The sequence below is a fragment of the Gobius niger genome (assembly GCF_951799975.1).
Source record: "Gobius niger genome assembly, chromosome: 9".
Taxonomy (NCBI): Eukaryota; Metazoa; Chordata; class Actinopteri; order Gobiiformes; family Gobiidae; genus Gobius; species Gobius niger.
Genome location: NC_136860.1, coordinates 29,496,407 through 29,618,938, shown reverse-complemented (window position 1 = coordinate 29,618,938; position 122,532 = coordinate 29,496,407). Strand labels below are relative to the sequence as shown.

The 122,532-nt window shown below is 40.6% G+C and overlaps 2 protein-coding genes across 3 annotated transcripts; one reads left to right on the top strand and one right to left on the bottom strand.

Moving 5' to 3' along the window:
• Positions 1–8,706: 8,706 nt before the first annotated feature.
• On the bottom strand, positions 8,707–98,034 carry myo1b (myosin IB). Of its 2 annotated transcripts, XM_079563381.1 has the most exons (32): positions 97,612–98,033; positions 85,572–85,713; positions 79,149–79,264; positions 59,997–60,091; positions 56,396–56,500; positions 52,279–52,325; positions 50,236–50,299; positions 46,455–46,553; positions 44,194–44,297; positions 40,592–40,739; positions 38,721–38,839; positions 36,830–36,916; positions 36,658–36,723; positions 32,116–32,220; positions 29,204–29,266; positions 28,740–28,940; positions 27,858–28,084; positions 27,171–27,371; positions 25,354–25,447; positions 22,781–22,930; positions 21,369–21,437; positions 21,180–21,266; positions 19,835–19,921; positions 19,222–19,308; positions 17,712–17,798; positions 16,739–16,813; positions 15,469–15,603; positions 14,966–15,072; positions 12,404–12,536; positions 10,739–10,891; positions 9,692–9,822; positions 8,707–9,254 (listed from the first exon to the last, which is right to left on the bottom strand). In XM_079563381.1, exons 2-32 carry the CDS (start codon positions 85,695–85,697, stop codon positions 9,113–9,115), a joined length of 3,510 nt encoding a protein of 1,169 aa, XP_079419507.1. In that variant the 5' UTR covers positions 85,698–85,713; positions 97,612–98,033; the 3' UTR covers positions 8,707–9,112. The 2 variants fall into 2 exon arrangements, with proteins under 2 accessions (XP_079419507.1, XP_079419508.1); XM_079563382.1 differs by lacking the exons at positions 19,222–19,308; positions 19,835–19,921 and having other exon boundaries at positions 97,612–98,034.
• A 1,013-nt stretch (positions 98,035–99,047) lies between these two features.
• On the top strand, positions 99,048–110,802 carry LOC306968145 (eIF5-mimic protein 2-A-like). Its single transcript, XM_079563453.1, has 12 exons — positions 99,048–99,159; positions 99,742–99,815; positions 100,520–100,696; positions 100,843–100,937; positions 102,938–103,003; positions 103,113–103,248; positions 105,071–105,180; positions 105,526–105,696; positions 107,167–107,313; positions 108,627–108,765; positions 109,013–109,135; positions 110,247–110,802. Exons 1-12 carry the CDS (start codon positions 99,053–99,055, stop codon positions 110,276–110,278), a joined length of 1,377 nt encoding a protein of 458 aa, XP_079419579.1. The 5' UTR covers positions 99,048–99,052; the 3' UTR covers positions 110,279–110,802.
• The last annotated feature ends 11,730 nt before the right edge of the window (positions 110,803–122,532 follow it).

The window sequence follows — 122,532 nt, the reverse complement described above, 5'->3', positions numbered from 1 at the left end:
TTTAAATTATAAGAGAAATCTAGCATTGTTTCGATTATGCAGTGTCAAAAGATCCAAAAGAGTATTAATTTTTCACCAAGATTTTGTATTGATGATTGGAGAGTGTGACCACTGCCACCAAAGATTCTCAATGGGATTAAGATCTGGACTCTGTTTCGGCCAATCAATGTGTGAAAATAACCTCTCATACTCCCTGAATTACTTTTCCAAATTGGAATAAGCCCATCAGGGAAGAAGAAATCCATTGATGGAATAACCTGGTCATTCAGAATGTTCAAGTGGTCACTGATCTCATTCTTTGGGAACAAAGTTTTGCTGAACCTAGACCTGAACAACTCCAGCAACTCCAGATCATAACCGTTATACTTTTGTTGTAGGTGGTGGTCAGGCACTGTAGTTTTTCTTTCATAAAAACTCCCCAAAAATCAAATTCCACCTCAAAATCTAGTGGAAGATTCTAACCTAAGCCCAGCAGAAGGGATGTACCCAGCCGTCTCACTTAATCAGACATTGTTTTTAGCATCTTCTATCATCTTAGAGGGTGCAATACAAATATGATAATCATTTGCTGAAGCACTTTCCAATGTTGACTTTCAATACATCTTTTATGAAAACCAAATGGACACACCGGTCCAACATGTTGCTATTCAGATGCCGTCATGCGCTCCAACCCACAGATGCCTTTGTTCCCCTCTCCCCCCCTCGTCTCCCGCTCCTCTCGTCTGGACCCCTTCATAGACCTATTGACGTAGTAATGGTTACGAAGTGATGAAGCCATTGAGTGCCGCGGTGACACAGAGGGCGACACAGGGGGCGAGTGAGGACAGCAGCTCTGAACCACCCAGAAACACCCATTAATCAGTGTCCGGGCCACCCCTCCTCTGTTCAGGACATGCAGACTCCCCACGACACGATCCCACTGCTGTCGATAACGCTATATCCTTCCTTATTGACACCAGTGGAAATGATGTAAAAGTGCATGTGTACAGTGGGAAATGCAATGAACACAAAACATTAGAAGGCATAGGTCCAGCAAAACATACAAATAAAGAATTTTGTGAGAGCAAGATGGGCCCAAACCTTATTATGTTGCAGCTTGTTATTAAGAGCCTACACTTCCCCCAATGCATAACAAGCGGCTTATTTAAAACCTGCAAAAAAAACACAACATTCAATTTCCAGGTTAATGACTTGAAAGGAAAGGTCAAAGAAATGAATATTACTCTCTCAAAACAACAACGTGCCGCCCGCCACCGCTCCGTGATCGCGGACAAGGCTGGGCTTTCATTGAAATAACCCATTGGATTTATGCCGGAGTAAATCACAGGGCCGTGGCTGACACCTGCATCCTCACGGCCTCTCAGTCTATAATGAAATCGGCCCTGACGCTCGATACTCAGTCAATATGGTTAACTAACTCCCAGACAGCTCAGCGAGGGTGGAGAAAATGGTTACGTGAGCTCTGGGAAACTGCTAATTTCCAAGAAGATTCGCTAGAAAGATGTGAGGACTGTATGAAAAAATAGAGCACATCTTACAGCACAGTAATAGCAAGGTAATGGGGCTTGAAAATAAAGTAGCATTGTAGGGATTGTTCATTCTGCAGCAGTTTTTCCAAGAAAATACTTTCCATCTTTACACTGGGTTAGAATTATAAGTAGGCTGATCACAATGAGTTTCCTGTTTCCATGAGTAACAAATGAGATGCTTTTGTACTATTATAGGCGCCATGCTGTTTCGGTACCATTCTTTTCTGTCCTTTTCTAAAGTGCCACCAAACAAACACCTTCCCTCCATTTTTCTATTGGAGTTGCTTATTCGCCAGATTTATGCACATTTGCTTTATTTAAATGATCGTCTATCAAAGCAAAGAGGAAATTGCACTTGGAGAAAAATGACTCGCGGTGTGAACTCTGATCTTATTGACCGCAGTAAATCAAGGCGTGAGGAGGCAGCGGCGTTGAAGTTTGCCGGATATTCACATAGGGGAGACTGGGGTGTTTGTAATAGCACCACTGCAATGGCGAAATGGTCAAAATGTTGCTCATTTCATCTTGAGCCAACATTGCAATTTTCAGGCTAAAAGCAAAAATATGGACATTTTACAGAGGGGAAAACTGATTCTGAGTTATAGAAGTAGCCTATTTTTTTCAATCCACGGTTAATTTTGTGTTTTTGAGTGTTAGTATTATTATTAGCACTTAGCTCCACCTCACCATGGTTCTAAGCCTTAGAAAGAATCCCTTCCTGTCCCAATCATGGCTCATTTGTTTTCCCCCAGTGACCCTGAAGGGCAAAATGCATCCCTTGAGGTTACGTTGTCAACCAAGGATTTAAGGTTGGTACCAATGATCATGAGCCCAAGTTTACAACGTGCATTTTATACATTTTGCATTTGGCATGTGTTTGTTTTTCTAAATTCATTAATTCAGCAATGCCAACCCAGTCATCAGTCTCCTAATACCAGTGAATCAGTCCATACATGATCAAAAAGCTACTTTTTACTGCCCCTGGGTGGTGGTTTGAGGTCATTACAGATAATGTTGTCTTCTAATAATTAATTGTAAAATGCTGGACTTTCTTTATGAATGGACAGCCTCAACAGCAACCAAAAAAAAAAAAGAAAGAATGAATAACTTCCTTTGAAATTATACAACCCCTATACGTTTGTTTCTTCCAACCTGTGCGTGATGTGTAATAAGTTGACTTTTCACTAGATGTCGCCAGAGATAGCCTCCTCAGCACTCAAAAGCCCGACCCCTCCCCCAAAAGAGCAGCTTTAAAGCAAGTTCATGGACATGACTTCTCCCCCCCAAAAAAAATCACACAAATTGGTTTATTTATTTTTTGGTAGTGTCTCTTTGCATTTGTGGCTATAAGCAACCTTTTTAATATTTCAAGCAAACAGTGTCGCATTAGGCCTCCTACCTTTTAAGTTGAGTCTGTCCAGTTTCAAGGGTGACCACTTCTATAAGTAAAACTAAGAGAAGTTTCGCAACGCGGTGATGGTGCTGTTTTATCATCAACATATAGGCTACGGCTGATTTTATGCAATGATTGGTCATTTAACACTTGTATTTGCATGGAAACAAGTGGGACGGGGAGAGAGAAATGCTGTGCAATGCAGAAGAGTGATCACCACACACTGATCGTGGCCACTCTGCGCCATTTATCCCCATTCACACTCCCTGTGCGCATTGCGCGTATCCACAGGAGGGACCGCCGGGGCGCACCTCCTCTCTTTCCCAGCCGGCAGAGCGATGCGTGGGAACGGGCCTAAAAAACAGAGGCTCCGTAAACGCGAGGCTATTTTTACCGCTCTGAGCTCGGACCAGGGCCCGGTCCCCGGAGACCTGTTGCCGGCAGCGCTCCCCAAACAAGCCTCGGAATTTAACCCGGGACAGCTCAATCCCCACACGTGATGGAAAACATCTGGAACTGACTGCAACAAGGCGCAAATGCCCGCTGATAAATGAACCAGCCGCAAAGGAATGTGAACTTTGATGGGGTGGTTGGGTGGTGGTAGTGGATTTGCAAATATTCATGAATGCACCATACTCTTTATTTACTGTTAATGGAAATTAGAAACTTTCAGGGCAGAAAAAAGAGTTTCCCACGGGTCCTTGAAAACCTGGAATAGTTCATTTCACAATTGGGTCCACGGGGAAGGCGGCAGCTATTCCCAGGACAAATTTGCACTAGCCAAGGAGCAATTAGCACTGGCCACGAGAACAACTGGAACACACACAAAGAGCTAATTATGATTTAAAACAGATACAATGAATGAGCATCTCTCATTCCAGCCATACCACATATCTGTGCAGGCTCTCAGTCACACAGGAGATTTACATTGTTCACTAAGGTTCTTTAGCATCATTTTGATTGCATTTTTGGTACCAATTACTTAAGAAAAACAACTGTCCTCATATGTAGCCAATATTCAGCCTGCTGCTAAAAGCCCATTAGCCGGCGAAGCACAAGCTGAAAGGTGAAACGTCATCTGTACAACACAGGTTTATTGGTTCTTTTGTCAAGAAAATACTGAAAGTATAGGTAATAGGTGCAATGGGCATGACCAAATATGGACAAAACTAATTAACTTCAGGTTTAAGTGAACAGGGCATATGATTAAATATGGTGCCTGCCTTTTCATGCTGTAATTTCATTTATTTCACTACGTCCTCCAAAACCAACACATATGTCATCACTTAGAACGATTATTCACAAATAAAATGTGTGAGTTTCATCAACTTACCATGGTTATTTTTCAAGTTATGAAATGTACCACAAATTTAGCCAGACTTCCAGAGAAAACAGGAAGTTGAGAGCGCGACCGGTCTCTGCTGATTGGTCAAATGCCACAGTAGTGGGATCTGTGATGTAGGGTGATCTCTTCTGATTGGCTGAGTGAGGACAACATGCTTCTTTACATTACTGATGTGCAGCAGGTAGGCCATATGTAGGGTGTGTGGAAATGACCAAAATTAGTCACTTGCCCTATAAATGGTAAAGAAACATTTGGGTTACACTTTGTTGTACGCTATATGTTTTGTAACAATCTAAGTACAGTACATACTCTTTTACATATATGGAATAATGTGTATTAGTATTGGACAGCAGAAGGGCAAATAGCTGGAAGTTTGGACTTGTAAATGTGGTCAGAAAGGTCCGAGGCACTCCAAGGTAGAAAAATAGAAGTCCTTTATTAAGGGATGGACATAATATTTTTCTACTACGAAGTACCTTGGTTTATTTTCTTACTGCATTTACTAGTTCACATTTCCAGCTAGTCGCCCTTCTGCTGTTCAATCCTATCACTGGAAGAGCACCCGTGTTTGTGGATTGGCACCTTTGGGACCCCAGCGCTCACTTGTATCTCCATAGTAGTTCAAAGGTACATAATGTAATAAGGTAAAGGACCCTCACGGTTCACGCCTAACACATATTGTACCAAATTTGGTTGGTACAATGTATCAAAAGTAGTGTAAAATTAAGTGTTAGCAACTTTTGTCAAGCCATACAATGAAAAGTTGAGGATATCTTCTTCCAACGTAATGCCAACATGCTTAGTTGCTCTAAACCTTTATGAACCTGAGATTGGTTCCTGGGTTTAAAGTCTTCCCAGCACCACCAGGTCTTGATCAAGATGAAGAAAAGAAAAAAAAAAGAGTGAGAAAGCCAGTTCACATCAATACATTTATTACATATTTAATTTAAAAAAAGATTACTTGTACATGTTACACTGAGTTCTACTGAAACATGTCCATATCTGTCTTCAGCACAGGTTAACATTAGGCACACGAGAATGCAGACGTCATCTTTGCAACTCCAGCACTTTCTCAAATACACAAGAGGAGATAGGAAAGGGGGAAAAAAATAACATTCTTAGCAAAAAAAACTGCATACAACTGTGCAGAGCTGTGGTACAAATATTTAAAATTGGCAATCAGCGCAAATCTACGACGTCTCTTTGTCAAAGTGTGACATCAAAAAGTACAAAACGCACATACTAGTAGCGAACCCTCTTCACCGAATTTGGCTGTGCTCGAAATCACGTGCTGAACCCTGATAACTAAATTGTGGACAGTTTCAAATGTAAATGAAAACGATTTGCAAATATCGTAAAAATAGCATTCAATATCCTACAAATTTATAAGAATCCACACATTTCAATTGGTAGCAAATAATGTTATTTAGCAAACCGCTTCACAACTTCCGCTTGAATTGATATTATGTTTCCATTGCGAATGTTTGCAAATCGTTTCATATTTATATAAAAGAATATTGTCCCATCTTTCAGAGTGATAGAAATCCCGTAGTGCTGAATTCACCCAAAACGTGATCGCTGTCAATGCACCTGAATGAAAACTTAATTTGGCTTTCTGCGTTGTAAAGCAAAGCGAGATTGTAATGTACATAAGAAAATACCATGATTTGTCCCAATTGTCTTGTGCCATTTGGTCTCTCCTTTTAAAAAGCGCACACTTCTTACAGATCAGACAGGGCCAAGCGCTACAACAATCATGCCGCGATATTGAGAATTTCACAAACACAGAAGTTTAAAAAGGTACTTGTAATTGTTTTGTACATGCCAGGGCTGCAGCCAAAGTACGGCGAATGCACAGTGAGCGCTATCGGGGGCCGGTGAAGCCTTTCTACTAGAAAACGATATCAAAGTTTTATTTTATTGCACAAAAGAAAGAGCCAGAGGAGGAGCTTGCCCCGCACCAGAGTCTAAGTACAAATCTTGGAAGCTAAAATGGATATAATGGAAGACCTAGAAACCTGTTTTACCTGTTCTGGTTTTGTGATAACGTTCCACAGTAAATGAACTACCTAAAGGGATAGTTTGGCATTTTGCAAAACAGTCTTTCAGATACTTTTGGATAGCTCACTTCAATGAGTATTGGTTGAACTTGCATGTAGTTTGGAGGAGCAACCAGAAGCAAGACTTGGGTTGCATAGTGACCAGCAAAAATGTTGGTTCTGCAGGGCATTTTGTTAAAATAAAAAATCAGTCAGCTTGAGTGGTATACAGAGGTGTGTGAATGAGTTAAAGGGGCTAGATTCAAGTTGCCTCATTTATACTCACTACTGCCACCTCAGGTCATACGTGCAACTGCACCTTCTATATTAAGCTTGTGCATGACGGTACTACCCGAAGTAACAACTTTTTGAGAGACAGGATTTAAGAGGCAGTTGTGAACAGGTCTGGGCTCATTCTACACATTAGGACATTGCTGGAGCATGTAGGGGGGGGAAAATACATAATGTTAACTTCGTAGAGTCCCTTTAAGTACGTGTCATTATGAGTGGATTGGAATACTCAAAAGGACTGGATGGATTGTGTTGATAATAACTTGCTAACAAAACATTATATGTAATTATGTTGCTTGGACTTAAAGGGACTATATGGAGTTTAAATATGTTAAAACTAAGTATTTTCCTCCCATACATGTTCCAGCAATGTCCTAATGTGTAGAATGAGCCCAAACCTATTCACCACAACTGCCTTTTGTCACTTCGGGTCCAAAGTGCCGTCATGCACGAGCTTAATATAGAGACTGTAGTTGCGCGTAAGACCTGAGGTGGCAGTAGTGAGTATAAAATGACCAACTTGCATCTTGTCTCTTTAAAATAAATCAAACTCCAATGTCATACGCTGTCTTTACTCATATCTCTCCCTCCAAACATGCTCTAACCTACAGCACAAAGTGAGATATCTATCCTTAAGTATCAAACAGGCACAGTTTTACAAAACTCTGAACCATCCTTATAAGCATTTTGTGTACTAGGTCCATAGCAAAATATAATTTACAGTAACTAACTAATGTAAGAATTGGCATTGCTTGAGAAAGTGTAATAAGTACTGTCAAAGGTATAAACAATCTGCCCGCAAAAGCGATTTAAAAAAAGTGTTGGCAACAAAATAATTTATTCCTAAACGACAGTATGCGGTCTATGCGTCCTATAGATTCAGTTGTACACAGTCACATGACACGGTCACGATGGCACATTAAAAGGAAGAGCAGATACAGAGACCGGCTGCTGAAATTACACTGGTGCTTTCCGACTGCCCGCTGTGCTTTTGCTTTGTATAGAAAATATAACGTACAATCAACTTCTCTTTTCAGGTCATCCTCTTTTGGTTACATCGAGGCGGAAAAAAAAAACAAGTGCAGTGGACTTTATAGATATTCAATCTGACAGGCCTCACCCCAAAAGCTGCTGGTTCATCCCATATTTAAGGACGAGCTAAATAATGCATTACTGCGGGCCAGTCCAGGCTAAAGCATGTCGCCGTCTCTTTAATACAAAGATAGTACAATTATTGCAATTATCTCCAAACAATGTCTACACTGCAAGAAGGGCTATTTTCTATTGAAATGACTTGATTCAGAATAATTAAGTTGCTCTGAGATTTTAGTTTTGAAGAGCAGAGATTTAGAAAGAGCTAGGCTGTAATTACTTCTTTGTATTTTACGTATTTCATGCCGAACCATCCGACAGTGAAGTATGTTGTATATAGTAAAGGCTCTCGGAAATATTCTCATAATAATGGCAAGGATTTGTATGGCACTTTACCAGATTGACAAGCTTCCCAAAGCGCATCAGTGAGCCATTACTCATTCACCCCATACGCTTGATGGAGGTAAGCTGTAACCATAGTTGATCGGGGTAAAGCTGTCATCATAATTACTATATCGACATATCATTCAATAAATCACAGATAAACAATAAAATTTTGGGCCTGATATTTATCATCTATACATTTATTTGCATTTTTTTCCACATTTTTCTAATGTAATACTTTATTGATTACCCAAAGTAAGTTGTGCCTCATTGTATTTTGTATTAATGGTGGGATATTTAAAGATTAAGTACTTTTCGAACAAAGCCTCACTGTCATTTCGAAGCTTTAGAGTCAGTTTACATTAAAAGTTCTTCAACATCATTTATCGTAATAGTTTTCTGCATCAACATATCAAACTTCACATTTTGGTATCGCGACAGGCCTAATTAACACTGGGGTAGACTAATAAAAAGGGCTTCCCGCATCACCCCATTTCCACCCTGGAAAAGAGAGTGAAGTGTTTTGCCCGAGGACACAATGGCAGTAAGCAGTGGCACGGCTATTAAAACATTTTTTCATTATTATTTGTGCTGCTTGGGCTCTTCCAGGGATTACTTTTCTATAACTTTTTTCCAAGTTGGGCCTCAAACTGAACCCACCTTAAAAGTACAAGTGGGATTTACCTTAAAATACCTTGATATATCCGTTTATAAATTACTACAATCCAAAAGCGCTCAACTGTAATATTCTGAAATCAAGTCGTTTCAACAACAAAAAAGTATTGAATCCTTTTGAAGTTTCGAGAACGTTAAGTGGCTGGTAACCCCAGATAAGGGCTTCCCTTTGCTCACAGTGGCACATGGCAGCAACTATAGTGGGGGCAATCTGATAACAAGGGGGGAGAACAAACAGCGAGCCTATTATAAAGTTCTTGTTTGGGCTTTGGGGCACACAGAGGCTGGCCAGAATACAAGTGTTTGGATTGTAATGGCCCCCTATCTACAGGACAAAGGGGGTGGGAGGGGGGTGAGGCTTTTTTTAGGATGTAGCAGCTGTAGTCGGGACAGACACCTCCAGGAGTCGGTTGTTTTTGCGTTTGCACGACACGCCGCTGCCGTTCTTCGGAGCTCCCTGAATGAATTTCACGCACACTTTGTCCTGTTTGAACTGCACCAGGAACCTGCAAACACCAGAAGAAATAGATTAGGAAATGCCAACAGGGCGGAAATTGCTATGCGTTTTTGCAGCTAATGCATAGTTAATGTTGCAGTATTTTTGCAGATACGAGTGACCGTAAAAAGGAAAGAAAAATTGAGTTGTGAAACTGTAAACCGCTTTATTTGTTTGTTTGTCTTTTTACAACTACTTTAAATCCCTTAGCTCTTCCACTCATGCGGCAACAAAGCAAAAATAAAACTTGGGGGAACAGAAAAAAAGTTTTAAGATGTTTGGATATGAAACTGCATGACGTTCACTTGCGTGTGGGCTGGTGTTTTATGTGCTGAAGACGGACTGCATGTATATTTCTGATTGTTTACACTATTGTAGCATAGTTAAACCTAAAACATTGTTGATTTAGCATGATAGAGGGGTTTGTGTAGAAGGAAACAAACGTACTCATCAGAAATGTCAATGTTGAGCTGCTCCACGTCTGCGGCTGTGGTTCCAACGCGATGTAGTTTAGTGATAATCTCAATCAAGTGTTCACTGCTTAGCAAGAAGTCACCTTTGACAGCTGATGCCGTGCCCTAGAAGTAGAAAAAAGTGCTTTAAGGTTACCTCCTTATAATGATGCATAATTGTTTAGTAAACGGACTTCAGGCCAAAGTGTCAGATGCGCATTGCCAAACAATAAGCTTGGTCCTTGACCCATCTTTCCATATAAAAATATGTATGTTTTTAATGCTTCTTGTAATATTATTTCACTTTTATTCTTTTGTTGATGAGATGCTGAGAGTATGCAAGTATAATCTGATTAAACTGTGCAACTATTTAAAAGATAGTTTACAAAATGATGGTGTTTGATGTACAGACTTCATGCCTTCAGAAAAATGTGGCCATCCTGAAATAATGGTTGCGTAAACCCTGCTCCAAAGGGTACCTAAAAATGTCTACTACATTTAGTATAGTATACAACTGGCAAACCAAAACATATAATAAGATTTTAATAGCACAAATGCTTCAACATTAATTGATAATTTTCCTCTAATACAGATATATGACAGATGGGATGATGCTTGTGAGGCTCTGGGGTTAAATGAGGATCACAAAAATGTTTGGTAAGCAAAATGCTATTCTGATGCTCTAAAGACAGTAAGTAGGAAATGTCAAATTGCAGCATGACCCAAGATTTCCTGTTTACAGTCTACAAGCAGAGTGACTTTGTTTTGGTTAAGAAAAAAATGAAATGTAATGAAACCAGGAAGCAGGAAGTACATAATTCACTACTTGTTATTGAAAGCAGCTGAAAAAGACCAGTTTGTGTAAACACATTACAAAAGGTGTTTTACCGCAGTGATGCTCAATTGGTGGGTTTAACTTTTTTTCATGATTATTACATTATATTTTGATGGAGTTGATTTTTTGAGAACTCCTGCTTTCACAGAGCATCACTTTTCCTCTGGCAAAATCCAATGATGCATCAATCGGACACGGATCCATTACCTCTTTGAGTTTGAGAGCGAAGAAGCCGTCACTCTGCGTGCTGACTGACACACTGGTCAGGTCCGGTAACGGGACGCTGGCTTTGACCTGTCCCGTCTTCTGATCGGCCAAAACCACGTTCTTCTTGGTCAAGAGGAAGATCCGTGCTGTGCCCTAGACACAACAGACACCATGTTCAGTATATTACTAGATACTCTGTTACAGCAAATAATATATACAAATAATAGGTGAAATTTACATTATAGTAAAGTAAACTGCCCTATCATTTTCCATTTTAAGATTAAAAACAGAAGCACCCAAAAATGCAGCCAATTTACCAAATCATTTTATGCATAAAACAAGCCTTAAAGGAATAGGCTACCGTTTTTACAAACTGAGATATGTTCTTACCTTAGCTTTGACGAGTTCTATACGACCTGTCTGGTCTTCCCCCGTGCCTTCAATCACGTAAACACAGGGCAGACGGCGTTAGCATTTAGCCTCTCCCTCTCTCCTCTATAGCTCCAAAACAGGTCAAGATAGAAGCTACCAAGCTCTTCCACGTTTTCCCTATTTAAATATGGTTACGTGAAGTGTTCCACTACAAAGTATAATACACAAAATTAAACAATGTGGATTTTCTAAGCGGATAAAAGGGGGAACTATATTGTAAGGTGTAATAATACCAGGAGTAGTTCGAAATCCGCGCAGTAATCTCCACTTTACTGCGCAGTAATCTTCACTTTACTGTGCGGATGCCAAACTATTCCTGGTATTACTACGCCTTACATTATAGTTCCCCCTTTTATCCGCTTAGAAAATCCACATTGTTTAATTTTGTGTAATTATACTTTGTAGTGTAACACTTCACGTAACCATATTTAAATAGGGAAAACGTGGAAGAGCTTGGTAGCTTCTATCTTGACCTGTTTTGGAGCTATAGAGGAGAGAGGGAGAGGCTAAATGCTAACGCCGTCTGCGCTGTGTTTACGTGATTGAAGGCACGGGGGAAGACCAGACACGTCCTAACGAACTCGTCAAAGCTAAGGTAAGAACATATCTCAGTTTGTAAAAACGGTGGCCTATTCCTTTAAAGGGGCTAGATGCAAGTTAGCCATTTTATACTCACTACTGCCACCTCAGGTCATACGTGTAACTGCACCTTCTATATTAAGCTTGTGCATGACGGCAATTTGGACCCGAATTAACACCTTTTTGAGTGACAGTGCAGGATTTTAGAGGCAGTAGTGGTGAATATGTCTGGGCTCATTTTACACATTAGGAATTTGTTGAAACATGTAGGGGGAGGAAAATACTGCATTTTAACATTTTTAAACTCCGTCTAGTCCCTTTAAGATCACTTTTACGCATTCTATTCAAACATGGACAGGCTTGGCATATCAAAATGATGCAGAGAGACAGAAGCCTAGTATTACTCATAGTCTGTTTGATCTATAAAGCAGGATACACCTAAATAATAAATATCCCCTTTTTGGCGAACGTCTGCTCCTTGCTGAACCAAGAAGACTCTGTTGTTAAAATGTCAAACAGCATTACTGCAAGATTCTGTAACAATGACTTAATGACTGTGCGTTTGACTTTGTGCGACGGATCGTTGCTTCGAGGTTAATTCTACAGAGTTTTTTTTCCCCCGCTGCGGAGCATGTATCATTTATAGTCCATTACCTTCCCATTGGCGCGGTTAATCTTGTTGACCACATCAGCCAGAAGCACTTTCTCCTCCACCACGTTGTTCAGTTTCTGGTACTTGGGGTTCTTGGTGATCTCCAGGTAATCCCCTTTGAATGGCTGGCTCACACTAAAAGACACATAAAAATGCATTACAAACCATTACATGCAAGTACTTTTTACAGCAATCATGAATGTACAGTTTGTCATTTCATTCTAGCACTGAATTTGAATGGACTCAACTTATATAGCGCTTTTCTTCCTTCATTAGGCCTAAAGCGCTTTACAGCAAGGAACCAGTCACCCATTCACAGCCTCATTCATACACCAATGTAAGCAGACACTGGAGGCAAAGTGGGTGAAGTGTCTTGCCCAAGGACACAATGACAGTGGGCACCTTCCTTGAAGATGGATAATTAACGGCATATGAGTGAAATATGACCTCAAAAGCCATTATCTGTTCTGGGTTGTTTTTCCCAGGATTTAACATCCTTAACACACGCACAAAAAAACTGCTCTTTCCAATCATCTTTACTGAGTCACAGCCACAACTTCCTAGGCCACAAGAGAGCTAAAAATCTGTCACCAGTTTGTGAACCTCCAATTGTATTTTGTAAGTGTTGTTGAAATGACTTACACTTAAAGACATTGATAATTTTTGTTTAAAGGGTTAAAAAAAATGTGTTGAAAATTATTATGGCTCACGTTATGAAAATATGTTTTTAAATAATAAAATAAGATGTCTTTATTTTGCTATTAAGGGCCATTTTATTTTCTGTTACACCGCTATCATCGCAAGGTTTTAGTTTTAGTATAAGAGGCTGCGAACCTGCAATCGCCCAGACATGCAAAAGACTTTGGACAAAGCCATCTGCAGCAGTTAGCTAGCATCACAAGGTATTTTGAAATTATTGTGCCGAATTATTCTTTAAATCTGTAAAGTACATTGTTCTAATTATTGTGTGTTAATTTAGTTTGCACAAGACTGAAATATTATCTGCCCAAGAACCTCCGAAGTGGCAGACGGCCACGAGGTAGCCATTTTATTTAGCACATGTGCTACCTGTGTCTGGACTCTGTGTCTAAAGCGTTGTATTTCATGTTCTGTAGTTTTCACGGCATTGAATTCACCCAAGTAAAGCCTTTGAGAAGCCGTGCCTGTGTTGTCATTTCAGAGCCACATATATTATATATTTTATGTTAAAGGTGCTAGATGCAAGTTGGTCATTTTATACTCACTACTGCCACCTCAGGTCATATGTGTAACTGCACCATTTATATGAAGCATGTGCATGACGGCACTTCGGACCCTAAGTAACAACTTTTTGAGTGACTTTAGAGGCAGTTGTGGTGAACAGGTCTGGGCTCATTCTACACATTAGGACATTGCTGTTACATGTAGGGGGAGGAAAATTCTTAGTTTTAACATTTTTAAACTCTGTATAGTCCCTTTAATGAACCAGAAGATATAGAGTCTTACCATTTTTTTGTTTTGGAATTTGCTGATTCTTGTCTTTCAAACAAGTTCCCTCTGAAGTACCAACTAAAACATGAATGTCCTAAATAAATCACAAAGTGCCCCCTGCTGTCACAGTTCATCACTGACACATTTTACAGTTTAGAAGCATCATACACAGGATCAAACACAGCGTGATACAACATTTTAATAGTAAATGACTTGCATGGTTATTAAGTATATGCTTGGATTGCTGGCAATTTGCTTAGACTGGTTGTCAACAACAAATCAATAACTATCTATAATTACATCGGGCCGCAAGATTGCACTCGAATTGAAATTGCTATTAGCAGATTGTAAATGCTGCAATTATTTAGATAATATTGCAATCCCATGGGGTTCTATCACATCCCTGTAGATGAGACGTCTGCAAACATGTTCTGAAATAAGTGTATTGATGCTTCTGGATAGGTTATAATCAAAACAGTTTTCTGAAAAGTTGCGAGCATCTAATTTTCAGAAAACTGGCAGGCCAGAGGAATTTATGAATATATTATGTTGTCAGTGTATTTATGGGAAACACAGACAGATCATTGCAACCTTAAATCGGTTTGAGCTGACAGGAGGTTCATCCAACAGTTGGATGAAGCAATGGATTTTTTTGTACTACTTTAATACACTCCTTTACTGTAAAGCACTTTGAATTATATTGGTGCTATTAGACAGTGAGTATCCAAGACTTAAAAAAGAAAATCATAGAGCGCGTTTTTATCAGGCCCTAAAAGTTAAAACATACCACTTGTTCTTTTAGCACAAAGTATGCTAAAATAATAAAGATATCAATACCCAATGGCACAAAGAAACTTTACCTGATAAAAAGGTTAAGTATTGTTTAACATGCATTTTCTACCCTCCACTGTCTACATAAAACAGCATGACTGGGCTTCTGCAATATTGAATCATGAGCAAACATTCTCAAACTTTGCTCAACATAATCTAATACAGTGCCCGCCCATAAGTACACAGTGGAGCGGCTGATTCACTCTTTGCCCAACACGCCCCACAGCCCCACTGCTGCGCTGCTTTCAGCTCTCGGTTCTCACCTGCTCGGGTACAGGGCCTTCTTATCCTTGAAGATCTCACTGGCCTCCAGCTTCTCCTCGTACACGGCCTTCTTCTCCTCCGTGAACTGGCCCCTGTACTTCTTGCACTACAAAAAAAAGGTTTGATGTATTGAAAACAGATCAAGTAGAAATTAACGATTATATGTGACTGAAAATGTATATACGCATGTGCTTATATCTGAAACTTTTCAATCCCTATTTTAATTTTTTCAGCTATACTACACTTGATGAAAGGCTTTGTTCTATTACTGGGCAATGCATCTGATTGTATCCGTTGTAATGGCTATGTCCAAACCTTTTTTCAGTCTTGAGTAACCTTTGTGTCTTTCATTTCTACTCCCTACTCACTTAGAAAGATGAAACAGTAGCCTATGTTGTTTTCAAAAAGCCCCAAACTAATACCTTTTACTCCATTCATTAAGTTGCTATAATTAAATGCTAGTTGTTATATTAAACTCAAAGCGCTGTGTTTCGTAACTCACCCTCCAGAGGTGGAAGATGCGGCGCAGCTGTGTGTGGGCCTCGTCCAGGAACAGGTGTGGTCTGCTGGGCCAACTGCGGTCGATCGGGGACATGGAGGGGACGGAGCTCCTCAGGCCCAGCAGATACTTCTGAATCTGCACATATGAAGAGTGTGTTAGGGAGATCCACTTTTGTACCACTTCCAAACAGAACAATAACATTAAAAGAATAAACTAACATGACTTTCTTTACATTATCTAATGTGTGCGTCAATATGTAGAACGTTAATGTAATTAATGTTCATATAGCCGACATGCTGTTACTGGGCCAATCCACATGCATCAAAAACCTGCAAGTTTAGAATTCAGGCTCCTCTACAGATCTAGACTTTGCATTTTTAAGGCAATTAGTTCAGGGTTTATATAGGTATTTTCAATGACACAAAAAAAATAAATCTGTGCATAGTTCTTTTCTTAATATTAGCAAACAAAACAAAAAAGGGAAACAATTGTGTACAGTTTCAGCAAAAACTGCAGCTGAATGTGTTTTGGATCATCATTTCTGTATTTCTGATTGAACTTAAAGGGACTAGATGCAAGTTGGTCATTGTTACACTCATTACTGCCACCTCAGGTCTTACACATAACTGCAGCTTCTATATTAATTTGGGTACGAAGTGCCGTCATGCACGAGTTTAACAACTTTTTGACTGACAGTGCAGGATTTTAGAGGGAGTTGTAGTGAATAGGTCATTATACACATTGCTGGAACATGTAGGGGGAGGAAAATGCTTCATTTTAACATTTTTAAACTCTATCATCCCTTTAAGCAGCAAAATTGATTAATATCATTAATGTCCAAGAATTAATGCCAATTTTCATTCAAGTTGATGCTTTTTAATGACATTTCAGGCGTCCATTTTGGCAAAATTCATTTAATGACATTTCATGTTTTTATTTTATGACCCGCATAAACTGGTAGTTAGAGTTTTTGTCCTCCTTTACGTCAGTCCTGGTTTACACATGATTGGTCTGGTTTCTTATGGTCAGGACTCAAACCCACGATGCTGAAGACAGAACAATGATCCACCATACATACAGCAGCCTTAACCACTTGACTATTGCCGGCAAACAAACATTTTCTTATGTGGTATGAAAAGTTAGAGCCCACAGAGCTGAGCCTTAGCTCATATGAGGCGTTTTTATGTTTTTTATCTTTTCACAAAGGGGTGATACTGTTCAATACTAGAGGTGTTGCCATCAATTCTCTTAGAAAGCGAGTCCTACTTACAATTCGCTGGATGACAAAGTCGTAGATCTTCTTTCCCGCGTTTGCCCTGAAGAATTTCCTGTACTCTCTGCGCACCTATTACAGCAAAACATTAAACAAAACAAAAACAAAAACACATTCAGTCAGCCACTAATGCCAGATACACTGACGCTTATGCGAGGTTAAAAGCCAGAGAGCAACACTGAATGAAAGATGGCTGTTTGGACGCGGCTAAAAACAGACAAATGGTTAGTTACAAACACTGAACACCTGGAAGGGCCAAGGCAAAGTCCATGCTGTGAGAAATGGTATAATTAAAATGATTGTTCATTTAATTCGTGAAGAGTCAGTGGTGGTTATCGTAGTGACCTAAATTGTACAAACTGAGCTGTGAACAGGTGCGGCGGTGTGTACTGTGTGGCAATTATGATGATGAAGATTAACCAGTAAACAAGCTGATGACAGATGATTACGTAAAGCAGGACACACAACTCCTAAAATAGAAAGAAATTCTAAAAGAAATGAAAAGTGTTACAACATGTACAAGTGGAGGTGACGCACAACTGCTGGAAAATGGGTTAGTGTTGGTGGAAGAACGGACGATGCAAGCAGATGAAGTCGTGGAGAAGACGGGATGATTGACAAGAAGGCATAGCCGGTAGGTAGTTTTTTTTTATCTTGCAACTATATTGAAAATTCACAGAGTTTGACAAGTGGACAGGTTTGAAAGGTGTGGTGCTGCTTCTGTCACAGACCAAAAACCGCTTTTGAATAAGTGTGGAATTGTCAAAATGGACCACAGAGAAGGAATGGTTGTCAATGGGGCTTACATAACATCTCCCCAAAATTAAGGTTATCCCAATATGAGACATGACTGAGTGTGCAGACACAGGATAGAAAGAACATGTTAAGGCAGGCTGCAGGCCGGCTGGTAAGTTAGTTGGTTGATGGGCATGTTCTGTGAAGGCGCAATCCGCATGTTTCGAGGTGGTACCTGGAGTCCCTGCCAATAGGCCCAAATGACAGCGACCGCGTGCCTACGCCGGGCCTCCTCCTTCAGCCGCCTCAGCTCCCTGCGTGCCTGTGCCGTGGAGGGCCAGAGAGAAGGGCAGGGACAGGTGAAGCAAGAGAGGAGCAGAGATTATGTACGCTGCATTTTTGTACAAGATCACATAAAATTACAGTACCAGGCGAAAGAGGAGCACAGAAGAAGACTATTAGCTGAATGTAAAAGATGCCGCCGGATAGGATTGTGCTATCAGAAGCTTTTGTGATCATGCATTGTTCATTTATTGATTTTTTTATGCAATATAAAGCTTCCACTACCCTGAGGTTGGTGTCAGGTTGGGATACAACATGTTAGCAATTATATATGACAACAAGGACTAGATAATAAGCACTGCAGCTAAATATTTATGACTATTCTATGGAACTTGCTCATACTACAAAATCCTATACAGCTCTTTCGGGTACTTTAACGACTACTTTGTACGAGTAATTTACCTCTCTAGACATCCTTTTGTGCCTATCCAGTTTTGGGACAGAGATGGGTGTTGTCAAAAGTGTTCATGATGTTCTATAATTTGTTTAAGGTATTCAGCAATAATTCTTTTTTACTTCCTTTTGCCAGTACTGTAATTCATCATTTCACACAAGCTGAGGCACTTCAAGTCGTTTACCTGGACAATCTCTGAAATAAAATGGTTTTGTAGTTAACAGAAGGAACAGAAGTCATGCCGGAGCGCCCATCTACAGACTACAGAAATCCAAAAAGAAAAAGGCATGCACTCATTTGTAGCAAACAGGATCATGCAGAGAAAGCAGGCGGCATTCAAATGTGACATACTATGACGGACCCATGGGGCAGCAAAAATAACTGTGGGACTTATGGCTCAACTTTCCCATGTCAAAACTACATCATTAAGCTCTGCTTTACCTATACATTATACAGGCAATTACCCCATAACCTTAAACCTGTGTGGGCATGCTAAAGTGCTGAAGACCGTCATTAGTAAACTCCTACCTGTCGCCTGTGCTTCAAAACTATACTGAAGTGAACAGTGGGTTCAGAAAGCTGTCAGACCTTTTTTATTCCATTTTAGTATCTGGCAGACCGATACTATAAAAATCAGTATGGTGTCTATGTGGGAAAACTTTAAACACTTTGAAATATAACTCATTTTTCATACATACTGTCCTACATATTTACCGTCCCACAGTTTCTTTTTTAATTACTTTTGGCCACCTTGGCCTGACAACTTAACTGTACTTAACTGTACTAGCTAAAAAAATAAAACGTTTGGGTGACATAAGACATAATAGCAGGGATAAATAAAGGTGCATCAATACTCCCTGGACCCACTGAATGTTAGAAACTGAATGGGTTTGGGTACATCTGCCTAAAATAGACGGATGGGTGTTTTTGGATGAGTACAATGGCATGAAGGGGGGTTTCAATGGAGGCGGAGAAGCACTGCAGTTCACAACCAGCGGCTCCTAAATACCTTGGTGCCCTGCCATCCGGCCCAAATGACCGACACGGCATGTTTATTCCTGGCCTCCTGCTTCAGCTGACGAAGCTCTCGCCGGGCCTGATGGGAGCGGTGGTGGAGGTAGTTATTTTCACATGAACATCGGCAGTAATTGGCAGGTGAGGATACTTAAGAGCGAGTAGGTGTAAAAGAAATTGTGTTTTTTTGATGGATGACTGACATTACTGAGGGTTCAGGTGCAGAGACATAACAGATCATGACAGTTGCATAATGACACCTCTGTACAAGAGAGATAATCACTATTATCTTTATCATAGCCTTTAAAACTGGAGGGCAATGTTATGAATATATAAAAACAGGGAACATATTGCATTTACATTTACACTCCAATGATTCAATGCATTGTAGACGACTATGGCCTTGTAAAGCACGTACTTTGACCTCAATATGGACACAAATACATTGATAGTACAGTAATAGTGACAAACAAACAGGATTTGTGGGACTACGGACAACAAAGGGATCGCTACTCTACTTGGGTGGATTGCTTCAAAGAACGGGACAAATCTGACACAGGACAACATGATGGGACAGACTAAAACTGTAAACTAAAAACTACAAATACCTGGGTTCCCTGCCAGTACGCCCAAATTACTGTCACAGCACGTTTATTCCGCTTTTCTTGTTTAAGGCGTCTCAACTCCATTCGGGCCTGGCGGGAGGCAGTGGGGGCGGAGGATTTGAGAGAGAGAGAGAGAGAGAGAGGATAGAATAAAGAATGATTTTTGAGAGGAAAGTGAAGTTACGTGAACGGCAAATAGAGTCAGGGAAAAAGATCACAGGGAAATGAAAATACAAAGATTAGGCGGAACATTATGAGCACGGTCAAGAGTGGATGATTTCTTTGACATGGTCCTTGTTAATAGTCAGGAAGTAACATAATTATTGTCTCCAAAGTTGATCAGTTAGAAAGCAAGAGTAAAGGTAAGGATTCGGAATGAGCATCTCCAAAGGTGCAGCTTTTGTGGGCAGCTTCCAGTCTGCAGAGGTCAGTGTCGATCAATAGAGGTGGCAGGATTCAGTAAACGAGATGACTTTGACTTAGTTTCATGTAATACTGGTGCTGGTGGCAAGTATTATTTAGAGTTTTACTCCAGAAAAGTGGCATTTTTATGAAGAAATGTTCAGATTTTCAAAGGGACAGTTGTTGAACGCGTATCTCTGCGCACATAAGTTGAATAACATTACAAAACATGTCAAAGCAAGAAACATACTACTGTATTAAAGGTGCTATACCTGATTTTGTTTTCTTGTAGTAGAATAAAATGTGTTTTATTTCTTATTTCATTTTATAAAATAACTTTTGGGTGTCAGGTATAAGGCCTTTAACCTCTTACCCCCCTTACCCAAATCTAAAAGCTTCTCAACTGGAGAGCAACAGTGTAACACCTCATTTGAAAGCTAAGACCAACAAAACCGATCGCAAACTTTTTTGTTGCATTGTCGCCACTTTTTTGTCACATATTACGTGTTTTTGTCGTCACTCTTTTGTCATGTTTTTGTTGAATTTTTGTTATTGTTGCTTTTCGTTTTTCGTTCTTGTTTTATAGTCACTACTTTGACACTTTTTTAAAGAAGCTTTTCGATTTGTGTAAAGCCAAACTGGAGAAAAGGCACTTGCTTAAGGCGGTGGTTAAGTGTTTAATAAATATAATGTTGTTAAGTATGTCCTAGGGAAATGAGCCAATCTGTTATGTCTGATAGGCAGGTCGTCATAATGTTGTGCTGAATCTTTATATCGTAATACTGCTGACAAACAGGTTTTTATACAATGAAACAAAGTGCTTTTGAGACTTCAAGACAAGGCTGTTCTTTAAACACTGCGAATAACAAGGCCTGTATCAAAGCAAGCGTGCTGCTTTTTCCCAGGCTTATACTCCCCCCTTTGATATCCCTCGTCTGTTCAGTACCTGTGTGCCGTGCCAGAACGCTGCAATTGTGGTCACTGCCTCTTTACATCGCTTTTGATACTTCAGTTCTCTCAGGAGTTTGCGAGCCTAGTCACAACACACATAAAAGCCACATGGTTTGCTTTGGTCATGATTTTTTGTTTTAAGGTTGTATCTTAACATGTATAATTTATAGGAATGTGCGCTTACCTGCCATCCCCTGGTGTAGGACTGAACCATTGTGGTAGCACTTTTGATCCTCTTGTACTTCTTTTGTTGCTGTCACACACAAGAAAAGAAGATATAGGTAGTACATAGCAAGGTTCCGCAATGTATCACCAATGCAGCTCTTTTGCAAGATACATCAATGCTTTTATAGTCCAGAGGAGCGTCTATTGAGAAGCTGGAACTATGAAGCTAGACCACTATCGGGGTAGATCTCTACAGTAACAGGCCCTTAGCGCATTTCCATTTAAGACAAAACCACCAATCAGAAAAGTGAATCCAATTCTTCAAAACTCTGTCGGTGTGCAGAGGAGAGCAAGGAGAGGAGATGGAGAAAGGAGGAAGTGCCAAGAGTGGGAATTCCCTTCTTGACATCAATGTGCCAAAGATTTCATTAAGTAGTGACATTGTGTTGCAAGATCCAATTCACAACCCTCTCTGTAGCATCGCTAATCTAGAGACGCTCATGTCCGTTTATCTGTTTGTTTATCTGGGCAAAAGAGACTTATCCAGTTCAACCAGCTTTGTAATGCAGCACCCTGGTCTGGTTAGTAGTTTAGCTCTGATTAGGGCTGCGTACCATTATAATTTTTTTTCAATGCAGGCACTTTAATGATACTTCCGTCAGTCTACCCCAGGGCAGCTGTGGCAACAATAGTAGCTTACCACCACCGAGTATAGAGGGAATGAATAGTGCAATGTAAAGCGTCTTTGAGTGTCCAGAAAAGCGCTATATAAAACCAATGCATTATTATTATTATTATTACTTGGTTCACAATACCTGAACGATGCTTTTTTGATACCTATACTAAAATATTTGTCATTTAGAACCAGAAAACAGAACAATAACGTAAATGTATTCCATAAAATACTATTTTAATCATGCATCCTTTATTTGACTTCTTTTAAAGCAGTGCCTGGACCCAACAGGCATCCAAACTTGGTCTCTAAAGATATATATTTTTTTATTTTTCTGATACCAGAAGTACCTAAACTGTTTTGCCAATACCATACTGGTATCGTTTAACAGTACCCAACCTTAGCTCTGACAGACCTGGCTTAGCTCTTGATGAGTATTATTTTAGCCTGTGCTTGGTTAGCCCCTGGTTTAGTCCAGGTTTCGAGTTCTACTTTTGACCTGCCTGGGTTCAAACCTTGTTCTTTTTCTCGCATGTATTCAGGATAGAACTGGTATAACTCAGCCAGTTCTTGATTTTGCAATAGACTTGTTTTGATCCATTCAGTTCAGGTTTGCAGTTATCAGTCCTGGGTTAACCTGGGTTAACCCTGGTCTAATCCTCTACCCTGGTTTTGCGTTATATTTTTCCAATTGGGTGCCACCGTTGTACGTCTACGCTATTGTGCTAGTCTGCTATTATTGTTATGACTACACTTACCGCATATCTTCGGTACCAGGCTGCCACTGTGATCTGACTCTGTTTGAGCAGCAGGAAGTGTGTGCGGCACTTCCAGCCTCTGTAGATCTTCTGAATGAGCGTGGCCAGGTCCTCCAGGCACTGCTTCCTCCGCTCCTCCAAAAAGAAGAGCTGAAACACACAAGACAATGCAGGACATTGTTCAGTTTTATAGCAGCGAAAGCAGAACCATTTCCTGACAAATTTCTGTAAACAAACTGGTCTTCTTCCTGACAGTACAACTTCAGGAAGATTCAAGTGATATCCAAGATCACCCAGCATTCTTGGTTTCTGTGTTGTTTTGTCCTGAAATACATTTTTTAAAGATGCTAGCCTCAGAACATAGAGTTTCTTTAACCCCATACAATTTTACCTTGGTAATATGTGCAAGTTTGTGCATGGACAGGCCAATATTGGTTTGATTCTTAAACAAGTGCATCATTAAGTTATCATGCAATTTCTTATTACCATGTTATGTTAAAGGGACTATAAGGAGTTTAAAAATGTTAAAATTAAGTATTTTCCTCCCCCTACATGTTCCAGCCATGTCCTAATGTGTAGAATGAGCCCAGACCTGTTCACCACAACTGCCTCTAAAATCCTGAACGGTCACTCAAAAATGTGTCACTTCGGCCCGAATTGCCGTCATGCACGAGCTTAATACAGAAGGTGCAGTTACACATATGGCCTGAGGTGGCAGTAGTGAGTATAAAATGGCGAACTTGCTTCCAGCCCCTTTAAGCAAAGCAAATTGCATCCTGGAAATGTGTTTTTTCCTCTCCTTTTCTCAACAATTTAATTATCATCAATAAATCTGGCATAAAATAATGCATCCAACCTTCTTCAAATATTCTTTCTTCAGTTATTGGCTGTCCAATACTGTCCATATTGTATTCCTCAACTTTAAAGTTATCATTAACAGTTCTGGAAATGTTTAAGAATGATCTTTTTTCACTGACAAATTGTTTGCTTGATACTATAGCTCAAACACTGTGCTATAGCTGCGTAAATTGGCATAAGCAAGGCCTCTGCAGTATGAATAGAGATAAAAATACATGTAGTTAATCAGGAATGTGGCTGCATTCTCGCAGCGTCTGCCAGCGATATTTTCACATTACATACATAAGGAAAGCATTTTTTTCCACCCCACATGTTTTTCTATTTTCCACCCTGCCATATTAGGTACCACTTCAAACTCTAGTGCCGCCAATATTGCATAAGGCTGTCAGTGACCGCTACAGTTCATTTTGTTATATCCATTTATTTTACTTTGGGCTTCTTCGTTCTGGGATTACCACAACAAATCCTTCTGTGTATGTTTCTTTATTGTTTGCATTTTTTACCCCTTTTATCTAGAATACAGACCTGAATTTGGAAGTGTCATCTAGTCCCTTATTTATACACCAAACAATAACAATAAAAAAGATTAAAGGAACAATGTGATATACAAGACTTTTGCATAACTTTTATTACAGTTACTATAGCGGTCTACTAAAAGCATTTCCATAACTCACATCTTGCATCTAATAGTTTTCATCTTGTATTTACAGTAGATCAGCCCATCAGATAGCCAACCTAATAACACTCCTCCTATGAGATCATGCTATTCTAGTCTTTGTTTTTGCTGTTTGGGGTGAAGTGCGTGGAGGAGCTGCAGGCCTCGAGAGTTAGCTTATTTCCCATGTACAAGGAGGGACAGATAAGTGAAACCATGTGCTTTGTGAGTAGCGGTTGCATGCTAATTGCTGAAGTGGGGGCTTGGAGTGTAGCCCACCCGGTTTTACAAACATCGTGAGAAAAGTATCCAGCTGAGCACACTGGACAAGGCTTGAGGAAGAACCTCAACGGATGTCAAGGAGAAGATATATCTTTATTGGATTTTGGGGTAGACAGAGGGTTAGATGAGTCTATTGTTGGTATAGTTCAGTCTCAGTTTTGTCCATGTTTAGCACTGGTTTTATCCTGATTTAATCATAGGGTAACCTGGGTTAAGTTCTGATTCCATGTTGGTCCCTCTATAGTTGATTTTTACTGGAGCCTAGTTCTGCTCAAGTACATCTGGTTTTGCAGTAATTTATCACTAGTTTTGAGTAAGTTTAGTCCTAGATAAGGCCTGCTATAGTCTTCTTCTTTACCTTCTTTCGTCTTATTCTTCATCTTCAGATGCTGACATCAAACCTGTATCTGAACTAGAAACTCATTTGCAAAGGTATCAATACTTTGGTGTCTTTTCTAAATTAGACTTTTCATGACTCCCAGGCATTATATTGAAATTGTAATATGCAACCTAATCCATACACAGTAAAGATCATAGGCTATTAGCATGATAAAAGGACATAGGAGTTCAATGAAGGACTCAATTTTGTAATATTGAAATTAGCATCAATTATTACCACTATCAAAATGGAGTTTCAGAGTTATCCAGGTGGTGTAATTAAATCCAATAGATAAAGCAAAATCGGCTGAACTTTACATATAAAAGGAAAGCCATTATTTCATCTCGTGACTTCATTAGTGTGAGGTATAGTGAGTGTTGCTGGGTGAAAAGCATTTACCGTTCTGGGGTTCCTAATGAAGATTTTGGAGCGTCCATAGGAAAACTCCTCCGGTGGGACTTGGAGATCTGTCATCAACACCTCCACGCCTTCCCTACGCGAAACAGAACAAGGCAGAGAATTTACTGTGAGACAAGTTTTCCTTATGAATAGTTGATATTGATTTAGAGGAAAAAAAAGGATAGAAATATTTGAGGTTACAACAATGAGTCATCCTGTTAAATCCCATGAATACATAAAAAAATGACTGAAACTTAAAGAAGAACAAAGGGGGGGTCTTTCATCTCCCCCTGGTGTCTCTGTCCAGAAAACCACCCTTGCAACTTTCCTGCCTCTGGGTTGGAGGCTCAATACACACTAATAGAATCATGAAGAATAAGCTAACAGGCTAACAGGCAAAGCTAACTGAGGGCTAGCACTGCTTTAGCTGTGTTTACAGCCAAGTTTGAGTGGAAAAAAAATGATGTCCAATTGTGTAATTGGGTTGTGGCACAATGTACAATATCCCTCTCTCCCTATGTCTTTTCGGTCAGTTAAAAAAAGCAACATGCTACACACCTGCAGTGGTGCTTATGGCCTCTAGGGGCATGAGTTACCTAGTTCTGCTTTAAATCCTCCTAAAATGCTCCATTTATAACCAGAGATCTTATTGAAATGTTGCCAATAGAAGCGTAAAAATGCTGACGTTTGTGCATTCTTGTGTGTAGGACACAGTGCGCTGACATTTCTGGATTAGGTTTGATAAAAGACATTGTCACGCATGATCAGAAGAAAAAGTCCCTCGCTGAATGAGGCACCCACATTAGACGATAATGACAGGGCAGGCTAAACAACGGTATAGATGCGAGCATGCAGCGGCTGATATCAATCTCAAACCAGCAGCGGGTGAGACACACAAGTCTGGCCAACACAGCTCTGAGAAGTTTGAGATAAGGATAATGTCTGAACATGCTCTGGTCTAGTAGGACGGAGCTGTGTCGTTTTGGTTAAATAATGGCATAAACTGAAATAACACTGGGATTGTGCAAGTCGTTTCATTGGACATGGGAAAGTAATGTAAAATATGTGCAAGATGTTTCAGGAAATAGAGGACAAACTATAGACATGCCAAATACAGCAGTTTGCAGTTTTTGGAGTTGGTTCTTAACAAATTGCTGGGGGAGGTTTCACACCAGGCATGTTTTTGAAAAGGATATAAAGTAAAGGCTCAAAACAGAGGATTTTGCATGATTGCATTTTATAGGCCACTCAAATAGAAATGTCTTGCAGTAATTAAGCCTTGAGTCATAATTCCCCCTTGTTTCCTTCATTTCTAAGAGCAAGCATTGAAAAACTGTATGAATACTGAACTTTTTCTCCCCGAACGTTTGTATTTTTTCCCACACTCGTCTGGGAGAGTTATATGGGATCTCTTTTTCTGTAGCAGGCCTCCAGCTCCACTCAGTCACACCTGGGACTGACCACTCCACTCCATTAGTGTCGGTCACTCTGTCAATCCTATGGGGCCAACTGTGCTAAACTTTTCTGTTGTTGGAGGCAGCTGCGGGCGATCCACTGATTTTCTCACTCTTTATCCTAAATGAAAACCTCACAGCTCAATGCATTTCCAATGAGTTTGTTTTGGAAATGGTCCAAAAGCGCATCACAAAACTCACAGGGTTTTAATAATAAGCTGCAAGTTATTTTAAGGCCTTCATACAGCACTATATTAACTTCTTGCTCTTGTCCTCCATCACTACGTAACTCATTGAAGCCTCATATGGTCAAAGTTATTCTTCTGGAGTATTGGAGTAAACAGTAAATCTTAGGTGTCTTACCTGGCGGGCCCTCTCCAGTGAGGCCAGGTGCGTTTGCAGAGCATCTTGTATCTCTCCAGACAGGGCTCATAGATCTGTCTGAAGGCATAGCCCGCTCTCCTCACCCTCACGTTCTCCATCAAGCCGAGGTAGCGCGCTTGATGACACACCAAAGAGTCGGTGAAAATGTGGGAGGCCTTTTTGTCATTGGGCTTGATGCACCTGCCACACAGAAGAGGACAGTGAGAGGGGAATGTTTGTTGCATCATGAGAAATGAAAACACTTGAAAGTCAGTCAGTCAGAGCCTGGCAAGAATATTACTGGCAACCTTTTCAGAAAATAAGAACATAGCAGAAGCAATTTACCTTTTACCCAAATACAATCTGATTTTTCCCCCTGATATTAGTCAAGATTATTCTGTCAAAGATAGGACTTCTTATGAAACATGGCCTATTAAACAGAAATATGCATGAGATATCATTTTATCTGCATGATAAAGGGCAAGTTTTGTGAGGAATCTGTGCTTGTTCCATGATGATCCCACAACGATTCCAGAACAAAACGTTTTAATTTGGCTAAAACAATTATTATGATACGACCAGTAGTATTATGTTAAAAAGGTTTTGGCTAGTTTCACACAATTCATCAAATCTGAACTCTCCGCAGCCAAGCCAAAGCAAGTTTACACACTAAGTTAACATTATCACCTGATGTAGTTGGGATTTTTGGTCAGCAAGTTCTTCATGAGCGTCCCGACTGAGGCTCTGAACTGGAATCCAGCAGTGGGGGGTCTCTTTAGGTTCACTTTGGCCGGATTACCCTCCGGAAACAGCTGCTTGATGAGGCTGTGGTTGGCCTTGTACATGGCCTGGGACAGATCACGGTACAGCAGGTCGTTGTTCTTGTCCATGAAGCCTTCAACGCGGTACAGCACCTAAAAGAGAAGGAGGAAATGAATAAGACTAACCAGCATTGCTCCGCAGATTTTCAATTTGAAGAGACAAGAAATATCACTGTGGTTCTATCGCTCACTTTATTGCACACTTCTTTTTTTATCCACACCTTTGAGCAAAATGGGAAACATATTGTAGTTAAATCCTTTTTTATTAAGGCCAGGTTCTTCTTTTTCTTTCTTTTTCTCTTTCTTTTTTTTACTTTGTGAGTGGCTTGGTACTCATAAGCAACTTTATCCATAACCTTTTCCATTTTTCCTCTCATGAAGGTGCAATGTCTTATAAAATAGTCTTAAAGGGGCTAGATGCAAGCTAGCCATTTTATACTCACTACTGCCACCTCAGGTCATGCGTGTAACTGCGCCTTCTTTATTAAGCTCGTGCATGACGGCACTTCGGACCCGAATTAACACCTTTTTGAGTGACAGTGCAGGATTTTAGAGGCAGTTGTGGTGAACAGGTCTAAGCTCATTCTACACCTTAGGACATTGTTGAAACATTAAGGGGAGGAAAATACTTTTTACTTTCTACATTTTTAAACCCTGTATAGTCCCTTTAAGTGAAGTGTAAAGAACTCCACTTGCTCACAGTTAATTATGTCATTTCTATACTTTTACTTCGCCGCTTTCCCTGTACCTTGCCAGCGTAGTGTTGGATCCTGAAGCAGTTGTGTGGCAGGCTGTGGTCTGTGAGGAACTTGGAGTTTTTGCTGAGACGGCTCTCGAAGTGCTGATGCTCGGCACACACGGTGTTCAGTTTGTCCAGAAACGTCTCATCTGTCACCGTCCCGGGACGAAGGCACTCTTCATCCAACATCGCCAAGATCCCGTTCTGGTTCTGGTGAAAGAAAAAGGAGACCAAACTAGTACAAAGTAGAACACAGGCGAGAGAATACAAGTGATTATATCCTCCTTTTAGACAGCACTTCGGAAAAATTTATAAATCTAAATTAAATTGATTGCACATAACATTATAAAGGAAATATATTTTAAAAAATGAGTCAGGTGAACACTGTCTATCTATACTATACTATCTATTATACTATCTATAATACAGTACAACAGTGGACTTTTTGCTGAACTGTTTTGCTTGTGTCTTACGTTCTCAATGAGGTCGCAGATAACAGCATTGTTGAAGTATTCAATGTTGGTCCACTCTATGCCCTGCAACAAAAGAGAGAGAAGGTCAGGGTTACAATGAATGTTGTATCTTAACAGCTAACAAAAGAGCAGCTTTAGGCCATTATAATGAAGTGGTACTTGAAAACACTTGTGGATGTTTTACAAGACATTATTAAACCTTAGGTATTATCTTTGAAGACAGTGGGCCTTTGTTTGTTTGCGAGTACAGTGCGTGCCTAAAGCAACTGTGTTTTAAGTTGCAATTTGATATGGTTTTGCTGTGATCTGTAAAAGCTGCCAAAGCGAGCGCACTCCTTGAATGGGGCTTTTTGTCTTAGTAAAACCATGTCTCATCTTCATAGCAACAGACTTTGAATTGATGTTTGGGGGATAACTGTGGTATATTGTAGCAAGATGAATGAAAAACATGCACTCTCTGTGAATTATTTTATGAACATCAAGTTCTGATGTGAGGGTATTCAAGTATTAACAAGTTGGTGGGGTGATAGTGGCTCATCTGATTAGAGCTTTTGTCCATGGATACAAAAGTCAACGATCCAAAACTTAAAATCTACAAAGAAATAATTAAGTCCCATACCCATACATAGTCTTCGCTTTATTTGACAACTTTAAGAGCGGTTTGTTTAATAAATGACAATACATGTCACGTTTGGAGTCAGGGGTACACATAAAGCAGAGCCCATACTGACGGAGGGACCAGTCAAATTCTTGCCTTGTGTCCCGGCCTGTTCCCTGTGTGGGACTGTGGTATTTTCCCATGCAGGGGACTGGACTGGGGCCAGTGCTGGATATCATAGTGTGGTGGTGATGTAGAGAGGGGCGCGGGGGTCAAGGCTTTTGGATACACACACATTGCATAGACTCTCATTCATTTTTCAGAACAGACCCCATCAACACCAGGAACCAGCCAAAGGGGGAACTCGCAGTTTGATGGAAGTTAAGTGTCTGGCAAATAACCACAAGGTTGGTGGTTTACTTCCTGTGATTCATACTCCTGTTGTGTCCTGAGCCAAGACAAGAAACCACAATGAATCCAGTGTACATAGATTGCATGTAACGCAATGGATTGAAGCACTCAGTATGAATGAACGAGTGCCCAATGAATGTAGAAAAATGGGTTTCACTTTACTTCATGGCAGTATTAGGTTTTTTGGGGGGATGGGGGTTAGTTTGGGAGTTGTACCTCGTCTTGATAGGTTTAGAACAGTTGCAAACCACTGGTTTATAGCAATAGTACAAAGACTATAAATTAAAATCTTGGTAATGATGTTGCAAAGTGCATTCATTCATTCTATTGCATGCCATTACTGTGCTGTAAAGTGCACTAAAAATGCTTTAAGTTGTTGAAGACATTGTAAATCTCAGAGGGAAACACGCTCCAAAGAGGAAAACCGAGTCCCCGCATGTAGGACGACTTTGAAAACACACAGAGCTAAAAAGGTCCTGTTTAGGTTTTAGCAGGACTGAGGGACCACTTCCGCCCCTCAAGTCCACAGACGGGACAGAGACGGAGAGCAGAGGCAGGATATAAAGCAAAAGTGACACCGGGTCAAGGGGCAAGAATGTCGATTTTGGGTGAAAAAGGCACAAAAGGTCAAACAGTGAGAGATGTGGTCACGTTACGCTTGGTTTGGCATGATGAGTGGTGAATTTGATTAAGTGGTGACTTAGAAAAGTGTTGATGTACAGATCCACGTGGTAAAAGACTGTGTTAAAGGCTGGTTGGTTTCCCACTGCACAAAATGGCAATTTTACTATTTACTAGTTACAAGGGACTTCCACAATTAATGTTGTTCGGTAAATCAAGTTCTAGAGATTTCATTATAATGACTATTAATAAAAGTGAGAGGGAAAAACCAGCTTACAGAATACTTCACATGAGAATTGGATTTTTTGGAAAGGTCAAAATGGTTGAAGAATAAATTATAAGTGGATTCATGTACAAGTTCTCTGGCCAACATAATCCCAAATATAACATGTCACTCATAATAAGTCTCACACTCTAAAGAAGCTCAAAACTCAAGACTCTTCTGGTTAGGGTTGTTCACAGACTAACATTAGCTAAAACGATATCAAAAAGTGGAGAAAAGAACAGCAGTACAAATTGTTAGCAGCCAGGGCCTTTTTTTGTTTTGCACATTATAGTGTCCAAATGCTTTTATGTGAATGATGACTCTCGTGTCTCACATGTTAAAATCTTCATAGCTTTTTCCATCTCTTACTCCCTGCCTTAACCGAGCACATTTTCTCCAGTTCAGCTTTACCCAAATCTAAAAGTTTCTCGACTGGAGCTTACAGACCATAGACATTAATTGTCACACAAAGTGTTTTTGTCGCGTTTTCTCTTTTTTTTTGCGTTTTCATTGCTTTATTATTGTGTTTTTGTTGCTTTGCTGGCATGTTTTTGTTGCTCTTTTGGTGCTTTTTTGTCCCGTTTTTGTAGGTTTTTTGGTTGTGCTTTTGTTGCTTTTAAATCACTTTTTTTGCCACGTTTTTGTGGCTTTTATGTTGCGTTATTGTTGCTTTAGCAGCACGTTTTTGTCACTCTTTAGTGCCCCTCTTTGTTGTGGCTTTTTCATCACTTTTTAGTTTTGTTTTTGGCGCTTTTTTTTCAATAAGCTTTTAGATTTGGTTGATGCCAAACTGGAGAAAATCCGCTCGGTTCAGGTGGGGGTTATCTTTGCTGTTTCGATGACACAATCCCAAGCTCAACAGACTTTGTTGCTTTTTCCCCCCAATAAAAACAGTGCACTTTGTTATTTTAAACCCACAGATGAATTATTTCTGAGGTCAAATCTTCATCATGCGTGCGGGCTAGTCTTCACCAGCCCAAGACCCACAATGCAAAGCGATTCCCTCGTCCCTCGTACCTCTCTGACGTACTCCTCCTGCTCCTCCCTCAGCGTGAGCTCGATGAAGATCTGCTGCAGTTTCTCGTTGCAGTAGTTAATGATGAACTGCTCGAAGCTGTTGTCCTGGAAACGCCACGAGAGAGAGACGACAATTAGAGATGCAAAACTGGGATTAATGACAAAAGTTTTAAACACAATTAGGCAGACAGATTAGTCACATTGAACTTCATGAATAAGACAACCTTCCCCTTCACCATCGGAGGAATTAAAGTTGAATTATAAACCAGTGAAGAATTAAACTGAACATATTTGTTTTTGTTATAATTTTTTATCTAGTCTACAGAATATAATGCTTTCAGATGGCAACTTAATCAGCATCATTTGTTTGTTATACATTTGTAGTTTAAACTTTTACCAAAACTAAATATATGAGTGTCTATAGAATGTTTACAATGCAATGAGCTTTGCTGCCACTTTTTCGAGTCATGTTTCTGGAGGGTATGGACAAATCTGACAACCATAACTTAATAACACTTCCATTTCCTGTAATTCTCTGGTAATATTGTGTGACCCATTACGGCCACTGAGTTGTTAGGTCCTCGGATGCATAAGCTCGACATTGATGGAGGTTAGAGAAGCGTGTTATAGGTTAGACACTCTCTTACAGTGAAGAACATAGCTGAGGCCGTTCTGCAGATGAGGAAATAGCACAAGGCGCCAAGTTGTTGACGCTAAAGTCGTGCCCTCTATTTCCTTTTACTGAGAAGCCGCTATGTCTTCTTCACTGTGCATAAAACACACACACACACACACACACAGCTGCAAATTGACACGTCTACAGTCGGCTACAGATTCGCAGTGGCAGCACAGACCACGCTGAAATATGATTCGACCAAACTGAACCATCATTAAAAAAAAAAGTTCAGCAGTTTATGGCACATGGTTAATAATAATTTAAGGAAGTAACGAACAGGCTGCAGGCGTATTTATGCTTGATGTTGACTCAGTGACTCCATGGAAAGAGGTTGCGCCATAAAATATGATACAAGTCATATTTTAAATCCAATGGAAGAAGTGCTGGTCATGCTTTTGTTGTGTTGATACAATTTCATAGGCCAAATCTTATGGTTGTTTTATATGTCAACACAACTGTGACCTTAGCGACTACACTATTATGTTGCGTTCATGTGCACCGAGATTGACGACCATGTTCCCACGTATGGGAAAGACATTTTTCGAATTGATTTAGCTTTAAACAGCACTAACCCATGAAGATTTGATGTTTGCCTACTAAAGCTAAACGTTGGTCTATAGAGTCCGTCAAATATCATGTGAATTTGCATAGCATTAATGGAGGGCATTTCTCTTGCAACTATGTTCCTCCTCCTCCGACAGCTCATGGTAAACCCAAAAGCATTGAATGTGCTTTTCTCAACTGGGAAAAACGTTTACAACCATATGAATGCAGAATTATAATAACCGAGGGCATGCTGTTGTCATTCACATGCAATTCATTTCTCTTCATTTATTTAAGTGGGCAGATGCACATCTATGGTTTATACCTGCTGTATGTCACCTTAGCTTTGAAACATCGTGTTTTACACTTTCATTTATACACTTAGTAAGGATAGGGATCTTCTAATTTGCCTGAAGCGCCCTCTGTAGGCAACAGAGGAAATCACGTATGATAAAAGCAAGGTAAAAGCCATCCTTTATAGCAAATGGCATGCATGTGATGGTTGATCTGATATCACCAAGTAATTAAGGCCAATGTAAAGTTGTTTGCCCAGGACAAATGTTACATGTTAATCAGTCTAAGCCTAAACCTAAGCCTAAACTTAAGCCAAAGCCTAACATTGGTCCAGGGCATTTGACATTGCCCCCCGGACTCTTACTTACTTGGTGATATCAGATCCACCTGCATGTGATACTGCTGTGATATGTGCAGTTTAAGTTTTCCTGCTGAAACCTTCATCTTATAAACTTCAGGGACTTAGACCAGGTGCACCAAGATATTAGCGCACGTATGGGCAAACTTTTGGTGCGACGGCCACATTGGGTTCTTGACCTTGGTATGAGAGCCGGACCAGTTGCCAATAGAAGTGTTTAAAATAATTAAGTTGTTCTCCGATAGACTGCAATCGAGTAAACTCATTCAAAAAGAGTTAAGTTTTATCTTTCTTAATGTCTGAGAAACACTAGTGGTTTTCACCATTTTAAACCAGTGCATATCGGACTTCATTTTGTTTTGCAGGCCAGATTCAAAGGCTAGGTGGGTCTTAGTTTGCCCACTTCTGTAGTATAGAATGTTAGGGAAAAAAATACTTGTATACATTGTAATTTTTTATGCAACGTTATTTTAAAAGACACACTGGAGCATCAGCATTTCAGAAGAGACTGAAATATCAAAAGCATTTCAGACCATGTTGATGCTGAAACTACAAAATTTGCAAGTTGTATACATAATAAAACATGTATACAGGAGATTTTGCAGTTAGTATGAAATTGGGGTGCATTTACTTTAGTCAAGGGACACTTTTCACCATAGACTTAAGACACACATTTTATTCACGATAGACGCACTGTTATGACTGATTATCGCACCTGTTCGTGTATTTTGTTCCCTAGCAACACAACCAAATATGATGCAAAGCGATACTAAGACTGTGTGGTTTACAGCATGGAACCAAATTAGCAAAACGCATTAGGACTAACATCAGGTAATTTAATATCAAAATGCAAATGCCTTCAGCTGAGACATGAAAAAGCCTCGACACACTGCACTTCTGGATTTTAGCGGTAAAAAGGTTATAGAAACAACACACTATAGCTATATTACTAACAGATCAAAATAATAATACACCATCTACAATAGGAACTTGATAAAACAGTGCCAAGGATTTCTAGATAAAGTGGTTATGCTGCACACCAGGAACCCTTCTAAAAGTACTGAATTATGCAGCAGAATTAAGAGCAAAGCATGCGCGGTAGCACTGCAAACAGACTGGGACAGGTCTTACTTACTCTATCCTGATGATTGAGACAAAACAACAGTGACAAAACAGCAAGGACTTGAGAGTGAGTGAGGTGAACGAGCAGCATGACAACAATACTTAAGTGCAGGAAGGGGAATGGAGTGAGGACAACAAGCAAAGGGGTATCATCACTTTGGTATTATATCATTGCAAAAAAACGTTAGATATAGTGAACAAATTAGGCATAATATTATGACCAATGAAATGGAAAAGATAATTTCTTACTGCATGTCGATAGCGCACGTTTTTCAATCTCTTTGGTTGAACAGATATCCATTCAAATGCCACCCATTAAATCATTACCAAATGAAACTGAGAGAAAAGTTTGGTGCAAGTAACTCCAGCTCTTAGAAGTTGTATTTTTGCTTTAATTTAAATGCTGCCGTTTTAATATTGTTAAAAAAAAAAAAAAAGAGGGAGATTTACACAGGGTTTGCATCTGATGATGACCGCTGACACATTTACTGTATAAGCAGTCCAGTATAGATAGTCGAGGGGGCGGAGCTCCAGCCTCATCAGCCATAAAGCAGACTCAAAGCAGTACTAAGCAACTCAGGCCCCTAGAGGCCATAAGCACAACTGCAGGTGTCGTAGCATGCTGCGTTTTTTTACTCATTAATTGTCCGTGAGAGTAAATACTACGCTGACAGAAAAGACAAAGGGGGAGAGGAATATTGTACATCCAATTACACAATGGAGATCATTTTTTTCACTTAAACTTGGCTGTAAATGGTTTAAGTCAGGGGTGTCCAAACTTTTTTCATGGGGGGCCACATATTGGAGCGTACACGGGGTAAAGGGCCATGGGTCGGTGGTTAGTTCCACGAAACCTTTGACTAGCAGAGGTTTAAATTGTGCCTCATGCCTTTATTTATGCTTAAAACCTTAATGCCAGCTCTGTCTCACAATAAAATGCTAGTTGTTAGGTTAGAACTGTGTAGAATTATTACATATTAAATAAAAAGGACCATCTCTGATGATGTGAACCGATTCAGCAAGAAGCCCGAGGGCCACCAAAAATTGCTCTGAGCACTTTGGACACCCCTGGTTTAGGTGGTGCAAGCCCGCAGTTAGCTTTGCCCGTTAGCCTGTTAGCTTCTTCTTCATGTTTCAATTAGTGTGTATTGGGGCCTCCGACCTAGGCAGCAAAGACGCCCCAATCATCCCATCAAAACTTGTATTACCCCCAGAGGGACTACGAAAAGATTTATTAAGGTAAACAAGTTACTTAGTACTGCTTTAAAGCGTTAGGACCAAAGTGCCACTGGCCGTGCTGAGGGAAATCTCCTGAATGTCCCAACGGCCACTCTGCCTCTGCTTAGCACACAAACTTTACTCATAACTTTACTGGGAGTGGGGCATTGTGATGCTTTGCTTTGACTATAGGTAGCCAAACATCAGGCTCTATTCCAAATGCTTCCTTCTGATAACCAACTGCATTGCTGGAGTGCTGGCGGGTGGTCATAATGTTATGCCTGATAATCGGTTTTCATAATCACAAAAATAGCCAGTTCGAAAGCCTTACCTCAAATATCTCAAAGCCATAGATGTCGAGAACACCCATGACCTTGTGTCTGGTTTTGGCCTGTGCCTGAAGGGAGAGGAAATAGAGGGATTATCATGCATTAGCGGTGCTGTCAAAGAAAAATAATTGCGGATATCATTTGGAAAAGTAGAAAAGTCATGCCGTGACTTACTTTAATGCTTTCATTGATCCTCGTGACCAGCCAACTAAAGAGGCGACTGTAGAGATTTTTGGCAAGGGCATCGCGGGCGTAGTAAGCCTGGAAATGTGCAACTGAATATTAATAGATGTGCAGCCTACAGAAGAAAATACAGCTCAAGTTTATTTTAAAAATGCTCTGATTCCCTTCAAATTATTACTTTCCATGATGTAGTCAGCCATAATTAAATTTAAACTGACAGATAATGACAGTCTGGCCAGTCTTCTAAATTAACTTTCTATTTTATGAAAAGAAATTAGGCTGGTCCTTGTGGATTTGACTTGGAATCTAAAATGCACCATCAATAAACATATAATGAAAGATGCACATTTAAAGCAAGTGGACATACAGATACAATCTTTAATTCTCTAAAAACTTATATAAACTTTAATCATTTCAGTATATTAAAAATCCTTCCAAAAAGAACTGCATTATGAGAAAGATGCATGACCTATGAAATTGATTAGGTCAGGAGCTCTCAAAATGTGGCATGCACTTCCTAATGATGCTTACATCTTCCTGGACGAATGAGACCCTGCACAAACATCCTGTCTGCCTGAAATGCTTTAACCTCTTAACCAAGCACACTTTACCCAGTTTGGCTTTACCCAAATCTAAAAGCTTCTTGAAAAAAAAGTGTTGAAATAGCGTCAAAAACGAGGATGGAAACGGAACAAAAATGTGACCAAAAAAAGCAATAAAAGAGCAACAAAACGTGCAGGAAAAGCACTAATAACGAAATAAGAAAGTGACCAAAAAACACAACAAAAAGTAACAAAAGAGCAACACAAAAGCGACATAAAAAGACAAAAACGCTTAAAAAAATGTGACAAAACAGCTTTCTTTCAAATGAGGCAATACACTATAGCTCTCCAATCCAGAAGCTTTTAGATTTGAGTAAAGCTGAACTTGGTTAAGGTGGGGGGGTAAAGAGGTTAAATAGAAGACATATTTACGATTGGGCTTTCACAGGTTTAGTCTAGTTTGTAGGTCCATTTCAGCCCAGTTTTAGCTAAGTTTAGATTGAACATGGTGTAAATCTAGCTCAATCCGAGTCGTAGGACGCTAGATAAGTTTCTAATTATTGTGTAGAAAGGCCCAACCAGGGACATGAGCTGCAAATTAGCACTAGCTAAAAGCTCTATATGTATCACATCAGCTGCAAACCTTTATGGAAACTATGATGATTGCATCCTCCCTAACAAATCAATAAATAAATATGAGGGGACTTAGGTGAAATTATTTTATTATTTATTTGACCTTTATTTACCCAGGACAGTCCCCCTGAGATTAAGAATCTCATTTCCAGGGGAGTGCTGGCACCAGAGGGGAACCTATTGTACATATTTTTAGTGGTAGGGGGAACAAAACCTACGCAGAGATGAGGAAAAAATGCAGACTCCACAAAGAAAGTCCCCCATTCGGCCGGGGATTGAACCCGGGACTTGCTGTGAGGCACGAGCCTGCCTAACCGCTGCGTGACCGTGCCACCACATTGACCCCTCTCAGTTAATATTATGCTTTTTAAGGACAAAGGGAAATCTTAATAAACACATTTTCCCACACAAAAAGACATTATATGCGAGATCAAAACAAACCCTAGGCCACTCTCTCACAATAAGCGAGTCAGAAAGCACTAACCTCCTAACCTACATTTTATTTCCAAGAGGAACACAGCTCATGCATTATACAGAGAGATTTTCATGCAGCTCTGACATGGATTTAAGTCGGCGGCCACTGGACCCAGCCAAGGGGAAGCAATGGCCCTTTATCGTCCATGCACTCAAGTCTCTATGCCTGGATGTGTGGGTGAGTGGTGTCAATGCAAGGGTCCTCTTGTCGTAGTATAAGGCTTCATACTGACCTGGGACACGTTCAAAGTAGTGGAAACTTTCTCCATCTTGGCCTCCACTGTGCGGTAGCTGAATGCTCTTTCCAGAACCGACTGCTCAATCCCCAGCAGCTCGCACATTTCCTTCAAATCTGTAAAAAAAAAAAAAAAAAATTAGAAAATGTCACAACCTTTTCTTTAATAATCGTTATTGCAATGCTGTTGACGACTTTTCCTGTTTTTCTCCTCTCATATCATGCAGCCTCAACATACTACTTTTAACGTGTTACTAAATTTGCCACAGTGAATCTGTTGGTTGCTATTCTACAGCATATCAATGAACTGACGCAGCTGTCATTGAAACAACGAGCAATAAAAGGCATTTGATTTCGGTATAATGGGGAAAAACGCAGGTGTGTCTATTTGCATGGGACAGACCATTGCTTCTGTTAAAGCAGGAAATATGGAAACATGCGATTTGCTTAAAGAGAACAGCTGTGGGAGCGTTAGAGCAAACAACACTTGTCAAACAAATCATAAAATCAAATGCGTTGGCAGAAAAAAAAGAAAAAGACAATGGAGGGTAGTACTATAGTCACCGCCAACAGGGGGCAGCAGTCCACCCATGTCCATCTGACCATTACCTTGTTATGGAACTGAACTATAGATTGAAGCTGAATTACCAAACGCTCCAAATAAAAAATCCCTGACTCTTTTCTCTCTGTGACCCCTACATGACAAACAACATAGCTAACCACTGCACCACAAAACAAAATGTTTTTTTAAAGGTGCATTATGCAACTTTTTATTTGAAATAAAAAAGTTGATATTTGTGCATATTTGCGTATTTGACCTTGTAGTGACCCAGCGGCTGTATGAGCGGTCAGCATGGCGCTTTTACTTTCCATAACACTGATCTCTCAGGACGCTCCAGGATCGATTATTTTTGGGGGTTTCTGGTGAGAGGCTTCGTCAGCTGTGAAAACCTTCTAAACAATTTATCCTGGAGCGTCCTAGAGACAGCTGTGGTAGAAAGTAAAGGCGCCATGCTGACCTTTTTTTTTCCATATAATGCATAATGCAACTTTAAAGGGTCTATACAGAGTTTACAAATGTTAAAACTATATATCTATTTTTATCCCCCTATGTGACACCCTCGTGTAAGCCCTATCCTCTCCTTTACCTGTGGGCGGGGTGATGCGTACTCCATGCGCGCACGCTCCTGCTCGTACTCTACTACAAATCATGTTTGTCAGCAGGCTGTATGAGTGGAGGTGATTGGCTGCAGCTGAGGCCGCGACCCTTTAAGGACGGCGGAGGTGGAGTGGCCGGTCTCTTCCTCCTCGCCCAGGATGCTGGGCCACGCCAGCCATGCCGCCCGTTCATGATTTTATTTGTTAATCCCTACAATAAACGCAACAACCCGTGGGGTGTAAACTCGTATTCTGCGTCCTGCCCCATTCTTTGTTGCGGCTCACGAGCCGGGTCGTAACACCCTACATTTTCCAGCAATGTCCTAATGTATAGAATGAGCCCAGACCTGTTCACCACAACTGCCTCTAAAATCCTGCACTGTCACTCAAAAAGTTGTTACTTCGGGCTCGAAATGCTGCCAAACACGAGCTTAATATAGAAACTGCAGTTCCGCGTAAGACCTGAGGTGGCAGTAGTGAACATAAAATAATTTTGGCCATCATTTTTCAGAAACCCTGGCACTTTGTGGGGACCAATTTGGAGTCCCGACAGCAAAGTTGGGAGCTAATGAATTAACCCAAGAGTGAATTAACCCGCTATTTTAAAGAGTACTTGTAATAATACCTATGCTATCCTTGCTCATATGTTACTCATAAAGTTATGGCTAGTGTTTTTATGCTAATGTGAATTAATCTAAGGGTTGAACGGACCGTTTTTGTCCTTGATGCGGCTCTCATCGGTGCCGTTGCAGCGAGACTCAGGTTTAAACTCGATATTTCCCAGTTTCAGGACAGCGGCCACCAGCTCCAGAACCGACTGCATCTCGTCCTCCATGAAGCCCACGATCTGCATGGCATTCTGGGAAGAATAAAAACATAAGGAATAAAAAAACATGGTACACTTTTACTCAAGCGCCGATAGAAAGAGGTGGTCCGTTTTGTTTAAACATCAACAAATAAATAGGCGAGAGCGAGCCCGATTCATTTGCACTTTCTGCACTCAAAATCTACAGAGGCATTTATATCCCACTAATTATTTAAGGAAATTCCGTGTCACAGTGGCTTGGGGACACGGTGCCATGCCAAAACGGCCATTGTAAAGGGGAAATGTCCTCTTGTTCAGTTTTTCCGGAGTGAGACATGCAGCTGTATTGGTGAATAGTTTACAAACCCGACAGGGGATGAGAAGAGAAACAGGAAGTGGAGTTTATTGGGAAGAAAAATCCAGGAAATAGATAACAGGATTACTAAAAATTGCGTGAATAAAATGAAATACTCCAACAGGTATCTCTTTGAGGGATCAGAAAAACACTGAAAGCATGCTATGTCTCCTTAAAAGTTGGATTCAAGCATGAACAATTTGCCTCTGCAACTACGTATAACTGGCCTCTGCCCTTCATCTGAATTCATCATTTAACTGTACAACGTCAAAGCAGCCTAATGGGGGAGAGGGTCATGTGACAGTGAGTTGTGTCTGCTCTGTCTCTTTCAGACACCACATGCTTTTCTTTACGGCGTCAGGGAGGACGCTCAGAGCACGTGGAGACAAAAAGGCCTTGTATGAAGAGCAGGGGGATATTGTAAAGAGAGGAAGCCGCTGCCTTTTCTCAAGTGGTTTTTCCCCAAAGACGAACACTGACTGAAAGTCTCGTATTTGGGGCTACCATATGTATAAAGCAGATGTATCATTATTGCAAAGTTAGCACGTATGCAATATCTAAAACTACATATCGTATGGTCCGAATTTGACTAATATCTATAGTCAGAGTCATCATTCATGTTCTGAACGGTTCTGGAAAAATACTCTATAGTGATTTTTCTGACAGCTGACAGCTACCCGATTTGGTATGTGATGTACGTTTTAAAATCACCCCTCAGTTTCAGCAAAAGAAAAAGCAGATGAGGATGAGTGAATCAATGATCTAAAAATTGTGAGGGCACAGACCAGTGCTCTTCAAGGACAGGGCTAGGAGACATGGAAATAACAATGGCATTGATTTAGCAAGTTAATGCCATTGTTATTTCCTCACCCTTAGGTTTATAGTTGACATTTTAACAAATCTGCTTAACATTTGACATTTTGATAATATAATTCACAAACAAAAAATGATTGTGCATCTCCTCTTTACCTTGTATTAATTCATTGCTAAAACGGACATTTGTTTAATTGTCTCTTGTAATCCAGTTGAGGACTTAAAATAGTTAAAAGGTGCACTATGCAACTTTCCTGCAAAAAGAAAAAAAAAATAAAGAAAATCATATTAGTGCATATTTGACCTTTCAGTGACCCCTTTACTTTCCATCCCGGTGGCTCCTGATGCTTCGGGATCAATTTCATTTCTGGTTTTCGGAATGCAATGCATAATGTAACCATGGATACAGTTCAATCAGCAGTGAAAACCTAAAAACCCTTGATCACGGGGCGTCCTACAGGCGCTGTATGCTGACCACCCAGGCATTAGCTTGGTCACTGAAAGGTCAACTATATTTATAACTTTGTTTTTATATAAAAGTTGCATAGTGCACAAATATGAAAACACACTTGTTCTCGATGTGGGAATGTTTTATGGATTTGTGTGTTATATTTCAAACAATGAATTCCAGAAAATGCAAATTGAAAATTAGAAATGAATATTCAAAATTGTGTAAAAGAATGAATGAAAGTGCAGGTATGTGTTGGATGTAAAAAAGCTCAAAAAAGTTGATCCAGCATGATATGTCCCCCTTTGTTGTGACGGTCCCAAACCTATTTTCTCATATTTTGCAGCCCCTTTCCCAGTTTAATGAATTCACATGTGTGTGTTTGGGCTCATTTACCTCACTTCCTGTTCCCTGGTTTTGTAAACAGGTGTCAGGGAGTCTGTTTTCATAATAACAGGAGTGCGTTGTGAGATAAAGAGGAAATTAAAGTGACTGTGGCCCATGCATGGATTTAGATAAACCCAGCGAACACAGCAGGCGCTAACAGCTAAGCTCTCCCTCTGTGTGTGTGTGCGTGTCTGTAATGAGATTTGACTTTCTAACACACTGTCCGGGGTTTAGCACGTCCAGCTAAAACGATTTACTTAAACAATATGGAGAATGCAGGTTAGCGGAACGGAAATGCTTTAAAATAAATATGCACATAGGTTTGGGGCAAATCTTCTGAGCTGCACTCACCAGATAAAGACAATGGTGTACAAAAATGTACTTCTGAAGGACAGGGATACTTTTCCAAATTAAAATGAGTCAGACACAAGTTTTTTTTTCCTTTTTTAACTGCAAACTGGCTCAGTAACTGCTTTACTGCGCCACTGCTTTAATGTAATTTTATCAGAGATTTGATAGAATGCCCCACCTCCGGGACCGTCGGACGGGGGGTAAAGCTTACCCAGTGCCCAGGGTCAAGAGCAGGGTGTGGCAACTCAAAAATGCTGTCATAAAAAAAGCGATTTACATTGCATTTTCTAAATGTGCCTATTATTACTAAACACAGCCTGGTCAAAATACAAGATATAATTTTGCATAAACGAATGTTGGATATTGGATATGTTTGATATTTCAGGGCCCTGACACTCCTTTAAAAATGTGTCAAATGGTTCAGTCCCACGCGATTCAACTCAATAATTACCATATTTTCCAGACTTTAAGTCGCTCCGGAGTATAAGACGTAACTGCACTGTTGACAAGCCTCTCCCGGCAGCACGTTGTTGAAGCACCCATTTGTGAACTCGTTCCTCTAGCTATGGCCATCTAGCTTTTAGCTTGCAAATAGCTTTTTTGTTTTCTTTATTGCAGAAAGAGTAACCTCCGCTTTTCGCCAGCCCCTCACAAGTTTCTCGCTGACTCCAAACTTTCTTTCTGCTGCTGGATTACCGTTTTTTTTAATCTTCAGTGGCACAGGAGTAGCAGATACTGATACACAAGCCTAGAGCGGCCTCTAGCGGCTGTCAATGTGAAAACAACAAACATTGTGGGATCATATATGTTGATATATAAGTCGCACCAGAGTATAAGTTGCACCCCAAGCCAACCTATGAAAAAAGTGTGATTTATAGTCCGGAAAATACAGTACACTGAATTTGATCCTACTCCAGAAGCTGAAGGCAAAGATAAGAATGTGTTGCTATGCCCCAACCCACTCAGAAGGATGAGGGGGTCATTTGCAAGTTCAAATCAAAGGTTCTTATAATTTAACATAACACCTTCACAAATATGTGGAATTGCTGCAAGCCCACAACTTACGAGACTTTGGAACGACCTGCCTGAGGAGACGAGGCTTGCACCACATCCATTTCCAAGTTCATATCAAAACAAATGTATGATAAACTCACCCGGACAGTCCTGAAGTTGGCTGCGTCGTCCAGGCCATTGACCGCTGCAGAGTCCAGGCTCAGATAGTTGTATTTACTGAAGTCCCTCTCCAACTTGAGCTTCTCTGTGACACAAAAAACACACATGTGGTAACCATTTCGTCCCAATTTGCCACAATTTAGGCGTCGTTGACTTTACATGCCGCAGTGCCAGCGTGGGACTACACTTTTACCTCAAATTCCTCCCCGATTACAAAAAAAAACAACCTTGAACATTTCTTTTTAGATCCAAGCCACTCTGTGCAAATAGCAGCCTTGTTTTAAATTGAGATACAAATTTGCGTAACCTTGGAGGGCCTCGTCACTCCTAACCATTTCACTATATGTAGTCATAAAGCTTTAAAGCCTTTGAACATTATTGCGGTAGATCAAATAGCCCCCTTTAAAAGCCCTCGATCTGGTAGCAACAGAAATCCATTCCTCTCGCGGGGGCATGTGTCAAGTTTCATTAGCGCTAGCATTAACGACAACTGAATCAAGCTCGTCTAATGTATGCAATGGAGTCAATGAGCACAACAAGGGAATCTAAGGGGGGAAGCATAGGTGACATTACGGTAACTTTACAGCTGGAGCAGCAAAATGATCAGCAAAAACCCAACATTTCTGAACTGGTCTGCACTTAACTTTACAGCACAATAATAATACGGCAATGGGATTGAAATAGCCTGGTGACTAAAAACAACATTTTGCAGGACTGTCTTATTATTACAAAGAAAACTCTCACTTGGCAAGGGTTTAGGGCTAGGGTTAGTATTAGTGTCACTGTTACCAGACAATTTCCATTCTATTTCAATGCTATAACAGTGCTACAGTAAGGAGACACATTAATTGAACTGAGAGTTTAACGCCATAACAAACCACTGCATGAACAAATTATGAAATGATAAGAGTTGAACGGAACAGTTTTGGAAGGAATTGTTTTTGACATTCAGAGCATGTTTGTTGAGGCTCAGTCTACTCAGATATGGAGTTACATGTTCAGAATAATTACAGTCTTTGTCAAATAAACTGCAATTTCAACTTGATTGCACGTAATTGCACCTGTAAACAAGAGACGTGACTGATCAATAAATCAAAATTAACTGAGGCGATTGCTGTAATAAAGCAAGTAAAAGTCTTGTATGTTTATTTTTAATAACTCAACTAAATGGTGTACATGGTGTATGTGGTGCGCAGCAAACACATGGGGCCAGTTGAGCCGCCTGGTCCTTTGTTCTGGCCCGTGTTTTTGAAGCAGGAAGAATGGCTCACTAATGCATGAGACATGTGCTCGTGCAGCTGCAGGAAAGGCCAGTGTACGAACAGTGCAGATAACACTCAGGAGAGGGATCAGGACAAAGAATGGCATGCTGAATGAGAGCAATTTCATATTGAAAAACGACATTGTTTTTCATAGGACAATTATATGGAAAAACTGATTCCTGCAAAACTTCAATGAAGGTTCTTGAGTCATCTTCTGTACTCTGTCCACCGAGTACAGACTAAAAATGACCTTTTTTAATTTGTAAGTTAAAGCAGTAGAAAGTAACTCATATCCCTAGAGGCCATAAGCGCCACTGCAGGTGTCGTAGCATGTTGCGTTTTTTTACTCATTAATTGTCCAAGAGAGTAAATTCTACAGTGACAGAAAAGCCAAAGGGAGAGAGGGATATTGCACATCCTATAGAGATAACATTTTTTTCACTCACACTTGGCTGTAAATACTGTTTAAGTGGCGCTAGCCCACAGTTAGCTTTGCCCATTAGCCTGCTAGCCTCTTCTCGTGATTCCATTAGTGTGTATTGGGGTCTCCGACCTGGTGCAAGAAAGTTGCAAGTGTGGTTTTCTGGCCAGAGACACCAGGGGGAGATGAAAGACCCCCCAATCATCCCATCAACACTTGTATTACCCCCAGGGTACTACGGAAAAGATTTATTAATGGCACCAGTGATTTTAGGATATGATTATGCCATTGTAGGTTCTAGCAATATGGATATTTAGTCTTGCAATATTGCAATAATATTTGGGTATTATATAGTGCAGATTAATATTTCATAAAAGTGCCCAAAATGAGATAAACAATAGTAATGTAATGTGCTTTCTTTTGTGTTGGTAAAGTTCCATTCAGTGAATTCAAAACATTATTTAGAAGAACAATGAAGAATGAAATAATACAGCGGAAAATAGACTGAAGTAGAAATGGATGAATGGCTTGATGTTCAAATGCTTTTGCATCGTCTTACTGAGTGTGTCGTCAGAGGCTCCAGACAGAAGCTGGTAGAAAATGTGGAAGTTCCTCTCCCCTCTGGGCTGCTTCACAACACGTGACTTCTCCAGCAAATCTAATAAAAGAAAATAAACAGAATACACAAACAGTATTAATTAAATGTACAGTATTATATAACATGCACAATAACACGTATTACAAAAAGCACTGGGGAAATTCAAGAGCCAAAGCATGGGGCTGTGCAGCCGATGGTAAATGCTCTATCGATTGAAACAAGAATCCCATAAACCACAGTGAGGTAGGTGCTATAAATACGCTGAAGTGCCTAAAGATGCGATCTCACTGGCACAACAGTAAAGAATCGTTTTAATAAAAGCCATTTTTGTTACTAAAGCATGTTCACAAAATGGAAGGTTGTCCTAATCAAACTTTGCTGGATAACCCACTTTATGTTGCTAATATATAATATTAATTAATTAAACCTACATGTTTGGAGGAGTTTCCAAAGTGACCAGGCCAGTGTTCATCATTTGTGTAAATATAGATACAGTAGGAAGGACACAGGAGCTATAAAACAGCAGGATCTCAGACGTCAGCCCTTTCTTCTGGGCAGCTGACCAAGACCAATATCCCAGCGATTAAAAGAGTGGCCATTTGTTTACCACATTAGGGTAAGTACTAACATTTAATGAAAGACCGACTCCTACTGCTGCAGTCCATATCCACAAAGCCGCACACGTCCTTTTTTAAAGAATGTTGAATTGTTTTTGAAATATAAATGATTGAATGACTAGTAAATATAAAGGCAACTTTGCTTTCGAGGCCTTGTTAGGTTTTTGTCAGCCCCCCACCTCATGGATGATAACAGAGACATCCTTTTGCAGTTCATCTATAACCGCCCAAGAGCTGCAAGAAGTAGAGGAGACAAACAGAGACTTGTCCCGTCAGGTTTAGCACAGGTCCAGAAGCACCCGCCGGCCCTTCGTCCCGTAAGTGGCCCCCGGAACATCAATAATAAAACAACTGTGACTTTTATTCATTTAACCCGATGAAGGAAAGTGACGGAGGACAGCGGTCAAGAGGCGGGGGCACTGAAAGATTTACGAGGGCGTCTCGGAGCACGAGGACATGTTTGGGAAGACACCTGAGGTAGACGTGATTATTAAAACATGCCTGTATTAGAAACATGAATAAGCATAAACCAAAAAGGAAGCATGTAAAGAGAAGTTTCAAAAAGTTAAAACGTTATATATACATTGTATTTTTTCCTGTTGTCTTGCAATCAATGAGAAATGGGTGGTTTCACTGGTCATATGCACTTTAAAGTTCATCATGGGGTTACATTCCATACATAATTAAACAGTATTGAGGACTTGTCTTTATACGTCTGGCAAATCCATTTAGTCACAACTTCCCCCTTTTAGAAAAGATGTAATATATTCAAGACACTTCCCGACACAAGCAGAGACATCTTATATATTTGAGCAAAAGCACTGTCAGCACACGACTGCCTGTAAAGTCTTTTCTAAGCTGTTGAGAATGAGTCTAAACTACAGAACCCACCGTGTCCCATTGCTGGCACTGGCAGTCAAAACACGCTTCTTCAATCTCAGTAGGAAACTCAATAAGTCCCAAGAGATAGACTGTTTAGAAAGTTTCCGGTCCCTTTTTAATTATTTGCATTTTATTAGCAAATTCTCTTCACTGTTTACTCCACAACAATGCATGAAAAATATGAATTGCTACTGCTATTTGATTTATGATTTAAGCTATAATATCAAATTTCAGTTCATGGTGCACGTTTTATGCATGTCCAGGAGCATTAATATAGAAAACAGACTGAAATATGAACTGCTAAGATATGCATAGATATAAGAACACGTTTTTTAAGGTCTAAACGGCAGGGTTTTTAGTAAGACCGAGACATTTTAGTAGATTGCAGCATTTGAACATTCATAAGTTTAAGTCTGTGGTAAATTCTGGAGGTCTACCGATATATCGGGCCGATATAGAGCTTATCAAAGTCGATATCTCCAGGACCAAAAGTGATTGACATTTTTGCATTGGAAAGAGCAAAGTCAGGGCTTTAAATTGAGTCCTCCCTCGGCCTCAGGGGAACAGAGAAACAAAGAACATCGCAAAATTGGGACAGAAACTATGATTGAATCATCTAGACGAGTAATCAAATAATATCGGCCACTGCTGGAGTAGTGAAGTATTTGTTTTTTACAGGATTATAGACAGACATTTGGTACAATCGGCCAAAAATATCGGTCAAAAATATCGGACGTGTATTGGCTTGGCCTATAAAAGTCCAAAATAATCGGCATTGGCCCCAGAAAAACTCATATCGGTCGACCTCTTGACTAAATTCCATTCACCGCCAATGATAAACTTTCCATAAGAATAAAAAATGATCAGTATCAGACAGGATCAGAGGTATGAATGCTTCCTGAACCCACTGCACAATGAAGTGAAAGGGTAAAGTTAAGTTGATGTCTATTCAGGACGTCCCACCATCAGGGGCTCATCCCTCCGTCAGTCTGGCCCGGGGCGTTCAGTCACATGTCACTGGTCGTCTCTCCTCATAAACAGAGGCTTGTGTCGGGACGGACCAAACACACAGAGGTCCAATTGTGTGCGTGCACTCTGCTGCTCCTCTCTTTGTCCCTGTGACCTTTGGCAGAGCGTCCAGCAAACACTCAACAATGTGAGCCAACACGAGGCTAAAACCAAAACTAAGGAGAAATGTCAAAGAGATACCACGCATTCCAGACACAATCGTTTTAAAGCTCTTTATCAAACTTTCAATTACCAAAACTATGCAGAGACAACAGTGATACGGTTGATTGTCCTGACCTTTATGCTCGATAGGGATCATTTAAATCAGTGGGAAATGCACCTTCTATGCTTTACTAACATATTTAGCGTTGACATTGTTTTTGTCTGTCATGGTTTATGAAGTATTTAGTGTTTTTAGAATATTCTATTGTTTTAATTATTATTGGGATGGAGCTAAAAAGCGAAACACTCATCTTCGTTTTATGAATGAGCTTTAACTATCAAACAGATTGTAATGAACATTTAGCTGCCAATCCAATCGGGAATCGAATAGCGTTGGATTCAATCACAAGATCAAATCTAAATAAATATCAAGAAAAATGGAATCTACATCCACTCAAGTAAGACTGCATTTTAATTTTAAATGTCATCACCTCTGCGTTGATCTATCCGTCAATTTTAACATACAAAATAATAATAGGAAACCATTATATCATATATTACTAATTAGCCTTTCCAGACCAACTCAATGCCACTTTACAATTGTATGCATTATTCACACTCCCCATACATTGTGGTGGTAAGATGCCAGTCTGTGCCAATGACCGCCCTGACCACTGGCAACCACTTAGTCAGGCTAATTGCTTTACAACACAGTATCCCATACGAACAGACCAACACTTCTTCTTCTGAGCTTCCGAGATCTGAGAGATCAGGCCTTCTCAAGGTCATACGGCACAAACTTCCTGCTCCCTTACTACATATAAAATAAAGTAGCTTTCCTTGACTCAAAGCACACATTTTAATGGTTTGGCTGAAGGGCAACTTATGTAATATGCCTAAAGGGTGCAGAAATATGGACGCAACATACCATTTTCTGTCTGTCTTCAACCAGAAAACTATTACTAAATCCTGACCGCAATTCCAGTAATTCCAGGATTATCGAAGACACATCACAGTCAGTAAATCTAATAGCATATGTGTAAAGTGTATGGGGCACATGATTTTGTACTTACAGTTACTGATGACTCCGCCCAGAGGATCTCCCTTGAAGTCAAACTCAATGTCCATGTATTTTCCCTGTGAATGAAACAGAGAGTGTTAGGTCAAAATAGAAATGTTATTGTTTTATTGTCCAGCCAGGGCGTGGTGTTTAAGACCGTATGGAAAATATATCTAGAAATAAATTAGATATGAAGCCCTAAGAACCACATTGTCAGTGATTGTCAGCTTGCTCAAGTCAAATAAAAACATAAATATGAAAGTGGGCCCTTAGTCCAGGGCTTCCCAAATTATTCAGGCCGTGACCTTCAAAATCACCAGACCAACCACTCACTGTAAAATAAAATTATTGCTTACAGTATTTTTGTTTCAGGAGCATCTATGTTCATTTAAATCATTTTATTGTTGAGCCTAATTTCACCAAAATAGACTGTTTTCAATTCAAAAAATATATTAAATCGAATGTTATTAACAAAAATACCACCCACTACCGGGTCTCAACCCACACATAAGGGATCTCCAATAGATGAAACAATACAGTGATCAAAAGGCGTATTCAATTTGGGAAAGCCCCCTGTCCCGCTAGCTTCCTTTCAGTGGCCGTTTATCATTGGACCCTCTGTCTAATGCAGGCAGCAGGAACAGAAAGTCCTATGTTTAATTTCTTCTTCCTCCTCTGATGTATTAATAGCCTCTGAGCACATTAAACTATTCATACTTCAGCCAAGCTCTGTAACCCTCCCTCCGAGGAGAAGATTGGCTAAGATTGTTCACATAATGGCTGGATATAGAATGATTTGTCTCGAGGACCATAATAAACAGATTAGGGATTTGCATTTTCGATCGGAACCATGCGTCGACTTAATTAGCAATTTTTGTTTTGGATTGAAAACTGACCACTGAAGACCAATATTACCTGGCAATTGCACATAATCTAATAATGTACAGAAAGGCATTTCCTGAGGGGCTTTTGAGATCCCGTTCTGTAGTGGCCTGTATTTATCAAAAGTGGGCCAGAAGGTTAGGAACATTGGGGAACCGTAAAGCTGAAGGACTAAATAAGTAGATATTAGTTCTGAAAAGTCCTCAAAATTTCATCTGTAACAGGGAAGAGTCATACTATAGCTATATTATCTGCTTTAAAATTACTGGCTTGTGGCTGCACCATCAACTCATGGAAGCAAAATGTGTCCAACTCTCACACATATTTGTCAATGTTTGTCCAATTTCAACATGACGGCACAGTGGAGGACAAAACGTGCCTTCTCTCCAGACTTTTCAGCACAAGACGCTCGGTTTGTGTTGGCGCAGGGCCACGTTCTGCATGAACAGGAGCACAGATTAAAGGTCCTGCACTTTATGTTGCATGTAAAGACCGTTTACAAAGTCCACTTCACATGAGATGCTCCCATTTATCACGTATTGGCACAGATTACACACACCGGCCGGAGCGAGTCTTAAAGGTTTAGGGACACAATATGGAAGTGAAATGGTCAAGTTTAATTATAAACTACTTTGAAATGGGCACATTACCGCCCAAGGTCATGTGCACAAGCAGTTAAGTGTAATAGCAATCATTTGTGCGGCCCTATTTGTTACTTTAGTGCATCAACTTACCATAATTGAGCCTCATCTCAAAATATCTCATCATCCAAGCACTATTTTCCTTAACATGACAGTATACAGTCCTCTTTATTTCAAATGTACAGTAAAAAGCATTATTCCTAAATTGTTTTCTTTGTTGTTTTGTGTTTTATCACACTGGGACACGTCCAGACTTGTATAACAAGGCAGAACGTGTGCGCGCAGGAAACTCTGTCTAGACTGGCGTAAAATCAGGTTTTTTAGTCAAAATACCTCCAGGTCTGTTACTGACATGAGAGGTGGTGCTGCCCAAGCCACAGCAAAGGAAAGCAAAACACCCCACCATAGCATTATATGGAAATTATACGGCTGAAGTCTAAAAAATATGTGTAGATAAGAGCCAGAAGGAGAACGGAAAAAAGAGGAGGGAGGTATGTATTACTATAATCCAGCAAAAAAGGGAATCAACTTACAAATCTGGAAGAGTTGTCGTTCCTCACGGTTTTGGCATTTCCAAACGCTGAAGAAACAAAAGAGAAAATAGTTGTTACTGATGCTCATGGCTCAGACTGCACACTGGGAATCACTGGGACACAATTCTTGTCTAGAGGATTACGACCCGAGGACATGATATTCTTGGGGATCCTGAATCAAAGTAACAAAACAAAGAGCAGCACGGTGGCAGAGTGGTTTGCATTCTCACCTCACAGCAAAGTTTTGAATTTGACTTGTAAAGAGCTTTCCAAAGGGATTTTCTATATCGTTTTTCGTTATTATATTTATTCATTTATTCAGTTAATCTATATTTGATGATCTCTGTCTGATGAGTAATTCTTGGATGACTCCGAACCCACATAAACATGTCTTTAAACATACAAAGTTCAAAATGTATTCCATTATTAAAGCAATACTAAGTAACTTGTTAACCATAATAAGTCCTTTTTGTAGTCCCTCTGGGGCTAATACAAGTGTTAATGGGAAGATTGGGGGGGTCTTTCATCTCCCCCTGGTGTGTCTCTGGCCCCCAACTTGACTGCCACCGGGTCGGAGCTCCAACACACACTAATGGAATCACGAAGAAGAAGCTAACAGGCTAACGGACAAAGCTAACTGTGGGCTAGCGCCACTTTAAACAGCATTTACGGCCAAGTTGAGTGAAAAAAATTATCTCCATTGTGTAATTGTGTTGTGGCACAATGCACAATATTCCTCTCTCCCTTTGTCTTTTCTGTAAGTGTAGTATTTACTCTCACGGACAATTAATAAGTTAAAAAAAAACGCAACATGCTACAACACCTGCAGTGGCGCTTATGGCCTCTAGGGGCATGAGTTACTTAGTAGGCCTACTGCTTATACACCCTCAAAAGATTTTATGTACAAAATAAGCTCCAAAAATGTTCAAATTTGTATTTTTATTTGTTACAACTTCTATTCAAAACATATTGGGGCATTCTGTTTTTCAACTAAAAATAACCGTCTATAAAAGAGCCAATGTCACCATTATAAGCTCCAATATGGCCTTGGTTCAACATGTCATTACACACATACTGTTCATGACACAGAAAAGCCACCATTGTGTTATGACCCCTGCGACCTGTCAATCATAATGTGCTGCACGTCAAAGCCACTTGTCCTGATGAAGCCTCATAATTCGGTCTGGATTAGCACTAAGGCTCTTCAGGCTTAGAGGCAGCCGAACCTTACAGCCACGCCACGTCCAAGTGACAGGCTTCAATATGCACTTATTGTAAGCAGTAACACGCTTCAGGGGTGAAAGACATGATGCCGGGAATCCAACACGAATGTTTTTGAGTCATCATCTGTACTCAGCAGCTCATTCCTGACCACACTTTCAACTGAAGAGTACAGATGATGACTCAGAAACCTTCACTGAGGATGGAGCTTACACAGACATGATGATGGGAAGACAAATTCTGGAAAAGTGGAATCACGGTGCAGCTCTATGCCCAAATACAGACAAGTCTTTTACCTTTTCCATCCAGTTTTCATCGCTCTGCTTTTAATCACGTGCCAGTTGTATAAAGAATGAGCCTTAGTTGCTTCTAAAAGCAGCAATAGCATAATGTCTACATATAACCAGAAAATAATAGAGAGAACTTAGGTTATGTTATTTGTCCAGGTAATTAACAGTCTTCACACTCGGTTAGCTGGAGGTAAGGGTGATAATAAATCATACTACAATTGAATAAATGAAGTGTGTTTCCTGTTTCTCTGTAATTAGCATAATTAGCATATATAGCTCGGGATTGTTGACATACATGCATTTCAGCTGTTTTAATATGACTGATACTGGGTGATTGAGTGATTTCAAGCCCACACGTATTCAAGTGTGTGTGGGCTGCTGGCTGCTACAGACTGGAGCAGCCACAGCCTAAGGGCCAGAAAGACTATAAGAGAAAGTAAAGCACATAAAGAAAGGAAGCAATAAAATGGTGCAAGAAAGTGAAAGCGCTGCGCAGCTGTGACATACATTTCAGAGACTGAGCATCAGAGATTTACAAACTTTTCACTTAGGGGAGAAGTTCTGTGTGTCAAAATTGGTTAAAATAAGAAATAACTTATGTACAAACTCTGTGAACCAGAATAAGTGGGTCCGAAGTAGAACAAAGTTTGAGTTAAGTCAAACCAAGGACATACTATTCACTAAATACACAACTGCGCAGACCAAACTTGAACTAAATCAAGACAAATTCCTTTACACTTTAGACGGAACAAAACAAGGAAAATACAATATGTGCCCGCATGAAGATGAACTTCCTTGTTAGAACATACGATGCAACGCAAGTTAAAAGTTGTCAAACGTAGAAGTTGATTGAATTAGGGGCAATGGCAAACCTAGATACATAGGCAGCATGAGTTTTGCAGCACTAATTTGTAGAGGTCCACCGATATGGGTTGATGTTTTTTTTTTTGGGATTTTAAATGGCCGATACCGATATGCACAACGAAAAAAATCTTGTCTATAATCCTGTATATGAAGCTTATAAACCGTTTTATGAGGGGCATAAGGCTGATTTATTAAAACCATTCCTGTCCTGGCTTTTTCTGAGTGAAAAAGTGAATGATCCTCTTTTCTCAGATCAATACAGTCTCACAGTCATTTTTTTCTTGTAAATGAAACGTTACGGATCATTTATCAATTGTGTCTATTAATAAACTGATGTAAAAACATTAAACAAGGATCACTATAGACTTTTCTACACTAAATATCCTTGGCTTTTAGGTTGCATTAATATTAACAACTTACATAAAGTGATCTGATCATTATAAATATGTCAAATCAGTTGAAATATAATATACAGTATTTTATTTCTTTAAGTGATCCAATCTACTGTTGCTAGCCGGCGATCAAAAATACAATAGTATAGGTTAATTCTCTAGGTTCTCTGCTTCTAAATGAGGTGCAGCATGTTCATATTGACTAAGTTCATGAAACTTGCCCGGCCAATATATCAGTCGACCTCTACTAATTTGCCAGCCTTCATAAACGTGCTCTTCCTGAAGTATGTGTAAAGACCCCGTGTATCACCAGGAGTCCCTGCCCCACATCTTGGGAACCCTTTGCATTCGTCCAATGGGCAGGACTTTAAACTCTTGCAGATGTGCCGTTCCTCCAGCAGCAGCCTGGCCTCATGTACCTCTTCATCATCGGTGGGTATTTCCTGTGCACTGCCCCCAATTAAAGCCCAGCTGTTAGTGTGTGCCAGCTCCGGCGCAGAGCAGTGGTGGGAATAGAAGAAACACTTACACATGTGAACAGAGGTGTACTGGAAAAAGCAGTCAGGCATTAAGGAGGCTGGCACATTTGTCTGCAAAAGCTTTAACTGCCAATTTAACCCGGGTTAGCCATTGCAAGTTTTCACTTTAATAACAGTTTGGTGCTACTTGCGACTCTCAAATTTTGAAATGAGTTGTTGAATGCACTTGAAATTGAGATGGTAGAATAAATATCTGTGACAAACTCAAACAATAATCTGCTTCTTCGGCAGCAGTAGCCATTTTTTCATAAAGAAGTCATTTGAGACTGAAATTGTAATAATTGAAAACTGCCTTGAATAATGACATTATTGCAAACCATTTCAATACAGAACGTTACAGAAAATTGATGACTTTTTAATCAAATTGTGTCAAAATTAGACTTATAATACAATAATCTATATAATAAAGAAAGTATATTAAGAAAATACAAAATCTGTGCCAAAACAAAGCTAAAATGGAAAACAATTGCCAATTCTGACCACATTTTAAAAGGTTAAGGTCCCAAAGTGGCTTCTGCATCTTACCCATCTGTCCAGGCCATGGAGATCATTGGCCAAAACACCTTGCTGCAGGATTAGTCTATTGTGCATGTTTTGGGTTGATGGAGAAACCCGCCCAGACAACTTATGCAAACTCCACAAGGGCAAGAATGCTCAGGTATAGAACTTTCTTGCAAACCACTCAGCTGCCGTGCCGCCCTTTGGTTTTCAAACTAATCCGTACCATAGCTTTTTGACGGCCATCCTTTTATCCTTTTATCTCTAGAATTAAGTCAGAATAGGATTCCGGACTCAGGACGGTCTCACTCACCCTCCAGAACTGGATTGGACTGGAGCAGCTGTTCTTTGACCTTGTTGACCTCTTGGCCCTTCCCACACACCGCAGCCACATATGACATCACCAGCTTACTGGCCTCTGAAATAGACATAAAAAACACAGGCGGATACAAGATAAATATTCAAAAACCAAAGTTACACACACAAGAGTCAGACATGTGCTGACACCCATGTTGAGCTCCCTGTGAAAAAGCCCCTTGCGTCACTCTCTCTTGACACAGTGATTTCAGGGTGTGGGTGAGATATAGAAGTCTGCAGCACAGTAGACAGCAGACACAAGATCTTAATGACTGTGTACTTTACTGTTGTTGCATCATGTTTTCATCACCTGACTAGCTCAGTGGGAAAATAAAGAAAATGGAGCTCATTTCAAGGAGAGATTACATACTGCTGCGTAGCTCTGGCCAGGAGGAGTAATAGACTTCCCCAGGTCTGTGTGCCCACCCACACAGGCCCATCTGTCTAAATAATCCGGGCCCATCACTGAACATTACATCCTACTGTTTTTGGATAGGTCTGTTAACAAGAGTGGACATAACATGCATGATCGTTGCTTAACCTCTTAACCCCTACCTGAACCAAACATTTTCTCCAGCTTGGCTTTACCCAAATCTAAAAGCGTCAAAAGAGAGATGAAAACTAGATGAAAAGCGACAAAAGAGTGACAAAAGCCGGAAAAACGAAAAACAAAACAACAACGATGAAAACAACGAAAAAGCTTCAAAAATGTGATATATAAACGCGGCAACAAAAAAATTACGATCAGTTTTTCTTTTTTTATTTAACCTTTATTTATTCCGAATAAAACTCATTGAGATTAAAAATCTTTTTCTCTTTTCAACAATTTTATAGGCCTTAGCTTTCAAATGAGGTATGACACTGGCCTATAGGCTGTAAACTCTCTAGTCCAGAAGTTTTAAGATTTGGGTAAAACTGAACTGGAGAAAATGCGCTTCAAGGTGGGGGTTAAAGCAATACTTCAGGATTTTTGACATAGGGCCTCATTTCCTAGTTATCCAGAGTGTTGTTTTTTTTTGTATGTTTTGTTTTTAATACAAGCAGTCCTTATATTTGAATAGTTTATTGGTGCTAGGCTAGTGCTAAGCTAGCGCATCTCTATGGTAACTAGTAGCTTGCATTAAAAACAGTCTGACCCAAGCACAGTGCACCGGAGGCAAATCACTTATAACACTAGACAACCCATATAAATGTCTGTTCGATAGAAGGGCACGTCATAAAACAGTGGAAACGAGCTTTCTCTTTCAGCAAATGACATGCAAACTTTTGATGGCACCGTAATGAACATATTTTAAGCGCAGGACAGGTCCCTTGGAAGGAAGGACTTTATTTGCATTGATGGATCATGAGCTTAAAATCAATACTATTGCAGCAATACTATTACAATGACCAGAAAACGTTAGCATCAGAGCAGGAAGAAACTGTCTTTTTAATATTCTATAATACTGTGGGATAGGGCCTGATATAACCCCACTCACAACGTTTTAGTGGACATTTCCCTTTGGTAATATAGTATAAATCAGTAGTGTGATTTAACTTAAGATCATGTTTACACCATGATGCAAATCGTTCAGCAATCCAGATCAAAACCATACTTAAATGGACAACTCAAAGATATCCAAAACTGATAGAAGAAATGAATTGGGGATGTTTTGCTAAACTATTCTCCTGGCTCTCATGTAGCAACAAATCCAAACTACAAGACTCCAAGAACAAACTGTCTTAAAGGATGATCCCAAAAGTACACTCTAGATTTAGAGAGGAGTGACACACGCATCAGAGGACATGTCTCTGTCTGCTCCAAATGATGGGTCTTGTAGCGCGACGGCTGGCATCACTCCTCCTGCCCGACTCCAGCCACTGATGTACTTTATAATGTGCCAAGAAGGGATAGAGAGAAAAGCTTTTGACAGGGGAGTATAAAAAGGAGATCATCCCAGCACGTTTGTGAGCACTTAGAGACATTTTACAAGGGCGGAGGTGGGCGCTCTGCTGAGTAATCTTGCTTTCATCTATCAGATTAGAAAACAAACCTCCCGAGATGTCGGACTTTGACAATAAAATGTTATGTCTCTAGTAAAGAATTGGTGGTGTCATCTGATAGTACAAGTCACTGCAATACGTTTCTCCCTGGATAAGCCACAGTGTGTATTTACGGCTAGATTAATAACAGACTTAATAAACAATGCAATTTGACTCAGGAAAATCTGACACCAAGAAACATTGAGACATAAATCTATTTTGCAAAGGTGCCACACATAAAAAATGTCAATAAAAATCTAATGAAGGCAACAGTGAATTTATAACATTCTATCCCGATCTCTATTGTCTACATTAAAATGTATTTAGTTGGTAAAAATGATATCACATTTTACGCTCAGCACTCATTATCATGAGTCACTGCTTGTATGGCACAGTACAAAAATAATATGGTAATAATGATAATACGCAGAGAATTCCAACCTGTAGCTCTGGACACAACTCTTTTGTACAATTCTTCATGCAATAAGTTTGATGAGTTAAATTTGATTTAACTTCTCACAATTTTAAATTAAATGCATCTTTGTGCACAAGAAATTGATTAAAACGGATGAAAACTAGCTGTTTAGCTTTAATCTGGTGCAGTACATCTCTGTCTATGAGCTTAACGTCTCTGTACACTGTCCCTTAAATAAAGATCCAAGAACAAATAGCAAACATTTAGACGTATAAAGCAAAATATAAAGAGAAAACTGTCTGGATTGTAAGTCTGAAGACCAGAAGTCACACAAGTATTCTCAAGATGAAGCATCTGACTTTTTTTATTTCATAAATGTAGCTCACAGAGAAAAGAGGTCAAAGACCCCGTTACAGGTATTAGAATAAAAAAAAAAAGTGCTTCTTACTCCATCTGGTATTGATATAAAGTTTCATATACGTGCATAATACCACCCTGATATTACACTTTTATCGTGCAGTTTTGCCAATAAAGTCTTCAAAAGGAAATTCCATTCATTATTACTGTAGTAAGGCATGTGATATTCCTCCATAACATGAACCAGTAGCCTGACTATTGCACCAAAGACATGTGTATACCGCACATACAGTTGTTTCTGGTTAGAAAGCATGAAGTTCAAGGTTGCCACATAGTAGCATGCCTTTGAGCGGCATGTCGTTTCATGCGTAATGACAATTTCCCGAAGAAAGCCGTGTTATCAGCGACCTTTAGAGCTTATCTTTTTTTTTTCTCTACATCACTGTTCAGTGTGGCTTAGTCGGGCAAGTTATGTCTACACTTTGGACAAACCTTTGCAAAGAGTTATGAAAAAAAAATGAGATAAGGGCATGACTGTTAGCTACCTGTTGCATAATTTCAGTCAATTTCTCAAGTCAATGTTTTACTGCTTTTACCAATATCTACAGTCTCAATCTTAAGATAATAATTCCTAAGAGATTTGTCTTATCACGTAATCGTAAAAGAAAGTTGAGTGTTACTAGCGTGAGTTTGTAGTTCGAGCAAAATAAAGAAACCTTATGCCAAATCTAATTTTAATACGAGTCCATAATGAGTTGATTACCTGTTTTCCCTGCTCCGCTCTCTCCTGTGATGAGGATACACTGGTCCTTGTCTTGGTCTCGCAGCGAGCGGTAAGCCTCATCTGCCAAGGCATAACTGCAAGACACAAAAATACACACACAAATTGAATATCAAGCCACCCGAACTCTCAAGGACATTTCTTAGTCACTTTGGCGGCAGAGGTTCATCGTTTGGTCGGGCCACATGGCGTCTGCACCACTCATGTGCCTTTAATAGAAAATTAGGTTGTGTCTGTAGGCCAGCCGCTGAATCGTGGCCTTGTTGTGCTCCATTGGCCGACTTCGCATTTGGCTTACAGAGATGGAATGATGGCAGCTTCCTCTCTACACTTGAACTCTTAACCCAGTGTGATCCAGAGTACAGAAAACCATTATTAAATACAGCTTAGGGAAGATTTTGCTGATAACCTATATAAACTGTCACTTTGCGTTGGGATTTTTCAACGGTTAGATATACACCACTTACAACATGTAAGTAAATAAGCAAGTAAGTAACCAAGTAGCTAAGTAACTAACCAAGTAACTAAGTAAGCAAGTAAAGTTTATTTTTATAGCACCTTTCGCAGACAGACGTGCTTCACAAAATGACAATGGAAATACAAAGTAAAGTTATAGTCACAGAACATGATGATCATAAAACAACCCTTAATCTACTGGAGGTAAAACGCTTTCTGATACAATAGGCTTTTAGTTTGCTCTTAGAAACATCAACAGAATCAAGCCAACGTAAGGAAGGTGGAAGATCCTTCCAGAGCATCGGCGAGACAGCCTGGAAGGAGCGAGAAATTATACACAATGTGATTTGCTTAAAGCGGCTGGATGCAAGTTGGCCATTTTATACTCACTACTGCCACCTCAGGCCATATGTGTAACTGCACCTTCTATATTAAGCTCGTGCATGACGGCAATTCGGGCTGAAGTGATACCTTTTTGAGTGACAGTGCAGGATTTTAGAGGCAGTTGTGGTGAACAGGTCTGGGCTCATTCTACTCATTAGGACATGGCTGGAACATGTAGGGGGAGGAAAATACTTCATTTTAACATTTTTAAACTCTGTATAGTCCCTTTAAGGATTTCTGGGGATGCACCTATACCAGTATCGGGAATCGGGCCGATACCACATGCTTGTACTCATACTCATACTCGTGCTCATTCATGAGGTCCCGATACCAGAAACCGATACCACTTGACATGCGGCCGGCGCTCCTACGGGACACACCTCTCTGCTGAGGAGAGAAAATAGCAAGAAACTGTAGTAAAGTCAGCTCTATGTGGAATATTGTATTTCCACGAAAGAATTCTCCAGACAACACTCCCCAAATCAGAGTCTGTGCTGGATTTAACCAGAGCAAGAAGAAGAAGAAAATGATTTAAGCACTTGCCAATACCGAATACCGATACAAGTACAAGGCAAAGTACTCGTACTCGTATTGGTTTTAGAAAAAGTGGTATCGGGGCATCCCTAGTCTTACAACCCATTTACATTTTTGCTGACTTTGAGACTATTCTTAGGAAGTAATGGAGAAAATATCATGACCCGGCAAAGTGAGGAAAAACACAAATGCTCTTCTCATGACGTCTAATGCAAGAGAGTGGGATATATCAGGCCAGTGGTTCAAAAACCTTTCACACGTTTTCACTGCGCATGAAAAATTACCCCTCCGAGTACCACCAGATCAAAATACGAGCTATAATCAACTCCACTAAAATAGGCTCTTTTGGCAAGAATTAGTTCTCAACAAGGACGAACCTAGAATGGCAGGAAAATGAGGAACGATATGAGCGATGGGGGCCTAATCAAAGCCTCTCCTAAACTGCAGCTCAGATGGGATCATAAATCAACGGAGTTCAGAATCTATCAATAGTCAAATTGTTGGGAAGTCATTATGTTATGCCTGACTGATGAATCTCTAGATAAGTTCCTACATTACAGTTGAAGTTGCTGTGGATTTTTCCCAATGTCATTAGCACATGGCTTGTAAAATATCTCACGGCGCATTAGTGAATGATAATAGAGCTTGGGACAGCCCATTATAAAAAAGAAAAAGAAAAAAAGAAGCCTATTGTTATGCATTCCAGGACAGTGACACAATGGGAAAGTTGGCCTAATAATGGTAGTCTCGCCCCACTGAAATCCTAAACAATATATTTTTTGTTCTTTGTATGCCGTCTATGGGAATGTAAAGTAGGGTGTGGACAGGGTTAGCAGCTTAAAAAGATGAGGTGGTGAGTCTTTTTACAATACTGGCTGGCATGCAAATACTCCTGTACAGTTTCCACATTGGCATCGCTGTGGGCCATTTGGGGGTCACATCTGGTAATGGTGCGCACAAATTGCTTTCCCTTGTTAAATACCCCGTCTGCAAAACACTGTTGACTAATCGTTTAAAAATTACCACCTTAAATTCCCAGATTCTACCTTTAAAAACAGAGTAAATACAAATTAGCTGAAGGTGATTTGGCAGGAATGCATTAAATGGCATCTCCCCAGTGTCTTATTGCGACAAATGTTTCGCTCTCGGTAATGGCTGCACTTTGGGGCTTTTAGTAATGTGATTAATGAGTCAAATACGCCAAGAGTGGCTGGCATCAAGGCAGCAAGAATGTCGGAAAAAATTCACTAATGACACTAATGGGCAGGGGTTATAACTAACTTTAAGAGGCAGGGTTTGGTCATGGCAAGCCGTTCTAAAAATATTCCAACGATGTTCAGCATGGGCAATCACTTGTCAATGGTTTTAGCTCATTTTTTATGGCAAAAAATATTCATGACAAATTTCTTAAAGCCAAGAGCACAAAAGCTGGTAACTAAAGCCATCTGATTCTTTTGAGAGTTCAAGATCCCTTGTGATTGGCTAAAGACAGGCAGACCAATAAGAGGGGTGGGTTTGTTGCTGTGTTTGAGAATACAGCTCCCAACAACAATTTCTCAAAATTGGGTCAAAGTGGGGAGGATCAATCCAAACAATTGTAGTTTTTTTCTAGCAATTACCAGTGCCAGTATTTTACAAAATTGCTTTATATGGAGTAAATGATTATGTAAAAAAAAATGTATTGAACTTTGAATCTTTTTTTATGCACAAGACTGAGTCAGAGGTATTGCGACAATAGTTACAATGTTAAAAGCTACAACACGGGCGACACGGTAGCGCAGCGGTTAGCGCCTCCGCTTCACATCGAGAAGGTCCCGGGTTCAATTCCCACCAGGACGGGGCCTTTCTGTGTGGAGTTTGCATGTTCTCCCCGTGTCTGCGTAGGTTTCCTCCGGGTACTCCGGTTTCCCCTACCACTAAAAACATGTGCCTGGCTCCACATCATGGAGATGGGTCCCCGGGCGCAGCACTGCCGTCGACCACTGCTCCTTACGGGTTGCCCCAGCGGCATCGAAGGATGGGTTAAATGCAGAGGAGAAATTTCCCTACGGGGACAATAAAGTATACAAACAAACAACATTGAAGAAAGTCTGACTAAAAGATCATGGACTGTAAATGAAGAATGGACTAATTATAGCCTCATTTTTCCTGAAGCCGTCATGAAATGGCAGCCGGCTCCGGATTGTCCTTGCTCTAATAGTCTTCCCACTGAAACTTTTTTGAGCTGGCTCCAAAAACCCTGCCAAATTGCTAGCATGAACTAGCTTCAGTTAGCCCGAACGCTATGGGGGAAGCCACCTTCACTTAGTCCATTCCTTTTTTATGGTCTATGCTCAATATTAAAGACAATAATCCCTTTTTTTCCAACGTTGTCATTTTAAACATAACAGAAAGTGATAATTTCTTGATTTTATACCTCACAGTGTAACAAAGCATGATCTAACGTGGAGCCTATTGACCAGGACTCCATATGGACAAAAACCCTCATTGAACTCCAATTTTAAAAGCAGCTGATTGCTATAAAGAGCCCATCAGAGACTGAGGGCAGTAGATGGACATCCAGATGAACCCATTTCAGGCCACAATATAGCACTGAGGCCTAATGGTTGCCTGGTTTCTGCCCCATCAAACAGCCCACTGGACCGGAGCCTGGCCATGCAGCGCTGCCACAGCTATCCCCCCTGTTTCAAACCACAAACTGGGCCCTATACCAACTGAGCACAGCAAAATGCTAATGCAAGCACATGGTAGAGTCATCCATGCTAACTTAGAGGTATTATCACTGTGTAATGTGTCTACAGGGACAAGTTAGCTTTGAAGGTTGTCAAGAAGAAAGGCGCCCTGGCAGCGAGGCAATGGTTGGAAGGTACAGTAAAGAGCAGTACGGTCTTTAATGGGTTGGTGAAATGGATTGTGTGTTGTATAAAGACTCTCTGGGGACGAACTGGGGTTTTTTGTTTCAAGTGAAGTCATAGTTTGGAAAGCGTTAGTGCTAAAATTACAGTGGAGGTGAAGATCGTGCAGTATGGTTGAGGTAAAGACAAGTTTTAATTAAATATCAAGATAAAAAAAGATGAATGCGGGAATCTACTCATGCCATTTCTTAAAGATGACATTTATGAAAAGGCAGAAATTATGAAACACACTGTACATGTTGTATTTATATATTTTAATGCTATAAACATACCTGGAGCAATGTTCCACTTTATTCATTCACACATTTGTGGTATTTTAGATGGTTCTTCTTCTGCTATAACGATCAGTACTTGTTCTGACTGAGCAGTTCTTGGCTCAAAGTGTGTTCATCGCAGAGTTAGTAATTTGTGAGAACGTGTTTACTGAAAGTGAAAGCTTGCAATAACCTGTCATTCTCGCTGCTACCTGCAGAAGGCGCTCCAGTCCAATTTGAAATCTGGATCAGACCAGTTTTTCACTCATTCCTGCCTATTCCAAACAGATATAATTTGAAATAATAAAGCGTACAAATATTAAAGGAAAAGGCCACCGTTTTTCTATACTGAGATATGTTCTTACCTGAGCTTAGACGAGTTGATGCGTACTTCTCTGGTCTGAACACTGAATATGTTGTGAGCATTTAGCCTCCCCTCTATGGACCCAAACGGGGGTGAACTTTGAAGCAACTAAGCTCTTCCACGATTTCCCTATTTAAATACGGTTACGTGAGCATTTACACGTGTTTTTGCGATACTGCGCGCACGCATAAAGACCAGACAGCTACGCATCAACTCGTCTAAGCTAAGGTAAGAACATCTCAGCATTTAAGAACAGTGGCCTATTCCTTTAATACCGAGGTACCTAAAACAAAAGGGACTTAAATAAATGGTAAAATTAGGCAGTCAAAGCGCTTTACATCAAGGAATCACTCACCCATTTACACGCTCGTTTATACACCAATGTACACAGACACTGGAGGCCAGGTGGGTGAGGTGTCTTGCCCAAGGACACGACTGTGCCAGTGTGTGAATTTGAACCACCGACCCTCCGATCACAAGACGACTACACCGTCACCCCAAAATAAAACAGGTGTGGCTGCTTCTGCTATCGTATTAGTACTGCCATTGCTAACATGAAAGAGGATCAACTTGGGAAATGCTTTACATGGTTCCCAAACAACACCATGACTGTAAAAACAAAACAATTCAAGAATAACATACAAGATGTGCTTGAGATAATTTACTATTACACCAAAAAACTCACCACATTCAATTGAAAAGAAAAAACATACTTTCCCCAGCCACATTCTTTTGCCATGCTGTCAATTTGCTTCTCATCCCCACCTCCTCAATTTACGAGGGTCCCTGAAAGCCCCATGCGCCCGCCATCATCCCACCAGCACTTTTACACCGGGCGAGTCTTGCCACGGGACATTACGTCACTGCTGAAAAGGGGCAGCTCAGCGCGGCAGATGTCTGCTTTGTCCAAACACTGCAGTCGGCTGACCTGATCCCGACAATGAGCGAACATCACACAATCATGTCGCCCCCGTGAAAGCCCACAGCATCCCCAGCAGTGAGGGGAGGGTGAGAGGGGAGCACACAGGACGTGACAAGGGGCGTGAAAAGGGGTAGTGGGAGGCCCTCTGCTAGGAATGTTTGAAATGGAACACTCCAAAACTACCCCCACATGCAGTAGCTCATAAATACAAATAAAAAAGGTTAGAAATTCTCTTTTATATAGCAGTTTTTAATATCTAATGGGCACTCCATGGGAACGCTATAACAGTAAAAGCTAAAAAAAAGTATATTTTGCATGTCTCCTTTGAACTATTTCAGGATCAACTCCAGGGATGACTTTTTAAAGTTGTTTGGTGTTCATTCAGCGGCAAAGTGGGTGAATTGTCTGACCCAAAGGTGTACGGGGAACCCTGGGGGAACTTGAGCACTTGGCAGGGGGTACCTCAGACCTCAGACAAAAAAAAAGTGAAACAGAGTGAACTCACTAACACACAGATAAGGCCTGATATTTCCTTTGCGGTCCACTGTGATATAATGTTAACAGAAACTGGGTGTACCACTTCACAAGCGCTGTAATTACAAGGACGGTGAAGCCTTGAGGTCCCCATCAAAAGGCCTTGATTCTCCGTGTGAGGTTTACGTAGCCTTGGCTCTGACTCCGCCCCTTCAACATCTGCCCAAAGGCTGTAATTTGGCCTTTGCACGTGGCAGCGGTGAGCACCCAAAGCCACACGGGCATAAGGTGGGTCTTCCTCTAAAATATGAAGAGAAATGCACGCGGGTCGTGTGTTGGCAGCACATTTGCAATATTTGCTTCGAATAACTATGTGTACCATCCAAACAAACAGACCGATAATAACAACGCCCTGTAGATTGAACGTCACTGGCTTTTATGATGCTGTGATGTCATGTGAAACCCAATAGGAACCCTGTTAGTTGTTTTAAAGCTGCCACCTCTTTATAACTGGGGCAGAAGGATGAAGCCATGCTGTTTGACCTGAATCTCCAAACAGGGTGGGGTGCTGCCAGGGCAAACTGCAAAAGCTGCAACATGGAAAGACCAAAGGAGTTGTAGAAGTGTGGCTCACAAGCTGTGGCACAGGACACTGGCGATGCACAGGCTTCAGGCACATTTTTTTTAAATTCTTATTATTTGATTTTTACATACACTGGCTGACCAAAAACATAAGTTGCCACAATGAAGGGTCACATTCCTTCTGCAATGTCAAAAGATGTATTTCCATCCAGTGTTGCATTCATTTTTCACCAAGATCTTACATGGATGGTGGGAGAGTGTGACCACTGCACAGATTTCTCCAGCACTAGCGCAAGATTCTCGGTGGCCAATTCATGTCTGAAAATTATCTCTCATGCTCCCTGAACCACTCTTTCACAGCATGAGCCCGATGAATTATAACATTGTCATCTTGGAATATGCCTGTGCCATCAGGGAAGAAGAATAACCTGGTCATTCAGGATGTACAGGCAGTCACAACTGACCTCATTCTTTGGGACCAAAGTTTTGCTGAACCTACCTGACCAACTGCAGCAACCTCAAAGCATTATAACACATTTGTCGCACAAGAGGGGTGAAAATTCCCAGCTTCAAAAAGGTTAGTGGGTTCTGAGACTTGGACCATGGATGAAGGTCTAGGCTTCATCATGTTGAGTCCTTACTCAGGGCCTGGGAACTACCAGCAGGCCCGACCAAGCTGATCTTATGGGCCTACTAGGCTCATACCGAGGACCTTGACCATTAGAGTCATATGGACCATCATAAGAATTGTGGTTTAGTCCTGGCTTAGTTCTGATTTAGTCCTAGCTTGAACCAACATCCTCTTTTTAGTCCTTTGTAAACCTCAAAACAGATCCGTCTGAAAGCTAGTTTAGAACCGGTAGTTTAGTTTTGAGGTTGCAAATTTGAAAATGCTGGTGTTGAAAATGAAATTGAGGCCATGTCAGGTCTTTCACAAACAATATTAATCTTCCTGGAGGCTGTTTGCGATGCCTTCATGCTGAATTTAGCGCATTAGCATTGGATTTTTTTGGGCGCTTTGAGTTTTTGATCTTTTAATAGACACAGTTTGACTTTGTTCTGTACTTCTTGCACTTAACTTTCTTTTTGTTGCTGTTAGCGTACAGTAGCCTGTGATCTCAGTGGGATAGGGCTTCTCAAGAGGCCCTCAGGAAATTCACCCGGCTGAGACGAACAGCTACGGAAGCAACTTTTTTTTTCTGCTGCTGTCAGACCAGGTGGAAAAAGACATACACAGAGAGAGAGAGAGCGTGAAAGAAAGAAATGGGAGAGAGAGGACATACACACACCCACACAAAGCGGTAAAACTAAGACAGATGTGGGCTATCTGCAAACGGGACATGGTAGTGGTGATGTCTGAGAAACATGTGCTAATGAGGAGGGCGCAGTCAGGAGTCAAGGCAGGAATCTAACACATAACTGTCAACCAGGCCTTCCAGGGTTTTCATATTACGATTATTAATGGACTTGGACACACGAATAATAATATGATAAACGGAATGCACTAAATCTAAAAGCAAGCTTGGTCTCAGATAGCGCCCAAGCTTTAATAGCTAATAAGGTGATTTTATGATGTGTTATTACCATTGACTGTGAAAAACATGGACGTAGCATCACTATACGCAGATGAAGCATGATAGGACCTTCATTGCTGTAATGGAATTTCTTTAAAAAAAAAAAATATATATATATATATATATATAATGGAGCTGGCTCCAAAAACCCAACCGAATTGCAAGCATGAATGAGCTTCTGTTAGCCTGCGCTCAACCTGAAGTCACCCTCACTTAGAAACCCTAGATTGTGGAATAGTGATGGACTATTAGGTCTGCACAATAGATTTACACATTATCGTTATCGCATATGTCCATATAGCAACAAGCAACAACTGTACAATCAGGTGAAGATATTGTACAATCAGAGAGCTAATGGTCTTCCTGATTGAGATTTATACTTTGTACTTTTTAAAGTATACTTTCTTTTCAATAGTTATGTTGCATTATATTATATATTTTTCATTTTATTATTTTAATTATTGTCATAACGTAACATGCAGCCCTATTTTCCAAACAAACCAGATATACAGCCACCCATCTGATATCATCACATCATATAAGAAAAACTTTGGCCTTATATTGCAAGAAGGTAAAAAAAAAAAAACTAACTAAAGGGAAATATTTCTCTTTCCACATAAAAATTGTTATTTTTAAACTTGGTGATAACGCAAAAAACACACACCCCCGCACAAGAAAATCCACAATCCAATTTGCTTTACTGTGCAATGAAATGGATGAAGATGCTTTGTATGTATCCTCAAATCCCCCTTTTAATTAGACTAAGCAAGGACTTCGAATCTCAAGATCTCCCAAAGTGCACGTAAAAAAAAGGCACTAAAAAGCTTACCTCTCTTCTTTTTTATTTTAAATTAGAAGCTGAGTCGAGAGCTGCTGCACGCTGCCACTTATCTTTAATTTACCCAACTCTCACTTCAGCTTGTCTGGGACTTCTTCCTAATTGCCCATTGATAGTCCACCACCCATGCGTTGCGCGCAGAGGGAGGTCCTAGGCTTTCATTCACTGCAATTTTCTTTTCCTCAGCAGGGGAAAAATCACGGCCAAGTGTTTGTGCATGATCCTAAGAAAAGCAGGAAGTAAGCACGGCGAGAGAGGTAGAATAACATCCGCGGATACTCAAACAAAGACTGCTCTTAGCCACTTTCGGACCACTTGAGTGAATAGAGACTCACTACAATGGATGTTTTATGAATAGTGGCTTGCAAACGGTACCGCTATAAGATTATTTTGGCATCAGGTGTCGACAATGAAGCAACAGGAATAATCTGAGGCATAATCCAATCTAAAAGAGTCATAATATGTACCTAAAGAGCAGAATTCTTCTCAAGAGGCTTTGTCAGCAAACTAACAAAGCAAGAAGGATGTATTAAAGTAAGAACACAGGCTAAAACCCACTCCAACTACAAAATAATCAGTCTGGACCAGGATTGATTGAACGTGGAAGCAAGGCAAGTCAAGAGTCTTTCCCAAGGACACTAGCATGAACTAGTAGCATCATGGAAGCTGCAATCAAACTGCGAACCTCGAACCTACGAGGCTCCACCAACTCATGGAGCTGAGCCACCAACAGAGCTTTTGATTGTGTCGCCAAACCCGGCAAGATTTCTGGGAAATCTGGTGCTTTCTGTAATAAGCCAATGAACATTTTAAAATGTGACACTGGGGTTATCATTTGCATTTGGACACTACAGGGTGTTAGACTTACCAGACAGGCAAACAGAGTTGTTCCACGGCTCTTTTCTCGACTTTTTACATTGTTTTTTAGCTAATGTTGGTCTATGGACAATGTTTTCTAACCATCCCCAGACACGGCAGTTTTCAAAGGTAACATTCGTAAACGTTCATAAAATTGCATCCCGGTGCGTTTGGGAAGCAATGTTTTGTAGCGCGCTCCAAAAGTCCTCTCAGGTCAAGCGTTATGTTTTCGACCAAAGTATCTCTATGGTCGTCAGCCACTTCTACTCTTCAAGGCCTTTGAGACTCCAGTTCAGTGCTGCTGGCTCACAACAACTGACCGAATGACCTCATATAAAACCAATTATATTTCGGTGGCGGCTGTGTGAGGAAACCCACAGTTGAAGGACAGCAGACATAGCTTCCCTTTGCTTCAGTTTCTCTCAACCTTGGAGAAATCTTGAACGGGATATTTAATTTTTGATAAGGGCATTAATTCTGCTTATGGGTCAAAGCTCTACAATAAAAACAGTGTAGCGCTACTTAAGACTCAACGATTTTTAGTTGTTGCCAGACTTATTCAATTCTAGTACATGTAATCATCATTTATTTGGCAAACAGTATGGGGTCCCATGTGATACCTGCTTGCCCCAGGCCCTGTCGACGACCCTGGGGCCCTGGTAGAAGTTAATTTCCATTTAGCACAACGCTTTGTCATAATTACAGCTTATTTTGCTTTATGAGTCATTTATTTGGCAAACAGTATAGGGGCTCATGTGGAACCTTCTTGCCCCGGGCCCCTGCAAGTTTGTTGACAGCCCTGGGGACAGGATTTTTAGCATTTACGTGCGAAAAATTTAGTACAACATTGTGTCATGGTTATTAATGAAAACCTATTTGGCTGGCTTGCAAACAAGGCTCAGTCCAATCAATGACGCTGATATTGCTGTAATTTATTTCATGGATATTGTGCAGTCCTCAAGGAAGAAACCACCTTGGCCCTATTATATAATAATAATAAGAAGAAGAATAACCTGTTTAAACATTATGCAAGCTATGTACACAGAGAACATGACCTTGCACCATTGTTGTGTCAATGAGAGAATGACGCAGCACTTTCAGACAAAAAGATGGAATTATGGCAATAAATAACTGCAGAGGTAATGTTTAACCTGCGGCGGTCGGAACAATTGACTGGAACAATCCTATTCTTTGAATCGATAAGTGGATTCATAACCTTATCTAAAGAGCGATAAAGAAGTCGAAAACAATTATCTGGATCCACACTCCAAAATCTTTCTTGGCCCAATGCCTACATTGAAAGGTTTTCAACACTTATTCACAAATTGCTGACATGACATTATGGCAAGTAAGCATCAAGAACATTAGAAGAGTTGGCTCCAACTTAATTCTCAACTTGTTTTCCAGTGAACTACATGACTGACCCCCAACAACCTTTTCCGAACTAAACTAACCAAACTAAGCAGGTAAGAACTCGTTCACACACACATCATCCTGAACTTGTGTGATGGAAACTGTGTTTTGTATTTTTATGTGGCAGTGTGTGTGTCCAACACAAATCTCCCTTTGGGACATAAAGACTTTTTGAATCTTGAAACTATAGTGCAATTAGTGTAAATTTGGAATGAGCGTCCTTTGAGAGCATTCAGTCGGCCTTCTAGATTGAGTTTCATGACGACTCTTACAAACGCGCCTTAAACATTGGCATTCAACACAAGCTGAGCTGTATGTTATTATTGCGCTAAAAAAAAATTGATTTATGCATATTTTTCACCTTGTATATACCGCATTTCCTCTTGTCTGAAACTCATGGAGCACTTTTAAAATACAGTGAATAAACAAGAAAGATAAAGTCAATATTTTATTTATTATTAAAAGGGACTATACAGAGTTTAAAAATTTTTTAAAATATGTATGTATTTTCCTTTCCCTACATACCATACCATACCAACTTTATTTATAAAGCAATTTAAAAACTGTACAGTTGGCCAAAGTGCCAGTCAGTGTAGTACATGTTCCAGCAATGTCCTAACGTGTAGAATGAGCCTGGACCTGTTCACCACAACTTCCTCTAAAATCAGTTGTTACTTCGGGTCTGAATTGCCATCATGCATGATGTTAATATAGAGACTGCAGTTACACGCGTGACCTGGGGTGGCAGTAGTGAGCATAACATTGCAACAACTTGCATCTAGCCCCTTTAAATATTCACTATTCATTAGTATGGTTAATTAAGATATTCAAGAACAATAATCAGCATAAAATAACTCATGAAACTGTCCATTGAAGATTTGACAAAGACAATGGGACAGATTTCAATTTTTAAAAAAATTGTCACTGGACCATTTCAGCTCGAGCTTTTTCCGTATGCACTGTTTTCATTATTTAGTCAATTGCTTTGTCAAGGAGGCAACACTGTCAGATTGCTTCTTGTCTCGTTTTTCTTGCTTTTTGCTCAATCTGATTCTGTACGCCTTTTATCGCTGCGCCGCCTTTTGCTGTATTCTACTGTATAACATAATTGGTACAGTGTACAGTCTCTTTGCACCTGCAATAACATGGCGAGTTTGCGTCCAAATCGCCGTCATTTACATCTCATCCTCACTGCAGAGGTGGGTGTGAACAGAAACACTTTTTTGCCCACTCGTCCGGGTTCAGCGCGAGCTCACATTACGCCGACACATTCACTCAAGAGAGGACGCTCTGCCCACCTGAGTCACACGCCATTTCTGCAAGTGCCCACTCACAGCCACCTACCCGCAGGTCCATCTTATCGGAGAACGCTCAGATTATGTAATGTCAAAACACAGGAGGCTCACGTGTTAGATAAGAAACACCTCACATACACTATTTTGTGGAATAGATATGCTGGGAAATAGAAATTGAGTTGCTTTATTCATATGGAGTTGGATCTCAAATAATGTCATGGAATGATTTGAACAATAACCAATTATTATGTCATTTAAATACACAAATAGTATATAGCGTGGCATAAATCATTTGATGTTGCTCTTGTTGCAAAGATGGGAAAAGCAATAGGTCAACAGTTCAAGCAAGTACCTGCATATTCCCACACAATGTACCATGGCAATAAAAGGAAAAGGTGCCACAAAAATGACTAAAACATGAGTGGTTGGCGTCAATGGCCCCATGATCTGCATTATTGTGTGTTCAAAGCAAACACAGATGCCATACTGTGCCATAAAAGTCCCAATGTCCATGCGGATGAGACGTTACTGTGGGTTTCCTGCCTGTTATTCGCCTGAAATGATAACGTAGAAAACAGAAACACATATTTACAAGGAAATTGGTGGTATAGGCAGCACTGGGCATCTCATCAGTTCAACAGAAAAGGCTTGGCAGCAGGTTGACACAATGATTGGCTGGGGTAGTGCCAGGGCAGCAGGCATGTGCTGTCGCTGTGGGCCGCACATGCAAAGTGGACTGCCCAACATGTTGAATTCATTTGGGTAATTAACGCCTTTCTTTTTGTTGACTAGCAACCAAAACAAGATTAGCATAATATTATGAGAATATGCTGTACACATTTTTAGTGCTTCCTTTTTGATTACTGATATAAATATTGTACCATAGAAGTGCAAAATCTATTCATATGCAAAAGGTATATACTGCTTGATTCCATTGCTGTAAATCTACAGTAGGGTTGGAAGCACATTATGTACTGTGTTGGGCAAGTTGCTTTAAAATTGTAATGTATTCTATATTAGTTTTTACAGCATTACAAATGTAATATGTTTGTATTACATATTACTGTTTCAGAAATGAAGCAGAGTGACACTACTGTGAGTTACTTTTGGCAAAACATGAACTGAAAATAGAAATAAAGCCACCGAGCAAAATTTTCGGCCATGCATTTAAATTCTCTAAGTGATACAGTATACTATGTTATATTCCTTAGTTTCTGGGGGGAAAAAGTAGCTTGCAACTTCTTACTTTTGTAATACGTTACCCCAACACTGATTTTGTAATGCATAGACTTTCTATACATTTATTACTTTAAGACTTTTTTTTTTTTTACCCAAAGTTGTGTTCAAGTTCATTGTGGGATATTTTAAGAAGAAGTACTTTTCGAACAGAGCTTTACAGTAATTTTTACGCTTTTGAGTTGGCTTCTGTTGCATTACAAGGTCTTCAATAATATCGCATCACAATAATGTCCTGCCTCGGTATATCGAACTTTAGATTTTATTGTGACAGAACTATGGGTACGGTAGGCTCATCTTCCAGCTCTACAGTAGTTACTCCAGCCAGAGGCACTAGATCTAGGGTCTCCAGGCCACTGCTCGACAGGTTGCACTGACAAGTATTTGGCCCATACAGTTTACAAATACAAAATGTGTGAGCCTCAACACAAGGTGAAAATAAAAATACAAAATCTTTGCTTTGGAAAGAACTGGGCTACATCCTAACACGACGCTCAACATGCAGTGCAAAGCCTTAGCTCAAAATGACAATAATAAAAGACCAAATCACTCATGTCAACAGTGGCACAATGCTCTGTGTCAGGCCTCAGCAGTAAAAACCATTATATCCACGTGCGTCCCGGCTGAAAAGGTGTCCCCTCTCCCCGTAGTGGGCCTCTTTGGTCCATTAGCCTGCCCCCCCACTAACCCAAACCTCTATGGGCAAAGGCTACAAACCATCAGGGGTCTCACTACCTCATTAAACATTGGGGAAATACGATCTTACCCCCGGGATATTGGGCCTATCCTCCACCCACGCGCACATATGCACACCGCTGTAGTCAATCTGTGCGACTCTACTCAAGACGGGTCCAGGCCATCTGGGATAAAAAGGCACTGATTAGTTTATCTAAATGGGCTCGGGTCGTGCGCTGAAGCTGAAGGCACCTGCTAGTTGATTATAGGGTGCATCATCTGGGCGGGGTTTCAGTAAATAATGGCCAGCAAAGAAATGATGCATGGGGTTGGACATGCAAGATTACGTAATAGTGTTTATATAGAGATGAGGTCACAGAATGGCGACTCAAGCCAAATGAGTGCCAGCGTTGCATTATGACGAGGAAACAGTAAAACAATATCCTATAGTCCAGATGAGAACTGGTTCGGGATAAGACAAAAGGAAAACACATTAAGCTAATATTACAGGATACAGGGGGTCACTGTTTTTTGTTTAGATAAGGTTAAAATGAAGAAAAATGCATGATGTGTTTCAAATGTAAAAAAAAAGTTCAATCAAATCTATATGATGTTGGGATTGGGCACTGCCTTAAGTCAAACCGCCACTTCCAGTCAACCATGTGTCCAAATATAAACAGTAGCTAAGATTTACCCATGTACTTCGTGTGTGCCACAGCTGAGCTCAGAGGCCCATCTGATCCATTCAACCCCAGTGGAACAGTAGCGACTCCCAGGGGGGCTCGTTCCTGTGAATACATTTGCAATGCTTCGATAAAAAAAACAATAGAGCCACGACTTAGATCGAGAGATAGGAAGCCAGCTGTATGTCCACTCTGAGCCAAAGCTTGTCCAGGAGGATAAATGGGCACACTTCTCTATTCAGCCAAACACCTGCCTACACAAATGTTTCATAATGACAAATCCCACTCTTAGGGCTGTAAGAGAAAACATGCTTTAACAGTTTATTGTGGGCTTGGGCACGACAGTAGGACAGTACAGCAAGAAATATGGATGAGACAATGCAACAACAACAAAAAAGGTTTCCAAAAATGATCACAAGCAAATTGTATGGGTATTGGGTAAATACTGTTTCTTATCACAAAGTACATTTTTGTCAAAGGTTTGAGGTGTAATTCATCCAACTCTTATTTAGTTCATGAGTACTAAATTGATGTTTTTTTTCAGATTGCTACATGGGCCCCACATTTCATTCATGTTTTTGTAACAGTTTATCTATATCTATTATATCTATGTATCTACTATAAGTCTTCATTTTATTTGAAACAACTTATGGCTTTATTTAGATGGTATTAAAGCAGTACTAAGTAACTCATGCCCCTAGAGGCCATAGGAGCCACTGCAGGTGTCGTAGCAAGTTGTGTATTTTTACTCATTAATTGTCCGTGAGAGTAAATACTACACTGACAGAAAAGACAAAGGGAGAGAGGGATATTCTACATCCAATTACACCATGGAGATTATTATTTATTTATTTTTTCCACTCAAACTTGGCTGTAAATACTGTTTAAGTGGCGTTAGCTCACAGTTAGCTTTGCCCGTTAGCCTGTTAGCCTCTTCTTTGTGATTCCATTAGTGTGTATTGCACCTCCGACCCGGTGCAGGGAAAGCTGCAAGGGTGGTTTTCTGACCAGAGACACCAGGGGGAGATGAAAGACCCCCCAATCATCCCATCAACACTTGTATTACCCCCAGAGGGACAACGGAAAGGATTTATTAAGGTAAACAAGTTACTTAGTGCTGCTTAAATAGTGTACGGAGTCTAGGCAATATTGTGAGCAAAAAGTCAAAGTTAAAGCACATTTTTATATTGTATTGAATTTGTAGGGGGAAAAATAACAGCTGGCGTGTTTTGTCAGTTTCATCCTTAATAATGGTGGTCATACCGCATTTGTTCTTGTTCAAAATTGACTACTTGTTTGTGGTATTTTCCCATTGGTATCGGATGGTACGGAACAAACCGCAGTTGACATTTGCACGCATTATTGTGGTTTTTCGGTTAGATCTCTCATGTTGTTTATTGTGGCCGTGTCAGATGTGGATCAAAGCGACGGAGACCCCCCGTGGTTCATTTAATTAAAGCCAGCACTGATCCGCTCAAACACAGACCGGTGTAGGCTCTGCCCTGAGTCAGAGGACAGGGGAGGGGTTTGACAAGAGGGTCGCAAAATCAAAAGTTTGGAAGGAATCAAAAGGCACGAACATTTCAAAATCCACTGATGAAAACCAAACAAGCAAACAAACCCACTTAATCAGACACTGAAGTTGTTTCAATTGAAGAAAAAAAAATGCAGTCTCTCCGCTCGCTGCACTACTTCGAATACCAGTCAAGTCAAATGCATTCAAATGTCCACAACCATTCCCCCCCCTGTCTCTCCCTCTCAACTTGTGCAGCTGTCTGTCAAAAAACTAAACTCCAAATGACTTTAGGCCTATAGAGTTGAGCGCATTGACTTTACTCAATCAATTCACATCAGCAAGACTGGGTCCAGATGGCGTGTGCTGGGGATTAGGATCAATTTATAAAGCATGTTGAAACAATCTGCCTTTGACGGACAGTTATGCCCTTTAGCAGAACTTGTCTTATTATCTGAGCTTAGACACAGAGATTAAGGCTAGAAATCTGAAAAAAAGGAACTGGAATCGGGCTGTATGATGTATGGAAGGATTGCAATTTTTGATAACCGTCTTAATATTCCATCAGCTAGTAGTGCGATAACACAACTTGGCATTATAATGTGCAGCCATGATATTTCCAAGCAAATCTTTCTACAATAAAAACGCTTGACAGTTGAGTCAAGTCAGACACGAGACTCGTCAATCAAACCGGTTGTTGCTGGTCTTTCTAGGCCACGGTGTCTCCAACTCATCATTTAAACCTGACAACCAAGTATCTTCCTTTCGACCTCACAGAGACAAATGTTCAGGCATGCGGCCTTTAAACCCCAGAAACTATGTTATCTCAAGGGAAAGCTGACGTCTCTTTTCAGGAGAACTCCATAAAGAAAAGGACAGCCAAACAAACTCGGCAGAATGCCAAAACACTGAATGTATAATGAGCAGAGATTAGCACTTGTTTTCCACTAGATGCCCTTCTTGATGTGATTCATTATTTTAGGCATATGGGGCCGACAAAAAAAGACAGTATTGCACTTTGGTTATTTTTACAAGAGTCAACCTTACGATAAAATTAAAAGCATTATTCCCACAAAGCACTACTCCATGAACTGTACCTATATCAAGCAATATGACCAGAAATTCTGAAATTTTTATCCTTCCAGAAAACCCCCTCAGCAAGAAAAAAAAAAAGAAAAGTCCACAGAAGTCGACAGCAGCATGCCACAAAGAGGAGTGCGAAAGTGCCGTGTCAGGACTTGGCTGAGTCAAAAGTAAAGCCCAGCTCGAGCCTTTGTCAGTGGGGAGTTTGTGATCCAGGACTGGGCACACTGCTCCTTCAAAACTGGATGAATGAAGGACACGGACCAGGGCTAATTGACGGCGGCCGGGGCCTTTGTTTCGTCTTTGGCTGCCTGCGAGCTAACACAGGCTTAATGCTGCTGAGTGGACAGATGGTTGCGCTGTAAAGACACCAGGCTCTAGGCTTTTTTTTTTTTTTTTGGTGATCCCTGGTCCCCCCCCTGACTTCTTCCTGTCATAACGCGGATTGAAAAATGATATATTGCCACAGAACACTAGCTTTAACTTTAATTCAACTAAAAAAGGTAAATGTATGTATTTTCTTGTAAAATCATATCAACATTTTAAAAGAAGTAACAGAGGAGCTAAGAAATTAAAAGTATCATGATGATGTATGCATTCTGGAATAACTTATGATTTAATTTTTGAGCTCTGAGAGGAAATGAAAGGTTACATCCCTTTCAGCGTTATAGAGGCATATTTGGTTGCTTGTTATAGGCAGACCCTAATCATTTTGGACTCAATTTCTACATGCTTACTTAACCAGGGTGTTGCAGGGTTGTACAGTATCTGCAGCTCACAGACTGCAGGGCTCACAAAAGGGATGGACAATGACTTATGTGGCTTTGACCCCTGTTCTTTTGTTATGGTAAAAGAAAGGTTTTACAGAAGGGGCCAGGATTCAAGGGCCAGTCTCTGCCTCCAGCTTGTGTTTCTAAAGGAACACTCCAAATGCCCTTCAGACATTAACGCTCCTTCAATAACATTGATATGCTGCAGCAGAAGAGCAACTTGCCATTTTGTGTCAATCAGCATCAATTGTTATTGCAATATTAGCTGCTGACACAACATCACAATATATCGTTTTGTGTTTGGGACTCACATGTGTGGACTGAGCTCATAGAAGTTCCTGTTCCTGTACTCTTCAACTTTGTCTGGCGTGTAGATGGGCAGCGATCTGTACGGGTTTATGGAGATCACCACGCTGCCGATGTACGTCTGCAGAGAAAAACAAAACAAAAAGTCAGACATTAAAATGAAAAATAGAACCAAGCAAAACTGTCTTAATCCTCAAAGAGATGACTTGGACTGAAGCGGTTTCTTTGGTTGTAACAAGTCATGACAAATAACATTTTTAAAGAGAAAGTAGAATAAACTTAAATCTCAATTTGGTCAACAAATGACTGAAGCAGATTGCATGGATTTCTCCCTGGGTCAGCATTTCTTGACGGGTTATAGAGTCCATGAATTGTTCAGACTTGTAGTGCCTGAAGGGAGCACACGTTAAAATAATAATACAGGAATCCGAGGGTCCAGACTGGAGCGAGGTCATGTTGTTGTTAGAGCCACATTCTTACAGCCATAAATGTCCAGTCCAGAAACAGGAATACAAAGAGAGCGCGCAAACAAATGTGTGTACAAGTTTGATTAAAAAAAAGCACGTTACCAAGTTTAGAAATATCATAAATACCAATAAAGACGGATTTATATTTGTTGGCAGAGGGCTTAAATTTCAATAATTGCTGCCTTGGTTTGGATTTGCAAATTGTGACAATTGCAAGAAACAAAAGCAATTCAGTCGACGGCAAATTAGGATCTATTTATTTATATTATTGTTTTATTATTTTGTATCATATTAAGCCATTTAGCAAAGTGGTCACAAAGACTAACTTATATTTGACCTTTATATGCACATTAAAAATGGAATCAACATTTAGTCTGGCTTTGAATAGTGTGTTGTCATGATATACAAGCTATTAATAGACAAAGGCTACAGTGAAAAAGTCCCTCCAGAACATAAACAAAGGAATTCACTGGGAAAATAAAGGAAGACAGTAGTATTCACTCATATGGACATTCAGTTCTACATTGTTCTTCCAGACAGTGAGGAATAAAGGGACTTCCCAATGTACAGTACATGAAAAAGAGTCAAATAAAAACACAGCAAAGTCACACCATTGAATTTTATGAAGTAATACAAAAGAAGAAGAAACGCTTGGGTGGCTGTCCTATCTCTTTTCACTAAACCAAAAAAAACAAAAAACTATTACATAAAGCAGATAAGCGATTGTAAATGCAAATAATGCCAGGGCACGATCCTGCTTCCTGAAAGTCCTGAAACAAGCTTTCAAACGGAGACAACCTGAGTGTTAAAAAGAATACATTGCTTTACATAAAGTATGCAGCAATGATTATCATATGCCTTGCTGAAAATCTTTCAACAATACAAGGGCTAAAACAATATGCACATTGTTGGGCACTGGGCAGCCGCCTCTTATCAGGTATATTTCTGCAGGCGACAGTCGTCATCCACCCACATCAAAACACTGAAACTCACACAGCACTTTACAGACACATCCAGCCGTTCGATTGTTGCTAATGGCTGTTGTGTAAGACACTTTGACCACATCGGATCGCGGCTTCTCGCTGTACAGCTCATCCTATACCTCCCACGGACAGTTTTCAGTGGTCCTAAATCAAGGCTTTTAAAGTGTTGCTATATGGAAAAGTAACAGTGAGAACGAAGGGTAAACAAAGCTCAACATGTAATTGGGAGTATGTTGACAAAGGGAAAGTTAAAAAAATAAACTTTCTTGAGTTCTGTGTAACTTCATGGCCAACAGATAAATTATCGAGGTTGGCAATGGAAAACATAATTTAAATTTGAAAATGAAAATGAAAACATAGGGCTGAGCAAGTGCCCATAGAAATGTCAATCTGATTGTTAAGTTGGTATTGGTACCTTTCGCAAAAGCCCCGCCCACTTAGTGACTGTTGCGAGATCCGTCAAACTTTCTGATGCTGATGCTGGAGTGACTGACTCCTGTTGGTGACTCTTACTGGAGTGATATCCTCCAGATCGAGGCAAAAGGGGTTGCAATATACTGCAAAGGGACATATTCAAGATATTAAAACTATCAACCGAAGGGTACAATACAACTGTAAAAGCTTAAGCATACGGGTCTCAAGTGAAATCAGAGAAACCTCATGATCTCTTCCTTAAATGCAACCAGCACAAGTTTGTGGCCCAGTCGTCAATCTGATTGAATGACAGCCATTCCCAAAGTGTGGTCTGGGGACCCCTGGGTGGCCCCAGAGGTGCTGCAGGGGGCCGTTTATCATTGACATAAAAATGAATGGGTTTGAAAATAACTTTTAGTGTATAAATAAATACAAAATGTAGATATTATTGACTTCTTTACAGCTTAACTGTTTGGACAGATTGAAGAATAGTTGCTTAGTTACTAAGTCGCGGGCTAATATCTAGAGTGAGAGACATCGATGTGCCTGTGAGTGGATGGTGGGAAAAACAGTTACACAAGGGAACACAATGACACATTGGGAGACAAGCAGATACTTTTATCAAACTTTCAAATTATACTGAAGATAATACAATTATCTTAATGCCTCTCAAAATTTCTCATCCATCTATCTCATGCAAAGACCTTGATATCACAGAATGACTTATAGCCTGTAAGATAGACTGTACTGTGGGATTTTCTCATAAATGCATCATGTTTAAGACACAGGAAACATCCTCCATGAGCTTTAAAGAGGGCAGCAGTAAACAGGGTCATTTTCTCTTCCATTCATTTTCAGCACAGCTATTAGAGGCATGATGTACTGTCCCACCACTAAACAAAGCCATGTTTCTAGAGTGCCGAGTTGTCATATGATAGTTTGGGATCAGGGAGTGAAAGGGGGAGTTGAGACACCCGTAGGGGATGATGCCACATGAGGGAAATACATTTACACACAGAACAGAACACCACAGATTTATTGGATAAGTATAGGCCTCTCTGTACTTGTTTATGGCCCACAAAGAAATAGTTACTGAAAAGCACTTCTTAGCTCGAATTATAAATGATTCACAATGGTTTTGTTGCATTAGATCTTTGTAAATCACCACTTTATTTCATCCCGACTGTGTCCCATTTCTTGTTTTGAGAAATAGGGCTCAAAGATTACTCACACTTGAAGCAGAACTGCAGTTTCACTAGTAACATTCAGTTAATGGCAAAGAATGAGACACTTAAAAGGAACAGGCCACCATTTTTACATGCTGAGATATGTTCTTACCTGAGCTTAGACGATTTTATATGTAACTGTCTGGTCTTTGTGCGTACCCTCAATCACGCAAAACGACCAAAGATGTTGTTAGCGACCAAGCTCTTCCACGGGCACGAACACAGACCAGACAGGTACGTATCAACTCGTCTAAGCTCAGGTAAGAACATATCACAGTATGGAAAAACGGTGGCCTGTTCCTTTAAGGTTATCTTCATTTTTGCTTTAGAAAAGGCATTGAGTTTAGCCATTTAGACAAGGTTAACACAAGGAATGTTTTAGGCACATTTCAGTCGCTGTCTAGTCCTGACTTGATCTTGATCTAGGCCCGGTGAAAGGTCAAATATTTATGAGCTGGTACTTGGAAGTTCAAATATTTTATGAGCTGGCACTTGGGGTGAACATTTTGAGAGCCACGCCCAGCCCACTGACCTAGATGATCTCGACCCCTTGTCTCGGTTTAGCGTCATTTCAGTATTCTTTTAAATAAATACTCTTGAAAATAATGTTAAATCACTCTCTATTGCATTTCGCTTATATGGTCCGCGTTAAGTAAATTGATGATTAAAATGTGCAGAAGTGTGAAGTCAAGTGGGGCTAACGCGCTCAAATAGGTTATATCAGGGCCACTCGCATAAACAAACCAAAAGTCCAACTGATGCAGAAAACACATTCAGCTGAGTGGCACGCGGACTTAGCTAAAACCAATAATCAGTTCATTTTTAAAAACAAATGGGAGCTCCTGGTAGTGGGCAACCACAATCTGGAAAACTGCTAAGAAAAAGGCCAGTCAGCTATATTCGGCTCTTGGAAATAAATGCATTCGACCAAAGCTGGAAACTTGGTTCATAATATTTTGAAGAAGAGTACACAAGTCATCTAAGGTCAGGCTGCCATATGTGCTTCAACAGGGAGTCTCAAATCATGGGAGTCTCGGGGGACAATTCCTAGTTTTATAAAGGATATAATGACTATAAAACATACCATTAACAACAACTAAAGAGGATAACTGTTAGAAATTTAGTAGATATTCAAAAACCAGCACTAAACAAGGACAAATTACCTGAAGAAAATAAAATGATAATGTCTTAAACAGAACTGAAGACAACAATCTGAGCCTAAACTTAGAAATCAACAGCATGCCAAGTCAAAACCGGGACTAAACAAGGACTTAACCAGGTCTAAACTGGTGTTAACAGGATTAAGACATGGTTCGACTCCGGGGGGGTCTCGACCTGGACAGAAAACCTGCATACAAACATGCCCCTGTGCGAACATTTGGGAGAATTGTAAAACAAACAAAGACTGTATTTTACTTCTCGGCCAAACTCACTCCGACAGCTGTAGGAGTTTAACTTCACATTTAGGTCAGAGCTTATGGAAAGTGAGGCCACGTCGTGAAATGAGAAAAAAAAAAACGTATTCCAATGTCTCGGCAGGAAACGGGCTCCATCTTAACTAAATATCTAAAACATGTTTCTATGGCGATGGCGGCTGTAGGAGGTGACATCATGCCGTGGGCTCTGATCCCGGTGTGAGCCAAACCAGGGCAGAGCTGTAATCATTTCTGCAGAACTAGACCTGCCAAGCAACGCCAATTGTGGGGTGTCACAGTTTATATAAAAGCATTGGACATCGGCTGCAGCGAAGATGATGCTACCCTGTGTTGTTAACCGTGCTGTGATTAGTGTTTACAAAATGATCAAATCAATCTGGGCAGAATCTTGCTGATTCATCTGAGTGGTGCCGGCCAATAGTGTGAGTGGGACAGTTTTATATCAGCAAAAGGCAGTTAAGTCCTGTTTTACTGTTAGCTACACATGCCACAATACTTAAAATATAGTTTAACTCTTTTCTCTTTTCTGTTATTCACGGGTTAATGGCACTGGGTCAAATGCACTAGGCCTTATTGGCAAATATAGTTTCTAGTTTAGCTAGATTGAGTAATAAGACAGTTAACCCCTTAACCGAGTGCGTTTTCTCCCGTTTAGCTTTGCCCAAATACATAAGGTCACAGCCTATAGGCCAGACTCACGCCTTTGAAAATAAATATTTTTCCTCGCATTGTCGTCACTTTTCTGAAACATTTTTAATTTGATTCTGATGCTCTTTTTTGGCTTTTTTGGTATTTTTTTTTCACATTTTGGTCACTTTTTCATCTAATTTTTGTTGCTTTTTTTTGGACACTTTTTTCACAAAGGTTTTAGATTTGGGTAAAGCCAAACTGGAGAAAAGGTGCTCGGTTCTGGTGGGGGTTAAGAGGTTAAAGCCGGACACGTTGCAGGATTAGTTTCCCTATACGTCAATGTGGCGACCTCATTTCAAAAATGAAATGAAATATACAATTGGTCTAACTTGATTTTCATCTCATTTACTAAACATGGCTTATTGCGCTATTGATGAATTAGCAAAATTGTGCACGCCTAATAAACAGCCTGTCATCCCCCTGTACTTGTCCCAGAGCGGTGGATTTCATGGTTGGTTTAAAAGGCTTCATGTGCATTCCAGAGCGATGTGATTTATTGATCGTCTGGTTGCTCTGGTCGCTGTATCTGTGCCATGTCTGTGGTCAGGACACAAATCAGTGAGTGAAAGGATGGAACAATGGAGATACAGTATAAAAACTATCCTGGATTTCCTCATGGGACCTGGCTCAGATTAGGGCGACTACAACAAAAAGAGCGGTTTCATTTTGAAATGACTTGCTATGGATAGCAACCATGAAAACAAGTTAGCTGTTGAGCGACGAGCATGAAATGAAGGCCTTGACACCAAAAGACAGTGTCCTGGGGTGAGAAGGAACAACGTCGACTAAAGACCTGTAATGTTGTTAAAAGACATTGTTCTTTGTTCTCAATAAATATGATTCCAGGCTTAGCTTTTTCTCGATTTAACGTTTGACTGAATGCTTCTGTTCTGTTGCAACATATGGTTCAAGATGTTTGTTGTTGCCCACAAAGGACCTCTCAACCTTACAATATCACTCACACCGAAGATGGATGAGATGCTGTGTTTACGTATTGCTTCTAGTCTCTGAACTCAGAAAGGTAAGCGTGAAAATAGTTCTTTACAGAAGCAATAAATGTGTAGCGAGACATCCAGGCACAAAAGAAAACAAACAACGCTAACATTAGTCTGACCCTGGAGTGAACCTTTTTGCACGATGCAGGTGATTTGATCAGGACTGGATTCTTCCATTGTACATATTTTGTAGTAAAACGACTATGCTGTGACTTACGTAGATCTCATTGTGGTCGAAGCGTTTCCTCAGGTTGTCTATGAAAGAGTCCTCAGACAGGGGCTCGAGGAGGACCATGTCCCCGACCCCGATCATGTTGTCCAGGAGCGACGTCTTCACCTCCATGTTGACTCACTCTGCCCTCCCTGTAACGCACACACACACACACACAACATAGGTTAAAACAGGGACATGGGGATTTGCTGTTTTGGACTATTGCGAGAAAGCACAGAAAGCTACAATAGTATTTTTTGACACAGTAAATACAAGGTTGAATCATTTATGAACATCAGATACGGCTGCTTTTAAACTTATTTAATTGTCACATTATCATTATCTTATAAGTGTCTACAATCATTTGTGAGATCTCAGTTTTTTAAGAGTCATTCTGTCATCGGTAAATAAGCAAGCCTAAAGTTAGCCAATGCAAATAAACTGCGGGGCGGACATGTTTGCGCAGCAGTGGTATGGCTCCGGGGGCAAGTGAAGCCTTCTGATGATTGGCTGCTCCCTCCTCCACAAGCATTATCGTCGGGTCCCAATGGTGATTACATAACGGTTACCCCCCCGACCCCTGTGAGCTCCTTCTGTGTGAATCCACTAATGTTTACAAGCGTCTTATAAATCACACAGACGGATAGAAAAACAATAAGGTTACAGTGCTGCATGATATGTTGATTGTTGGGTTTCTTCGGGGGATATTATTTGCATTCTGTTCACACTGTGGCACCTTTTCTAAATTGTGATTTCAATATTAGAGGTCAATAGACGTGAGGCTGCTGCACTGAGACAAAAAATACTGCTGGCAGTAGCAGTTTTCCGCGCAGCCTCCTGTGGCCTTTCGGACAGTAATCCCAATGCTATAGGCCCGAGATAAAAGAAAGGACTACAGCACATTCAGGCAGTGGACACTGGGCTTTGCTGTACCAAACATGCCTGCTGTTGTGACAGGCTAAATCAACTGGCCCTTGATAATTGACAAAGGCTTATGAATGATGGAATGAATTTAATACATTCTCATGCAGTCTTTGATCAGATTTCAGACCAGTGCTGTCCAGAAAAACAAAAATAGTCCTGATGATACTGTTAAACACTCGGGCTGCACGATATTGAAGCAACTTGCGATACAGTGGTGCAATATTGCAATAAAATATTATTGCGATATATATATATAACATCAGGATCAAAACAAGGGTAAAATTGAACTAAATTAGGACATGTTTAACTGGACCTGAACTTTGACATATTTCTAAGCTCTGGTCATTTTTTTTGGCCGAGTTTGCAGAAAAAGTGTCAATCTCAGTCAGATGAAGACTTTAGTGATGTGGATATTGCATCGCCTAATATCGTGATACATTTTTTGAGATATATTGTGCAGCCTTATTTAACACTACATTTCTAAAACAAGGATGTTCAAGCAGGATGGACGACCACTACTACTGTACTAAATGTGCTTTCAATTTGCTTAATCCAACAATAAATCAAAACACACCTTATTTCATGCAGTCTAATATAGCCTACAGCACTGAAAGTCCAAACCAGATCCAGGATCAAGCCTCTGATCTGCAACATGACACTGTATGGCCACATGATTTCAATAAGAAAACCCTCTTTGATCGACAACCAATAACCCTTCAATCAGCTGCCAGTGTGACTTTTAAGAGTAATATGGGAACAGCATGATCTCTTGGAAGAAAGATCCCCCCCCCGCTATGAAGTCCAGTTCACAAGATCTCAGGCCTCACTCTTCCTGCAGGGCACAGCGTTACAGGCCCATAAAGAAGAGGAGGCAAGACCCCAAGTCCAAAAAAGCACTCATTTTTAACTGTGCTAATGAAAACTAGCTTGTTTGAAAAGGTAGCGCGGGACAGATGGAGGAAATGATTGATGTTAGTTAGCAATTAAAGAATCCTGAAGGGGTTTGGAGTGTTGTCAAGATGCCAGCACACTAATTTGGCCTCAGAGGGGTCCGTGCAAAAAGAACAGAGATATTTTGCGACTTGTCGATGTCGAGGCATACTTCTCCAGCAAAACAGCGGCTTAAAATGGCACGAGGCCAAAACAGCTGCTTGCGTTGTGTGGTATGCCGTTCTAAATCAAGTCTCTTCCCTCTAAAATAAATGTCAGCTGTGTTTCTCTGGAGAGATGGGTAGACTTCACATTGATCACACTTCATACAGTAGGATCTTTGTGTAATGTTTTCTAGCTAAGATAGACGCCTTTCTTTTTGACACCGCTGGGAATGACATAAATCTTGCTGCTTAAAACAAATTTTTCAAAAGGGACATTTGAGATCGCTGAAATGCATGTAAGTTATGGTAAAAGCATAGCAGAGTTCACTTGAGGACTGCAGATGTTCAAAAAGCAGTATATTTATTATAGAGGTAATGTCATACCAGGCAAGACAGTTGGAAAAGTGGAATCAGGAATTTCATAGCCAAAAATAACAAGTTTGTAATTGACATCATGGTCTTGAATGCTATAAACATGGTGAGATACCTACCAGTCACTAGACTCTGTTCTAACATTTAAGTGGGCCCTCAAGCATTGTATAGGAACTCATGGCTCAATTGATGTGGCACATTTGGATTTAGGTGCAGACCTGGAAATAGTACATTTTTACAAGAGACAGATAGTGACAAAGCCCAAAACCAATCATCAAGCACTTCTTTGATGGAGTTTTGCTAACTCTGGTTTAGGAAACTCTGCTCTCCTGTCCATAAACATGTGACAGAACACCACAAAAACTTTGCTGAAGCACTTAAGTTTTGGGACAGAGAAGCCTCTGCAAAGAATCCAACGCCATGTTTTTCTGTTGCCAAAGAGATTTTTTTTTTTTTCTGTTACTGAAGCAATTAACAAATATTAATTTTATTCAAGGGCATGGCAGGCAACCTTGACTTCTCCATTTTGCTATTACAATTGTAACATTGATGTATTGTGCTCCTCCTGCCATTTCTTTTGGCAGCTTTATAATCTTTGGCTCATTGATAGAACCACTTTGGAACCATACTTACTTTGGCCGGTCAGATGTTTAAGCGGGAGTGCAAGTTAACCCCCCAAAGCCACTAGAGGCAATCGCAGGCTGCTGCTGGGAGTGGAGTGCAGACCGCCCCCCGCTATATGAGAAATACCAAATGTTCAGGCCTCCTACAGACCTATGGGAGAGAGGTGGACCTCAAAGAGGCTGCAGTGTGCAATTTCATCCTCAACAAGCTATATTATGTTTCCACTAGGGCTGCTGAGAAAATTATATCACAACTAGCAAACATTATTCAATTATTTATTTTACAACAATTTGTCGATAAGTTCAGTTAATGTTAAAGAAATTCAAACCCCTATAGTCAATTTTCAATGGTGTGGCACTAGGACTAAAATCTGATTGAACTTGTTACTGACCCCGATATACAGCTTCATACGAGGTTGTTCAACACATCCTAGACACGCTCCAACCAGAATCATGCTAAATTAAGAAAAAAGAGATAATTCAAAGCCTAAAACTATACTTTTTGAATCATAATACATTATTTTATTATATTCAGGCTCATAAATATAAGATTGATAAGAATGATGATCTTACAGTGTGTTATTGGAGCAACAACAAAGTCTCCACTGTGCAAATAACCCACTAGCCCAGATTTAGCCCCGTGTCAAAGCAGCCAACGCCACAATCCCATTAATAAAGTGTTGCCGCCTGCCTTTAAATATTGTACCGTGTCCAAAGAGGGGAAAATGAGAAAAAGACAGAAAACCTGACAGTGCTGATTAAACTCCGCGGATTATCCTCGCTGAGTGGAAACAAAACCAGGCCGATACATGCAGTTTTGCCACTTTTTCTAATAAAAATATGAATTTCATCAAAATGACAGCACGCACTCTGCCGTATGGATTGACAGTAGATTAAACAGGTCCAGCTTTATCAATCTCTGTGATGCGTTTTACATCCGACGGATGAAATCCCACTGGTGGTTACGGCCCACGAGGCTTAGCGGCTACTAATCTCACAACCAAATCTCGAAAATCACCAATGTTTCAAAAACTTAGTCAAATTCCCTTAGCTGGATGTGTGTCACCTTATGCTTGTGCACAGTCAGGGCAGAAGCTGGGGAGCTACAGATGTGGGGGAAAGACTAAGAAGTGCTCAACGACATGGAAAAATACAAAAAAAAGGAAGAGTAGGTTCAATTTTTTCCTTCACCGGACGAAAACATGAATAAAGAGGTTCTTAATGAGAGCTAACCCAAAGGAGGATAAACGGTTTATGGTACAAATCAATTACATTCCTAAAATGGATGACAATGCACATTTGGGTTTGCTTGACTAGAAAACCATGCATAGCCTTTTTGAGCATTGAACTGTTTTGCAATCTAATACTGAGCCTCCCATTTGCATTAGAGGCAATAGATTTATCATTTCAGAGATATCGGGTCGGGTACAAGCAAGTCATATTAGATCAGCTATTTTTAGTCATTCAAATCAGCATTTTAGATTTGTCTGAAAATCCCTTGTTGGCTCCCCGCCTCCTTATCCCTCTTTTTCTTGGCAAATGCAGTAGACATCGGGCACGTGCTGCGAAGATCAAATGGAGCATGCCCTGAATGTTAGAACAAGGGGCAATTCTGCTTCACTGTGTTGGATCCTACACATAGAAAATACATCACAGGTTACCAAATTAAATATTACATAGGCATGTTTTTTTTCCCCCTCATCTATAATTCCCACAGATTAAAAAAGTGCTTTATCTCTGTGAGCTAAAAATGACACAGGGTCTTTATTATTTATTGCTGAATATCATGAGTGGGCTGGACTTAATGCCAGTGACATCATTACCGGACATGCTAAGTCGCCGGTATCTTTCTGACCTAGATTTTAGAAATGAGCGGCAAAAACCATATGGAAAGGGGGAAAAAATGCCATTAAGATTGAATTAATTATTTAAAGGCTGAGACAGACAGCATGATGCCTATTTGCCCTATGGCTTACGTCACTACCACAAAGGTCAATGGCGCTCACAGCAAGAACTGGGAGGAATTAGATTAGATTACGAGCTTGGATGAACTGAGACTGAAAAGAGTGCAGAACAATGATTAAACAAGGAATGAACTAGGCTTAATACAGGGGGAAAAGGTCTTGGACAATAACAAATCTGAACTGAAAATAATGAAATATAGGCTGAACAGAGGGGCAAACCTAAGATCAGTTGAGGAACTAAGGAATTTAGGAATACAACCTCCCGTAGCCTAGCGGGAGTGACTAGATCTCTCAGCAAGAAGGTTGAGGGTTCGTCTCTCAGAGCAGACGGGCCTGTGTACAGGTTGTGCTATATGTTCTCTGTGTCCGGTTTTCAGTATCAACCCTAAAACATGCACTGGAGGCCAAAATCTTAGATACTGTATGGGGGAAAACTTTGTAGGCCTGATTGTAGTTCGTGATGCTCCAAATATCCAATACTGAACAGATACCAGTGGCTCTCACCGCTTTAAGAACACAACTTTCACCGCGCAAAATGCCACGGCTAGCAATAGCCTGCTAAAGCTAGTGGAAGTATGCTAATGCAAACGTCATCTAATCAAAGCTGGAAAAACAGAAACAAGTGAGTGCATCAGTAGGTTCAAAAAAGTAGGCGCAGGTGCTCTTCAGAGATCAGGTATCTTACATGAAAAACAAAAGAAAAACGCATTTCGACCTAGAGATGGTCTTCCTCAGGGCATAAGGTAATGAAATAACTGATCTGATCTCTTGATGCGAGTTGTTTATAATGTAAGCCTGTCATATACCCAATGATATTTAGTGTAGAAAAGTCCAGTGATCCTTGTTAAATGTTTTTTCATTAGTTTATACTTATATAGATATAATTCATCAGTGAGAGTGTAAGACTTTGTTGATCTTAAAATGATGAAAAGAAGATCATTCACTGTTTCCCTCAGCACAGCTACTTTTAAGAATGTCTTGTGGTATTTATTAATATCAATAAATAATAATAAGAAGAAACTTTATTTATATAGCACCTCTCACAGATAGAATCACAAAGTGCTTCACAAAGGATCACAGGAAACATTACATAAATTACATAGGAACAATCACAATCACAGCCTTGTCAACTAAAAGCTCGTCTGAAAAGCAGCGTCTTTAGCTGCTTTTTGAAGGAATCAACAGAGTCAGCTGTACGTAGCGACAAAGGAAGGTCATTCCACAATTTAGGAGCAGCGGCTTCAAAAGACAGATCACCTCTGGTTTTAAAGTGGGTTCTTGGGACAGTGAGGAGGTTCTGGCCCGAGGACCTAAGGGTGCGACCCGAGGAGTAAGGGCACAGCAGGTCAGATACATATTTGGGAGCCTGACCATGCAGCACTCTAAAAGTCAAAACTAAAATTTTAAATTCAATTCGAAATCGAATATCGGATATCAGCAGATCCTCAGACCCTCAGTATCGGCATTGGTATTGGCATCGGAAGCAAAAAAAGCTGGATTGGTGCATCTCTAATTGTTGTACTCCTAACAAAGATATTCAAGATCTGCAAATGGGTCCCTGGGTGCTCCACTGTGGTCGCCTACTGTTCCAGAGAGGTTCTCTTAATGCACTAGTTGAATGCACTGTTTGTCTTTTTATCTATTTTTTAAAGCAAGGACTTGCCCCAGAACTCAAAAAACAAAAGAAACTCAAACAAAAACTCAGGTGTAAAACAAGTTTCTCCTCAGTCTGCTCAGAAACGTATAAAGGACAGGGAACCGTGCCCTCACAATTACCTGCTCTGTAGATAAAGAGTGCGGGTCAGTGAGCACCGGTGTGTGTTTGAACTCCTCTTAACCCACTCTGCCCTCTGCCCCACTCGAGTACTCACTGCTGTTCATTAAAGACTCTTAATCTTCTGTCGTTTTCCTCTCCAAGTCTCAGATAATGTCGCTCGTTGGTTTCGTGACTAGAACAGCTTCATCATCTGGGAATTTGGAGACAATTACGCAGCATAATGAGTCTTTTATTATCATTTGTTTACACAGACACGCGGACAAACAAACACTCCCGAGGTAAAATGACACCACTGTATTTTACACAATGGCTTTACAAACCCCACGTCATAGTGGTCAGGGTGGAATATTGCATTGAAGATTACAACAGCAAATGAATACAAATGTAATGCCTGTGTTTACTATGGGCGTTTTTTTTTTACTTTAGATGGGGATCAAATCTAATCATTACATTTTTTCACAATATTGGTTAGATTTTAAATTGTAGTTTTCGAGTTGATTATCAGGAATCAGAAAGCAAAACCAAAAGGACTCCCAAATGTACCCAATCAGTGCTAGTGCATGTATGTGGTACAAAAGCTCAGTGACTGAATTCTGGAGATTCTGAGCTTTAGCCACAAACCTCTATGACTGTCCAGCTCCAGGTTGTTGTGATTGTTGTACCTTACTTTTATAAACCAGTGCACGCTACACTGCCTTTAATTGGGAATTTTCAGATAATGTGTCAAAAGTACAGATCAATACATTCAGTGATTTGAAAATATGCTCCTTCTTGCTGCAGGCGGCATGTTAGTGACCCAAGTAATGTTCATGTAATACAACATAACGTACTTTCTGTGTGGAATATACAGTGTGAATAAAGCTGCTGTCTGAGCATAAATTGACCGCTTGTTGGTGCCGTGCCAGTCTAGTAAAATAAAATAAAAAAACTGGTTCCAAGCCGTTTAAAGCTAATGATGGAGGCAATTATTCCTTGTGGTCAGCTGCTCCATTCTCACTCTTTTATTTGCCCACTGGATTAATTAAAGTGCGCCTGCTGCTGGACTCTTTTTGTTGAGTTGATTGCCAGCTGCACAGTCATGTTCCCTAATTTTATGAGCTTTGCTGCAAAGCATTGTTGTAATGTCTAGGCTAATATTCTAACTTGACAAACAGTATTGTTGATGGGAAACATGAGTGTTCTTCCGTGATACAGAACCCTTGTTTGCAGCAGGATTCAGGGCGCTGTTGTAACCTTAGTTAGCCGACTGGGAATTGCAAAACTATCTCGGACACTCATCTTTCTGTTTTGTGTAAGCATCTATTGTAGCCATACAGGGACATATCTGTGAAAGTGAGGATTGCAAAATGGCCTTCAAAATGGACATTTCAAAAGGGAAATGGGTAGCCTCGCATCCCTGGTCAGTTGTGGCTACAAGAGAGTGAAGAGAATGAATAATGAAAACAGCGTATAGCACTAGGACAAGTTTGTTTCTGGCTTGTAAAGCACAAGTGTAAGAAATCATCATTATTAAAGGGGCTAGATGCAAGTTGGCCATTGCTTACTCACTACTGCCAACGCAGGTCATACGTGTAACTGTACCTTCAATATTAAGCTCGTGCATGATGGACCGAGGCAGTTGTGGTGAATAGGTCTGGTCTTATTCTACACCGTAGGACATTATTGGAACATGTAGGGGGAGGAAAATGCATAATCTTGACCTTTTTAAACTCCGTATAGACCCATTCAGTAGCATCGGTGTACAATACAACATAATGGTAGAAGTTTCTAATTAGATACCCACACTTCAATGACTAGTATCAACAACTTTAGGTCATTTAAATCACTCTATTAAGAGCCCAATACCAGTGCGCCTGCTTTACATGATACGTAAAGCGCTCCCCAGACAGTTAAGCATTGGCAGCACTTTCACAGATATGCGCTTTGCAGACCATAGCCTACTTCAGCATGACTTCAGAGAATGGAGAAAGCAGCTGCAACTGACTTAAAGAAACATTGAACTTAATCAAAATGTGAAGATTTATTACTCGGGCTGTACGAAATGTGGAAAGTGTTCAGAGTCAAACCGCATTGGGGAAAATCTTTAAACCACACGCACGAGCTGGTCCAGTTGTAAGGGTATCATTGACCTTTGAGGGAACTTGTAAAGGCTGTACGTTACAACACAAAAACATAAGAAAAAAAAACGTTAGGAAAATATGTGGGTAGCAGAATAAGCCGTGTGGGCCCAAAGTTACTGGGATACGTTACAATAGTGTTGCACGAGAATTACTTAATCAGGTCTAAGCTCGCAGACAACCAGGGTTGCCAGGGATTTAAAACAAGGGCCTAAAAGGAGTCACTCAAGTCCAAATAAAGATACAGAGAAAAACAATAACATTAGACATAATATTTGCAAATAAATCATCTGCAGTTGATTATTTCATACATATGTTTTGACAGTGGACCCTCTTGATAAAAGTAGAAAAAATATATCTATTTGAGAACTCTTATGAATAGAAATCGATAATTCAGTGAAAATAAAGTCACTGTTCAGCTGAAGCATCTTATAGTGGATCAAAGCTGCAGCACAAAACTAGAGAACCAGGCCTTACACATGTTAATTAACAAGGGCAAGTCTAGCAGAGAAGTTGACACAGAAAGTGTATCAATGAATGAACAGACTTTCTGGCAAATTGCCTCAGTAAATTGGGGTTGCTGCCTTTTTCACTCCTTTCTTTGGGCGTCCCATGTGTCCCGCCTATCTGTGTTGATACAGGACCAACAGCAGACGCACGCCTCACCACACTAAGCCAGACCAGGACAAACACCATTCATCACCATAGCACCGGGACAGACTGGGGGACTTTGGTCATGCACACACAACACATCATACTATCACCACGGCATCACCCTATAGTGGTCGTGCGTGGCCTTTCTGGCACATCAGAACAACCCAATTACAATATGGTAATGAAGTAGCCTGGAAGTGGGGACGGCTGACGAAGCAGACGTCTTCCAGGGTTGAAGCTAAAGTACTATTTTTACTACTGCAGTTAAGCCTGAAGTTCATGTTTAGTTCCCCTCAAAGTGTGGCCAACTAATCCTAATTCAGAACTCCAAATCACTCCAACATACTCTTAAAGGAATAGGCCACCGTTTTTATATACTAAGATATGTTCTTACCTCACTTTAGTCGAGTTAATATATCCCCGTCTGGTCTTTGTCCGCGCGCTCTGTCACGCAAACGGAGCACATACGCAGCCTCTCCCATATGTGACATAGCTCCGAAAAAGCTCACGATAGAAGCTACCAAGCTCTTCCACGTGTTCCCTATTTAAATAAAGTTACGTGAAGTGTTTTCATGCGAAGTATATTTACACAGAAATGTAACGTGTCGATTTTATAAGCAAATAAAAAGGGGGACTATATTGTGAGGCGTAATGATACGAGGAGTAAAACGTCCGCGCAGTAACTCCTAAAGGTTATTGACGGAAGTGAGCGGGGGAAGTCTTTAGGAGTTACTACGCGGACGCTGTGCTCCTCGTATCATTACGCCTCACAATATAGTCCCCCTTTTTATTTGCTTATAAAATCGACACGTTACATTTCTGTGTAAATATACTTCGCATGAAAACACTTCACGTAACTTTATTTAAATAGGGAACACGTGGAAGAGCTTGGTAGCTTCTATCGTGAGCTTTTTCGGAGCTATGTCACATATGGGAGAGGCTGCGTATGTGCTCCGTTTGCGTGACAGAGCGCGCGGACAATGACCAGACGGGGATATATTAACTCGACTAAAGTGAGGTAAGAACATATCTTAGTATATAAAAACGGTGGCCTATTCCTTTAACAGAAGTCTCCAAAGAGCGTACCACAGTTTTCCAAGCCCACCACACTTTATCCCGATAAAGAAAAATCCATGAGGTTCAAAAGAACAATTCATTTGTAGTTAATTAAATCAGACAGAAACATCTGATTGTTTTCATTTACAGACTGTCCAACACATCTAAAACTGAAGATTCTCTGTTCCGCTAAACATGACAACCACAAGCTGACTGAGGCTCCTCCAAAACTGGTGGAAATGGCTGTGACTTTTTCCAGAACTCCCTGCAACTTCCAGCAGTTTGCTTACATCACCGTTTGTTTGATCAGTGTGGGCAATAAAGTTCACATTGGCTTTCCTGGTAACACGGAACAAATTCGTGTTGGAAATCCACAGAGGTCAGCGTATATTCTGGTAGCCTAAAACTGCCCAGTAAGTGTAACAAAATATACACTAAGCGTGACTTTTGTGAGTAAGTCTTAATCTTTAGCCTCAAAGTATTTTTTGCAAGGCCTTTTGAGTTTCACATGTGGAAGTCATTCTCTACGTTTTTATCCGAGCTTGGGATTCGCACAAGAGAACATCATGACTGCATTTATGACAAGAATTTGTGGATGTCATCTTGGCAAAAGCCTGAGATTTGGCTGATGATGGGCAAACAAGTGTTACACAAACCCATTTAAGACATTTGAAGACTTTTACTCCAATGGAATACTGGAAAACTGAGATACTGCTTTGACGCTCACACACAATGGGGACACAGAAACATCGCATAACAAAACTATCTATGATTGTTTTGATGTGTTTCTGGTCAGGAAGTCAAATCATACAGATTATTTGTGTCTCAATACAAACTTCCATGGAGTATTTTTTTTTTGCCTATAATTCATTTACATTCACATATTGCTGCCATGATGAAATCCCCACAGTCTATAATGTTTATTTCATGCATATTGGTAGATATTTATAGGATTACGCAGCTGTCTTGTATCCCACATGCACATTAAAATTGCATGACCATAACACATTTTCAGAAATGACTTTCACTCCACTCAATAAGCAAAGTATGGCTTCATCACTGTACCATATGCATAACCAGCTCCATTGCATTGATAACTTTATCCAATTTATGGTCCAATATGGGAGATGAACAGACACATCTGCTCTAGTCTCCATTACTTGTCCACTTTGGTTGTCTGCTTCTACAATGCCCACAATTTTGCATCCCCACTGCACTATTAGCATCAATTCTAAATCATAAAAGAAGAAGCGATGGCAGCCACACTAGTCCAAGCAACATTGTATCCAAATATTAGCAGTATAGGAAAGATAAACACCACCCAACCCCCTCTTGAATCAAGTCAATGGGAATGAATGACGTTGGAAACAAACTTGGAAACGTGTTAAATGAATGGGGGAAAGCAATCCTAGCAGCAACAACAACAACAAAAAGTTTCATTGCGCGTAAAGAGAGCGTGCAATACTTGCCTCTTTATCTGTGCGAGAGGCGCTCCCTCACGTTGTAAATCCTCCTTGGACAAAAGTAGGATCAAAGCTGGGATTCTCCAAGTAACTCCTCCTGAAGCCCCTCTGCTGCTGCCCACTCACTGCTGCAGCTGCTTTGGCACTTTGCTTCAAAAAAAACTCGTGGCTTTCTGCGCGCACTCCGTTAACTTGGATGATGTTCGGGGAGGCAGCCGGGACCCATCCGAAAGTGCGCCCGCTCTGGAGCAGCTCTGAGCGGGACTCAGTAGTGGTGGTGGTGGTGGTGGAGAGTGCTGGGTCCCACCGGGGCGTTGGGAGTGGTTGGACTGGAGAGTAGCGGCGTCTCTAGCCCGTGTAGTTCAGCGTCCCTTAATCACCTCCAGCCCGGGCTCTCACATGGGGGGGGGGAGGGACGTGGCGTGGGGCTGTGCGCTGCTGGATTCACGTGGCGTAGGAAACTTCACAGGCCGGGCCAGTCCGATTTCTATGGCGTGTGTAGACTACAATAATAACCAATAAGTGCAAGCATAGGCTGGATGATGGAATTCAGGATAGGCCTATACCTTTTGCGCATTGAAAATAGTACCTTAGCATTCTTTTAATTGCATTTAATCTAGGTATAAATGGAAAATTTCAGGTATAAATAAATGAATATGCCTACCTGTTTAGCCTAGTTATACATTGTATGTTTTTATTATCATCACTATCATCAGAAATAACCATCATTAGACAAAGTGCAAAATAAGACAGGACAAAAATGCAAGACTATCACAGTGAATTCTATTTTTCCCCTCTTTTCTTCTCCTTTATTTTTCAAAGGTACAACAACTTGGATTATATTCTACTTATTTGTAGTTTGGGTAAAAGTTGGATATTTGTATGGTCTAAGCTGGACAGTCTTAAAACCAAGTTAAAACTTACACTTCACTGTCTGATACCTCCTTTACGCGATGAACGCACCATTCCACTTTTTCCCTTCATCCCATCAGCAGATCAGCGCGCTTGTCTTCTTGCTCCTGGTACAATATCCCCCTCCTGTGTCTTAATTCTACATAGCAACTGCCTGCAATTAAGCACCGTTTGCCTACACAAACCCAGTTTAGTCTTGCAGACGCACTCAACGCCTTTTGATGTTCAACACACCTACCCTTTCCTTAACATTGGTCTGTCTTATTTTATTATTTTATTAAATTGCGCGATAGGGAAACGCAATGACTTAATTGTAGGGGTGTGCGTGTTTTTTTAGCGTTTGTGACCTACCCTTTAATACTGTAAATTTCATTAAGATTAATAAATACGTAATGAATCTTTGTATTTACCAGTATTTCTTGCTTTTGTTGGGTAAATTCACGCAAATATACAAAGCTTTATTCCCCTTTACAAACTACGCCCCCCTCTTCCGTAAGTGTAGTGACCCAACGCGATTTGACAGTTGTGCGCATGCGCATCGGCCTCCGTAATTTCCCCTTTTCTAGGAGTACGCGTGTGTCCAGCCCGCGATTCACTTTTCGTTTCACGGATTGTTTTTGCACCCCTATCGTATTTCGGTAAGTCGATTGTTTTTCTTTCGTGCATGCGTTTTGCCTAACCGTATCCGTGTACGATTTGGCGAAAGTATAAACGCGAGGTCTTCACAGGTGTCGTCTAAAGTCGGGAAGCTGGTCCGTCTGCGTTTTTAAATCTCATTTGTACATCGTGTGTGATAATAGGAAAACAATAGCCAGCCACGTATTGCAGCTCTAAATCGAAGACGTGAGCGAAGATGTACGCGTTTCTTATCTGTGAATATTACTGCGTGGGTTAGCTAGCGTTAGCTTCCGGCTACAACAAGAACTAGCAGTTAACTTGTTACAGATAATTAGATTAAACACAATGCCTAGACTCTTGGCACATCTCCACTATTAAGCTATTTTAGTCTGATTGAACGCCGCATTTGATTGGAAATGTGTTGGGATTTTTATAAGTCGATGCTCAAGTTCCATGACAGAGTTGAACTGCTATATAATTAGCCAGATTGATTTGAGTAGCTAACACTAAGTGCACGGCCTTCACAAAATGGGGGGTTGCCACTGTGATTGTTCTTGTCCATGCTAACCGTACTTTTCCTGTGTCTGTGTGTGTGTTTTTAGAGAGTCTTTTATGAGTAACCAAAGGCAGCAGAAGCCTACGCTAACAGGCCAGCGCTTCAAAACTCGCAAAAGAGGTAAGAGTTGGCTGTGGTTCTGGGTCTGTGCCCTGGGTTTGCACAGGTTGAGGCGTGTGCTGTAACTTTCGTTTTGTGTGTTATCTTTCTCACAAAGCAACGTGCCTTATAAATCTATGTAGACCATGTGTTTGTATCCCAAATGCACCAGTCAGGATTTTTGATCACATGTTATGGTTTTTGAAGAAATTGTAATCTACTGAATAAAGTCCCATTGTAGAAATTATGGGTGATGTATTCAGTTAAGCTGGATCTTGCAGCTGTTTCCACCCATCCAATTTGACATATTTTCTCCACCAACAACTGGTATGTTTAATATTATTAAATTATTTATGCATTTTAATCCGATGTCTGATTCGGTTATGTCAGAGTTACATTTAGCTAGACTCAAATATACTCGTATGTGAAAACTCCTATCTGCTACCTTCACTTGATAAGACATGCCACCCTTGCTTGTGCGCACATGACTTGTCAGAACTTGATTTCGTCACAACAAAATAATCCACCCTCTTTATTTACGTCAAACCTGTTAACCATGTAGGTTGTTCCTCTCCCAACATAAAAATATTTCAGTAATGCCCGGACACATTTAAAACGTGTATGTGTGAATATCTTTCCAAAGTTATCCTTTGCTGTTTTCTACTCACTTCAATTTGTCATAATACAAAATGCTTGAATTACGTTTTGGGTTTTTTCTGTGGCAGATGAAAAGGAGAGGTTTGACCCTACACAGTTCCAGGAAACTATCGTACAAGGTCTGAACCAATCTGGCACTGATTTGGAAGCTGTTGCGAAGTTCCTCGATGCCTCTGGTGCCAAACTCGACTACCGGCGCTATGCTGAGACCCTGTTTGACATCCTGGTGGCCGGCGGAATGCTGGGTAAGTGACTGCTGTCAACCTTTAGAAACAAATCATTGGTAGCACTTTTTTATAACTGAAGGGAAGCAGGCAAGTAATATGTCTCAGGGAGGTGGAGGATTTATGGTGTTGCGCAACTCTTTCTCAAATAAAACATTGTTTTTCAGCCCCAGGAGGAACTCTATCCGATGACATGACCTGCACTGAGTTCTGCCTTTTTAAAGCACAAGAAGACATGGAGACAATGCAGGCTTATGCACAGGTGTGTCAAAGTTTTACAATGTGTTCAGAAAGTTTTCACAACTCTTACTTTCACTTTGGTATTACAAAATTATATACCAGAATTTCCGGCTACTTTTTTCCAACTTTGAACCTTGTGGCTTATGTAACGGTGCGTTTAATTTGTAGATTTTTATAGTCTTACAGAATATTGTGTCGTATGTCACCCTATCACTGTCTTCCTCCACATCATGTGTTGGGGCAGCAGGATGCCCTCCCACGCTATAGCTAACGTGGCTTTGAGTGTAAAATAAATGCGCTTAATTCTCTCACGGCTGAAATATTATGGAGGGTCCAGCGATGTACAGGTCTCAAAAGTAGCTGCGGGCGGTCACCATGGATCCAGCTCCAAGCAGCTTTGAACACTGGGAAACTCCCGAGCTCCTAAGACTGTGTGTGTTAACATGCCGAGGAGGGCGGCTCTAAACCAGCCATTCTACCAAGGAGCAGTTGCTGTGCAGCCAGTGCTTTTGTCTTGACTGAACACACGCACGTTTCAGGAATAACATAATTGAAGTTCTTAACAAACATTGATAAGTTAATGTACCTGTTGGCCACCGTTCTCTTGGAACATTTTACCGCGCAAATACAAAAGTCCTGTATTTCCAGCGATGATGCTTCAAATGCGCTTAGAACAGCTGCAGCTTATAGACCAGTGCAGCCTGTATATGTAAAAGAAATATATATACATTTGGTTGGCACGGCTTCTATTCAGGTGCGCTCAATAGTCCGGAATTTACGGCAAATGCATTTTGAACTTCAAAAAAAAAACATGTGCAGTTTCGCCCTGTTTTAGAATAGCAATTAGCCTGGCTAACGTCAGACTAAAATCACAAGTGATATTTAGTCTGGGAACCACCAATTCATTTTCTCGTAGGAGAGGTGTGGTTTACGATCGTCCATAGTCGTTTATTGGGCGATATGAAAAAAGAAAAAAAAAAGTATCATGCGTCTGCACGTAGCCATGGCCAATCGTATCATCGTATGAGATGACGTATGACGTACCCGCTGTAAACTTTTGAGATAAACTATTTAGAACAAGGTCTAAAGCTTGATCGAAAAATACCATCGTGTCTGCTGCTGTCATGTTGGATCCGTAAATAAACTTTTTATTTATTAATCCGTAAATAAACTAAATAAACTACAAACTTCCGTATATCGTCTTGCCGACCCTCCTCGCTCTGTGATTGGTTCCCAAATCCATGCGAGAATTTCGGCCATGGTCCCGAGGCTGCTGTGCAGTTCGAAATGATTGGAGCGCACACAGCAGCATGGCGTTAGCCAGGTTAAATAGCAATAGCAATCCACAGCATTTCGTCAAAAAGTTTTGTTGATCTGAACACTAATTAAAACCGTTTCTCCGTGGCCAGTGACCCACCAGTAGAGAACGACTGCTAGATATTAATACATTAAAAATCAAATGTAAACCGTTCTATTCTGTAAAAGTAAAACATTTTATTGTGACATTGTATACGACAATTCCAGGCGCGCTTGTGTTGCTCTTTTGTGAAGGTTGTGTAAGGTAATATACCCACCAGGCATTGTTATGAATCACCAAATTTCCAGCCCCATATTCAACAAACTTGACCTGCAAATAGCTTGTCTACATTCAAAAAAAGACTAGCCCATCCTCGGTTGATTGATTAAAAAAAAGATTTAATATTATCAAAGTTTATTTCTATTGCACTTTACAACAACACTTGGCTTTACATTAAAAAAACAGAAAAAACATTCAGCATGAAATGACACAAAATATAAAAACACCAGCACACTAAACAAAATAGATCAGTACTCGGTGTTCCGGAAGGCATGTCTAAATGGGTGAGCCTTTAGTCTGGACTTGAACAGTTGACGTTTTCCTCAGTGTAACGTGTAAACAAAACATGACACCTTTTAATCAGTAACGGTTACGGTCTCAAATATAATGAGGGCTGTACTTGTACATGTCTGGGTGTGTTTTGTTAACTGGCTTGTTTTCTTTAGGTCTTCAACAAGCTGATCCGGCGTTACAAGTATTTGGAGAAAGGCTTTGAGGAGGAGATTAAGAAAGTGAGTTTATACTTTACATAATCCATAACCTTCTGCCTATGTATTTTTACCATTTAGCTTCTGGGATTGTGCGTGCTCCTATTAAAGTGCTTTTCTCCCACATTTGCAGCTGCTGCTCTTCCTCAAGGGCTTCACTGAGTCAGAGCGTAACAAGCTGGCCATGCTCACAGGGATTTTATTGGCCAACGGCAACATTTCGGCCTCCATCCTCGGCAGCCTTTTCAACGAGAACCTGGTCAAAGAAGGTACATGCTCTGCCTCTTTGGGCTGCTTTGTCACGGTGTAAAGGCAGGGCATTCTCAAAGTTATTGCGTACTTTCAGTTCTCTTTTTTTTTTTCTAATACCTCAACTTCTCTGCATGCACTTTATCTTGGTATGTCCTGTCTCACCGAGGTCTGTTCTTCTGTCCTACATTCTTGTGGCCATTTTGATAATTTTGCATTGAATTGATGAAGCCATTTTGGACTCTATCTTGCATTGTTCATTCAGTCCTCACACTTTGTTCGTCGAGTGTTGCTTTGTTGTAAATACTATACCAATTAAATCTAGGCGTTTTCAACACATATATTTATAAGTGCTGTTTAGCAGTTCATTGCAAACACCTCTAGTGAAGGTGCGAAAAGGATTTGGGTAATGCGAATACATAAATGCCAATGATTAAGCGCATATGACAGGTTTTAATGCTTTTGGAAATATTACTTATTCAGATTAATCATATCTAAGAAGTAATTATTTTATTTCAGTGCTGCAGCAGTAAAATGAAAAAATATTGGGCAGGAAAGTTATTTTTATTTGAAGTTTTAAGCTAATGACAGGCTGTCAAGAAGCTGAACTCCCTCCCTTCCCTGCTCTTTCTGTGCTTCTACCTCTCACCCACCATATAATCACCCATGTAATTAAAGTCTTTTGAGAGGTGACATAAAGGTAAAGTTCCATAGCAGTGTCACTCGTTTCCCATTGACGTAACATGGTTGGCACGGCAACAGCTCAAAATTGTTTACCTCTATCTATGTCACTTCCTGTCAGTGTGCAATAAGGAAGTGAAACTATAAACATCACAACAATGGTCAAACTAAAAGCTGGGTAAATTTTGTTTTGTAAAATCTTCAATATAATTGAGTTAACCATGATTTAGCAAATTGTGTCTAATGTGTCATATGCACATTAAAGTGGGGATGTGCAAATTGCTTCTTGGTTTTATTACGGTTTTATGAAATGATAGATATGTTACAGTGCAAGGGAAGTAATGCCCTGTTTATGAACATTGTTTTTGCCGATCATGGGATTCTTATTTATTTATTTCAAGGATACCCGCGTTGAGATGAACCATCTCCTTTTCAAGGGGGTCCTGAACACAAAATATAATGTGTATCATTTGTTTAAAACGTAAAATGCCTACCACGGCCCCCGGATGTGACGACGTCGCGATAGCTCATATTTAAAGACGCTTCTCTTTTATAGCCAAGCACTTGTTAACTTCTGTGTACAACCTAAAAACGTGTCTTCAGTCTGTCCACGTTGACATTTCCTGATGAGTTCTCAGGTTAAAGGGGTAATGCACAAAAGACTCAGTTGTTTTGTTTTTAGAAAGTTAGGTCCCCTTTAAGTTATGGCCAGTTAACCCCATGGCCCACAGTCCAGTAGCATTTACAGCTCCAAAATAAGAGCGTTTCTGAATGCCTTGTCCCATCATTGAAATCCCTTTATGACCACAGAAGTTGTATACAAAGTGGTCAAATGTGGCATTACCGCGCTCTATTCCTCTATGGGCCACCTACGCCTTAATGCAGTGCTGAACTTTTGACTGTTTTTGTTTGTAATGTCCAGCTAAACCTGTGTGTCTGTGTCTAAGCGTCTTCTGTGTTTAATATCCCTTTGATCCCCTCACACCCTCCGCTTCTCCGAGTCTAGACCGACGCTTCTCACTGAGCTGCTGTTCCACATAGAGCGCTCTCTAATTGCCTCCTGCAGAGCTCTGTTTACTGACGCATTACTCACACCTAGCTTTATCCCGGCAGGTCTGCACTCCACAGCTGACACACACGTTTTTTTCTGCATTTGTTCAGGTGTCTCTGCCGCCTTCGCTGTGAAACTTTTCAAATCCTGGCTCTCCGAGAAGGACATAAACTCGGTGGCTGGCAGTCTGAGGAAAGTTGGCATGGACAACAGGCTCCTGGTAAGGGCACTCCGCATAAAAACTGGTATTAAAGGTGTAGCAATTCGAGCTGCAGATTATTGGCCTTGGCTGGTCGTTTGGCAGTCGTCTATTGGGTGACAGTGTAATTCCTTTACATTTCTGATAGCAGTGCTCTCTTGGTCAAGTCTGTAAATTGCGTATTGAGCATATTTTTATTTACTTATACTGGAGGTTGAAATATATAAAACTGCATTTTGTTGTTGAGAAAATGGCCAGGGAGACCAAGAGCCCAAACTCTAATCAAATCAAAAGCTCTAAGTAAATCACTAAAGACTCTTGATAAATCTTTTGTCATTCCCGATTTATTTTTCCCCTTTTTGACAGGAGCTGTTCCCGGCCAACAAACGCAGCTGTGAACACTTCTGCAAGTACTTCACTGACGCCGGACTCAAAGAGCTCTCGGACTTCGGTAAAAACCAGCAGTCCATCGGGGCTCGAAAGGAGCTGCAGAAGGAGCTACAGGAGCAAATGCTGCGTGGAGAACCTCTGAAAGATGTAAGCTTTTAGTTCACAGCATCGACTTTCTTTCTCATCACTCCACGGACAAAGAACTCGGGGTCAGACGTTTTAACCTTTTATCTCTCTTCTTGAAGGGGCAAAGAAAAAAAAGTATAGCTAGTCCAAGATTTCAGTCCAGTCAACCTGAACATAGTCTTTTCCTTCAGCTTTCTGTATTGTGCCATTCATACAGTGGCCTCTATTTAATCCCTGTAGAGATGAGCGAACAGCAACAAGCCTGATTCAATGATCACTTAGTCACCAATTAGTCGATGTGATTTTAATCGACTAGAATTTTCATTGGTTGGCTCAATGTACCAGTTAAGATTGTCTCGATTTACAAAACACCTGTGGCAGCTCGACTTTAACTTATTTCATTATAAAAAACAAATGTGTTGCTCCTTATATTCTCTGACCACCTGCACCAAAGTCTAGCCAAGACCTAGGGGTCCAGAGATGAGTTTCGATGTAGATTCTCAGTCGTCCAGGTGTTTGATTCAGTCTTATAACATTAAAACAGAGCAAATGGACTTTATGGCATTTAAGAGATGTTGGCGTTTCACTCCCCGTCCAGGGAGCTTCCTCATGGCTGATTTATGTCCATAGTGCATTGGGTTGACTGCCCATTTACCTATGTCCACTTTGACTGCTACTTTAAAGGCCAAGGGTGGGAAGATTAACAGATGTGTGTTAATTTTATTGACTAAAATATTTAGTCGTAATTTTAGTCAAACTACTCCTTTTGTACTAAAACTAAGTGTTTTATGAGACTAAAACTATAACTTAAATGTCCAGATATTTTCATCGACTAAAATAAAACTACATAAAAATGAAAACTAAAATCTTCTAAATTTCCACTGACAGTCTGAAAGCCTCAAATCATTTAAATTCTATGCCAAAGGAACTGAGTTTTGTTCATGTGGGAGAAGCTCCATGAAGCAGAGGACCTTGATTAAATATGATTATAATATTATAATTGCATGTGAATTCACTTGACTAAATTTAGGACAAAATTGGTCAACTAAATTTACATGCAATTTGAGTCGACTAAAACTAGACTAAAATTGAATTACATTTTTGTCAGAAGACTTGAACTTGCTTGAAGTATGTTGTCCAAATGAACATTGCATCGATGCATAGATTTGCAAGTGCATTTGGGAGAGAAGCCAGAGTTAAAAGAAAAACACAAGATGCATCTGTTTTGCATGCTTGTATTGGATATATCTACATACATTATGGCTGCAAATTCAATTAAATTGGTTTGTCTTTGAAACTAATAAGGCCAGTCTGCCATAGCCACCACATCATAACTCGGCATACAACAGCATTTTTTTTGCTCCGTAATAATAAACCATTGTAAGTGGTGTTTGCAATTCTAGCCCCGTGTCAAATGGATAACTGTAGAAAAGGCATCTGTAGATTCCTTCATTGTGTGGCTGATTTCTTTTGTGTTTTGGGACTGCACAGATTATTGTCTACACCAGAGAGGAACTCAAGAAGAACAATATCTCAGAGCAGACGATGATTGGGCTGATTTGGGCCAGTTTAATGAGCACCGTGGAGTGGAACAAGAAGGAGGAGCTGGTGACCGAGCAAGCCATCAAACATTTGAAGGTAGTTTTTAGGATTTTATTATGTTTTTGGCAGCATAATAAACATGAAGGTCATAATCTCACATTGATTGCAGATCCTGTTTAAGATTAGCAGGAGAATAAAAGGTGAACTTGACGGAGTTTAAAAATGTTAAAATGATACCACTTACATGCTTAAGCAATGTCCCAATATGTAGAATGAGCCCAGACCTATTCACCACAACTGCTTCTAAAATCCTGCACTGCCACTCAAAAAGTTAATAATTTGGGTCCGAATTACCGTCATGCACGAGTTAAATATAGAAACTGCAGTTACACGTAAGACCTGTGGTGGCAGTAGCGAGTATAAAAAGACAACTTCTATCTATTTCCTTTAAGTGACAAAACCTGATGCTGTTATTTCATCAGTACGATATCCTTTGCAGAGACGGCACATCCGTTGCATGAAGCTTGCTAACTCTGCTGGTTAACCCTTTAAAAAAAATCTTGCCTCAAGTGGAGGAGTTCAAGTATCTCGGGGTCTTGTTCACGAGTGAGGGACGGATGGAGCGTGAGATCGATAGACGGATCGGTGCGGCGTCAGAAGTGATGCGGTCGCTGTATCGGTCTGTCGTGGTGAAGAGGGAGCTGAGTCGGAGGGCAAAGCTCTCGATTTACCCATCGATCTACGTTCCCACCCTCACCTATGGTCATGAGATTTGGGTCATGACCGAAAGGACAAGATCGCGAATACAAGCGGCCGAAATGAGTTTCCTTCGCAGGGTGGCTGGGCGCACCCTCCGAGATCGGGTGAGGAGCTCAGTTACCCGGGAGGAGCTCGGAGTAGAGTCGCTGCTCCTTCACGTCGAAAGGAGCCAGCTGAGGTGGCTCGGGCATCTGTTCCGGATGCCTCCTGGTCGCCTCCCGCGGGAGGTGTTCCAGGCATGTCCTAGTGGGACAAGGCCTCGTGGAAGGCCCAGGACACGGTGGTGGGACTATGTCTCCGAGCTGGCCTGGTGTCGCCTCGGGGTCCCCCCAGAACAGCTGGAGGAGGTGTGTGTGGATCGGGAAGTTTGGGCATCTCTGCTGAGACTGCTGCCCCCGCGACCCGGCCCCGGATAAAGCGGAAGAAAATGGATGGATGGTATTTCTTTAGAAGGGTCTGCATAAGAAACTTTAATTTTTATTTCTGATGTCTTTCTACAAAGGGACTTCATGGAATTGCAAGTTTGGGGCTTTTGCAACCTCCTAAAGCCTCATGTTTTTGTTCAGATTTGAAAAGCAACCTCTAATACTGTAGAAAACGTGTTCAACTAATTAACTGCTCTCTCTCTCTCTCTCTCTGTGCTTTTGTAGCTATACAGCCCATTGTTGAACGCTTTTACCTCCCAGGGCCTCTCCGAGGTCACCCTTCTGCTCAAGATCCAGGAATATTGTTACGACAACATCCACTTCATGAAAGCCTTTCAGAAAATTGTCGTGCTGCTCTATAAAGGTAACTTATTTTCTTTATAAAACTTTATTTTTTATTCTACCTTCTCTCTGTTGGTGGCTCTATTTGCGGAAGCTCGCTAGGTAACACAGTAATGCCAGATGGCTGGAGATTATAGCCAAAAGTTTGTCTTGATTGATGTAGTCAACCTGCCTGGCGACATTTGTTTTTCTAGCACCTGCTGATGCATCTGTGCATTTGGCAAAACACTAAATTGTCCTTTTTTTTATGTTTATTTTTTACATCTTAGCCGATGTCTTGAGCGAGGGAGCCATTTTGAAGTGGTACAACGATGCCCACGTCGCCAAAGGGAAGAGCGTTTTCCTTGAACAGATGAAAGCATTTGTTGAGTGGCTCAAGAATGCAGAAGAAGGTAAGCACTTTCCATCCCAGATTTGTATTTTTTTCCTTTTTTGGGCTTGGTTATTTGTGAAAATCTTTTTTGAGCTAACTTTGACTCAATAACAAACAAATGTGACAGATTTGTCAACTGCATTTATTTTTCAAAATGTGGCACCAGGAATCTTTTCCTACTTTTTTTTTTGCTTAAACCAACTCCCGTCATGTTTGGTCACTTCATCTTTAAATCTTCTTTGGCCTTCACAAAGCCTCTGACTGTAACCTCAACATTCTAGTGTTCATATATTCACGAATCACGATTCCACCTCTGCAGATGACATTGCCATGGGCAAGGGCATATTCCAAACCTTTTGAGAACCTTTTGGACTCAAAAGGGGAACCATTATTAGAATCTCAGCGGGTGCCTACACAGGGACATTTCATTTGATATTTTAGACTGTTAAAAACACAGGTGCCTCGTTTGTTGTGTCATGCTTTAGGCCTTTTCAACAAAAATCTGAGGTAATACAGTATTTAAAAATGTATATACTTGGCATGGAGTGAGAGTGGGTCCCAATGTCTCACCAGTTTCTTCTCTCCTCGTAAGTATTTGACCTCCAAATGTACTCCAAGGTCTCGATCTAGCTGAACTCTAAACAGGGTTCTAATTAAAGTGTAATATTTAAACTGAGTGCAAACTGTCTAAGCCAGAAAAGTACCAAATGAATGAAATGAAGAGTTTAGAATTGCCCTTTTGTGCCACCTGAAGAAACCAAGTACCATAGTCGTACACATACAAAGGGAAGGAGAGGAATTTATTTGTATTGTGCCTTTCAGACGTAAAAAGCTTTTACGAGCGACAGTGTAACATTCCTTCCATATTCGTTGGTGGTAAAGCTATGTAGCCACAGCTGCCCTTGGGGTAGACACAGATGTAGCTGCACTGATCTGCACTAATGGACCCTCCACCGCTTCCTTGGTGTTCCCAGATTCTAACCAGGCCCCTGCTTGGCTTCATAGAGATCATACATGCACAAGGCGATATGGACACAACTAGAGAACCACTGGTCCAAATCACATCACTGAACAGCGGTGTCAATTTCTCCACATTTCTCCAAGTTTGACATTTTTCTTTGTCTTCCCAGAGTCTGAATCAGAGGAAGAGGAGGCTGACTGAGAGCGCTTGGAGACGACTGCCATTTTTTTTGCGATTTAGTATTTTTTACATTAACAGCACCAAATGCAGTGCAGAGTTTTGTAACAGGTATTTTTGGGGGTTTCCGTTTCCTTGTCTCTTCTACCTCCTCATATCTAGATCGACTTGTAAGGGCTTTAATACTGGTTTATTTTAGATACCAACTCTTTCCAAAATCAATACTCTGGTCTTTGTACTCTTGAGATGGACTGGACTCGGAGCCACATTTATGTTTCAATAGATCAAAAGCCCCTTTCATCCATCAGAAGGGAACTTTCTTCAAAAATTGTTCCCTTTTAAAAGAAGCCTTTAGCAGCATACCTTTCAAATGTGGTTCGCCTTCTCGGATTTCTTGTTTGCCAGAGGCGGACATCTTGCTCCTCTCCATGGTAATCCTGTTTACCGACTTGTACCAATTACATTTGTACCAACTGTGTGTATTATTGCAGATTTTTTAGAGGTTGTCTATCATTGGTATTGGTTGCCATTTTTAAACAATGTAAAAAGTGGTAAAATCCCATGAACTGAATTAAAATTTGTAACTGAATCATGTTAAAGCTGTAGTTTTTAATTTTCTGTACCATGAGGTTTTTTTGTTTTTGTTTTTTTTAGAATAAAGACACTGCTTTCCCATGATGGCGGAAGTTATTGTCTACAGTGTCAATCACCCTTGACAAGCGGATAAGGAAAGGAACCAATGTAATAAGATCTATCTGACTTTTGCCACACAAATAAACCTAATAATACTATATTTTTTGAGTACAGTTTTCAATAAAAACAACGCAAAACACACCAAATCTAGAATAAATTGTGTGTAAATTGGTCAGACTTGTTTAAGTGGTCTAGGGTGGTTATTTACCAAGCGTTTGCTCATGTGCGAAGTGAGTGGCACATGCAAAACTGGATCAGCAGAGTCATTTGTGCATTATGTGCTCATGCAGCATTGTCTTATGTACCGTATTTTCCAGACTAAGTAGCATTTTTTTCATAGTTTGGTTTTGGGTGTGACTTGCATATCAAAATATATAATCCCACAATGTTTTCACACTGACAGCTGCTAGATGGCGATTCTCTTAAGTGGACTTGGACAAATGGGAGTTCGGACTAATGGGCCTGTTTTTTTTTCTGACTAAAGAGATGTCAGACTAACGGCACCTCTGTCCAATGGTAAATTTTTGGAATAATGAGACATTGGACTAATGGCATGGCACCGATTGGCCACAGCTAGAGGAACAAGTCTGCGAATGGGTGCTTGAACAACTTGTTGCCGGGAGAGGCTTGTCAAACGTGCAGTTTTTTTGGCCGGTGTGACTTGTAGTCCGGATTATACGATACATATCATTTAGGGCCATATTATTGTAATACAGGCAACCTCAAACATGCTAACAAAATGGCATGTTTTTCAGTTTATTAGCAGCACCTGTCTTGATAAATGTCCCCCCAAGTGTAGTTTACCAATCATTGTGCTAACATTTAAAAATTCTGGCTTTACCCACTGACGGGCAATTATGAAATAAGTTAATACTGACCAGAAGTAATTTCTACCGTTGCAAAGCCCTTGTGTCCTAGATGGGTTTCTGGGGCAGTGCTATTACGTATTGCTTCAGAATTGTTTTGGGTGGTTCAAGATCCAAGTGTTGTTGGAGTTTATTTTTAAGAACACATTTAGGGGGTCCATGAGCAATATTACAATTCTGAAGTTATTGAGCCATAAAAGAAATCATTTGAAAGTCTTATTTTTTGGCAGCTCAACCCACCTCCTGTCTTTTAGTCCAAGCCTGGATCTATAAGGTGCATTGCAACCTTATTTTGAAATGTTTCACTTTTAGTTGCATCACGTTCACTGTGTATTGAATGACGAAGATCTCTTATTTGCACGCATTTGAAGGTCTCATGTGTCCCTTGTGTTCAGCTGCCGGCATTGTTTTAGTCACAGAACAAAGATATGTATGATGCTGCTGACTAACAACTCTGGCAGCGAAACAGCACTTCATTGTTGGAGGTAATTGTTTCCAAAAGGTTGCATAATTTTCTGGAAATGCCTTTTTGGTCACACTTCCACTTGATCCTTGGGGGAAAAAAAATGTCCCAGCGATTTATCTCGTCCAGCCCGAGTCTAATCAAGTAATCACAGAAGACGGCGACCCGAAGGTGTGCCCCCAATCTCATTCACTTCACTTGGAGCCCACTTTAAATGGTAATTATGGCGCAGTCAAGCATGCATAAACAAGAGTGAGATGGTGATTCGAGATGTTAGCCAAACAGAGGGCCATGCACAGTCATTAGGAAGAGGAGGCATTTTACAAAGTAACAAACAGCCTGTGGTGGTTAACACGGCCAGCCACAAGACACACAGGGAATGTTTAACAGGGTTCTTTAAGGTAAACTTGTTTCAAAGCAGAAATAAAAGATCATTCAAAAGTTTGGAGTATCAAAAATCCGTTCCGGTGTAAGGCTGGTTAAATCGAGGGGTTTGTCGCACTACAGCGACATTGGACCATATTCACTCCTCACTCTCAGCAGTAACAGTAAAAGGTATTGTCCCCTATTTTGCAACACAATGAAACATACTTGACTTTCAACTGCCCGTGATTCTCAAACATCACGTCCAGTACTCGGCCTGGGTAAAGGTTACATTTGAATTTTCTAATACCGGTACTTTAATGATACTTGTCATCCAGAACCAGGAAATCAAACAATTTTGTTTATTCCATACAAGACCATTTATTTTTTAAATGTGTGTTATTTATTTGAGCTGAAACAACCAAGTCACTGGACCAACAGCATCAAAACTTCTAGTGCTTTATTTTCTTCTTCTTTTGAGACACTGAAGAGGCACCAAGAGCCCCATGCAGCACAGTGGAGGTGTCATAAGGGGGGCTACAGGAAACAAAAAAGGGATGAATGAGATGGTGAAAGACTGTTGTGGAGTGGAGGGACCTGCAGGAGGAAGAGGAAGCAGAAGCTGACCAGTGCAGGACACCACGCTCTGAAACAGGGACAAACCCAGGAGGCGGTGCACCATTTCAGAGGATCAGAGGAGACACAGTGCAGCCAACCTGGTTTCTTCAGAGTGCTACAGTTTCCCCGACCTCCAAGGTTATGCTGGTCAGGTTCACCCACAGTGGCAGCACGGCTCAGCCGCAGCAGCTCAGGACTGACACCTGAAGAATATTTTTTTGTATGCTTGTACAATGACAATAAAGCACTTACACTTTTTTTTTCAATACCATGCTGGTATCCTTTAACCCCTTAACTCCCACCTGAACCGAGCACATTTTCTCCAGTTTGGCTTTACCCCAATCCAAAAGCTTCTGGAAAAAAGGTGTGAAAAAAGCGACAAAACTGAGACGAAAACAATGATGAAGATGTGACAAAAAAGTGAGAAAACTTTGACAAAAGTGTGACATAAAATGACAAAAAAAATGACAAAAAATGTGACCAAAATGTGACCAAAAATGACAAAAAATGTATTAAAAAATGAGGAAAAAGATCCATTTAGATGAGTTTTGTAGATCTTAGCTTTCAAATGAGGCATTACACTGGCCTACAGGATTTGGGTAAAGCTGAACTTGAGAAAATGCTCTTGGTTCAGGCAGGAGTTGAGAGGTTAAAGTGCATATGACACAGTAGATGAAATATTTGCTAAAACATAATTAACACACTTCTTTGCTTTCTTTAATTTGATCATTTTTGTGATGTTTAGTTTTGCTTCCTTCTGGACACCGACAGGAAGTGACATAGATAGAGGCAAACCATTTTAAACTGTTGCCATGTCGACCATGTTATGTCTATGGGAACTGAGTCAAACTCCATCTGTCACTTCCTGTCAGTAGCTTAAAAAATCAAATAAAGACAACTTTTCTGCCCAACATTTCACACATTAATTTGCTGCTTCACTGAAATAAAATGACAAGAGATACAACAGATGTGATCCATCTAAATAAGTCATATTTTCAAAAGCATTAAAACCAGTCATATGCACGTTAACAGTTCCAGCACCAAACAAGTACCAAGCATATTGTACCAAGTAGAATATTTGACCTTCCAAATGCCACCTCATAAGATATTTGACCTTTGGAAAACTATCAGGCCTAGATTAAGATCAAATGGGGACTGAATTGGATCTGCAAAGGGTCTAAAACAGATCCACTGATATAGGCTACACAGTAACATGGTAAAAATCAACACAACATGCTGAGGTGGTCATCTCAACACAAACTGACTTTACAGCAGAAATGATTGCTCTTCTGTGGAAACCTCCACTCCTTTATGTACACTGGTGTTGAGTGGCAAATCCCCTCTTAGGTCACGTCTGGCACTAAGCTGGGACTGTCTGACGGGTCCATTATGAATATTTAATCAGTTCCACTTGTAACCAACAGATGGCAGTAAACCCTTTAGCCACACTCCCCAGTCATCACCAACGCCTCCCAGAAATTTTCAAGAGTGGAGCTCAAATGAAAAGTGCCATTTTGAAGGAACCAGGACTCGAAAGTATTAGACAGGGGCAGACTACAAACCTATGTGACATCAGTATTTTTTTTTTTTCCTCCACCACTTCCCCGCAAGGATTTGTTTTCTTTTTCCGTTTTATTTAGTCGCTCTAAAGAACATGAAATGGGGGGGGGGGGGGAATAAAAGTGCTTCTCTGGGCGCTTTGTGTGAAAATGTGTGCGTAAAATCCAAGCCATAAAGCTGAGGAACTCGAGTTGTGGCGCAGGGTTAGTGCTTTCTAATTTTGTTTAATCCATTTACGTTGATTAAGTGTTTTGGGGCGAAGAGCACTAAAGATTGCACCAGGGATTCGTTTATTTTGGATCTGGTTTGTCATTTCAATTAATCTAAGTTGTGGTTTTGAATATGTCTGATATTCGGCCATACTAAAAGAAAAAGTCCCTCCCATTTCTTCATCTACCCCGGCCTAGACGTGGTTTACTTCTGTTCTAGTCCCCCTCTAAGTCCCACCTCATTCCCGTGCATCTGTCAGTTCTTTGTCCTGTCGCTGAAAAGCTCCTCCCCATGTTTTAATTTGAGCAGGTACTGACTGAGCCACATGTTTCCAGGGAAGGTTTAGTTTAATGAGCTGCTGCCTTCCACACATCTGTTTATCTGCTGTTTTTAGGTAATTACATCCACTTCATTACACAGAGACAAAGAGTATTACCCAAGACGGTAACAGAGCTCACTTTTCTATCGTAAACTTGTGTTGTAGAGACATACCCAACTGTTTTCTTTTGGAACAGACATTCTTTATCAGCACTATTGTATCATCTACTTCTCAGGTGGACAATTGTCCCCTCAAAAATACATTTTAATTAATCAAGTAACATGAAACTTTCAAGAGTCCAATCTCTACACCCAATAAACAAATGCATAAAACCTAAATGTGCAATAGTTTGTTTGTTTTTTTACTGCAGGATTCTCCAACCCTTTCCCCTCATGTGAGTTATTTGGCATGCAGAAAGCTATATTTGATTGCAGTGCAAGAGGGGCATCATCAGCACACATTCAACAGGACATGCTTGAATAAAATGTGCAAAGTCTGCTGCCTGTAGTGACAATGAGACATATTATTTAGAAAGACAATAGCCATTGAAATAAAGCTGTCCCACTACCTCTTGATTCTACATTTTGGAACCACCAGTCCCTGTCCCGATTGGCATAAGACAGGGGTAGGCAAGTTTGTGTCATGGAGGGCTAATTTTCTTCATTGCTAAATCACCAGGGGCCGAAACTCACAATTTCAGCCCAAAGTAAAGCACCTTTTCTCTACAAATATAAGTTTTGATCATAATATATGACCTAATGGGGTGTTTTGTTGGGAAATGTGAAAATATTGACAGTATTTTCCACATTTTAGAGTCAATTTCATGTATTTGGTCTCTGATTTATGAATAAAGGTTTCTTCAAAATTCTCTTGGGGACCAAAGGTTTTATGCTGAGGGGCCACATTTGGCTTCCTCTGGCATAAGAGGTACAATACCTGCAGGGGCTTGATCGCGAAAGGTAATTTTTTCCATTTAGATGCAGGCTGAACCGCCTCCAAAATTAAACACAAATAGTAGCATTGTCCATAACATAAGCAGGGGGTTTGCAACTCAGGTAAAATTTAAACTTTTGTAATAAAAATAATTTTAAAAAAAAATCATCATCTTTGGAGCAACAGGAGTAGCATCTGGCTCCTTATTTAGCTCTAAAGTTGTTATAATTCTTTGTCCTGTCAAAAAAGTACTAACTGAGAGTGAGCCTCTGTATGCACCCAAGGAGCTTCTAGAGCAGATGTGAGACTTCACACGACAATGGGAAGGCGGGTGGGGTGGCAAGACCTTTACTAGGGGTGGCAGCTGCCCCCGTGCCACCCCTCTAGATCCGCCCCTGAATACCTGGAGAGGATCCAGCATGAAGTGAATTTCTCCATTGTTAGATCTTCTCTTGTCCATCTTACCTGTGGCTGTCCAATCATCTTGCCAGCCCATTTCTCCATCGGATTTCTTGTCCTAAATGTTAGCAGCAGATTGTGCTCAGCATCTTCAGAACATTCACAATCTTCAGAACTGACAGAACATACATTCAAGCTTACCGTATGTAGAAAACTTTTGACGAGCTACTAAAAGGCTGGAGAGTATCTCCTGAGCTACTGTTGGAAATCCCTGTCTTACTGTAAAATCTTACTTTTAATATCAAACATTTTTGGCTACTGAGCTCAATCCACCATTTGAGCACCACTGCCACGGGGTAAGCCTTAGATCCACACTCAACTTTTTTCTCTTTTTTTGAAGCAGAAAGCCAAGTCATCGCTGGCGGCCATTTTTATCCCTCTCCTCTGCACTTCTTTGAATTGTATATAGTTTATGACAGTTCACGTGGTGAGGCTTTCTGCACAGTAAATAGCCCCAGAGTGCCAGCGTTGCCTGTACTCTTGATTATTCTGAGGCCTTTTTTTCCTCTTAAAGCAGGGTTTGCGTGAAGTGCAGGGTGCAGCATTGAACCAGGGGGCGCCGGGGGAGCTGTGCCGGGCAATTATTGTGGATTTCACAGCCAGGCTTTGGTCAGTAAACAACTTGCAGTTGAAATGCAGCTCATCTGAATAATGCTGTCAGAGAGAAGAGAGTGCAAGGGCTTCTTTGAATAGAGCCAGTAGAAGTATCCAAAATCTGAACTCAAATACCGGTTTTTGCTATTTTATTAAGTTTTCTGTTGTTGCTTATTAAACAAGATGACTACTAATACTCCAACTGCTATACCACTATCACCACTAATATTACTACTATGACTACTTTATTCTAGCCCAGTGTATCCCAGGGAAAAAATAAAGCCAGAGAATCCCACCTAACTTCCATGTGTTAGATGGAGCTCTATAGTAGGTCAACCAAAGGGTAGTTAGCCCGAGGGAAGATAAACCATGGAGGCATTTTGGGTGGGTTGGTTGTCACATTGCTTTTTATAGCCACCGTAGGGACCACTGTGACTTGATATTGTTATTGAATTCACACACAAAAACATTAGAAAAGGAAAAATCTCTCGCACACTGTATACTTGCAACACCAGTGTTCTTTTATTAATGCAATGTTTCGGCCAGTGGCCTTCGTCAGGCAAAATGTTTTTTGTGAATGAGAAGCCATCCTTAAATAGGGTGTGGCCTGCTGCATCACAGGAAGCTGTCATAACGGCCTATGGCTAAACATAGGCAGCATATGTATACAACATACATCCACTCACAGAAAAAAACAAAAAATATATATACAGTAAAAACGTTTTAGTGGCACATGCAATACATATGGGAAACGGATACAGTATATAAGACAGCTCGAAGATAGAGAAGATCTGCCTAAATATATGCAAATCAATATGTACACCAAGGAAGTAGACGCAGCCTATGAACATGGCATGACACTGGAATCTCTATAGAAAAACATTCAAAACAAGCTCATCATTTCATCCCTTGGGCGTAAGGGTCTGTAAAGTTTCAATCCAGTAGGCTTCTCTTTTCTTCAAAAGTTTGTCATGGTCTCCTCCTCTGTGAGGAGGAGGGACTTGTTCAATGCCACAAAAACGTAGAGCACTTACATCATGATGTGCATCGTTGAAATGGGCAGCTACTGGATATTCTCTGTCATTTCTGCGTATTGAGCTTTTACGCTTGTTTATTACCTGTTTAAAACAAAGAGATGTGCGAAGTAAACCTTCTTTAATTTTTGACACACAAAAACATTGAAATGAGGAGATGATTTGTCTTTTTTGGGGGTCTGGATACTTTTCCAACTGCTGATGTTTTTATCTTAAAGTGTGAAGGCGATTAGAGTCTGAAAAATCTTATATCCACCAAAGAAGTTACAGATCACAGCTTTGAATTGAACAATAATTGAGTTTTCAAGCTAAAGTCATGGGAGAGGGAGCTCAAACCTTTTGACAGATGGTCAGTTTGAGCTGGTTGTCTCTGGTAGGTCAGGGGTTGGTTGCCACACGGAGTCTACATGGTGGAGACCATGTTTTAGTCTCTTTACAGATGATTTAGCAGAAAATTGTTTGAACACATAGGGCTTTGTTTGGTGAGTATTTCGAAACCTATTAACAGTGGTGTGCAGAGACATTTTGAGGGGCAGGTGCTCAACCAAGACAAAAGGACAAAAGGGCACAACCCCCCCACCCCCCCCCCCCCAAAAAAAAAGACAAAAAAATGTTTTTTCTGTAATTAGTGACACTAACACACCATTGATTAACACAGCAACATAAAATGTCCCACTATGTGGACCTAATAGTAAACTACATAGACTTTAAAGGACAATGTAGGACTATCACAAGGCTCTGCACTTAAAGGCACACTGCGTAACATTTTGGACTATATTGTTGTGGCAAAACAAAACATGCTCCTAATGACCAGCTCGAACACAGAAAATGCTGTTAGTGTGTAGTAAAAGAATGGATTTAGATGTGAAACTAACCTGTTTAAATCTCAAATTCTACTGCCTTTAGTCACATCTCCATGGAGACGAGCTGGAGACGTACCCACTCCAGTAAAGTTGCGGGTTAGCCTCATAGATGTTTGTTTGTACAATTCTGAGGTATTTTTCAATGATGAAAATAATGGTCATAAAGTAAATGCTTGTATTTAAATTTTATTTATTGGGTAAAATTCTACACGGTGTGGCTTTAAGTCTAGCACAAATACAAATAAATGATGCAAAGGTACTATAGCCTACACTTAAAACATCTGGCTTGTCAATATCAGGACATGGATATTTTTTGTCCATGTCAAAAATATCTTAAATAACAATAATCCTGGGCTGTTCCTGTGCTCCTCAAACAGACGCACAGTGTCCAGAACGCAGGCACCTCCTCACCCTTCTCTCTCCTCCTCTCTCCTCTGTCTCCTCAGCTCAGCTCACTCTGCTCTGGTCCTGGTCTACGCTCAGCCCTGACTTAGTCTGAATAATACAGCTCATTTTCAGAACATTTTATAGCGCGACAAAACAGAACCGCTAAAGTTACTGACTTCTTACCGCGGGCTTTATCCGGGCGGTCTCGACACGCGCAGCGCTGACAGTCTCGCCCCGACGGCCCTCTCTTTTCCTTTCCCCTTAATAATCCAGTCATGTCGCGCTGGCTCGTTCATAAAGTTATTGAATTTACTCAGTTTACTTTACTCCCGCGTCTCACAGAGCTGGGCTGTACCATCTTCTCAAACAGGGGGAAACGCGGGGACAGCACAGCTGCCCTTATTGACCGCGGCTCGAGAAGCAGAGGAGGAATGAAGCGCAATTTGAACTTGTTGAACATTAAAACTGTATTTTCAGTTGTTGGCTTAATAGGGCAAATATCTAAGAACAATAAAATAAATAATACTCAATATTGGGGAGAAAAAAAACAGGTCTTGAGAAGGGCACTTAAAGGGCACAGGGCAGAGGGGCAGGTGCTTGAGCACCACCTGGGCTCTATCTGTGCACGTCCCTGCCTATTAACACCAAAAACACCAGGCCTGGGACGAAATTTCATTTTAAAATATATCGCAATATGTGTTTTTATTTATCCTTTATTTATACAGTTGCCTTGAGACTCAGTGTCTCATTTACAAGAGAGATCTGTTTCAAACTTCATGTTATTGAGCAGTGGACTCCACAAAAGAAATAGAAGGGTGACAACCACCCCTGGTCTCCCCTACCACAGGAGTTGCCAATTAGTCACCGTCTCATGCAAGGAGAAGACGTCTTGCATGGTCGGACAAAGGTTCATAGTGCATTGGGTTCTGCACTATGACTAGGGTATTGCTATTACAACTACAGGCAAGGCAAGGCAACTTTATTTATACCGCGCATTTCGTACACAAGGCAAGTCAGTGCTCCTGCTGCTGCTACTCCTTCTACTGCAATCTATCTAGAGGTAATGTTGCCCTAATGCAACTGCCAATACAAAAGATATGTCTACGTAAACTGTAATCTATGTCTCCACTGCCATTATGACTGTAACAGCTATCACTGGTGCTGCTATAAGATTTACTCGACAGCAATTTTAATTACTGCTCTTTCACCATCCACCAAATACTACTACTACCGTTACTGCTGTCAACCCTATCAGCATTATCATAACTAACAATGTAATAACAACATATAGACCTATAATACTCCGCTAATGTGCATTTTCTCTTTGTTTTGTTCAAATTGTGTAAATGATACTCACTGCTGGCTGTTTATGCTCGGCTGGCTTTGTGTTCTGGAAGACCACGCTGATGCCTGGCTTAGCACCGAGGTGAAATATGCAAATCAGGATCAACATGTTGACTCACAAAATGCCATGGCTTTGTCCGTGGAACAAAAATCCGCCAAACAACCCCGGAGCTGCACAGCCTCCTATCTGTCCCCGTGTCCTGGACTACATTGAGAGCACTTATGTGGCAGAACTGAAGCGTTAAGCCACCCCCCAAAAAAACAAAGTATCATTTGGGATTCTGGCTTTCCCTTTCTGTGGTATGTGTGTCCTCATTTGTCCTGTTTTAATACCTGAGCTATATTATCCATGGCAGACTTTATAATGGGACTAGGTCATACCGATGCTGTTTCAAAGGCAGCTTAAAGTTAAAGCATGGCAGGGTGGCACGGTGGAGCAATGATTAGCAGCCTTGCCTCACAGCAAGGAGGTGCCGGGTGCTCCAGTTTCACACTAAAAACATGCAAAAGGGTCCATGCTGGGGCCAGGATGTCCGATATTGTGTGTGCAATTGTGGGGCAACAAAAGGATCTAAGGTGTTGAAAAATTGCTACTAGGAGCAAACCTTCTCCAGATGTTGAGTAGAAGTTCCATGCTGGAGGACTGGCTTGTTACATAATTTTGGGTTGGGTGAGCATTCTGCTAGCGTTATGCAACCAAAAGAGTAATTTAGATGTTTCTATTGCTAAAGTACCTACCGATTCTATTTCACCGCTCTCCCTCTTATTTACTGTCAGCCATCCACCTTTGGCAATGTATTAATTATCCATAAGTGCCTTCAGACCGCACTCAAAACCTGTACAAGTGTGTGGTTCTCATGAGTGATTCATCCATGAGGGCAGGCCTTGAGTTACGAAACATTTTGAAGCACGTCTCTAAAAGTTAACCGCAACGATATCAGTAAATGTCCTATTTTGCACAGGCTGTCGTACAGACACTAAACAGAATACACCCGATTTAACTACAGGCTTGAGATCTGAAGGTCGCATACAGTGTATTACAACGTGAGGTGACACTTGGAAGGTCCAATGTATTACGTGGTGGAACGACTTGGTGTGAAAAGTTTGAGATCCACTGATCTAATACAATCCTCATAGGTACCGTAAAGCCCTGTGCTGCCCTCAGGACTCACACTGTGAAGGGGCTAATGGCCCGGGCTGTAGGAGTCTGGGGATTTGAAGGCTGAAGTTGAGTCAACACTCAGGCTCATCGCAAACATCATTACTCTGGCTATACGTGTCCTTTTCCCGCTTGCTGAGCTGCTGTAGACAAACTGTGTGACCATAGGCGGAGGGGTGCATGACCTGGCTTGGAAAATGTTGGTCAGTTTTGTCACGGATGGATGGATGGATGGATGGATGGATGGATGGATGGATGGATAGATAGATGGATAGATAGATAGCAGTGTTAATTTCGTCGACTAAAATATTTAGTCTTAATCTTAGTCAAAGTGATATTTTTGACGACTAAAATAGGACTAAAACTAATTTAAAACTTTCTCATGAGACTAAAACTATGACTAAATGTCCAGA

Bases quoted from the DNA above. Each gene is read 5' to 3' on its own strand.
- myo1b (XM_079563381.1), bottom strand. From the start codon at position 85,697: ATGGAGGTGAAGACGTCGCTCCTGGACAACATGATCGGGGTCGGGGAC. The intron at 52,326-56,395 runs GTGAGTGAGACC...TTGTTTCTTCAG, and splicing joins GTCCAATCCAGTTCTGGAGG to CGTTTGGAAATGCCAAAACC. The intron at 9,255-9,691 runs GTACGTTTGTTT...TGGTGTTTGCAG, and splicing joins AACATTGACATTTCTGATGA to GTTCCTGGTGCAGTTCAAAC.
- LOC306968145 (XM_079563453.1), top strand. From the start codon at position 99,053: ATGCGCATCGGCCTCCGTAATTTCCCCTTTTCTAGGAGTACGCGTGTG. The intron at 99,816-100,519 runs GTAAGAGTTGGC...TTTCTGTGGCAG, and splicing joins CTTCAAAACTCGCAAAAGAG to ATGAAAAGGAGAGGTTTGAC. The intron at 103,004-103,112 runs GTGAGTTTATAC...CCACATTTGCAG, and splicing joins TTGAGGAGGAGATTAAGAAA to CTGCTGCTCTTCCTCAAGGG.